The 144179-nt window shown below is 37.8% G+C and overlaps 6 protein-coding genes and 1 pseudogene across 6 annotated transcripts; 3 read left to right on the top strand and 4 right to left on the bottom strand.

Annotated features, from left to right (window-relative positions):
- The first annotated feature begins 8560 nt into the window (after positions 1-8560).
- On the top strand, positions 8561-16542 carry LOC139965456 (uncharacterized). Its single transcript, XM_071967799.1, has 6 exons — positions 8561-8980; positions 13896-14038; positions 14246-14392; positions 14807-14952; positions 15447-15540; positions 16507-16542. Exons 1-6 carry the CDS (start codon positions 8911-8913, stop codon positions 16540-16542), a joined length of 636 nt encoding a protein of 211 aa, XP_071823900.1. The 5' UTR covers positions 8561-8910.
- A 102-nt stretch (positions 16543-16644) lies between these two features.
- LOC139958452 (uncharacterized) lies at positions 16645-26050 on the top strand. Its single transcript, XM_071955540.1, has 5 exons — positions 16645-16685; positions 17500-17661; positions 22395-22545; positions 22945-23066; positions 23586-26050. The coding sequence occupies exons 1-5, from the start codon at positions 16677-16679 to the stop codon at positions 23907-23909; spliced, it is 768 nt and encodes a 255-aa protein (XP_071811641.1). The 5' UTR covers positions 16645-16676; the 3' UTR covers positions 23910-26050.
- An 8298-nt stretch (positions 26051-34348) lies between these two features.
- On the top strand, positions 34349-51639 carry LOC139963802 (uncharacterized). The gene is made up of 14 exons (XM_071964979.1): positions 34349-34630; positions 37450-37685; positions 38048-38226; positions 39152-39243; positions 40291-40565; positions 40906-41067; positions 42840-42880; positions 43474-43565; positions 44440-44704; positions 45137-45411; positions 46050-46438; positions 46622-46736; positions 47611-47785; positions 48135-51639. The coding sequence occupies exons 1-14, from the start codon at positions 34490-34492 to the stop codon at positions 48320-48322; spliced, it is 2625 nt and encodes an 874-aa protein (XP_071821080.1). The 5' UTR covers positions 34349-34489; the 3' UTR covers positions 48323-51639.
- Positions 51640-52407: 768 nt separating this feature from the next.
- LOC139965455 (NFX1-type zinc finger-containing protein 1-like) lies at positions 52408-72432 on the bottom strand (annotated as a pseudogene).
- A 136-nt stretch (positions 72433-72568) lies between these two features.
- LOC139963798 (NFX1-type zinc finger-containing protein 1-like) lies at positions 72569-90518 on the bottom strand. The gene is made up of 5 exons (XM_071964963.1): positions 90174-90518; positions 81541-81798; positions 75830-81007; positions 75249-75345; positions 72569-75026 (listed from the first exon to the last, which is right to left on the bottom strand). Exons 2-5 carry the CDS (start codon positions 81774-81776, stop codon positions 74046-74048), a joined length of 6492 nt encoding a protein of 2163 aa, XP_071821064.1. The 5' UTR covers positions 81777-81798; positions 90174-90518; the 3' UTR covers positions 72569-74045.
- A 16237-nt stretch (positions 90519-106755) lies between these two features.
- On the bottom strand, positions 106756-122058 carry LOC139963793 (NFX1-type zinc finger-containing protein 1-like). The gene is made up of 5 exons (XM_071964950.1): positions 121799-122058; positions 116903-117311; positions 111193-116370; positions 110610-110706; positions 106756-110382 (listed from the first exon to the last, which is right to left on the bottom strand). Exons 2-5 carry the CDS (start codon positions 117280-117282, stop codon positions 109399-109401), a joined length of 6639 nt encoding a protein of 2212 aa, XP_071821051.1. The 5' UTR covers positions 117283-117311; positions 121799-122058; the 3' UTR covers positions 106756-109398.
- A 10100-nt stretch (positions 122059-132158) lies between these two features.
- Positions 132159-137392, bottom strand: LOC139963792 (lectin 1-like). The gene is made up of 3 exons (XM_071964934.1): positions 137198-137392; positions 134263-134431; positions 132159-132501 (listed from the first exon to the last, which is right to left on the bottom strand). Exons 1-3 carry the CDS (start codon positions 137305-137307, stop codon positions 132244-132246), a joined length of 537 nt encoding a protein of 178 aa, XP_071821035.1. The 5' UTR covers positions 137308-137392; the 3' UTR covers positions 132159-132243.
- Between the last annotated feature and the right edge of the window lie 6787 nt (positions 137393-144179).

Here is a 144179-nt window from a genome sequence, read left to right as displayed (position 1 = left end):
GTCAGGCATCCGCGAAATCACTTCTTCTATCGTGCGCATTGGGAAGTGTTCCCTTTTGATGGCTTTGTTCAAATCCCGCGGATCTATACAAATCCTAATTTTATTAGGCTTGATTACGGTGACCATACTGTTCACCCATGCAGTAGGCTCGCGAACGCGTGAAATAACATTCATACGTTCCATCCGATTTAGTTCTTTGCGTATCCTCTCCCGGAGGGCTACTGGGACCTTACGCGGTGGATGTACGACCGGGGCAATGGTGGGGTCGACGGTTATATGGTGTGTTACATCTGTAACTGATCCCAGTCCAGTAAATACATCTTTGTATTTCTCAAGCAGATCTAGCTCTGCTGTTGATTCTTCACTGTCTAACTCCTGAGTCTTAAATACTCTCTTGATCAATGACAGCTGCTCACGGTAGTCCTAATAGACAAGGAACTACTCCATCTACGACCTGAAAATTTATCACATTAAACCGGTCTTTATATTCACAGGCTATGTCAACACAGCCAATCTTTTTTAGCTTTTGTCCTCCGTACGCAACTAGTTTAGCTTTTGATTTCTTCGGTGGTTCATTCGTTCTCTGCTCGTAGATACTTTTACTAATCACATTACACTCTGCGCCCGTGTCAATTGTGAAGTTGACTAAACATTCATTTAGAGACAGCTGAACCTCCCAGTTTTTGTCTGTTTTCGGGCCTTTTGCTTTTTCCACTTTTGTCATACCGATAAAAAAATCAGTTTCACTGTCAGTGTCCGATCCAGTCGCTTGGTTTATCACTCGAATGTCTTTTTGACTTTGAGATCTCTGCTTGTTGCTGTTGCTTTGCGTGTACACCAATTTTTGATTGTTTCGGCATACCACGGCAAAGTGATTTAGTTTCCCACACGAATTGCATTTGGCACCTATCGCCGGACAGTCATGTTCCCTATCCCAAGATCGGCCACATTTGTAACAGTTTCTATTGCCACTACTGGTTTGCGATTTTTGTGACTTTCCTCGTGTGTTAGAGTTATACGATCTTACCTGGTGTATTGGTAAGTTTGTCTCCCATGCCAATGATTTCATTTGCGCCGAAGTCGCTTCACTGGCGCGGCAAATGTCGATCGCTTTGCCAAGTCAGTGAGTTCCCCGAATTCGCATCCTTTAGATTTGTTTCTCGAATCCGTAACGTATTGGTCGATAGGCTCACTCGACTTTTGGTTGCGTGTATTAAAAATATGACGTTCCCATGTAATGTTTTTTCTTGGCTTACAAAATGCCTCAAACTGATCCATAACTTTGTTAAGTTTCCAGCAATCTCCTTCCTCCTCCCATTTGAAGGAGTTATAGATTTCTACAGCGTCCTCCCCAGCAATGTGAAGTAGTGCTGAAGTTTTTACTTTATCTGTTTTAGCGCTTAGTCCACTAGCTTCCAGATATAGGAGCAACATCTGTCTCCATTTTCTCCAGTTTTCAGCCAGATTTCCTTGCAGACTTAATGAACTTGGTTGCTTTAACTGATCCATTTTGAAATGTCCACAATGGTGTTTACTTCTGACACCATGTAAACTTGTTACTCTTAAATCCATATATTGGCATAGATAGGCTAGGATGGGGGCTGGGGTCAGGGTAAGTATGTAACCTCCAGGTATGACTGGCAGTGGTTGGTCTAAACTGCAGGTTGCAGTACAATATGTTACAGTATCCCCCTCCCCTTTTGAAAAATTTTCAAATCCTGATGGTGCCTACATGCAAAATGGTGGCATTTAGAAAGGGTTTTGATCCTAAAAACTCTCCTGAGATACCTTTGTTTTTTCATGTGGATCACTGAATTTTCCTGGGATCTTTGAATTTTCCTGGGATCTTTTTTGGTATTTTTTGTATGTAGAGCCCCTCATCACTCACCACAGGGTTAATGTTCCATATGCACATTGTTCTCATTTAGTATGCATAACCATTAAATCCCCCAAAAAAGGAATTCGCATTTTACCTGTACGCGGGAAATCATTGGTACAGCAGGCTGTCGTCTGATGATTTGCATGCTATAGTACTGTACAACATTCTTACAATGTGCGTGAAACACTTGTTCTTAGTTAAACTTGGCAAATCGCCAAGAAACGATTGGCAGTCGAACGTCTTTATATAGCTAAACAGCGAACAGTATCCAATGTACCGAGTCTTGTCTCGACATATTTTTCGAACAGTACTCAGTGCAACGTTTCCTAGCCTAATGTGCCTAAAGTCCACACAAAACGCGAGGCCTAATGTTACTACTAAAAATGATATGTTACCCCGAAAGGATAAGGCACGAAGTTTCCTTCTTGCTTTTTATTACTTCAGTTCTGGTAACCAGAACATATCGGGGAATAAAATAAACATGTATAAAAAGGTTTTGCCCATCAACACGAAACTATTCTCGTTTAAAACTTTCTTTCAGTCAAAGTTCGTAAACTTCGTACTCGTAGGCCTACTCTGGATGTTTACTATAAACAATTGTAATGCATATAACGTGTGTTGGTTACAAGCGATCGGTTTACGCTACCACCACGCTATGAATATCGTTGTATTGATCGGTTCACTCCCCCTGTGTCGGTGGTGAATAGCGAGCGAGGGGAATTTGCGTTCCTTTATTTGGAGCGGGGTTAATTACAGTTAAGCTGCGTTTTGCACTGAATCGCGCTAATCTTTATCAAGTTACTTATTGGCGGTACTGTAGGCTGATTTGTGCCGGGCGGTAAGGCTGAAATTGACCTTGAGTACCGGGCGGAAATTTTGAGAGCTGGGTAGCACCGCCCGGCGCCGCCCGGCGTGGTGACAACCCTGGTTGTGATATAAAAAAAAATTAAGAATTTTGACCAAAGGTGACCATATTTGAATATCTAGCATATTTGGGGCCAATACAGCAACCTTTAAGTTTGAGTTGGATTCACACTGAAACAGGTGTGGAAATGACTTATTTTTTCGGAGAATATTTAAGAATTAATTCTTAAGCTATATTTGATAGCGCAGCAGTGTAAGCGAAATACATTTGCTAATTGTGTAAATCGTCTTAGGGTATGAGGCAGGTCGGTAATTATACTGCTCCGGCCGTAGGTATGGTGCTTTTCTGTTGGCTAGGATCCCGTGCCATGTCTCCGTCGATGTCGCAAAGGAACCCGGGAAGATGCGAGGAGGGTCGGTCGGAGGTCGACCAGACGGTGACGTGCGTGAATCCTAACCAAAGTTTGCGTCCGGCATATGTGAATAAGTGTCTAGTTGGGGCGCTATTCTCCTCAAACTGTGTCTAAGGAAGCCTATATACAAAGGCTTTCACAAAACTTCTTTGACTGTTTATATAGCGAATTAAAATAGCGCCACCCCTTTTCGATGATTTCAAAATGAGCCATATGTATATACGTAGACAGAGAGCATGGCCAAGTAGAGCCAACCATACAATAACTTCATAATTACGTCACCTTTAGGTACCGTAGTATGAAGTTGAAATAGGTTTAATTGATCTTAGCATTTGAATAAAATTTCGAGCAATCAATCAATAACAATTTTTTTTTAAGGAATAGTCGAACCTGCCAGTGGGCACGAAACCAAACTACCAAACGACTGATCCGCTCACAGCCCCAGTCCCTTTGCATCGGAAGCAATAAAATGACGAAGCTTTTAATGATATCAAGTAGTTTCCCCCTGAAAAATTCAAAGTATTGAATAAAATAGATCTAGAAGTATCTCAAGAAGGTGCATTTTCCAACGGCTTTGTCTACTGGACACCCATATGTGTTTTAAAATATGTTTTAGTGGCCTTGTTTGCATTACTGAATCACTATCAGAGAACACTGCATACATGAAAACGTCACAGGAGAACGAAACGTTGCAGGAACGCTTCGGTCTAACCCCCCACCCCCCTCATCCCCCCGCCACCATCCATGCATGGGGCGATTATATGTGGCTCTGAAATGTAATTCTTGGTTTTAAGGGAAGATTCATTCCTCTTTCAGACGTTTTCAGTGATTTTAGTTTTTTTTCAAACTTGGCAGCAAAGAACAAACGGTATACTAACTAAAATGCGGTAGCTTCCAAAGTTTTGACAAATAAAAAACAACTTCCCTATGGGAAGTCCCCCGGGGGACACGTGGTTGTGGTGCACTGTGGTGCCTCAGGAGAGATTGATTGAATTGTGCACACTTTGGTGTGTGGGTGTGACAAGTTACCAATGACCAGGGGTTAAGTTGTAAAGTCATGTGAGGAGGCATTAGCCTCATACAAGACTGTAAACCTTCGACTTTAACTGGAAAACTATGTGGATAGTGACATATTTAGTGTTTGCGTGTGTGTTTGTGTGATAAACAGTGTGAAAGAGAGAGAGAGATTGGGGGGGGGGGCTTAGTGACACATTTATTGTGTGGGTTTGTGTGTGTGTGTGTCAACGAGAGAGAGATGCGGAGGTGGAGAGAAGCGGAGAGAGGCGGAGAGAGCGGCACTTACAAAACAGATACCAAACATTCAAATATCGCATTTCAGGTACACTCAAAAAAATGAAGTGTTAAATTTGAATCGTAAAGTGTTGAATTTAACACCCCACCCTGTTTGGATTAGGGACAACACCCACCGGGTTAAATTAACACTTCAGAAGTGTAACATAATATAACACTTTGCGAGTGTTGCCTTAACAACACCCATACAAGTGTCAAAATAACACTTCCTGGTGTTGAAGGTACACTACAGAGAGTAAAATTAACACAATAAAGTGTTCATTTGTTAAAACTTCTGGGTGTCAACATGACACTTCAGGAAGTAAAATTAACACCATAAAGTGTTCATTTGTTAGCACTTCTGGGTGTCAAAATTGCACTTCAGGGAGTATAATTAACACTCTAGTGCACATTTTTGGGCCTTCTGGGTGTCAAAGTTCTGCTTCAATGAGTAGAATTACCACCATATAGTGTTTATTTGTCATCTGTGTCAAGATGATACTTAATGGACTCTCAACACACAATAGTGCTCTCTCGTTTATACTTCTGGATGTATATTTAACTGCTGGTTTGTAAAGTTTTACATGTTTATTATGTAAGGCAAATACAATACTGTTATGTAAAATTTTGCCAGAAAAGTTTACATCGCACCCGTTTAGTAAATATTTTATACAGGTTTTAGGTTAATTATTACCTAGTAATTAGGTAAACAATATGGATGCATGTTTGAATCGCTCACAGCAGAAAGTTACATTTAAGAGAGAGCAAAAAGCAATGACAACACAAACAATTCAGAATGTGGGATTTTCTACTCTACTACCTTCCTATTCCAGAGGTCCATTTATTATATCCCATTAAATGTAAAACGAACAATTTAGGCTATAAAAGTATTGTCTTGTGGAATTAAGTCAACTTAAAAGTGCCAACATTTTCAAATGCTACAGTGCAGTTACTTGGTCTTTATTTTTTTGCACATGCCTTTTGTTTCTAGATTAAAGACAAAGAAACAACTCTTCCCAAAGTCAATTTCAAATAAGCAACAACTTTAGAAAAATTCTGATCCATGGGATGAGAAAACATGGAGTGCTGTGTATGATGACTGCTACACTACAGTGACTATGTCTTTGTTGTTGGCAAATGCCTTTTAGTATTCCAGATTAAACGCAAGAAACAACTCTTCCCAAAGTCAATTTCAAATAAGCAACAACTTTAGATATATGCTGATCCGTGGGATGAGAAAACGTGGAGTACTGTCTATGATGACTGCTACACTGCAGGTACTTTGTCTTTGTTGTTGGCTCGTGCCTTTGGTATTCCAAATTAAACACAAAGAAAAAACTCTTCCCAAAGAAAATTCCAAATAAGCAACAACTTTACATACATTCTGATCCGTAAGATGAGGAAACATGGAGTTCTGTCTATGACAACTGCTAAACTGCAGTAACTTTGTCTTTTTTGTCGGCACGGTGAGCATAAAAATCTCGAATCTGGTTGCGTTTCACACCACCAGGCAACTTGTAGACAACTTTTTGGAAAAATTCCCAGGCACCGAGACTTGCAATTTGGTATAATTCAGATTTAACAGGTAGAATAATTTGAAGCAAACATCAGCGGCTTCATAAATGTCCTCTGGGGTAGGGCATGTCTCTGGATGATCACAAATGACTGCTTGGGGTGTATTTTGCTTCCTCCAAGAAGTTACACATATTGCTGAGGTCTTTCTGAAATCTTTTGCAAATAGAATTCCAAGTTGATGCTTCCTAAGTAACAACAAAGAAAAGAAAAGAAAATTCCCATCATAATGAAGTTGTGTTAAAACCTTCTTGGAGCATAAGCAGTTTTTTACATGTACCCCTCACAAAACATGAACATTCCTAAAAAAAATGCCCACAATTTAATCAGTTGTGATTCTAACTTCTTCAAGTACGTTTGAATCTAGAAAGCCAGATGGCCTATAGTGATTACTTGTCAAAACAGGAACTTGCATTAAACTTTCATCAGACAAGGAAGGCAACTTTCATAACCAATGCATCATGTTAACAATGCTTAAAGCAATGCTCACTCCCACTGCAATTGTGTAGATTGATATGAATTATAACAGCTGGATCACTTCCATAAGATAGCTAAATTATAGTTGGGCCTAGGTCTAAAAGTATCACCAATCCACATCAGCTTCGGCCTACTTGCTACAACTTACAAGCTAAAATGGCAATTAGTGGTAATTATATATTGCATTACATGCATATATGTTTATCCCTTATTGAACATAGTACCAGCGTGTTATATAGGCCCATGCCCGATGCTATTTAAAATGCATTGTCTTGAAATAGCCTAAGTATACCCTACTACTACTAGTACTAGGCCTAGTAGAACTACTTAAAAAAGTGACTCGCAGGGTATACGAAGTTACGGTTAACGCACAAAAAGGAATAGAATGCACTATATTACAATAAAGGCCTAGACCAAAGTCCTCCGTCCGTCCGAAGGCAATTCCGTTTAATGTTTACTTGTATGTAGGCTACACTGATTCGTTGACAATTATGAGTTGACTATGACAAACAGCAGCTAGCCTATTATATTAACTTATAGTATGACTTTAACGTTAGGTCTACGTAACGCAAGCGATTCAAATGCATTCGTCTACCCAGCTTAGTCGTGGGTCTCTAAGCATATCTCGTTCTTGTCACGAACACTTACATAATATCAAAACATACCTTCGAATTTTTCAATCAATTCTTCCAGGCCCCAGTCTCCTATAACGTCATTTTCATGCCATTGTAGCTCGTTATCGCACACTGAGTACGTAACGTTTTGTGGCTTGAACGTATATATGGCTGTGGTTACTATAGTACATTTAGTAACGATAAATGTCGACAAACTGGTACAAGTATTGCTAGGTACGGTAAATTGGTGTTCACGGTACGGTGGTACTTACACTAAGAATCCAGCTGACGGGAGGTTTGACCAATCAGAATACTCGAACTGAAAGTACACTTCTGCAGGTGTTAAAAACTTCACGCTACATAAATTATGTAACCCTACTCAGGGTCAGAGTAACCCTTCAGGTGTAGGGTGAACGGCTACACCTGGAAAGTGTTAAAATTCAACACTCCATTTTTTTGCGTGTATGCATATAATACAAAGGTACGCAGAAAGATAGTTTGCAAAGGTTGCAAAATCTGTAAACATCACCAAAGCACGCTTCAAAAGGCGACACCAACGGAGCCAAACAGATTACATTTAAACTTCACGGAAGCATACAATTAAAACAACAAAAATACATTTATGATATCACTTACTTTAATTCTTAGTATTCTGATAAACTTTTCACATATTTATTCAGGCCAATTTACTTTGACACATTCTCTTACACACTGGCTCTTTGGTGGATTAGCAGTTTGCTAACAGTTTTGTTTAATCTATAATGTTAACATGTTAATGTAACATTTTGCGGTGGATAATTCATGTAACGTTTATCGATCTTCCATACATATAAAATTGTTCAAGGTTTCTCTATTTTAATCATTACCAGCTTGAAAGATTCGGGTAATGGGAAGGGGAATTGCTGTCTCCGTATTGATATTGTTATTCTATGAAATAATATCGCTCAACCCTAAATGACACGTAATAAAGAATAAAGCTTAATAAATGAAACAGAACGATTCAATTCAAAGAAACCATACAGCAAGAATAATAGCTATGGACTAGCTTGAAGCGTTGTATCTGCATGAGATATGTACTACACAAATTCAGTAAAATAAACATATTCCCGCCAATGACACCCCCCCAACAAAAAAAAAGTTATAAAGAATTAAATTATGATATATATAAATTATAATAATAATATGATACAGCTGCATATACACAGAGGCATATATTATGTATGCCGATGCATATATACCGATGATGTTATACTGTCTACTCTATATGGTATATGGTAAATGGTATATATATATATATATATATATATATATATATATAGGAATAACGGAAAAACTGTTAAACAACTATGCTGCTATATATATATATATATATATATATATATATATATATATATATATATATATATATATATATTAAAAAATTTGAAAACACCACAGACTTAACTTATACTCTCTTAAATTCTTAGACTGAAATTTCAGTCTAAGGTTTGACTGAAATTTATTTCAGTCCATAAGACCGATTTCCAGACGTTAAGACTGGAATTGGTTCCGAACGAAATTCAGCCTGCAATAGACTGAATGCAATACCCAATAACATCATTGTATTTTGTCACGTGCTCAATTTTATTTCAGTCCATGCAAAGACTGAACGGTTTAACCAATCCGGTCTGTCCAAATCAATGACGTGTTCCTAATCTACATTTGCCCGCGTACGTTGAATCGAAAGTCCATCTTAGACGAACAACCGAGAGAATATACGCTTCTTAAAAACTAGCCGCTTTTAAGTTTCCACGAGAATATAATGGCAGAAACATTGAGAACGTGTTTGGCAAGTAAAGGATTTGCGGAAGAAGTTATATCATTGCTCGAAGGTAATATTAAAAAGCAGTTTTTAATCGATTCATACTCATAGTTATACTCAGTCATAGAGAGAGTGTATATTAACAAATATTATACTAGGCTATGCCTAGTACAGTTGTAGTACAGTAGGCTATAGCCTAGTATAGAAATACTATGGCCCAGTTTGGGGCCTAGGCTACACTACTGTCAGACTGTCGTACATGTATAGTCAGTATTGCCAAGTTCGGACACCCTAAGAAATACACGATTTCACCATGAAATCCTACAGGAAGAGCCAAATTTCACCAAACACTATAAAGCTACAGTTATTTTCTCTCCAAAATGACCCGTGTGCAAGAAAGTACTTACATATTTGTCAATAAAATGACGGAGATCTATGAAGTCTGTTATAATTACTGAAAGAGCAACTGCGCCACCAATTTTATCACCAGCGCAACACTGTAGGTTGGGTGTCCGAACTTCACAATACTCTAGCAAAGAAATACCAGTTCCACAATAACGAAGAATCTTCTTGGAATACAAAGTAAAAACAGTTTGCAGGAAAGAAAGTTAGGCCGTGTATCTTATTATAACATATTTCTCCCACCATGTCCAGTATATTTTCATGTGATTTATACGAGAAGATTTAGTTTTGGGGTGTTTCAAGGCTTAGGTGTCCGAACTTCGAAGTGACCATACTTCGTCTATTGTGGCACTGGTTACGAGTAGTGTAGGCCTAGTAAAATTTTACTAAATTTTACTAAGTTAGGCTAGCCTAGTCAGAGAGAGCCAACTTTAGGTTAAACAAAATATTTTTTTTTAAATTAATGGGTGCTGGTTAAAACGAAAATAGGCTTAGCCTAATATTAGGCCCCTAACGTTAAGCCTAAATAAATGATTTTTTTTAAAGAAAATTTATTCCTACCCTGCAGGCTGCATACAAGTTTACTTAGCCTAAGTGAAAAGGTAGTGGCTATTTACCAGGCCGTTAGGCACTGGTGCTATAGGGCTCAGTACGGTTTCTACTTGGTCACTTGGTTAGGTCACTTAACATAAGAGTTAAAGGAGAAATACTAGATTTTTCACTTCTTTTATTGTGATTTAAAAGAAAAGTACTGGAAAAAACTTTTTCTTTGAATATGTTTCAAATAAATGCCTAACACATCAAATTAGTAGCAAACAAAAATAATAACACATTTCCATACCCATCTTAAATAGATGTATATTTTATGAACTAACAGTAAGAAAGTAATAGAATTTCAACTACCAAAGTACGCTATCTCTAGGTGCATACATATTATAATTCTACAGTATTGTACTGTAAATTTTTATGTTCCTGTTTTTCTCTTTGATATACTGTACATGTGCGTACAAAATTTCAAAACATAGTCTAGTCAACATTGAAGTTGGCACATACTCTTTGCTAGATGGTACTGTGCAGTGCATACAGTAATGTTATATTCATATTTATCCAGTTCTGTACTTGCAGAAATTTAATGTACAGTAATCAAGACTTTATTATAGGTGATTATCACACTAGCAATGCTAACAATACAGATTGCTAAACAAAATGCAAGAATATGAGAATTCTTTTATTTATGTTACACTCTCTTTTCAGAACACACCATGCCATCACAATTCTAAGGAATGCACAACACAGCAAATAACATTCAAGTACAGAAAATACATGAATTCTTCGGATTTTAATAGCAAATACTTCAGTATCTTTCAGCGTAGTGTTTAGTGACTATTAACACTTAACTAAATTACTGTAAAAGAAGTTCACTGCAACTGCGAGAATGGGATATACTTGTGTTTTATGCCAAGAACATATTTTGGGGGGTACTAGAGAGCTGGCATATCATTTGCATGCATTGCATCCAGTTGGAGGCTCTGGGCAAATCCTTATATGTGGCCAAGATGGCTGTTTGAAGACATTTACCTTAATGAATTCTTTTTTGCGACACATTAGAATGACACATGCACCTCATGCTGAAGATCATGAACAACACGTTTTGAATGATGAGCTTCTTGTAGATCAAAATGATATGCAGTATGAAGAGGGTCAAGAAAATTATGATATGGATGTTGATATACTGGAACCAGATGTTGCTGAACAAGAACCTGTATATGATCCCAATTCACTGAAACAACTTGCTGTTTCTATGATCATCAAATTGAGAGCTTCAACCTCCTTGCCATATACATCAATACAAAATGTAATAAGTGGAACCAATGATATGTTTCAATATGCAATTTCGTCCTTGAAACGTGATGTGTGTAAGGTTATGGAAAACCATGGAATTGATACCAATGCTGCTGATGTGGTTGATCTTTTCACCAAATTCACCTCATGTCAAAATCCATTCACTGAGATAGAAACAATTAAGCAACAATCAAATTATATGATTGAACATTTAATGTTGGTGGAGCCAGCTCAATACGCATTGGGAACACGTTTTGATCAAGTTATCGATCGAAAAACTGGTGATGTAAGGCAGCAAATAGTAACAGATACTTTCCAGTACATACCTGTCACTGAAGTTCTAAAGTTAATTCTCAAAAGACCAGTAATGAATCTCATTGAAAATGAAGAGCGCTCTATCAATGGTTTATTGAGGGGCTATCAAGATGGCTCACAATATAAACAGCATGGATTATTTAGAGATTACCCGAATGCTCTTCGCTTCCAAATATTCTATGATGACGTAGAAGTGACCAATCCAATAGGTAGTAAAGCTGGTGTCCATAAACTTGGAATGTTCTATTATTCAATTCAAAATTTACCAAAACGTATGAATTGCACAATGAACAGTATTTATTTACTTGCAGCAGCTTATAGCACAGACGTTAAACGATATGGTTTTGAACCAATCTTGAGGCCATTTGTTAAGGAAATGAATTCTTTTGAAAGTGATGATGGTGTTCAGCTTTTAATCGGTGATAGGATGCGTACTATTCATGGCAGTTTAGTTTCTCTATGTGCAGACACACTGGCAGCACATGATATTCTTGGGTTTTTGTCTCCTTCTGCAAATAAACTGTGTAGGTTGTGCTATGCAACTCGTGAAGGTATTCAACATCATTTTAATGAAGATGATTTTCAGCAAAGAACAATGGATTCCCATGATAGTGATGTAGAAATAGCATCTCAAACAAGAAATGGTGATAACACAACTGGTGTCAAACGAGCTTGCCCATTAGATTCTTTGCGTAATTTTCATAGTTCCACTAACTTTAACTTTGACATAATGCACGACATGTTAGAAGGTGTTTGCCCGTATGAAGTCAAGTTATTGCTTCGACAGTTCATTTGCATCAACAGATTTTTAACTGTTCACGAGTTCAATCAGCGGTTAAGTTCCTTTCATTATTCATTTAACGACCGGAAAAATAAACCATCCATAGTTTTGCCTGAGCGACTGAGAAATCTCTCTGACCATAAATTAGGTCAAAAAGCTGTTCAGATGTGGTGCTTCACAAGGATGCTACCTCTTCTAATTGGTGATAAAATTCCACATGACAACGAACATTATGAGCTTCTTTTGTTATTGCTACGGTGTATGGATGTCATTTTTGCTCCGTCAGTGTATAATGAGCAGACTGTTTACTTAAAGCACCTTATTCACGATCATCACTGTCAGTTCAAGCTCAAATTTCCTGATCAAAATATGATCAATAAGCACCATCATATGGTCCATTATCCAACATGTATTAGAGTTTCTGGGCCTTTGACATCGCTACAGTGTCTCAAATACGAAATGAAACATGCTTTTAGCAAAAAAGTAGCCTCAATCAACTGCAATTTTAAAAATATATGCAAATCGATTGCATATAAACATCAAATTATGCAGTGTGCAGCATGGTCGGGAAATGGCCTCAGACATGACTTTGAATGTTTGGGTGGAAATATGACTCCCATAGGATTATTAAACGGCAGTGGTGTAATTGCAGAAACCTTGCAACTGGCTGAAGATGAAGAGATTTTTGTTGCAAGCCAAGTGACACTGTACGGAACCCAGTACAAACCAAACTTGTTTCTAGCAACAGGACTGATACAAGAAATCCCACAATTCAGTTGCATTAGCCATATCTTGGTGCAGGAGCCTACCCACAATTCAGTATTCTTTGTTGTTGCTAAGTGCTGTACACATGGTTTTTCCTCACACTTTCATGCATATGAAATTAAAACACTTGATCCAGAATATTCTGTTGTGACGTTGAAGAACCTTGTAGACTTTCATCCTTAACGAAGTTGACTTCATATGAAGACACTTCGCCATCATATTTGTGTCCCAGATACACCTTCAATCATTGTAGGTAAGGTAATGCCCACAGTACTGTATAATAGAGCTGTGAGTACAGTAAATTCACTAAACGTGTACACACTTCAAGTAAAATAAAAGTAATAATTTTTCGCGGAACTGGATATTGTCCGCTAACAACAGTACCTGAACTATCATTTTCTAACTTGTTCAACAAACTTAAAACTTAAAAGCATTAATAATGTCTATTTGTATATTCATTTATAACAAAATGTTGGGAATCAAGGTTTAATAGTTCTGAAAAATGGGAAACAATGTAATTGATATTTGGCCAGGTAGAGGATTTGATTCTGTAATATCTTTTGCAGCTTTTATTCCATGTACACAGTTTAGTAAATGTTTAATAGTGTCAGAGCGTGTAAGGTGTACTTCTTGGTACCCTCATATGTGTGCATGTACAGTAGCTCCATGTTGTCGGTCAATTATTTCCTTATCTGTCCTCTTTATGCAGACTACAGAGAATGCTTTACATTTTCGTGATTCTATAAATAACCTCTTCTCAGGAAATTTCCCTCTCCCCATATTATGCATTCTTTTTAATTGTGGTCTTGAAAATCTAATTTAAGCTCTTCCTTTTATCCTCTCTTTACCTTATTTCAGTATTTTTTTCTTACTTTATTAGATAATGATGTTGACATAGAAGTGTTGAAGACCATGGTCGAAGCAGACCTACGTGAAGTGGGAGTAACTTCCTTTGGGGTGCGAAGAAAGCTGCACATTCTCATCAGGCAACTATGTATTGATGATAACACTGAATCGTCTTTGGTAAGTTCATTTGTGTATGTTCAAGACTAAAACTGTAATGTACTTAAAACAAATGTTGTTTAGAAAATGCATAATTCACAATTCTCATCATTCTGTTTGATCACCTCTATTTAGTTGTATAGTTCTGCATTGTGGCATACATGTATTTTAATTTATATTATTTTGTTTTTAAATTATATTTACCAAACATTGCAATTTTGTTAACAGAGTTCCTCTACTGCATCAGACAGTGACACACTTGTGACCCCAGAAGACTTTTCTCCAAATTCATCATCAACCCCATGTAAGCAGAGAAGTGATATGTCAAAAGGGTGTTCAAAGTTTAATGCCAGTTACAGCTCTGCTACTATAACAGTAAGTACTGCTAGATATGTATTATTTTATTAGCAGGTAACTGCAGCAACTTTTGCCAGAAAAATAGCCTAATTCTCAGCTCTACAGTAGTTGAGTCACTTTACCCTGCACCCCTCTTCTATATACTTATGCAATTACCCATCTAGAAAACATTTTGGTCCTGTAGTCGCACCGGTCGCGTGGCACGTGATCAGATTACGTGTATTGAGCTCTTAAATTTGTACTTAACTGGTTTACTTTCTATTCTTCATTTTTTCCTTCTTATTCTGAAGCGATTATTTGTTTGCTTGACAAAGTTCATTGCGCCACTTTGGGATCCTCAATGTGCCACAAGTGGTGCATGTGCCGCAAGTGGAGAAACACTGAGTAGTGTATGATCCAGTAGTTTCTAATTGTTTACCATAATTTTTTCAGAACTTTGGTTTCAAAGAGACCATCACCAAGCATTCTGAGGGCAAAGAGGTAGCACAGGTTTTGGAAACTAACAAGGTTCTTTCCACCCGTCAACGACGCATTCTTGTGCGCATAGCAGTGGGTTGTCTAGTCGAGAAATGTGGTTTGTACGTATTTTGTTGTAGTCCATTGCTTTATGTTGATCTCATTTGTGTATATTAAATGTTTAGTTTTTTGGTTCAGATGCTATCACCATCAGAAACCTATCCCTCATGTGTAAGTATGTTATGCCTAGCTTGTAAACACGATATCTCTAGATCTGGTTCATGTGTTGTTATACAGAGAGAGGCCATTTGAAAATGTGCCCTATTGTTTTTTGGTAATGATGTCATGCATATTAATGAAGGGGCGGGGTTTAACATAACTGGTCATGATGTCATGCATATTAATGAAGGGACGGGGTTTAACATAACTGGTTTAACATAACCAATCTGATTGAAATATGGTGTAAAAATGTTGAATCTCATTCAAATGCATAGTGGGCGGGCTTAACGTGATTTTGGCTATAGAGCTTGTAAACACGAAATCTGAACTACCTTTGTCTATTTGTTTTCCCATCACTAAATGTTTAATACAACAATAATATATTTCACATTTAAAGGTATCCAACAACTAACCAAAAAACCACTCTTGCCATGGAGATTGTGACGGTATTCCCCACCCTGCAAGACACAACACCAGGAATGAAAGGGCATGTAAGTACTATAAACATTTTATTTGACCGTAATCCAGTTTGTTCTAACCCCATAGTAGGAAATTCTTAATTCTAGTTATGCATATTTATAAACAGCCTTTCAATATTAAAGTTTATATACTTTCTGTGTGTGTTCATTTTACTGCAATTACAAAAATGCATCGTAGCATATTTTTGTAAAGCCATGGTTATGTACTGTTTTGGCTGATAAATCTTTTACCAAAGTTACTAGTGTAAATACCCTGCATGAATTTGTCAGTGTGCCGAAAGGTGCTTATCAAGCTTCTTAAAATTAGGATGCAGTAGAACTCGCCATTTTTTAAATTTCTGGCTCTGGCTGGAATTTTTTGTGGTTCTGGCCGGAACCACCAAAACCAAGAAAGTAATAAATAGGTTAAAAATAGCAATATTTCAGTTAACTAATGTGAATATTATGTAACATTATTCTCTTTTAAGACGACGTCATTCCTCTTAAAACGTCCCCACTCATCGACAATATTAAATGAAAGGGTAGGCCTTAGCAACATCATCGGTATAAATAATAACAAGCTGCTTGTTTATTTATTTTTTAGCATATTTGCTAACCCAAGGTTAAAGTCAAGGTTAACCTTTTGTTGACGCCTACGACAACGGCCGCAGAGTGATGTATGATTTGTTCCTTCTTTGCAGTCGAGACAAACTTGCTGTCAATAGTGAAAGTGTCTAATCAAGTGTACTGTATGCACTAACTTAAGGATAATTATATTGAAAAATGGTTTGAAAATCATGTTTCAATGCACATAGTGACATGACTGATATTGTTTTAGACATGTTTCTCAATATTTTACAGTTAAATCAGTCATACATATTTCACTCTAACTAACAAATGTAAAAAGTTCCAGTTCCGCTAGTTCTGGTTCCGACCGGAACTTAAAAATCTGGTTCTGGTGCATCCCTAATATTAGAATATAAATATATTTTGTTACAGGAGCATTATTACAGCAATGGGCAGGGATTCCCATAGACTCAAAGTATAGACTCAAAAATATCCGCTCAACTAAACCGCAAGCTGACCATATGCGGCAACGAAAAGGTCTTGTATCTGCATCTAATCCAGATAGGCCTGGTCATTCTCTTGCTGAAGAGACGGATGAAATCATGGATAAGGTAGATATTTTATCAAATTGTTTATCATGTAAAGAATTTTTGATGTTTTAGGTTTATCAGTATTAAAAAAATTGGTATGAATAAAGTTACTGGTATATCTATTGGTTTGGCAGCACTTAACATTAAGGCAGAAACAAAGAAAAATTCGAGGCATTACTGAGACAAATTTCAAATTCCTTTAAATTATGTTTGTTTGTTCGGAGTTTAACGGCAGAGTTTAACGGCACCATGATAGTCCGAATGGAAAGGTGCCAATAGGTAAGTTTAGGAAATTAGGAAAATTGGAGTAAATTAGAGAAAAGTAAATTATAAGCACCAAAGAATGCCAATATTTATGGACAAAATGAAAAATTATAATTATAAATTTTTCTTACTCCGAAAAACACAGTGAGACACTTTGTGGGTAGAAAAATGAAGGGAGGCCATTAGGGCCAGTGAGGGTGTACAGTGTTAAAAGATTACCAGGGCATTCTAGACACGGTAGAATGCGGTGCATAGGTTGTGGGGAGACAGGTAAGTGGGGAACGAAGTAAATTTATAAATTTTTCATGATAATGCAGGTTCTGAGTTTATATTAAAGCCCCCTTGTTAAATGTTTTCCATGAGACCAACTGTGCTTGATGGAGCAGTAAGACCAAGTCTGATTGATGGAGCAGTGAGAGCAATTCTTATTGATCCGTTGATGAGGCAGTGGTACTATTGACTCTTCATAATTGATGTAGTAGTGAAGCCCAACTGTGATTGATGTTGCAGTAGGGCAACCACTGGTGTAACAAATTGTAACCTGATTTTATAATTATATTTGATTGTTTAGGTTAATTGGATGAAATACTCAGTTCCTAGTGAGAATCCATCTAAGCATCTCAACTTCTTTAAGGACACTCACCACTACAGAAGGCAGTGGATGGAATCAGGCAGTAAGACAATTACGGAAATTTTACAGAAGTTTCCCAGATTTCAGGATATGCCTAATTTGGTAAGTTTCAGTTTTTAGATGTCTTGTCAAAAATGCCAGCCCTACGAACCATTGTCCATTTTTCACAATTGACAGGAAAAGCAAGTGTTACATGACATGATGTACCTCGCTGCCTGCATGGGAGTCACCCATGTCTGGTTCTCTGAACACTGAAAACTTAAATTGGTTCACCGACTAACATAACGTTAGTCCATCTGGTGCCTCTCCCGACTAACATAGCCTTGGTCAGTTGCTATACCGACTAATTTATTCCTTAGTCAGTTGGATTTCTTAGTCGGTCATCTTAGTCCGTCAGCTTAGTCGATCAACAATTTCTTAGTCGGTAAATGTATATTAGTCAGTTACATTAGTTGGTGACATTAGTCGGTCTTTACCGACTAATTTATATGAGCCACCGACTAGTTTATAGCAGGTTTTACATTAGTCAGGATGGTGCCTCTCCCGACTAACCTTTCTTAGTCCGTATCGACTGACTAGTTGCACCGACTAGATTCACTGAAAGAATTAAACCCGACTAGTTTCACTGACTAGCATCACTGAAAGAAAAGAGAGAAGAAGAAACACAAATAATGTGTACGTTGGCAGTATTTATTTCTGATAAAACTTCTGATGTCTACAAAAGGCTGACTTTCGACAGATAGAGAAGAAATCACTGTAAATAAAATCTGAAAATCTGAGTTTTTTTCCAACAAAGTTAAGACAAGTTAATGGATCAAACATGAATCGCAAAAGTATAGCACTGCACAATAATGCAAAGTTGGATCTTGGGCAAGGGTTCCTCATGACTTTCCTTTTAAAGTGGTACCCCAAATCGACACCAGTTAAGTCTTCACGAACAAAGAGTGTTTCTCTTAACTACAAATGGCCTCCCACTTGTCTTCAGGAAGCCAAAATCTGCACCATTATTGACCTGTGAACAGAAAATATGATATACGTGTAAGCACAGATACAGATATAGCACATGATAACTCACATTATCATAACATACATTTACATTAAAATTTTATAACATATTGGGAGGTATACATTTAAATCTAGGTCCCTCAAATTATAAGCCAGGAATAGCAGCTTTACCAAATTATTATTAGCTTTGCACAGCATAACACCAAGTTATTTCTCAAAACTTAATAATTATGTTAATCATGATAATAATGATCCCAATAGACCGGGATCCCAGAGGGTTTGGTTAGCTGGGAAGGTAACCAATTGCCTTGTACATCACAATGTTCACAGTGCATTCCTGTATATGAAACCAGACGACTGGCAAACCGACTGTGGTGGGTGTGGCTGGGAGAGCAATTTTAAAGTCACCTGATAGCTAACCTAGATCAGTTGTCATGGTAACACATCAAAGTAAGTACAATATGTCAGGTATGGCCCCAAGAGCAACAAATGGCCATTGCCAGTAATTATTGGTGGTGGGGTACCCCTGCCAGTGATCTATATTTGACCCCTCAAGGCTGACCTAGGTCAGCTCATGAGGTAACCACTTGAAACCTACTGGAAAATGTTGGTTAGGGCTTCAGATACAACTGATGGGCATAATTATCTAAGAATCTAAGAAATCTAAGAATCGATGCATATACATACACATAAACAGAATAATTTGAATTCGCGCAAGTGAACCCTGCACTACATTGGACAGTAAAAAAACGTGCAATTAGACCAAACTAAACATACTAAATTTTCCGTTACTTCTACATAAAATATCATTCATAAATGCCTAAACCAACTTTCTGTATACTGGACCAGTCTCGAATGCGATTCGAGACTGGTCGAGTGTATAGAGAGGAGAATTGCTTCAGGATCGAAATGTTAGACAAACACTGGTTTGTTGCCGTGGCAATCATGAAGTCATAATTAAAAGAAATGAAGACATGCCATGAGTATATGCAAATATGTTTATGGGCAAAGAAATTTCCCAAATTGCAAAGAACACTGTACAGTATATATAGCCTACTTTCAATCAGTTACAGCAGTAGTACTGTATATGTTTTCACACACACAGAGTCTCAATACACACTGTACGTACTTCTTAAATCATCCAGCTTAATACTTCGAGTAACATGAATGACTTAGGGATTACTTTTGAGCTTAATTTTGGGCTAGAGTCAATGTCAGCACCCTTATCGAGGTGCTTCAACGAAGAACCGAAGCGTAAAGCGTCCAATGTTGACACTAGTAACAGTAGAAACCTTGTTGCTAAGCCTAACAATAACGTTAGCACTACTTCTACTACTAGCAGTAACGACATGACTGACCAGGGACTAGGCCTAGCGATCTTTCAGACTCGCAATAACACTGCGGTTACTACAAGAACACCTGTCGAACAATGGAGCTCGGAACCTCTTCAAAAACTGCTCATTCTCAGGCCCAGTAAACGTTTATTTGAACGGTTCATCTACCGACCAGGGATAGACGAGTTCTACTCAAAAGAATGTTAGCAACAAGCAACGTTGCTATCCTAACTGTGTTGTAGCGTTTACGGACTTTCCAGAACACACACAACTCAGCATCTGTTTATTGCGCAATTTGACCTGGTAGGTCAAAAAAACGTTTTAAAATGCTATCTTTAGAAATTTGTTCATCTGTACTTATTTAATTTGCATTTGCCTCCATTTTTTAGTGTTTGAATTGATTAATATACAAAAATTTAAGACCAAACGACACTGCTTCATCTGTATTTTTTCACTCTTAATGTTCGTCGGAAGAAAATGCTGTTTTACAATGAGGTTACTATTACGTCATTCTGGAAAAAGATCAAGGGAGGCATTAGGAGAATTAAATACAGATCAGCAAAAATTAGCGAAAAAATGCCGTTTTCTAACATTTGTGAGGGTCATTTATGAATGGGGATAAAAACGAGGGTACCCGGTCTTAAATTTGATTTGAGACCTCTGATGACGTCATCGAGAAGGGCAGCGGACCTCGGCTATCGCCTCGGTCCGCTCAGCCTCCTCGATGACGTCATCATCGGTCTCAAATCAAATTTAAGACCGGTTCCCCTCGTATTTATCCCCTAAATACAAATACAGCAACTTACTCTTTTGGCAGTATACTAAAAGCACATGTTATAATAACTTCAGACTATCAAGCTTTCCTGAGAAAAAAAACGGTTAATACTTCTTACAGTAAGCAAGTCGACCGTGAAGGAATGTCGCAACATGTGTTCAGCCGACTGTGACTGTACGTTTGAAGGTCTAGCCTTGCTTATTCAATATCACAAAGCCTACCCATTTAGATTCACATGGGAAATTACAGGAAATCTTTACCAAATGAGTGTAGACTTCAAATAAACTATTGAGCCTTATAGTTCCAGCATTTGTTTGGGAATAAATTAGAAGATTATGTGCCACTGTTCAATCTAGCCCAATACACACATAACACATTGTTAATTGGTGTTTAGAATGCACACTTTAGTGTTGAGAATGCACTGTAGTACCCAGTAGAAGCCTATAGGCTACTCACTGTCATTGCACTTGTGTATTGCGAAACGCCAACGTGACAACGGTAGCGTTACACTAACCATAATACAGTACTAGTGCCAGTGGCCTAACAATTAACTTTAATTTTACCTTCTAGTTAAAGGAATAACAGGTAGGCCGATGATGCAGTTAATACCTCCATTCTTCTAAAGACCTTCTTGGGTGATTTACGGTTGAAAGTTGCTTAGAGTGATCGTATGAAACTATGCCAAGCCCAGCAAGCTGCCGTTGCCTCTCGGTTTCCAAATTGAAGTGAATCGAATTGGGTTAAAATACATTAGTCTGTCGACACCGACTAAGCTACGATTATGGCGTAAATCGGGTGTCCGTATCGTTCTTAGTCCATGGGTTAAAATACCTTAGTCCGTCGCCACCGACTAAGCTGCGATTATATTTTCCTTAGTCAGTGTAAACTAACTAAGAAGCAGCGATGAAACGAAGATTTTTGCTAGTCCTGGTGCATTGACTAACGTTAAAGACTAATTTAACGTTAGTCCGTGGCAATATTGACTAGTTTATTTTTTCAGTGAACACTATTCGCGAAGAGAAGTGTGAAAAGGCAGTTTTCATTCATTTCCCCATCTTTCTCGTCCGTCCCCTGGTTAAGGTTGTTGTTGTGCGCCCCCAGGTTCCTGACTGTATCGCCTGACTATACTGGTATTAAATTTTAATTGTAAAGCTCATTGAGACCGGTTTTGGTATATTGCGCTATATCAAGCATTTCTAATAATTATAATCTTCTATACAATCAATCAAGGGCGTAGGAACCGGGGGGCTGGGGGGCGCCAGCCCCCCCAGTGAAAAATATGGGGGGGCGGAAGTATCATTCCGCCCCCCCCCCCCGCTTCGCAAGTCAGAATACCCCTTTTTCATTTCCAAATGAGAAAAAAAATCTCATTTGGAGCACCAAATTGCATCTAAGGCCAGGTGAAAATGCAAAATTTTTGTAAAAATGGAGTGGGTGTTGAAGTGTGCTATATTGCACCAAATTGCATCTGAGGCCACCTGGAAATGCTAAAAAAATCCAAAGGGGAGGGGGAACCCCCTCCCCTTAGACCCCTCCCCCAGGTCGGCCATCAGTCTTCAGCCCCCCCCCCCCACTCAAAAGTACCTTCCTACGCCACTGCAATCAATAGATAACTGGAGAAGCAATATTCAGATTTGATGTGGTAAGTTTCATAATTGTGATACTAGAAAAATCTCCTAGCATTCTGATTTGCAGTAATTAAATATTTACATTTCTTCCAGATTAACGAGGAGTTTCGATTAATGTTTGCGGAATCCAGCGATAACTTCATTACAAAGTGGGCTGGATACAGAGACCGCGTCATAGAAGTAGGAAAGAAAACCTCACCAGCTATTGCGAATATGATTGATGCTTTTGAGGAAACTGATAGTAGTAAGTTAAATTAGTATAGCTATCGTATTTCAAAGTTTTCTTTGTATGCCTTTTTCTAGCTAACCAATCAAATAGTGATCACATATAAAGTGTTTTGGGCATTTCCCCTTGGTAAGAGGCTGTAAAGTTCTCAATTTTATTCTTATTCTCAATTTGGGCAAATTATGCAATGAACCATAACTTTAAAAAATCAATATATCAATTACTTTGTAGTTTGTGTAATACAGAATTTTATATTTATTTGGATGTATAACTTATCAGGATTTTATTTAAAAGGGTTATTTATGGAATTGTGCCATTTGTTCAAATTAACTTGTACTATGATTTATTGCATTTAATTAACCACAGACTATGCCTTCGAGGTTATGTTTAAAACTTCAAACTCAATTTTCTTTTCAGAGGATATGTGTGCTTTATATACATTGATATATATACTGCACAGGTCAGTGACAATGTTAAAACAGAAGCAGCAGTCCACTAGCAGAGCAGGGGCACTGTTGTACTTCCTTCAGAACAAACCTGTGAGTATTTTATGACAATATACTGCATATTCCCTTATAAATGCTCAAAGCCATATAAATACCCCTGCATTTAATGGAAAAGTTATGGTTTTACAAAATTTACTGGGCTAAACAAGATGGAAAAAGTTTGTCTGGTGTAAATGGCTTTAAATGTAAAGCCAACCAATATTATTTATGCCATTATTAGTAAGGAATAACAAAGATAGAGATGGAAAACGGTTGACTTATGAACCCTTCAGGTGTTTGAGATATACAGTTATTGATACTGAAGGTAGACTCTGTCAGTCTGTCTAGGGCTGTTATAACCAATTTTGTAAAGTTGTCTGTCCAGGGTTTGTGAATTTTTAGTGACATTCTAGGGAGATCATGTAAGACGTTTAGTATGTGTGAAATTTTCTTCTAGTATGAATAAACTGGAAGTGTCATGGAAAAATCTGATTGGCAGTTTGCTTAATGTTCAGATGTGAATTTAATAGTATGGAGTGAAATATACATATTTTTTTTGTCATTTCTTCCTAGCTTGGCACGAGTATTGATGCTACTACTGCCGGAAAAGATGAAAAGTATGTAAAACCGTACATACTTTCACTCGGTCCTGCCCTAAATCCGTCGCAGTTCTTCATTGTGGTGGATAGAATTCCAATTCCTGCAGGAACCAATCTCATACAGGCTGTGGATAGGTTATTTAAAGCACATTATGCTTTTAATGTGCATTATGCTTTGGCACTTCTTCAATTTTGGGAATTTTTAGCTGCCTTTTTATATGGAGTGATTCCTGCTACATCAGTAAAGGCACCATTGCGTAGCTTGGCATCTAACATTAAACTAATTTCTCCTAAGTAGCTTTTTAGAGTGGTGTTGCAAGTGTTTATTTGTATGCTGTATTTTATTTTGATTTTGGGTCATGTAAACAATTATTTTGTTTATGTAAGCACCAGTACTATCAGTATTATAACTTAGTTTAGTACAATTCTGAATTGTAATCCAGTCGGACAGTTTCCAAAAATGGTTCAATTACGAGAAATGGGTGTCAGAATGGTGTGGGTTGGGAAGAGATGGGGTTGGGAATAAGCAGCAGAAATGAAAACCCTGAAGGGTAGGTGGAAAGGTTGGGAGTTTAAAAAATGTGGGGGTTGGCAAGAGGTTGGAGTTTGGAAGAAGGGTGGTGTGGAAAGGACCAACATTAAGCTTCAACGTCTTTCCAACTCTTACCTTCTTGCGATGCATGCATTTACCTTATAACAGGGTTGTCCAACCTACGGCCCGCGGGCCACAGTCGGGCCCGCCGCAGGGTTGCGTCCGGCCCGTCAGAGATGCTCTACGATGCGAAATTTTAGTGAGCAAATTTATTGATAACAATTTGAAGCTATTTAATCAGTCATTCGAACCTTCTGGGTCCAAAAAACTGCATACATGTCAGTTTGTGTGACACTCTCTCAACGGAGGGGGGGGGGGGGGCTGGACTTTATTCATCTGTTTTATCAGGAAGGAAAATAAATCAGTGCGATCCGCGCGCAGTGCTCACAGTTTGCTGCCTTGGGCTTCGGGCAAAATATCGAGCGTAGGGTTTGTGCGGCCCCCTCCTTCTTCATAATCATTCCATGTGGCCCTCCTCTGCAAAAGGTTGGACAACCCTGCCTTACAGTATAACATGTATGAGAAATATTTCAGTTGTTTTTATACTTAACTTTTTATTTCGAAAATTGCATTCTCTGTACGTAAGTTGGTTGTAATATGTAAGCTGTCAATTGTAATCCATTCATTGTCAGTCACTTTGCCAAATGGCCTTTTCCAGTATTTGTCCATTGCCAGTCACTTTCCAAGTGGCGTTTGCCAGTATTCATCTATTGCCGGTCACTTTCCAAGTGGCCTATGCCAGCATCCGTTCATTGTTGGTCACTTTCCAAGTGGCCTTTGCCATAATTTGTTCTTTAAGTACAATTAGGGTTTTATATTTTAAATTTCGTTGTACCAATATCTGTATAATTGGGGAACTTGCCCTGTCATAATTGGTTCGGGTTGTTATTATATTTGCAACAACTGCTACATATTGGTTTCACTTAAAAGAATGAATCTAAATTAAAACATAACAATGAATGTTTCAAGCCTTAGATTTTTAGGACACTAAATAAAAAAGTTATGGTCAAATTATACATTTCTGGTAAACTTGACCACATTTAAAGAGTTTGCGTGTCAAATGGTCGGCACCGGAATTGCAACTTTAATGTTTGGACTTAAAATTTGAATAACCCTTATTAGTAACCTAATTATTAATAACCTAAGATATCATAAATAAAACCCAAGCAAACAAACTTACCTTTTGCACTTTTTTTTTATTTGTTTATAAATTTTCTTAAATGTATCCAAGAAAATAAATAAAGTTGTAATACAGTTTTTAAACTTTTAACAGGTGTTTTGTTTTCTTATTTTCATAGTTAAAGCAAAATATAAGTTAAAAATATGTAACTATTGAACCAAAAGAGGTATCACCCTGCCTTTTTAACCAGTTTGTGTCTAAAATTATACTCCATATATGAATATTTACAATTCTACAGGAATATTCCTTTAATCTGCCTGGAGAGCGGAGTCTAAGATGATGAACTGAAATCGTCCCAATTTAGTGTTTTTGGGTAGTCTTTTGACTTGCCTATTGGATTATTAATCCCTGAATTAAAAGTATAAAATGACGATATTCAGTCTAGCCACTTTTCTTTAAAGTCTAATTGAATAAAATTATTCAAACCTTATAGGCTGGATTCTAATCTAATTTGGCTTAATTTCAGTGTAAGAAAGAGTAACTTTCAGTCCTGTTACACTGAAATTATTCAGTCTAGCTGGACTAAAAATCAGTCGTTTTACAGACTGAAAATTTTCAGTCCTTCCTTAGACTGAATTTCAGTCTGAAGGAACTGGTCCCTCAGTTCGTCCGCTCTTAGACTGAAATTTCAGTCTATTAGACTGAAATTTCAGTCTAAGAATTTAAGAGAGTACATCTATTTACCAAAATTAATACAAAAAGAACGACATGTTTCGAAAGTAGCGACTTTCATCACAGGTTACAGACGCAAAATGAACAAGAAATAGCAAACAAATGTAAACTAGCAATAACACACAAGGACAAGTAGATTAACTCAACAAAGATAACACTGGACAGTCAAGCTGTTTGTTGAGATTAGGTTTATCCAAATTGATATGTAGGCTTTCTTTGATCCAAAGCTGGAGTTTAGTGGGAGCTGAGTCGATAATTTTGAATGAGTTGTTGTCACATAGCCGCTTACAGTTGGGAAATTTATCTAAGTGTTTGTAAATATGTGAATTCTTATCGGTTTTTAGATGCTCAGAAAACCGTGTAGAAAGGTGCCTATGGGTTTCCCCTATATAACAAGCATTACAGCTTGTGCAGATGAATTTATAGACCACACGAGATTTAAGGTATGATGGAATCATGTCTTTTACTACACACATATTGCGAACTTTAAATGAGATCAACACTAATTTAACATCAATGTCTGTACAATGCGATTTGATCAACTGTCTAACTTTGTTCTGAGCATGACCAGAGAAATTACCAATGTACGGGAGCTTGTAAAATCTAGTATTGCCTAAAATTCACAAATGTACTAATAACAATTCATTTCCTACTTTTCGTCCTATTGTTTCAAGTATTGGTACTTATAATTATAATTTGGCAAAGTTTTTGAGTGATCTTATATCACCCAACATTTGTCTCGATTATTGCACTCAGAACCATGAAGAGATATGCCAACACCGGTGCTAATGGTGAACCCATTGCCACACCGTCCACTTGATCATAGTAATTACCATTGAATAAAAATGCGTTTGTGAGGTAGCAAACATGAATAGTTTCTGGAGATCCCGTCTTTCAATACCAATGCCTGGATTGTTATGCATTATGGCAACGATTGCAATATCAACAGTTTCAGAAAGTGGGATGTTAGTAAATAAACTATAACTACATCGTATGATACCATGTAATGATCAGATATGTCCATAGATGTAATTTCCTGGACAAAAGAGAAAGAATCCTGAGTATATATATATATTTATATATATATATATATATATATATATATATATATATATATATATATATATATATATATATATATATGATGTAGTCTGTTTCTTATATCGTTTTATGTATTATCTTTGGCATGAGTTAATCTTCTTGTTGACGTGTTATATGACTCCTCTTTATAAATTTTATATTTTATAAGAAGTCCCCACACCTCGCCAAAATACATAACATAAGTTTACAGAAACTCTTTTATATACCGCTCTGCTTTATACATTCCATCCGAGCATGCATTTAGAATGTTTGTTGTAGTTTGTTTGTTATATCGTTTTATGTATTATCTTTTGTATGTGTAGATGTATTTTATATGATATCCTACCATCTTAACATTTTGTCCCCTTTTTATATCAGTTTATCTTCTTGTTGAAGTGTCATATGACTCCTCTTTATAAATTTTATATTTTATAAGAAATCCCCACATCTCGCCAAAATACATAACATAAGTTTACAGAAACTCTTTTATATACCGCTCTGCTTTATACATTCCATCCGAGCATGCACTTAGAATGTTTGTTGTAGTTTGTTTGTTATATCGTTTTATGTATTATCTTTTGTATGTGTAGATGTATTTTATATGATATCCTACCATCTTAACAGTTTGTCCCCTTTTTATATCAGTTAATCTTCTTGTTGAAGTGTTATATGACTCCTCTTTATCAATTTATATGAATACTGGAAGGAATAAATAATATTATAAATAAGTTAATAAAAAATACATAAAAAGATGGAACCAAATCATAAAGTATAACTTGGAAACACTTGAACAATGGTACAGTACATGTTTTCTAGTTTAAATTTGAGGATTCACACGAGGTTGGGTTGGGTATTTTTGAATGTACCTGACCGTGTGAGCGTAAGAACAATTTTACATTCCGTTTAGGGGGATAGTATAGTACAAAGATTCCAAAACGTTTGAAGGATACATATAAAGTGTTGTCAGAGCCTTTTCACGTAATACACTAACTTGAAAATGAAGAATTGCACACCATTTTCCGAAACCTGTGTGGTTCATAAGAGTTCCGTTGTAATACATTATGCCACTGGAACTTTTTTTTGGCAAGTGCATGTGTTCACATTTTCATGAAAACGGAACAAAAAATTATGCTCTTACTTAAATCTAAGCAATGATATTGTTTATGATTTATCACGGAAATTAATTTTACAGTACTATAACTAAGATAATTGTTAATTAAAACTCGAATTTGCAAATGACAGTATGCAATTCGATTGATGTGCAAATGGAAGGTTTATATTCACGTTTGACAATTTGAAAACTGAATCATGTGTTTTCGCATTCGTACCGTATAGGAATTGATGGATATACTACAAACTTCGTCATTATTGATGTTAATGTATTTTCAAATCGCTCAATGTGTGTCGTGTAATATCAAGGCAATACTAGTTGTATGCTTTAAAGAGTAAGTTTGATAAATTCATTTATTAATGTCTTTAAATATGATCGGAAAGACAAGATGTCTCGATTTCCCATGCGATAGTGAAAATTCACGGTGAATCCCATGGCTACCGTACTACACACAAAAGTGACGAATATTAGTCTGTGACAGAAAGAAACTTCACAATTTAGTTCTAGCAAAGTAACGATTGTGTGACGTATGTCTAAGATTAACTGAAAATGACATGAAATAACGACGAATAAGTAATAGAATAAAGTTCTATTTGTTATATTTAACATATTGACAACTTTCGGTAGAATGATCCTTTTTTTTAATTAAGATATACTAAAGTCAGATTGTGAAAATCTTTAGAGTGCGTTTTCTCAAAACGCACTTTTTGCACATTCGTTACTACGCCAGAACGGGGACGATGTGTTCGATTGTTACAATGAATGCAAGACAAGATCAATGATACGTATGAGAAAAGTTTCATATATTTAAGTTGAATGCTGCTATATTAGGAACGGGAATCGGCGGGATCATATATTGTTGGTAATACGTTTGACTTACTTAGATTAAAGAAAGATTAACGATCAACATTCACCATGCCGTTTGAAGGCCCAGACATGATTACCTCTGCATTACCTATTGATAAGTTCTACTAGACTGGAATTTTCCCATCTAAGTTTACACATGACCGCGAGTCCAATCTAAAAAGGTACAAATAAAGTTCAAGGAGAAATAAAGCCAACAATCATATATTAAAGGACAGAGAAACTTCTCGAACAACAACAACGGAGGCTGTCATTTTGTAAATCTGTGACGTCACAGTGCCACTAGGATCTTAAACCTGTTATACTTTATCTTTCTTTGTCTTTTGGAATTTCCAAAGTCAATTGGTAACAGTATTGACTCTGTAACCTTGCACACATTAGGTTATGTTAAGAACATTCTAATAAAAAAGAAAAACATAAGAAAACATGAAGCAAATGTAGCTCGATGATGTCACATTTAGACTTGATCAAGTCTCTTGTCTTGCGAGTGAAGGAAGGAGCACAAAAATCTATGATATTTTCAAAGCGAATGAAAATTTTCTTATCTGTTTTGTCGAATTGTTACTGACATTTTGCTCTATCATATACGCCGATGATGATGATGGCAGTATTTGTGTCTTCTTTAAGGTTAACAATATAAGTATTTCAGCAATTCATATAACGGTTCTGAACGTCAGAGCTCTCCATCCATCCTGACATATCATTGGAACTCTTTAAGATTCCTAAAGTTGAGGCATCGAGTTTTCAGTCGACCCTGCCCGTTCTATTTCAGACCTAATATAGAGACATTAAATTCAGGGTAAATATTTGTTCTGCTTTGTTTATATACGAAGTAAAAACATACAAACAATCCACAACCCTTTCCCCACCGACCTTCTACACTATATGTTTCCCTACGAGTGCAAAGTGCCAAGTATGACTGTTTGGTGAACTCAAAAATCTACATCAGACCTTTGTCGTCACCGCCCTTCCAAAACAGCTCAAAGGTTGATGGTCTGTTTACTTTCTTTTCAGATTCAGATTCAAATTTAACTTCACCTGTCAATGAACCGCAAGAAGAACAATTTGATATAGTGAAGTTGAGTACATATGACATTAACTCGTCCTGTATAGTTGTTTCACTTACGAACTAGACAGGACTGTTATTTTGTGGTCAAAAAAAAAAAACACGGGTTAAGTTCTGTACTTATATATTTTCTGTCTCAAGCCGGTACCCGTTGGATAGACTATAGTAATAAGAGATCATAATCAAAAACATTCCCTTGGTCTTAAGATTACTGAATCGCTGTGGTTTTACACATTCTATTTCAAGGCAGCCTGTTTCGTTTGTATGCAATATTAATGATGTAATTTACATAATATTTGTACCGTGTTACTCACAGAGCTCACCGTATACGTTTAGTGTTAATGTAAGTTTACTCCAAGCCTGAAATCGTGATCTTGTTATAATCTCGGCGTATCGGGTAAGATCATGCGCAAGACAGAAGACACAGTAGAACGCACACTAAAGTTGAACCAAAATCATGTAACCTGAATATATATATATATATATATATATATATATATATATATATATATATATATATATATATATATATATATATATATATATATATATATATATATATATATGATCACATGGTTACAGTCTCCATGTACGAGGACTGGGGTTGCTAGTGGGTCAAGTTGATTGTTTTTTTGAACGTGTCCATATAGGCTCTATCTTTCATGACTCTTCCACATCATGACTTAGAGTGGTATCACGATTATGTTGAAATTAATCTTTACCCATAATTGGAAGGAAAGTATTTATATAATATGAATCTTAAAAGGGGAAAAGACATACAAAAGGTGTCCTGTATCCTATTGTGTGTGTATTCTAACTGACTCTTGACGACATCTATACCTGCACAGCAAACGGCACGTTCTAATATTGGTACAAGATATGGCCTATTGTGACAAATTTTCATTCATCAAAGCCTTTATTTTCTTGAATAAGAGCTTATCTGTTTACTTAATATGTAAAAACAAAATAACAAAGGACTCACGATTAGTTAGTCAATTAAAGGTGTTAAAGTTTAAAGTTTAACACAGACCGACACTAAAGATAGGTTAATCACTGATATATTGTCTTATACTGTTGAGTTCTGTGATGAAAGAGAAGGGAAAAACAAACACCATCTTCCTGTTATTAGGGATTAAAATGCATTTTGCATTAGAATGACATGTACAATATATAATCTACGGTATCCTTTCAAAGAAACCGCGATACCGCACTAGTTATAACATGGTCATAATATTAGTCACAATGGTCTGGGCTGGGGCTGGCGCTGGCGCTGAGCTGGGGCTGGGTATGAGAGTGTGTCATAACAGTGGACTTCGTCATGACTCTATCGAATTTTGCTATTGGAAGCAGTACTAATCACGTGCTTACAGTCACCATGTACGGGCGCTGCATGGGGTTGAGGATTTATCAGTTCTGTTAACTATTTTGTCCCCTCCTTTTTATTCGTGAGACATTCCTCGAAAAGTCAGTATACTTACCAGTCCCTGAGTGGAATAAAATTGAATTTGGAAACGGAATTCTGGGATTGTATTGGAAAACACACCAATGTTTGCATTCTGTCCGCGAGAATCCAGACCATAGAATGTCACTCAGCTGCATGCTTAGTAAGACAAGAAGCCAAATCGACTCCATTCTCAGTCACATGACCAGGTACATGTTGATCATTCAACGCTAAATCATGTTCGTCATTTCTGTAACGTTTTCTTTTTGTTGCAGCCAGGTTATTACCTCATAGAACAAACATCCCATCCACCTCTTTTAACCCCCGCCAGAGCCATGACAGAAAGGATCTCCCATATGCCGCAAAAATAACTGACTACTACAGATAGTAAAATTAACCAATGGCTGAGGCGTGTCTGTTAGCGAGGTTAACTTCAACCATACAGTGTGTCAGCTTTGTTGAATGATACTATACTTCAAATGATTGTCAAAGTCTACTCGAAATTGTATGGTTGTCGATCCATTGTTCACGGAATCATGAATATTAAAGAATAAATTGTCTCTGAGGGCAAATGTTATATACATGTAAAAAACAAAAAAGGCTAAATAAATGCATTTAAGTTAATATATGTAACCCAGTGGTTGAGATTATTTTCGTGCGAGGTTTATTTACTACCGTTGTTTGTTCCTTGTTACAATATTACTAATTATATTTGTCAACGTCAGACTAAAAAAGTCGGTAAAACCAGAATCACGAAGAAGAACAAACTAAAAAAAGGAGGAGGGACCCACATCAAACTGTCTTTACTTTGAAACTACAATTTCGGTTTATCTTGAAGATAAACAAGGATGCGGATCTGAGTTCAGACTTTGATTGACTTCGTGTGAACACTGGAACAGTTGGAAGGTAAATGTTCACTACTCAATGACAGGGGTACATCACATTCATTACTTGACATAACAATGAAACCAGTCACTGACACAAAAAGTTGCGTTATATAGTATTAATGTTGTCTTAAAATAACAAGACAGTAAACAACTTAACAGTAAAAAGTCTTCACCTTTCCATTTAAACACAGTTTGTTTTAACAAATCTTATTCTTTGAATGTAATCTTCGTTGTTATTTTCTAAAATAGATATACACTGTTATTAAACCATCCATTTTTTGTGAGATATTTATGCTGTGTTGATCTAGATGTTAATGTTACGATTAATGTGTTGGATTGGTTCTATTTAGATTCGGCATAATTTTAATTTTCATAAAATGAATTTGTTTTAATTGTTTTTTTGTTGTTGACAATCTCTATATATTACATGGCTTCGTAACCATCTTCACCAATGCCTTTGAAGTGTGTATCTTATATCTGAATCTACGTTGACGTCATAAACATCATCTATATTGCTCAGAAGTTATAGTTACCACAAGAGAGCTGTGTATACCGCATGAAAACTTAACAAGTGTGTTACAAATTAGTCGTAAATAGACCTACTGAAGTGACTTGTTTGGTATGTTGTTAGTCACATTAATTCTTTGTTAGGATTGGATGTTGAAAATAATGAGATATACTAGAAATCAGGAGGATTTAATTTGGGCGTCTAAAAATGTATTGGTGTAACAAAAAATTGGTTGGGGACAGTGCCGGCACCAGAAATGAAAAAGTGTGTGTAAAGGTGTAATGTTATGTTCACGATATTCCATGTTTCCACAGGCATCCCTTTTCCCGAAGTTTTGGCGGGCCGAAAAAACTAGTTTGGTGACCCTTAAAAAGTTTCGTGATATGCGCATTTATCTGTCTGTTATGTTGATATATCCTACAAAAAGTAGTTCCAACAAGCCTATATGCAAATCATAAGTAGGTATATTTCATGTTTATTCTTGCTATAAGGTTCTGCGCACCGCAGTGATACGGTCTTGAATAACTCTCGCGGGCTCTCTTTCACTTCTTCCTGTCGTGCCTATCTGTGTCGTAGATTGGACAAGGGGGGGGTGGGTGGGGACGGCTGTCTTGTCTTGGCAATCTTCCATCTGACCATCTTCCATGGCCCTGATGTATTTGTTTGGGCCAAGAGGACAACGAGTTTCTTCAAATATCATGTATAGAGAGGGAATCTAGAACTCTAGATCGAATATATAGAACTATTTGTTTCTTTTACTTAAGACAGTCATGATATTTCATGTTCAGATCTAAGACAAATTACGGTCGTATACGATCAACCCTTGAGCTCTTATCCTCCCCGACATGGAATTGATTTTGGTAACATTAAGGGGTATCGACCGTCTGCCTAAACACAATATATAAACCACAAAAAAAAAGAACACGTCGATGACTAAACACTAATAAACTAATAATAAACTATGAATGGGATCCTATAGCAGATCCCAATCAAATGATTGCAAAATGGGAGCAAAGTTCATGAAGTATGCCGAATGCGGAGGGTGGAAATACCCAAATTTTATTGACCTAAAAGCCTATAATTACATTTGATAACCTGGGATATTTACCTCGAAAAAAAAGAGCCTCCAGCTTGAAGTGGCGTCTGATAAAAAAAGATATGAAACATCGTCAAGGTTTGACGAGGTCCGGGATTGTTAGAATACTGGAAAGAGCAAACGCTCTTATCATTTCTGTGAAGTTAAAAAGTAAACGATATAATAGATTTAAAAAATCCTTGAGCAATGCAGCCATCTGTTTGTGTAAATAAAGCAGAGACGCCATCAGTTAGCCCTTAATCCTTAGGTGGGTAGTTTTACTATAAATATGAGGAAAGCTTCCGATTAATCTTCAAACTTCACCTCGATGTTCATATCATCAACGTCAAATTATTTTCATCGTTCTAAGAAAGGGGCCAAAATTAACGACAGAGAAACAAGATGTCTGCTCCTTGGGTCATCCTGTTACTTGCGCTTTCAGTTTCGATCGGTGAGACAGAGGCATCTCATTTCAGAGGAGGTCTCATTACCTGGCGACCTGTCGACCCTATACCTAGTAGTAATCAAAGCAACATTCCACAGGTACATGAATTTGTTGATTTATTTTAATTACGTCGTCTTCTCTCTATGTTTTTCAGTTTTTCTTCTATACGTTATGTTGTAAGCGTTATTATTTGCTGGTTGGATAAATACCTAACCATCGTTTTGTTTTAAATATTTCTACGACTTTTCTTTGCACGGGCCCACTAGAATCAGTGTATTCATGGTGGTAGTAGGTATAGAAGTGACGGAGGGATTCGCTTGGGGTAGTAGAGAGAGAAAGGGGAGAGGGGTAATGTTCCAGTAAATGTTTATACTTTTCTAGTGCATAGAGATAAATAGTTGGCATGCGCCCGTTCTTTCGATTAGAACTAACAGCGGAAACGACTGACTTAAAATGAGCAAAGTGATTCGATTACCATTATTTTTTGCTTCAGTGTAAATAAGTATTGTAAGCAAGTTAGAAAGTAATGAAGTCTAAGTTATGTTTTTCAAAGCAGAATGTTTATGCTCGGTCAATACCTGTTGTGATATACCGTATGGACGGCAACATGCTTACTTAGTCCAGTGGCGGCAAAAAAAGGGGGAATAGTGGTCGCCCCTACCAACATAATGCTTGTCCCCCCCCCGGGTTTTTTGTATTTGAGTATCTATATTATGCTTGTCAGTTAGCCTCTGAAAGAAGATCCTGCTAGGATCGAAACGTCAGACCAACTTACTTTTACATTATTCTCTTACACAGGCTCTATAGTGGATAAACAGTTTGATAACAGTTTTGTTTCATTTTAATATTTTATGCTAACAAAATGCTAAAACGTCGGGAGGCTTTTCCCCCTAATCCCGCACAGGGGCTTTGAAAAACATTCCAATGAAATTGAATTCTACATTGCTACAAAATAACCGTCTGCACTGCGCCGGGTTTGGACTACCTTCCAAATAGCTAATTAAATTCATCTTTCTGACATGTGCTTTTGCGCTTTAAAGTTGCTGCGAGAAAACAAACAAAAAACCGCAAAACACAATCAATTCCATAGATATTGAATTATATCTCTCTCGCACATTATACTTGTTACGAGAGAACAAAGAAGATCTAAACACACTTGAGCTCCCGGGGGCCTCGCCTTCTGTACCCTCACTAGCCTCATTCCAGAGAACTGTAGGTGTAATTCATCTTTCTGAAATGTTCTGTTGCGCTCAAAAATCGCGGCAAAACGAACAAGAGTTGTGTGCAGTGCTGCAGCTTCTGACTGGGCTCTCATTCAATAACTGTGTACAGATGCTATTATAAGCAAGTTGCTGCTGTAGGTTGATTTACTTTTAGAAACCATTGTTCAGCTTGTCACTACAGTCGGTCGCAAAAAGGGGAGTCGGTCTTGAATTCGATTAACATCCCTGTCGACAAATGGTGAATGTACGGAACCTGGTAATATGACAAATTAGAATTATTGTATACATGAAACTTTCATAAAATAAAATTTGACTAACCGATGATACTTGGGTTGGGGATAGAACGTGTTCCCCATCCGACTTACCTCCTCGTGATGTGCACTTTATACAGGTGCGTTTTTACACTACCACCCCCCCCCCCCCCAACTGTCGAAAAGGTTCTCATACTGTTGATTGCATTATAGGTATTGTTCATTTCATAATTTTGTTTTATATAGATTTTTATATAGATAAAAGTGCATTTCATAAATTAAATATGAACGTAGAAATGACCCAGAACTTTTACAATTTCCAATATTATTTTAAAATTCCAACGCGGATCCATGAGGATGGGGTGGTAGAGTTATTATAGACCTAATTTATGCACCATTGAACGTCTATATTTGCTTGGTCTGGTAGAGGGGACCTTCATACATTCGAGACGGCTTCAACCGCCCCAGGGACACTCCTCTTATACTTGTAAAAGTATTCTTCCCGCCATTGAAAGTGATATGAAATATAAAATGAAAGTTCAATTTTCTGCAATGGAATAAACTAAGGGGATACTATCTTTAACAAATTGAAAACAAATTTCCAAAGAAACGTCTTAGTTATATTATTTGTCTATATTTACCTTGATTTCCTCAATTTGAACAATATAACAAATTGACGCATACATGGCAAAAAGGGCTAACAGTCTTTGTATTCATAATATGTGCAACAAAATAATGCTTTGATTTGAAATTCATTATGTGGGAAATATTATCCAACTCAACGTAGGTTAATTTACTAATGCTTGACAAAGCAGTGACGTGCGCAAAGTGGCCGGGTTTATATTTGGCTTTGAGACTATGGCTCCGTCAACGTTAGACCACTATCGTGATAATGATCGTGATAATCCCGGTCTCGGGATCTGATTGTTTTGTCGTGTAAACGTGGATCAGGCCCCAAGATTGTAACCCCGCGATAGGCTACTTCGAGGAAGAATCAATGTAAACGTGGATCAGGCCCCAAGATTGTAACCCCGCGATAGGCTAGGATCGAGGAAGAATCAAAACCCGCCCTCGATGTTAAATTTGCTATCTAGACGCAGCGGGGTTGACCCGAGATCACTGGTGACTTTTAACTTCCGTTGATGTTTTTTATGCGCGTTATTTGATACAATATACAGTACATGCACGTGACACGGCTTACAGTTTTGCGCCTTTCTTTCTATAAAGCAACGCTCAATTTCCAGTTCGGTGATCACAAGCGAAGGGTCAGATACCAAGCACGTGATCCAATGTAAACGCGTTGAAAAGGTTCAACATCTATATATCTATTAATGCTGAACACCGAGCGGGGGGGGGGGGGGGTCCGTAATGTACACGCGGAAACAGGGACCTTTCAAACATGCCTTAAAACATTCCTTTGTGCATTATTCAATTTCCCAATAGATTGAAATATCCTACCGAATGTCATGGCGACGGAGTGCAGGAAGTCATCATTATTGTACGGATGAACACATTGCTGGAGGCAATCTGCTTGATGGAGAAGGATACTTGGATTGCAATTGCTATGGACTGAATCAACAGCTCTCCTATGTTTGCACGGATTTTAGTGAGTCGGAAGACTGGACCAGTGGGGTTAGCTCTGGCTTTTATCAACCAAATATTCCCTATTTCCAAGTTTGGTAAGTTCTCCGCCATCTTGTTCTCTCTCACCAACTCAAGGTGAATATCATGAATAAAATGAATTTACTCTGTCACTGCTGTATCGAGAGTATAATGTCTACAAACTGTAGCAGAGGTGGTGAGATAAAATGAGGTGAGACGGAATTTAAGTTAGTCTCGAGGATGTAAACTGAAGCCAATCCACCTTCACCCTCATCCCTCACAACCTCGCATCCATTCCCCGACTCAAGCTCACCACCATTTCACACAAAAAAGTAGAGTGCTTCCGTCTCAAAGACCATCATTATAACACTGATACATACAACACACAACAAAAACATCCGTCAAAGCATCTGCGTCGTCTTATCTTGTTCTTTCTCAGGTTTTCTGGTTGCTGTTGGATAAGTTTAAGGAACGACGCAGGTGGGGATTGGTTTTTAATGGCGGCGATTGACTTGAGTGTTCGTAATGACACCGGTCGTATTAACTCATCACCGACAACTACAACACTGCCTATTCTACGGTATCACCAAGAATGTCACAACACCATTACTATACCTGGTAAGACCTTAAAGGACTCGTCTCTCTCTCATATTTTCAACAATAATCAATGAATATTCATGAGATGTGATACTGACAAGGAAAACAAAAGTTTCCCACGTTGCTATTTGGCAACCTTATTTTAATGAATAACTTGAATAACTCTCGGCACTAGATGTTCTGTTTGTAAAGATGTTTCTCTCTTTTTCTCCCTATCATTTTATGTCATTATGAAACATGTTCTTCAAAATCTTCCCTTTCTATTATTATCTACAATTGGAATGTTCTCATAGCTGTCAATGTACCAACAATTTACTTTAACAAAGTGCACAGGTTGGTACACATCAATCTATTAGCTTACAACCGCAGCTTTACATATCACAAACTTTTTCTATAGGATATAGACACTAGACGTATCTTACATTGGTTTTACGATTTAAAAGCCACAAATATTCCCGCCGACATATAATGTGACCCATGATTACTATTCTACACTATTAGTTGAAATCCCATCTTAATATAGTGTTCCTATATCTCAGCTCCATAGAATGTGGTTAGTTAAATGTAATCAACTCATACCAGATGAACCCATAATGAAGCAAGTGGAACATCTTAGGTGACTGTAATGTCATCATTGCAGATGTTCTTTGATTTGCTTTTATAACGTTTTACAACAATTTCGTTAATATTATTCTTGAAATGTGATACATTTTTTGGGGGGGTGGGGAGGGGAGACTTTTGCACACAATTCCAGGCAATCTTTTCAAATGATTAACATGCTGTTACTGGTGAATTCCTTTTAATGATTATTTCGTGCCGTAAGTGTTTTTATACGAGCTCACACTTACATCATGACTGTAAAAGCAACCTATGAAAAGCTGGCGAATTAGCAACGTTACAGTAGGAACGATTCCAATTCTAATCTTTTTCTTTCTACTTTTGCCAGTGGCTGATCCGGATGGTGACGACGTCAGGTGTTTCTGGGCAACTAATTGTGGTAGTGGTTGCTTTAACCTACCTGGAGCTGTGCTTGATAATGTAAGGCCTTATTCAAAGAGTATAGAAATATGTATATGTTATGAAGCGCCAAAACAAGCCCAAATGATATTAATAAATATCAAAGATCACTATGTTAAAATGTATGTCTGCGTATGGGTGTTTGCATGGGTGGGTGTGTTATGTTTGGGTGGGCGTATGTGTGTGTATGTTTTTTATACATTTGAAATTGTAATGAGTTGGAAAATCCAGAACAGCGCAAGGACCTCCAGCCTCCACAGGGAGTCGAACCCGGGCTTCCCGCATGTGGACACCCTAATCAACTAGGCTATGGACGCTGATATACGTACATATATACATATACAATAATATGTTATTATTATTATCTTTATTTTTATATTTATATTAATTGAAACGTATCAAATATATGAAATATCAAACATTGCAGTCATCGGAAAAGTTACAAACCAACATTAAGTATACTTGTAGTGTGGTTGCTTGCAATTGTTGTTAATGTTATTACTAAATACCGTTACTATGTTAGATAAACTGAAACATTGTGTTGTACAAGTTATTGGAAAATTTCATCCAAGCATAGTTTAATCTTGGTGGTCTGTTAAATTTAAGGGTCAGATCGACCATAGTCTTTCAAAACCTTTTAACATATTTGTATAATGTTCATTATGTTTAGAACCATTTTTGGCATGTCTTTATTTCAAGTGTAAAGGAAACCATCCTAATCAGAATCAAAGTAGTATGACCAGAAATTCTACAAATCTTGTTTATCAATGGACAAGCTGCATCAACAGAGATGGAAGTCTTTCACTCTATTGTACTATTCTTTAAATTCTTCAAGATTCTGTTAACTCATCACGCATTATCTGTTATATACTTCTGGTCGTCTTGAAAGCTCTTAATGATTTACATAATAAGCATACTTATGATGTAAGTCGGATACTGACCGAAGTCCTAAGGTACGGTTCCTCGTGTAGTGCTTTGATCGGGAAAAGAACTGCTTTTGGTTGTGGACGCAAGCCCTGTAGAATGTTTTGGAAACTCATTTTCTTTCCTGTAACTTTCGTTCAATAGGGAACATGTGTTATCACATGGGATACGACTGGGCTTTCAGTTGGGCTTTACGGTGTTTCTATAGAAATAATGGATTTTGCGACACCAACTTCAACACAACCTCTCAGTTACATACCTCTGCAATTCCTTGTGGATGTGTTCAGCAGTTCAGTCTCTTGCTTAGATCAACCTGTCTTTATTCCTCCAACACGGGTCCCGGATTCCTGTGTAGGTATTCCAGAGAACGGCACCTACCATGAACCGATCATCGCTAGGACCAGTTCCGTGAATGTCACGTATCTTCTGTCGGTCACTGTTTCTGGAATTGTCATAAAAGTCCTTATATATTAGTATAATATATAACGCATACACACATTAATATGGTATAACATATGCTAAAAGTTTATACCAACATAATGGTAATGCAAAGACATGTCTATAATGTTGCTGATTTTTTGGCGAGTGGAGGGGGTGTTCTTGTTTTGTATTTGAATTTATCCTCGTTCCAACCCACTTTCCACGCCGTTTATGTTCACTTTCATCAGTAAAACTCATGGAGAGAACATTATTTGGCAAGTACTTGTAGTGTTGATTTCATGTGTCCCTAATGTACTTATCTTCCTACTTTTTAATCAGCATTACTGAAATAACAACAATATCACCGTCTGGAATGGTCAAATCTGAACTCTTACCTTACCCTGACGGCCTGCCTACGGATTACTATATAAATACTACTTGGAACCCAATCACAGTTGGAGAAGAAGAAATCATGTGCTTTAATGCGGAGACAAATCTTGGGTGGGTATATAACTTAAATGTTATCAATTGAAAACAAATTCTTAGATTTTATTTTAGCTCACCAAAATTTCTCTCGGTAGACAAATATGTTCAGGAAGAATCCCCGAACAATTCTGGCTTATATACTTTAAACGAATTGTCTGGTAGGCCTTAGACGTAACCTTCAAAAACGAAAAATAATTTTCCAAACATGTTTTCAAAATTTGAGAAACGCTAATGTTGATTTTGACAGAAAAACGATTTTTTAGTCGTTTAGGATGGATATTTCAAATATACTTTGAACAGTAACGAATCTTTGCAAATGTAGATTGCGACATAATCCACTTTACATAAAGTTCCTACAGTATCCACAACAAGCACCGCGTTTGAATACAGATTAATTTCTTTCTTAATTTTCGGTGAAATTTTTTTAAATTATATTAATTATATCGTTAAGCCGTCATATACACAGAGCAACGATAATTTCATGATTTTGTGTAAGAGAAGATAACTTTGAGAAGCAGACTCTTCGTTGTTTATACATTGCGCTGTCCTTTTCCTATGGGAATAATGTTGACATGTAGGCTACTCTAACGTTTACAATCGGCCAGTTCTGCGAAGCCTAAGCGTCTCGGTGCTAAATTCTACTCTGACATCGATTCCGCAAAGTTTCATCTTTCGATGTTTCAAATACTTTACAAGTTTCCTTTTACTGTCAAGTTGATCCGTGAATTTTATGACAGCGATTTCAAAGAACGGTTTAAGAACTGTGGTTTGAGTGTGAGAGTGTATAATGTGCAACGCTATGTACGTACCAAGTGGGCATGGTATGCTGTATGCGTACGTTCGCAATGTGTACGTAATATATAGCAGGCAATCACCTTTGCATGCGAGAGAATATGTGCTACGGAAACGGGAGTGCTCACTTCAAGTCGCTCGTTTTGCCTATTTGCCTGCACCACGTCATTCACTAAATTGATGCGTTCGAACAACGGTGCTGTTGGTGAATTTGAAATACAGATTTCTACAAGAAGTAAATGTTACATGGGGACAATTTTCACATAGTTAGAAAGAGAATAATTAGAGCTTTGAGGACGATGTATCCAAATCTTCCACCAGACAATTCCTTTAATTAGTAACAAATAACAAAAACTTTTGAAATGGTCACGTATGATGTAGGTAAATGTAATGTAAGTTTTCATTAATTCGGTACAAACATAAGTTATATTGACAGTTAGCAGTGCATATATTGCCTACACTTTGATTTTCCATCTACAATATAGAAAATGTTGATCTGAGTTGTTGGGTAATTTAAACGATAATCCAGCAATCTGACTTTTCTGTCTACCAGCTGGAGTTATATTAAATTAATAAACACAAAACAACACAGTCGTAATTGCAAAAACAGCGGTCTTAATGTTATTTCTTGTTAAAGCCATATACATTGGATAATATCCTTTTAGAATACGTTAAACAACATTAATCATGTAAAGCATTCATCATGTAAAGCACTTTAGTCTGAACCAACAAGAGGTCGTATTAAATTTTCTTATAAATCACTCAGTAGGCTTCTTTTCTGTATGGTTAAGAAAATCTTTTCAATGATAGTTGTTTGGATGGACGTAGTTTAATTTCATGTGCGGGTTTAGGAAAAGATTTTTTCATCGTTGGAAATGCTTGGTGAGATAAAGTATCTTCAAATCTCTCAAGTTATATCTTATATCTGATTTGATCTTGCTGCTGTATACCAGAATGGGTTTTCACGTCTTTATTTTACGCATTTTTGCTCCCAGATCCGTCGGTGCACAGACATGTATAACCCTCATTACTGGAAGTAAGTATCTCAAAATGTTTATGTAATTAAAACCTTAATGGTACCCATAAGTCTTTTAAGCTTTACATGACCATTTTGTTTTATTTTCGTATTTTTAGTATTCTTAGTTTTTAAGTTTCGTATTTTTAACATGTTTTTACCCCCTAATTATGCTTGTGTTCGAAAAGTTGATAATAGGTTGTAAGTGTCGGTACAAATATGCTATCGTGGAAATGACTGCAGAGTTGTATGGATCTCAGTGGCGTAGTTACGGTTTCAAGGGTCCCGGGTCACGACCGAATTTATTTTGAACCACCTTTGGCCTTGCCTTGTGGACATTGGTGACCCGTGTAGACCAATGGACCACTACGCCTCTGGGGAAGCATATTTTTCTTTCTGTGATCGCAAAAAAAGGGTTTGAGGTAATTGATAGTTAACGTGAGATCATAATTTGGATGTGCGTTTGTTTTGAGCAAGGACAGGGAATCCTACTCACTGTACGGTAAGTAGAGGGCGTGATTGCAAGCAGGTTGAAGGATAAGTGAAAGCATACGGCATATCCCGAATTTCTGAAGTTTTACTATGTTTCTGTTTGCTTTCTCCATTCCCTGCAGACCCCCCTCCAGAGATAATTACTATTCGACCAGGCAAAGGGGAGCATACGCCACTAGAAGACTTACAAGTACTCGTACGCTATGACCAGGCGGTAAGATGTCATGTATTTTTTAGATCCTCCTGCAAGCAGGAACTCGCGAAGAAGCCTCATTGGCTTATCAAAGCCGCAAGCTGACCGAAGTCAGTCCCTTAGATTCATATTTAACGTCCATGATTATGAATTGTCAATTGTCAACAACTCTGTAACTAGACGACAAACATTCATCTTGGAGTGACTCGAACTGGGGACCTTTTGATTTGAAGGCACCGGCGTTAACCACTGAGCTAACACTCCTTAAACGTCGTCATGGAACGACGTCATTAAACGACGTCGTCATGGAATTCCTATAATCCTTGTTTTTCTCATTCAGAAAATTAGGAAGATGGGAACAAGGACGTTCCCACACTTCCTCCACGTTTTCACACACAAATAGCAATGCTATATGGCCTTGCTATATGGCATGCTATATGGACTGCTATATGGCCTTGCCGGTCGTGTGGATCAGTAACAAACAATTCCAAACAGTGAAATGATCAATTTTCACTTTTAGATACCTACCTCATAATCCTAAAGAGATTTACAACGCCTATAATGACTGGAACATATACGGCACGAAATAACCTGCAAACAGTAGCCTACAAAGTGTTTACTAAATTCCCTACTTTAATTGCCTATTAGATACATCGATAACGTACAAACCTTTATCTCAGAACATCTAGATAATGAATATGATATGATATATATAAACAAGGAATAACGTTAGTCTGTGTTAGTTTGAGTCGGAATGTCCCATAATTTACATCGTGACCATTTACTGAATATTAAACCATTGACTGAGTGATATTTAATATATTCATAGTAACATAATTATTAAAATACATGTAAAATATGATTAACTTTCCCCCTCTATTTCTTTCAACATCAGGTTGCCCGACCATCCAGATCTACTATGATATCTCTTCACACCCAAACAGGAAGTAACGTCTATCAGGTTGATTCTCAAAATTATCAACAAGTCTCTTTTCCTGGTGACAATACCCTTCAGTTTGTCGTTCCTGCTCAGTATCTGAGTGAGATGACGTCATACTACATTTTAATGGAGTCGGGAGCTGCCAGAACCACGACCTACTGTGGAATAGAGTCTGCTGCCATCGTTGACCCAAATCAATTGACGTTTTTCGTCACTCAGGGTAATTTAAAACTTTTCTCTGTTTTTTATACTATTGAGCAAATGGTAAATACCTCAATACTATAAATTCTTCAGACGTCAACCAAAAGAGAGTTTGTCATTATTATGTAAAGCTACTTTCATATCGATCTTAATGGCAAACACAGAGGAGCGGTGTGATGATACAAAATGGCTACTTGATATAAGCAAGCAGAGTGATTGTAAAAATATCAAAATTTACACAAAATAACGTACGCGTAGTGTTATCTGTTCTTCATGGACACATGAATTATACAAAACTATAGTTTTCCCTTAGATGCATTCAGCGCATTGAGAACCCGCATATTGGCAAAATTAATTTTCCATGATCAATACAAACAGATTTAAGATGTCGGATATCAATCGTGATCGGATATTTATTCAATACCGTGCTCTATCTTATGTCATTTTGCAGTTCCAACTACAACTGCCAGTCCAAACGTCACTAATAAAACTGCTACCGTGACACCTACGCCGAATGATGATGATGATTTTGGTGACGAAATTGTCCTCCGCTGTGGCCCAACATCTTTCCAGATTGACATCCCACGAAAGCTGGTTGAGGATTCGTTTGAGACTACCGGGCTTTATCTCCTGGGAGGTGATGGCAATCCAGGCTGCATGAGCTTTGACAATCATCAGTACATCAGTCTAAACAGCTCACTAACTGGCTGTGGTAACCAATACACGGTATGGAATAATATCTATCTTTTAGAATATTGTCGATTGAGTTGTCTCATGTATTCCTGCATATTTGCATTAAAAAGTACCGGTACGGATAAAAAAAAGTAATTATCAACGCAAACATTGCCAGTTATCTCCGGTACACTAAATATGTCAATCACTATCACCCCCTCTATACCCCCTCCCCCCCCCCCTCCCACCCTTACACAAGACACACTCCCTTCAATTCACGCGAGCATACATAGGCAACACACATTCTAACGTTTACGGTACAGGCAATGCATAGTAAGTTACACACGTCAAGGTGGAATTAATAAATACAGTTCAAATTTTGCGTAACTTGTGTTTTACCTGTCTGCCTGATTTGCATATACTTTACTGCTCATCTCATTTTCCAAGAATAAATGAATTAAAATAAGAAACGACGACAAACAGACGAGATAATATCATAATGTAGAGAACGTTTGAGAAGATACACATGACTTGTACTCATGTTGTCTTTATAATATCACGTTTTATTACTTAACAACAACATCGGCACTGACGTGAATAGCATTTTCCAAAATCAAATGTCATGCTTTCTTTTCTTTCTCTTCTCTTCTTCTTTCTTTTAACTTTTCTTTTTCGTTTCTTTCGCTTCAAAGGACAACTCAACACACAGTTTTTACTCTAACACTGTCGTAAATCATGACAACAATACCAACATGATCGTGGAATACCTAAGCTTGCAGATTCCGTTTACCTGTGAGTACGACCGATCCAAGAAACTCCTTTCACACTTTGTGACTATCAGCGAGTACATCATGAAACGTGAGAAAGGAAGCTTTGTCTACGACTTCGCTATGTATACGGATATCTCGTACACGGTTAGATACAACACGTATCCCGTAGAGGCACATCTTGGTACAAACTTATTCTTTCGATCGGAGCTACTTCGAGCCGCTGATAATTTAGAAATCCACCTGCGTAGCTGTCGTGCGACACCCTCTCCTAACTACGAAGATGATCTCGTTTACGAATTTATTACAGACGGGTAAGTAAGCTCATAATTAGTCATATCAGGAGCTACACTTGATACTGAGGAATCAAAATTTTTGTAAATAGCAATAAGACAGATGAAAGCTGAACAAGTAGAAAATACTAATTTATCATGAAAGTTATCGTTTAGTTGCCAAAGCGAACAGTCAATAAGTTGATTTTAATTCTCTTTTCACAGATGCGGTGCTAATAACGCCGCGGTGAGAGTGCTAACACCACAAACTCCAAAACAGGCGGATTTTGAAATCTCAAGCTTTAGGTTTAGACGAGACATTGGAAATGAATATTCACAGGTAAGATTTGTTGTTCAAAGTAAACAAGAACTTATACGAAAACGTTATCGCAACGGTCGCCTCGTCGGGATTGGCATGCTTACCATGAGAAACTAGCCTGAAAAGGCATTAAAACTAGAATATTGTCTTGTGTTGATATTTTTGGCATTGTTTAATTTCGGTAGTATAACATGCAGCATGAGCTTAAGTTGTGCATGCATCCTACCTTTGTTTTTTTTTCAAAATTTTCATTGTGCCAATAACCATTGTTACGTCACTGGATTTTAGTATCAGCTTTGGTAAGAATCTGTTGACTTATCAACGACTTAGCAACACTAAATTCTATCCCAGAAGCTAATCAAATAAATAACTGACAGGAATACTGAAACTTGGTCAGTAGTGGCCATATGTCTTATTTTGGATAAAGGGTAATATGAGAATTCAGATATGTTTAAAAAAAATCGAAAGAAATTCGTACAAACAAGTAGAGCACATTAAGCACTTCGTTTTACTTTACTCTATCACATAAACTTATGTCTCCTTTACTTTCTTGTTTCACTTTCATACGTACTACTTTATAGTAACTATAGTTGAAAGGCCTTTACATTCAGGTCAACTGAATAGGTTTTAAACTAAAGCGAGCTTCATGACAAGTCTCTCTTGCGGTAGAAAATTAGTTGATGGAAATATCACATCGTCATACAATCATTTTGCTGATATATTGATCACTCCTTGTACATTACACATACAACTGTAATGACGTTTTAGACGGAGAGTATGGCGTTGGGGGAGAGAAGTCGTGGTTTATTATTATTAGGAAAATACTACTTTCCATCAAACACTATATATTGCTTGTGTAATTGTACTTTGGAAAAAAAAATTGTTTTGTCATAAGGTTTGGGTTCACTGCGAGGTCATTGTCTGTGACGTAAATGATACAAATTCAGAGTGCCGTCGAGGCTGCGAAGAGAGCCGTTATCGTCGATCCATTCGTCAATATGATCAGAAAGTTGAACGACTTGTAAGAGGGCCGATTTTACTCGAAGGAATTGACGACAGATCCGAGACTCGTAAGTTATTATCAAATTTAAGTACGCTAATTGAGCAATGTGAACGTAAATAAGAAATCAATGTGTAGCAATGTGTACGACTTGGCTTGCCTATAAAAAGTGGTAATTCTGTGTAAAATGTCAGATTCATAAGCACCAGGGGTGTACTCTGCACAATCATAACACTTTGGTAATACGCCCTTATTGACAGTTATAAAAAAAAAGCCAGATTAAACGCATTCACACACCAGAAGAATCACTGTTTTTTAGACCGCTCTAGTTGCTTGCATATACACATAATGAACTTTTCCGATTTTGCTTAATGATGCATTTCAGATTCAAGAGGGTTTTTTACATTTCTGTATTACAGTGAAGGCAAGCGGAGCTGATGGAACACCTCACAATTTTTCAGCGGTTTTCACTACTTCCCTCTCCATCGTGGTCGTTGCAATGGTTATCAGTTTGATGATGATTAGCGTGGCATACTATCGTGTCATGCGCAGATTAACTCATCATAGCTACGAGGCGCTGCCAAACAATGCAGGCTTAAACCAGTGATGAAGAGAAGAACGGCTCGGTAGTTTAGTATACGTAAAGCTTTCACAAACGTGTGAAGAACTCAGTTATACAATATGCTGTCAACGATGCTGTCAACAATGCTGTCAACAATGCTGTAATTTGACAACAATGCTTGCAAATGCTGTCAACAATGTCAAAACATTTGAACTTCTGGCTGTGTGGGTGTACACAGAGATGTCATCGCCTTACATTTCCAAGACACATTTTCGTCTCTGGAATTAGTGGAACCAGCATAATAGCGCATTCTTACACAACGGCTGCAGTAGTTTATTTTAGTTTTACCTTGGTCTGTAACGTCGGCATCTTGCTGTATTAGTATCATGTTTGTTCACTGACAGGAAATATTTCCAGTCCAATTTTTAAGTGACATAAAGTAAGAAACAAATGAAGCATACTCTCCAGGCTTAATTAAATATCTATATCCTCTTCCGTCAAAGTATCCATATTGTGTTTAGTTTATTTTAGTTTAGGTTTGGTCTGTAACACAAAAACCGTCGACATCATGCTGTATTTGTATCTTGTTTGTAAACTGACAGAAGATACTTTCAGACTCATTGTATGTGTATATAAAGCAAGAAACGTATGAAATATGAACTCTTCATAAGGTAATTGTCTATACGCTTTGCCCTCAAACTATCCATATTGAACAATTTTGATAGGGCAATAAACACCTATAAATCTTAAAGCAGAGGCCTTTTGAATATAACAACAGACTTTTGTTCTTTCTATGCCCCCTCTTCAAATCGCTTATTTACTTTACGTATTTTACATCATGTGGAATTTATCAATATTGTTCCCCTTTCCCAACCCTCTTCCATATGTAAGAAAATATAGCCCCATTGCAACATTTAAAGCGTGTTAAGCTTTATAGTATTCAGATAATAGAACAGACATTTGAGAACTGACCTATTGAAAGGTTACTTGCAATTATTTTTAAATTTGATTAAAAGAAAAAATCTAGCTGGTCCTTCATCTCTCGGCCCATTCACGTGGCTTCTTTGTTGTGAAATAATGGTGGACACTTCGACGGATTACTAGATTCCCACCCTTCCTTCAATTCCTCCCTATCCCCACCCCCCCCCCCCTCCTTGTGTTCTTCCCGCTCTATTACCAATAGCAGTTGGTACATTGCAAAGTCCAACAACCAGTGCACACTGGCAGGAATTCAAAAATGTTGGGGTGTGAATGCAAGCGTTAGAGGCGAATAAAGGTGAATAATTACAAATGGTGCATTCTGAGGCATATCGTCAATTACTTGACATTTGACTTGAAATAAGATATATAATTAGCTCTGAACGCAAGATTGTACTAATAAATACTCGTAGATATTTGTGTGTGTGTGAGGCAGAAAAGATGGTGTACACCCGTAGCAGTAATCTAATTCATTCCCGAATGAACCATTTCCCCGACTGATGATGGAATGTATGGACCATGCCAACCTCTCCCACCCCCCCCCCGTCCTCCTCACGTCTTTGTGAACCCTACTGAATCAAACTGTTTACCTTTTTATATCAAGTTCATCTCGTGAGTAGTACTCAATAATGGTAGAAGGAATACCTTAAATAAGGGATATTCCAATGACAAGAGTTGCCAAAGCTTTTACGTAGAAGGTGGTAATTGTTTTATACATCTGGCTATAGCCGAGTTAGTTATATCATAATGGCAGTGTAACCGAAAATGTCTTTGTTTTCCTTCATATCGTATCTCAAATAATACGTCCGCTGAGTAAAATAATGTTCTTGTATGTTAAAATATTGATGAAACTCTAATTTCATGCAACTTTTTACAACTAAACAAACAGTCCACAGGAATAACATTTCAAGGATAAATCAGCAGCAATATTATAATTCAGCGGCGTAGAAAGCTATCCATAAGTAGGCGGGAGAAGTGATCAGTGTGTTTCACAGGAAAAGAGCTCAACATTTCATCTCAAAATGTCGACTGCTTGAATCTCAAAAGTTAAATTTTTCTTAAAATGTTCCACTAAATTGAACCATTTACTGGAAAGTGGAACATAGCTCCAGGAAATTTTTGACAATGTTGAATTTTGTTTTATCCAAATGCTCAAACTGTTAGCATCAAATAGTCAAAATTGCGATATTTGAGGTCAAAATTTTTACTATTTACATCTGAAAATTTCGACTATTTTCTTTCGAAACGTCGACGTTTATGTCACAATTTCGACTAGTTTATCTGAAAACTATGTTTTATTGTTTTATCTCAAAATGGTTGCTTTACTAGTCAAATTTCTCAAAATTACGGAAAGTAGACATGGCGAAGAGAATCATCAACATCCATTCCCTCCAATATTAGTCCAATTTATTATGGGAAGTTTCAAGATCACGTCTCTGCTCCGATACAAGCTGATGGGATTAGTTAGATCACCAACTCGTTTCACTTATTCTTAAAGCATTGCTGCCGAGTGGATAAAGGCGGTGGCATTTGAAGCAATGAGGCTTAGCAATCGGGAGGTTCGGGGTTCGATTCCCGGCCGGGTCATAGTAAGGTGGGTTTTTCATCCAAGAGCAATCTACGGTTTTCCCATCTGAAATGACTTTCTAAATTGAAAAGATTCCAAATTTGAGTTAAAATGTTGAATTGGAAGCCACCCGACGTGTAAGTTGTAATCCATAAGCCCTTGCGGGTTTCTCCCACATTTGTGGTCGCTTAAGCGTCGTAAAAATAACTGCTGATTATTATTATATTATTATTATTATTGCAACATCAGAAAAAAGGGGGCTCCTTGACATTTAAGTCATTATCATCAGTGAGTACCGATTTAAAAATTGTCAGAGACCTGTCAGTTTTTTTTTTCCTTATTCATTAATCAATGCAACACGCAACGAATGCAATACCACCATCATCGCTAAAGTTTTGTCAGGAATTTGCAAGCCAAAAATATCTTGATGATCATTTCAACTTGTCTAAAGTTGTGAGAAGAAATCGTATGTTAATCAGCTAGAATATCAGAAGAAGAAAAACAGATTGCAGATTTAATGTTACATGTATATTTCCATCATGTTTAAGCATAGTTTGTAAGAAATCCATAGTTTGTAAGTTTCTACACTAGTGTCTTATAGTTGTTGGGTAACGATAGGCATATTTTACCATGATTCATCTTACTTTACAATTGTTTACAAACTTTAGGTGACCGTACAGCTGGAAGAATTAGAATAGACCTGTGAAAAACCGATCGAAGAAATCATTTTTTACCCATCTTATTATCATCTCGATAATGTTCTGTAATATTTCGAAATTGTGTTATTTTATGCAGTGGCAGAACACAAATACATATATACACAAATTTAATTTGTATTGCCCGTATTAGGGCCTACCTTAAACTTGCCGTTCCCCCTTCTCTTTAGCAGTTTGTATGATTGACTTGAACAAACAGATCAAATGATATGGTAGACTAACACGTACAAAAAGAAGTAAGTTTAAGTTACCTTAACAAGAAGATGAGTTTCCTTCTATAATATAGGAAATTCTGAAAATTATAAAATCTGGAAATGTACATTCTTCAAATATATCCAAATTGTCATATTCATTTCATACGCTTCGCATTAAAACTATCAATCATTCCTTTTAACCTTTTTCCCATCAATCATGTAATGATAGCCTTGAAATTTTAACTGTGAACAGTGAATATTTGAAGCCAAGTACCCCTTATTCCCAACACTTCGCCAGAAAACCAAGGGCGTAGGAACCGGGGGGCTGGGGGGCGCCAGCCCCCCAGTGAAAAATGTGGAGGGGCGGAAGTATCATTCCGCCCCCCCGGTTCGCAGGTCAGAAAACCCCTTTTTCATTTCCAAATGAGAAAAAATCTCATTTGGAGCACCAAATTGCATCTAAGGCCAGTTGAAAATACAAAATTAAGTTTACAAAATGGAGTGGGTGTTGAAGTGTGCTATATTGCACCAAATTGCATCTGAGACCACCTGGAAATGCAAAAACTTCCAAAGGGGAGGGGGACACCCCCTCCCCTTAGACCCCTCCCCCAGACCGGCCATCAGTCTTCAGCCCCCCCCCCCACTCAAAAGTACCTTCCTACGCCACTGCAGAAAACAATAACCACAAACAATGGAAACACAAAAAGAGATGTGACATACTGTGACAGCCTAGATTACGAAATTGACAGAGCATTCATTAACGGAATAGAAAGCAAAAACTATAAACAAAAGGAAAATAATACGGAGGAAATATACAGGAGGGGATTAAGGGAGTGGGGTGTACACGTACCCTCCCCTTTTAGCCTAACACACCAACGAAATCAGTGGTAGCAAAACTGTTGGTTACGGACTTGTTAACTTGATATCATTACTATTCATACTTTTTGTGTATAGTTTTTCAAACATGATAATTAAATTAACAGGCTAAGCTAGAAACCAAAATGAGCTCTCACTGCCAAAGTAAAGGGAGGAAATCGGTAAAATGAACGCTTCATTTGTATTTTAGATCTCACACTGTGCGATAAAGCATAAATATATATATTTGAGAGAGAATTTCAAATTATCTGGAAAGTTTTTCACCAAGGCACTAAGTGAGGTCCTGGCAGCAAAGATTGAGAATTTGAGGATTTTTGTTTTCTCTGCAGCGATATTAACGAACAAAACAAATGTCAGAAAAAGGTATTACTATTCTTTGGGTGTGTTTAAAGCACTGAAATACATTTCTGGGAGGTAAAGCTGGGCTTCACCTCTGGATGCTATAGCAATTTGTTCGCCTACCATCATTTGAATCTGGGAAAAGTAAACCTAACATAGCAACAGAGAGAAAGTTTCTTCCTTGATTATGTTTTTATAATTCTTACGTTCATGGGTGTATGACCAGGATTATTCCGCTCCTAATTTGCGACCGACAGTAGAATTTCCCCTTTAACCAGTCCCCCACCCTTCCTTCTCCCGTTTGTACGCTCCCGATTCTCAATATTTGGTATGTATGTGCTGTATAAGCAAAGTGCATTAGCTCTGGAAATTGATTCTTCACGACCTTTTGATTATCGTCGGAGAAACGAAATCCACTGAACAATATCAAATGGATTTTCTTGAGAATGTCACTTACTTGTGGTGCTTGAGTTACTGAAACACGAAGTCGATCTTCCATTAGCTTGATGCAATAGAATATACGCTTTGATTCTCTATCCCAGTCTTCCGCATTCTGATTACTAATGTACGACAACTGATCAAGCCACTTTAGAATGTCATGAAATATTCTCTCTAGTGCTTGTTTCATTTCCAGAATTTCCTTTCGCTCTTCAGTTCGTTCGATCTTCCTTTTCTGTTCGCAAAGTTTCTTAAACATGTCCAGTTTATAACCTAAGGAAATCATTTGAGTCTCAGTACAACAGCTGCTTAGTTGCGATCGAAATCTTTTTACAAAATCTCTCGAAACAGCACACGTAAAAGCACACTTTGACACATGCTGGAGATTACTTAGAACTAATTCTCTGAAGAGATTACGATTAGTCATCACTGTTTTATCCTCCACCAGAGACAGATCTTGAATTAGTTCTTCTCTTTTCTCCCTGATGTGAACAGGATCTCCAAGAATTTGTTTCTTTATTTCTTCCACATCGGCACGTACTTGCTTAATGACATTGCCGTAACGCAAGTTCGTCCTGATTGGTGTTTGCATTTTAGACAAACACGAAGCTAATAATAAAGTGAAGAAAACATATGTAGATATTCATTGCTTAAATTGATGGGATTGAGCTATGACATTTAGTTGTTACATGTGTTTGGTGTTTTAAGCAGGCATGATTATTCAAGTTGGATAAATGTGTTGTCAATAATTATGAAAGTAAAGTACTTGCTGCTTGGCGTGAGCAAAAATATTCAAAACGTCCACTCCCACTAATTATATAGTCCTTTTTTTGTCGACATGAAGAAAAAACCAAGTTAGACAGAACTCACTTGTACATTTATGTTTAGTTTGTCACCGGTAGTTTTTTTTCATCCACGTGTCTAAAGCACCCACTTCCATGATATGACCACAATCTTCCAATAGTACAAATCTGCAACAGAGAAATGAGTGACACTGGGCATGTTGTAAGCGAATAACCACCATCATGTCAGTACTGATTACGACAATACGAATTTTCGTTTTAAGTTTGACCTTACTGCAAGTTTTATTTATGAATATTGTTTATAAAGAGGCCAATTATATGTAATTACTATACAATGAATCAAGAACGGTGGACCGCAGATTCAGGGAGGATGATTAAATGCTGGAAACTGTTGTTTTGCAAAACAAAAAGAAGAAAATGTGTTACTACTACTCTTCAAACTGAACATAAGAGAACTTCCGCAGTACACATGCACCAATGAAAAGGAACGTACCCTCTGTATGCAGGGAGGAAGACAAAAAATAGTAGCCAACTCTGGAAGAATTGTAAACCAAACAAAGCAAACTTACCTGGCATCGTCCTTGTCTTCATTCCCGGAAGCCCTTCCGTCACCTCATCTTTATTACATATCCTACATAACTTCGGACAAGTCTCTCCGCATACTTCGATACATTCATGTTTACAAGGTAATATCTTTCTACATGGTTCATCACAGGGAAGTCGTATGCAGGGTTCTCCACATGGTTTGCGACATTCACTATGTGCGCAGCTCCATTCGCATACCTCTTGACAGGGCTTACATGATTGGCCGCATTTTCGGACGCACTTACTATGCTTACACCTATTTTCGCATTGCTTCACACAAGGAGGGCAATACTCGGTACAAGTTGATTTGCATTCATGCCCGCAAACGAGTGTCCTTCCGCAAGGTTGAACACACGAAACATGCAGTCTTCCCTGTTTACACTTGCCACATGTGCCTTCACACATATGTCCACACTGCAGGATTGTATTACAACGTTGTGAGCAATTTTCTGTACTTCCAAATTCTAACATACTTTCTGTGAAGCTTCTATTATAGCAATAGGTCGGCCTCCTGTGTCCACATTTAAGTGTTTCATTTATCATTTTCTCACACACTTCGTCACATGGTTCGCAGCAAAGTTTGTGCGACTATGATTCAGATCGCAAATGGTTTTCATGCACTTCTTTTCACACGTAATGTTTAAGTGTTCCGAATCATAAGAATGGCACAAATACGGGCATACATGTCCGCAACTAAGAGTTTTATCACATGGCTTCTGACACCCTCCGGTGCGGTCTTAAAATCTTAAGCCAATTGAATTGTTGTAGTGATTGTGGGATGATTTTTACATCGTAACATCAGTTCCTTCCCAAGCTGTCCTTTCACGTAAAGATAATCGGTAATTTTCCTCCAAACTTGGTTTTGTCCTGAGAGTAAGGAAAAATTCCTCACGCAGAATAATCCGATCTTTGCTCTGGACAAAGCTACACACACCCGGTTAGCTATCTTTAAAAATCCGATGCTACCTTTGACATTACTGCGAACGAGGGAAAGAAGAATAATGTCAATTTCTTCACCTTGGTAGCTATCAACTGGATAAACTGTAACACCACGGTAAACTGATTTTGGCATTAAATTCTTAAAAATTCAGAGCTCCCCTGTATATGCGGTCAGAATAGTTATTTGTTCCGGCTTATACTCTTGCTGCAATAGGTAACCACACAGTCCAGTCAGAAATTCTGCCTCAAATTAGTTGGAACGACTACGATCATCTTGCTCGGCTTTTTTGCAAAGTTGTGGTTCAAGAAAAACACATCTTTTTCGACTCCTCTGACATGATCGTAAGCTTTTACAGAGTCGTGGTCTTGTAAGTCTGGGTAAAACTCTTCATGAATCTTTAATAAGTGAGATATTTCAGGTCTCATTCGATGTTGCAGATTTAATGATGTTTAGGAAAGTTATTTTTTATTAATCTTTCGAACAAAGAAATGTCCAAGTGATAGCGCTTTGCAAGTTCGTACACAGTCAGATTTGGACAAAGTTGCTGGTGATCTCCTATTAATATGAGGGTGCTCACAATTTTCAGTCAGGGCGGTCACAATGTGGGCCTCCAATACCTCAGCTGCCTCCTCTACAACGACTATTCTAGGTTGTGCCCGTTGAAGCAGATGATGATATTTAGATGCACCAGTTGTTGTTAGGGCAAGAATGGAAAAACTCTGAATGATCTCTACATCTTCTTCGACTCTCGCCTCATGCAACAGCTGTGCTTGTTTCTCATATTCTTCTAGCAGGGGAAGCAATGCAGTCTGCATTCTTTCCTTGTGAACATTAAGCCAGTGTTTATGCAGATTCCATCTTTGTTTCATGGGGAGATCCCATACGTTTCTTACAAGAGCTGCTCTTTCCGATGACATGCAGTCAACGTTTCCCAAGTTTTTCTTAATGTAGAATTTTAATCCTACAACTTGGCAATTGTCATTCTGTCCAGTATTAGTTTTGGAATTAGTATTATCCGCATCACGATTGTTTTTGCCATATCGAGACAAATTGTCTAATTCATGAATCATTTCGTCATCATTTGAGTCCTCCAGATATCTTTCTTCATTCGTCTGGTCCGCTTCACCGAAAACATCTATCTCGCCATCATCTTGAGGTAATTTGGACATTTGGACAACCACAACAGGATTAACTGACCATCACCTATATGGAAAATATTCTCGTTTTGACTTTCATCGCGCAGACTTGTAAACTGAGCCGTTGTCATTGCAAGAATGACATTTTCTTCCCTTAAAAATTCCAATTCTTGAGATGTCCAAGCGTTCCTTCAATTGTCTACAATAGAGGGAGACCCAGTATTTTTACAATTGCCATCGTTCTAAAACAGAAAGTTCTTCAACGTTTGTGATACGCTCTGCCTTAGTTTTCTTCATGGGGACAATTTCAGACATACACTTAGCAACGTATAACATCACATACCGTGGGAGAGCCATTCTACGAACACTGTCATCGTTTTGCATGTACTCGGTCATTACCTGAATAACAGCACTTTCATCTTGATTTATATTTAAATTAGTAAAACCAGCCCTTTGATACAGTTCATCTAGATCTGTTTGGTCTCCTTGAGCACCTAAGAATGAAACTAGAAGTTGATCGTTTTGAATACCGTGACGACGCCCGAGCTTATCCAAACTATCTCGCTGTTCTTTAGTCATGAATTGTTGAATTACTTCTTCTTTTAAGATAACGCTGTGCGCGATATCTCGTGATCTCTGCAAATTTTGTTGATATTTCAGGAGCCAGCAATTGTACAAACGCCAACGATCTACAAGCGCAAGTTTCCAAACTTCATTTACTTCCGTGTACCCTGGTTCTTCCATTGCGTATGATTCTTGTAAATTTCTTGCAATATAGTCCTGCAAAGCTTTAAAACTGTGTACCTCTTGCCTTTGCCTTAATTGGGTATGATTTATCTCTAATGGTGGAGCTAAATCACAATGAATCTTTAAGTAATCCGCATTTTCGTCATCGTTAAGCTGATGTGTTGTATTATTTCCACCTACGATGACGCCTAACCAATATGCAATGTAATTTCCAGTTGTTCCTTCATGTACCTCATCTTTTGGAAATTCAGTCGAGAGGCTCACGTACTGCTTTTGTGGTATTACTTTATTCAGTGTTTCGTCTTTTAAAATTGATCTATTAGCCATTCTGATATACTTCTGCGTCATTTGAATCTTCTTAGCAAGACATACCATTTCATTTCGAATGTTTTTCTCTTGCAAATATCGGTGCTTTGGTCGTAGCCGCTCTTTGGATCTACGTCTACGATGCTCTGTCAAGCTAACACTTTTTATCTTTTCACTGGAGCTTCGGCCACCTATTCGCACGATTCCTTTAGTGTGGAAACCCATAATACCCTCCAAAAACTGATCGAGTGCATAGTTGGTGTAACAGATGACCATTATTGGTGATTTTCTAAGGCTACTAGACCAAGCAGCGCTGTTACATAAAAGAGTTTCGACAATTTTTAGACCAATAAAGGTTTTTCCTGTACCTGGAGGACCTTGAATGATACAAATCTCCTCTGTCAGAGCTGCCTTGAAAGCTTCAAATTGTGATGAGTCATGATCAAATTTTTCTTTTGTGGTGGCCAGGCCTGGTGTTTTGAAATTACAGATTTGAGGGATTGACCTTCCAGAGCAACTGGTGTTAGGTCGTTTGTGACTCTTGTGTTTTTCCTGAGATATGACGGGAGCCCAATATCTGGATCTACTCGTACAATATATTTCTCCAATGGGAATGAGTCCTCTCTCACTTTTTGAATGCGCTTCAAAACATGACGATAGGCCTCAAAATATGCTGAAGACTCAACCATTGTAAATTGCGTACTGACGAGAGTTGTTAATGTCTTGCTATTAACTTGAAACTTTAAAGCCACTGAACCTTCTTTAAGACCCTCGGTATTCCTGTTGGCAACTTCTGCGAAGTGAACTGTTTCGAATTCATCAGATGATAAACAAACTAAAGATCCACAAAGTAACCGTCGAGTTCTCTCCCAGTTTACTCGCGATAAATATTCAGTACTAAACCGGGTTGCATAGGCAATACCGTCTTGCAAAGGGACTACCTCAAGAATGCGGACTTTATCATAGACGTACATATCGTGATATTGTATTTGTTGTTGACTTCTTTTTTCTGAAAATAATGACGGTAATCCAAAATGCCATTCCTCAATGGTGCAACAAAATCTTCCCGCAATAGACGAAATTGAATGTCTAGGTAATGACCGACATCATCATAACCTCTATTCACAACATTCTTACGGAGAAATGAAATGTAATCTTCTTTCAATTCTTCTGATAATGGAAAGATGGAAAGGTCATGAAAATCATCTTCAGGCGCGACCTCTTTTGGAGCTTCAAAGCTCTTTCTGGCATACTCATGTTGTCGTTTACATTCTTGACGCTCAACAGCACTCTGATAGACCTGAAACTCATCAAGATTCACCATATGTTCCTCTGAAAACAAAACATTCAGCTTAGTGCACTTTTCAATAGATTCTTTCAAGAACAGAAGAACAACACCAACTTCGTTGAACAAAGATGGTAGCTTGGTAAGCATTGACGTCAATATCACAATTACAGTGTCAAGTAAGTTAGGCATCATTAGTTTATACGTATCTTTCAAGCTTACCCTATGTGGCCATTCACGTAGGTATTTTGTCAAGTGTGTCATTAAAAAGTTTTCTGATTGAAGAGTTAACACTACTTCGAGAACCGTGGTTTCCGATGTCTTACAACTACATGCGTTTGCTAAAACTTTAGTCAGTTAAACCATTAAGTCAAATCGAATCTCATTTTCTTTCAACAAAGCTGCAAACCCATTTTTGTAAGCAGCGAGCCGGTGCAACGTCTCATGGGGTTCAACAGCTGTGAGAGCTTCCAGGTGCTTGTAACCGATGGGTGATATTTTGCTTTCATGAAAATTTTGGCTGTTCTGCAAGTCTTTGCTCACCTCGAAGCTATCAGAATAAAAAAAGGTATTGGAAATGATGCACAGTTTTTTTAACATCTACACAGCTTTAGCTAGCAAATGAGAACTGTGGTCTGGATTAGCGTTACAGCCATGTTTCGGAATAAAAGAGTACATGAGCCAAATACAAAATACGAGATAAGAACTGCCGTATAATATAAACTACCACGGACTGTATGCTATATTGGAAATGATGCACAGTTTTTAACATCTACACAGCTTTAGCCAGCAAATGAAAACTGTGGTCTGGATTAGCGTTACAGCCATGTTTCGGAATAAAAGAGTACATGAGCCAAATACAAAATACGAGATAAAAACTGCCGTATAATATAAACTACCAAGGACTATTATTATACATATGCAAGTCCGTGACTATTTCATTTGCTTTGGTTATTTGTCCAGCAATTGTCTCTTTCATTGTTTTTAAGTTGAATTCATCCCTAAGCATATGGAAATGTCAGAATTGTATATGCAACGTGAAATCAAACTTAATGACACGCTTCATATGCACATTACCTTTTGTTTTCATGGTCTGCCATATTATCTGTATAGTTTCCTCTCGGTAATCCGCCGTAATAGTTCACTCTCCCTGAAGCCTCAATTGCTGCTACACTTTTATCTCTTTCTCCGTCTTATATTCTAGTCCACTTCTACCTTCACCTCTAGCCCCACCTACAATCCCACTTTTCGCCATACCTATAACCTTTCCTTTCAAAATAACTCTTTCGTTACATCTGCCTCCACCAACAGCCCCTCCTATAGCCCTACCTCTAGGTCCAACTCTCGTTCCACCTCTAGCGCCGGTACGAACTTCAACTTTGCCTCCACCTCTAGCCCCACTACTAGCCCCACGTCTGCCCCCATCTCTCGATCCAACTTGTTCACCACTTCTACCTCTCATACCACCTCTAGGTCTACTTCTCCCTTCACCTCTAGCGCCGCTACCAGCTTCAAATCTGCCTCCACCTCTAGCTCCACTACTAGCCCCACGTCTACCCCCATCTCTCTCCAACTTGTTCACCACCTCCACCTCTCATACAACCTCTAGGTCTACTTCTCCCTCCACCTCTAGCGCCGCTACCAGCTTCAACTTTGCCTCCACCTCTAGCCCCACTACTAGCCCCACGTCTATCTTCATTTCTTGATCCAACTTTTACTCCAACTCTACCTCGAACACCACCTCTAGCTCTAGAACTCGTTGCAGATCTTTCGCTTCTTCTAGGTATATATTGATATCTAATTGTTGATCCACAACTTCCTTGAGTGTATATTTCGTCGTCAAAATCCATCTGCGATTTAAAGTAAAAATAAACAATGTCAGATTAAGCTCCACGAGTCACAGAAGAACAAAATTCGTAAAACTTTACTTTCTTTGTTTCTTGACTTTAATTTTTGAATGGAGAAGACAGGGCAAACTGGTATTCACTTGTGTTTACACTCACTTGTTCTCAAACAAAGTATTACCAAATTATGAATTTCAATTGTTTCCAGGTTAGTGGCAATCGACGATCAACCTGGACGTTTCTTTTTTCATGGATATGTTGGTGGCCTGATGTGAGGTCTTGCCACATATTAAGTTTAAAATAATAGATACTGTTTCACGCAAACATTATAATTTTGGGGCTTCTGAAATAAAGAATTCTAAACCTTGTAAACCTTGGCAAAGTTGTATACTTGTGGTAGGCATGTCCATTTATTAACTGAGTAAAGGTTGTTTATATTTTGCAGATCTTATTGATTCATACCACGTGGTTTCGTTAATCATTTAGTCCCGAAATACAACTTGAAGCAAAGAATTAAAAACATGTAACACATTGCTTATGAAACAGAACACACCACAGCGTTATGTCATCCGTGATTTATAAAACAAAGTCATTACTTCACTGTAATACATATACAACAGCAAAAATAAATTTTGTTTTTCTTTAATATATGAATCGCCAATATAACCTTGTGTGACGAGATGCTTTTTTATTTTGGTTAATTAAGTGAAATAAAAGTGACTTCATCACAATAAAACAATGATTTTCAGTTACGGAGGGGTCCAAAATATATTTCGAAAATAGAGTGGTCACCTTTATTTCATGCATCTGTTTACCAGAGTATATTTAGACCATAAGTCAAGCGTAATATTTTGACGAAATATAACTACGCTGAGTGTGTGTGGTTCTTAGTTACAGTTAGCATAGCGTGTGCAAAACACAGTATCTTGAATCATTACACGCTATGCTTACGGCTTTTGCCAGTGGTTTGATTAAACATCATCTTTATAGTCAAATGAATTGCTATTACATGACATAAATGGTTGAGTGATAATAACATTACTGCATGGTTTATTATGGGGATTTTCTTGCGATTTTCTTTAAAAGTTATCCTAAGTCAACATGAGAGGTAACGAATGGACTGTTAAGTGCTTAAAGAGTTTGTGGAAAGGATGATTAGTGGGATTTGCTAAGTTTGCGTGTTATATTTTATTAGTCAATTGTTATACAGAATGAAGTAAATATTACATAACTGGATAATATGTCCTTCAATGGAACGGTCTATCATACAGAACTTTGTAAATAGGCCTATTTATAATTTATTCACCATCGTCACTTCACTGCTGATTTCGTGTCGACATCTAGGCAACCACGATGTCATATACATGAGTGTTGCAGTCAAGTGCAGCACCTTCCACTCCTATTATTTGTCTAAGTCTGAGTTACAAGACTGCTTAAACGTTATATCACCTGTTGGGGCACCCATAATTCTAGGAAGCCCACCTTCCTTTCCCACTTGCGGCTTCTTACGCCAACAAATCGGAAACAACCCTATTGGTCAATACGTGTAAACATAAGTACGGTAAACAATTTCATTAAATCAGCAACCTAATTAAACTCCTAAGAAATTCAACAGAACTGTCATAACAAGAAGTGCACATCTAATGCCTAAATCCATGTGCTCCTATTAGTGAAGCATAGGATGAAGCAGAGATTACAGGACCACGTCTGATATATTAAGGTGTCACTTCTGGGTTTATTAAAGCGGTACCAATCACTTCTCTGTGAAATGTAGCATGTTATTATAAAAACCAAAGTTATGCCCCCATAGCTCCCCGATGAACTTCGCCTTGCCCCCCCCCCAACCCCCTCCAACAACAAATACTTAGATAGGCGACAGGAGATATTCAAATATTTCTACTGATTATAATTTTCTTATATCTTCACCGTATTTTCACCGTCCAAAATTGTGGTGATCTGAAGTTGATATAAGTTAAAAACTTGACCACTAGGGGCCATACTTGTGGAGAAGCTACACACTCTTCAGAGTTTGTTAGTATGTTATTCCATTCCATTAATTGATTCAGTTGATTTATGGTCCGAGAATAACATTTCTCCTATGATATAATATTCTACGAGCGTAATAGATTTTTTGGAAAACCATTTAGTCTTATTTCGTCTACAGTCAAATGTAACATTTTGAGGCCAAAATCTAAGATACTTATTTCCGTGATTTTCATATGAAAACGGAAATCATCAGTGTACAGTGTTTATGTATTGTATTTAATTTAGGGGAAGTCAACGAAACACCGGATACAGGTCTTAAACTTCTATATACTATTCTATCCTTTAGGACATGTAATTGTGTCACATGTCAAATTCTTTCCACAAACACTGAAAACTTAAATTGGTTCACCGACTAACATAACGTTAGTCCATCTGGTGCCTCTCCCGACTAACATAGCCTTAGTCAGTTGCTATACCGACTAATTTATTCCTTAGTCAGTTGGATTTCTTAGTGGGTCATCTTAGTCCGTCAACTTAGTCGATCAACAATTTCTTAGTCGGTAAATGTATATTAGTCAGTTACATTAGTTGGTGACATTAGTCGGTCTTTACCGACTAATTTATATGAGCCACCGACTAGTTTATAGCAGGTTTTACATTAGTCAGGATGGTGCCTCTCCCGACTAACCTTTCTTAGTCGGTATCGACTGACTAGTTGCACTGACTAGAATCACTGAAAGAATTAAACCCGACTAGTTTCACTGACTAGCATCACTGAAAGAAAAGAGAGCAGAAGAAACACAAATAATGTGTACGTTGGCAGTATTTATTTCTGATAAAACTTCTGTCTACAAAGGCTGAATTTCGACAGATAGGGAAGAAATCACTGTAAACAAAAATCTGAAAATATGATTTTATTCCAACAAAGTTAAGACAAGTTAATGGATCAAACATGAATCGCAAAAGTATAGCACTGCACAATAATGCAAAGTTGAATCTTGGGCAAGGGTTCCTCATGACTTTCGTTTTAAAGTGGTACCCCAAATCGACACCAGTTAAGTCTTCACGAACAAAGAGTGTTTCTCCTAACTACAAATGGCCTCCCACTTGTCTTCAGGAAGCCAAAATCTGCACCATAATTGACCTGTGAACAGAAAATATGATATACGTGTAAGCACAGATACAGATATAGCACATGATAACTCCCATTATCATAAACATACATTTACATTAAAATTTTATAACATATTGAGAAGTATACATTTAAATCTAGGTCCCTCAAATTATAAGCCAGGAATAGCAGCTTTACCAAATAATTATTAGCTTTGCACAGCATAACACCAAGTTATTTTTCAAAGCTTAATAATTATGTTAATCATGTTAATAATGATCCCAATGGACCGGGAGCCCAGAGGGTTTGGTTAGCTGGGAAGGTAACCAATTGCCTTGTACATCACAATGTTCACAGTGCATCCCTGTATATGAAACCAGACGACTGGCAAACCGACTGTGGTGGGCGTGGCTGGGAGAGCAATTTTAAAGTCACCTGATAGCTAACCTAGATCAGTTTTCATGGTAACACATCAAAGTAAGTACAATGTGTCAGGTATGGCCCCAAGAGCAACAAATGGCCATTGCCAGTAATTATTGGTGGTGGGGTACCCCTGCCAGTGATCTATAATTGACCCCTCAAGGCTGACCTAGGTCAGCTCATGAGGAAACCACTTGAAACCTACTGGAAAATGTTGGTTAGGACTTCAGATACAACTGATGGGCATTGCCAGTAATTTTTATTGGTGGGGTACCCCTGCCAGTAGACCCCCAAAATGCCCATCCCCCATTGACCTAGATGAGCTCTTGATGTAACCAGTTGAAAACTACTGGAAAATGGTATCACTTCATATGTAAGGGATGGGCATTTCCAGTATTTTATGTTAGTGGGGTACCCCTGCCAGTAGACCCCCAAAATGCCCCCCCCCCCTCATTGATCTAGGTCAGCTCATGATTTAACCAGTTGAAAACTACTGGAAAATGATTGACAGGATTCTATATGTAAGGGATGGGCGGACTCTGGCAGTGGTGGCCCACCAATATAAAATACTGGAAATGCCCATCCTTACATATTAAGTGATACCTATCATTTTCCTGTAGGTTTCAACTGGTCAAATCATGAGCTCACCTAGGTCAATGAGGGGATGGGCATATTGGGGGTCTACTGGCAGGGGTACCCCACCAATAAAAATTACTGGCAATGCCCATCCCTTGTATCTGAAGTCCTAACCAACATTTTCCAGTAGGTTTCAAGTGGTTACCTCATGAGCTGACCTAGGTCAGCCGTGAGGGGTCAATTGTTGATCACTGGCAGGGGTACCCCACCACCAATAATTACTGACGATGGCCATTTGTTGCTCTTGGGGCCATACCTGACACATTGTTCTTACTTTGATGTGGTTACCATGAAAACTGATCTAGGTTAGCTGTTAGGTGACTTTAAAATTGCTCTCCCAGCCACATCCACCACAGTCGGTTTGCCAGTCGTCAGGTTTCATATACAGGAATGCATTGTGAACATTGTGATGTACCAGGCAATTGGTTACCTACCCAGCTAACCAAACCCTCTGGACTCCTGCTCTACAGATCAGTGAAAATTTGACCAAACTTATGAAGCTTGCACGTAAATGATATACTAGACTTTTTTTTTTTAAAACAGGTTATGAAAAGTATCTTTAATATCATTAAACAGTTGGGTACAATAGTTAAACTCACTCTTCCATCTTTTTTCTCTATGGTACTTGTTCCTTTGCTTTTTGGACTCTTGGATAAACTCTTTTGTTCTGCGAAGGGTACCAATATATCATCTTAAAACGTGTCTTTAAGCCATATATAACAGTTCTCCTCTTCTGTTGTTGCCTCCACACTGGTGTCGTACATCACAGGAAACCTCACCCTTGACTTAGATATTTGGCTTTTCAATTCCTGCTGGAAAAAAGAAACAGCAAAGTACTCATCATTTGAAAAAATAAAAAAATAAAGTTGTCACCACAAAGTGATGTGAGATTTGCTTCCACTATAGTCTCAAAAAACAATCCCAAAGTTTGAAGCAGACTGTATAAAGCTGAAAATTTGAACGAGAGTGTCATCACCATTGCAACCAGAATCAAATGCCCAGAATACAGAGATAATAAAACATGGGCTAAATCTTTGTTTGTTTTTATGATCTTTAAAAATATAAAATTTTAGAAACAGAAATGCACTGAGCCAACTTATTTATAGGCCTAATCGTTTTTAGTTGTTATTTTGCTTGCTCACATAACAAGCCTGTTTAGACCTAGGCTAGAGGAGAATCAATACTTTGTTACACTAAGTTTGTCTTTCGGTCGTTTTGATTTAGTCTTACTAGTAGTACTAAAGTATATAATGGACCGGCGAAGACTAGAGAATACCCAGTTTTAGCAACTGCGTTAAACTGTATCATCTGATCTATTATTTACGTCAATGAGTTTCATTCAATCTAGGATCAAAAAGAGAAAACTAATTAATCTTAACCTTTAAACTTTGCTACTAAACAGATATGCTTGAATTACAAATAAATGTCAAAAAACATCATAATCTACGAATCGATGCATATACATATACATAAACAGAATAATTTGAATTCGCGCAAGTGAACCCTGCACTACATTGGACAGAAAAAAAACGTGCAATTATAGACCAAACTAAACATACTAAATTTTCCGTTACTTCTACATAAAATATCAATACAAATACAACAACTTACTCTTTTGGCAGTATACTAAAAGCACATGTTATAATAACTTCAGACTATCAAGCTTTCCTGAGAAAAAACGGTTAATACTTCTTACAGTAAACAAGTCGACCGTGAAGGAATGTCGCAATTGTTTCCTGTGCGTGACCGGAAATTAAATACTAAAAAATGATAAATGAAAAGGTTAAATAGAACTGAAGCGTGCATCCTGACTGCTCGCAACATATAATACCGTTGACTAGCCAACATAATTTGTTCAGCCTACTGTGACTGTACGTTTGAAGGTCTAGCCTTGCTTATTCAATATCACAAAGCCTACCCATTTAGATTCACATGGGATATTACAGGAAATCTTTACCAAATGAGTGTAGACTTGACTTCAAATAAACTATTGAGACTTATAGTTCCAACATTTGTTTGGGAATAAATTAGAAGATTATGTGCCACTGTTCAGTCTAGCCCAATACACACATAACACATTTTTAATTGGTGTTTAGAATGCACACTTTAGTGTTGAGAATGCACTACAGTACCCAGTAGAAGCCTATAGGCTACTCACTGTCATTGCACTTGTGTATTGCGAAACGCCAGCGTGACAACGGTAGCGTTACACTAACCATAGTACATGAGTACTAGTGCCAGTGGCCTAACAATTAACTTTAATTTTACCTTCAAGTTAAAGGAATAACAGGTAGGCCGATGATGGCAGTTAATACCTCCATTCTTCTAAAGACCTTCTTGGGCGATTTACGGTTGAAAGTTGCTTAGAGTGATCGTATGAAACTATGCCAAGTCCAGCAAGCTGCCGTTGCCTCTCGGTTTCCAAATTGAAGTGAATCGAATTGGGTTAAAATACATTAGTCCGTCGACACCGACTAAGCTACGATTATGGCGTAAATCGGGTGTCCGTATCGTTCTTAGTCCATGGGTTAAAATACCTTAGTCCGTCGCCACCGACTAAGCTGCGATTATATTTTCCTTAGTCAGTGTAAACTGACTAAGAAGCAGCGATGAAACGAAGATTTTGCTAGTTCGTGTGCATTGACTAACGTTACAAACTAATTTAACGTTAGTCCGTGGCAATATTGACTAGTTTATTTTTTCAGTGAACGATTGGTTACGGTTACTTTGCCTATTGCATTAAATGTTAAAAAATAAGCAAATTTACACTAAACTGCACAGACTAAAACCAATTAAAGACACTGCCTGTGGTGTTCATTAGCGATTGAATATATTGTTATAAACAATGCCCTTCATCAATCTCATATTCTGTACATGTTCCTTACCTAAAGGGAGGGGCTGGATCCATCTACGAACCTACAATTCACACACCATAAAAATACAAACTCTTGCTTAATTACAGCCAGTGGCGTACACAAAGGGGAGTGGGGTGGGGTAGGGCCTCCCCTTCTCTATCACCGATCCTCGGTCGGGGATTGGTTCAAAGTGTGCAAATTGTGGATGTTTGCATTCAGCCGAAGAAGAATTGGACCCCTACTTCCCTTTTCAACCTCACACAAGTTATCCATTTCGCAAAACCTTGTCTAAATATGCATCAGAATGCACCATTTTGACGTTTACATTTTAAACAATTTCTTGGGGAGGACCTCCAACCCTCCTAGATAAGAGACGGCATCAATAATCCCATGGCAGCCCTCCCCCCACCCCATTCATACTAGTAATTATAAGCATTAATAATACAGTAAATTAGTTAATTTCTTTTATCAGTGAAATAGTCACAAATAAATTATTGTACTTACTCTTACCGCCGCGACGTAAACACCATACAGAAATGCCTACAATTATAAATGCAACCTACGTATATAGGGGTGCTTAAAGTGATGTCGGAATTCCCGTGATCTATATAAGGAATTAATTACGTATATTCGTCACAGAGCTGAAGCGAGCAATACGTGACTATCAGAGCTGTATCAAATGGGATAGTCCAAAGGCAGGATATATTTTATAAATAATAGAAAGAATAATATCATCGTATCCATATGAAGCTGGAAATAACCTGCTGATACAAATTGTGTACGTACAAAGAACCCATTTGCTGAGAAACATTCAAAGGTCGGGATTTTTTTTACCAAATGCACACATGATCCACTATATCGTATACCGTATCTCTGTTGTTTGCCCACTCATATCATGTCACATGTCACATTTCACATGCCACATGTCACACTGCCCCTCGAAGTGTATGCCTTCAGTCTGGACTGTGCATCTACCCCCACCCCTGTTGAACTCTGACAACAAAAGCCTTTTACTTATTCGTTATTTTATTGTCTTGATCTTGGGTCGATATGGATCCAATGGTAATGAACTAATCATTGTTTTGATTCAATATCATCATGCAACCAACTTTGTCATGTGATATCCTATGTAAAATGAAGGAGAACAAAAGTCGGTTGTTGTTAGTGCGCACATTTCACATCGCACTTGTTTGCTTCAAATGTACTCTTGGTACAAAACACGAACGTCAAGAAATGTGTTTATCTTTAGTTAACTCTGTTCTTAACAAACTAATAAATCATCTAGTATAATATATTTAGATTTAATTATTGATGATCGTATATCTGGCAGCATCAAGGGAATGACCTTTGTAACTTTTGGTTAGATACACTGGTATTTGATTTATCGCATTAAGGATACCCTTCAAATAAAAACATTATTCAAGTTAACTATTCTTTCATAACCTTGTAACATCTGATATGCTTTTGAAGTCTTTAGTACAGCTAAAGCTAGTACAATGAAGCCGCTTCAAATTATGCAGCATAGATTAATTAAACTTCGTTCTTGCAACCACAGGCGCTTTTCCACTAATTGAATTAACAGGAAATATAATTCGTTACGTACTTTGTTTGTGGTAAAATATACAAGTATTGTAATGGTATGCTTCCGACTGTTATATCCAATTGTTTTAGAGTGTGTAAAAATAGAAATTATGATATAGTTATAAGTTATTTTAATTTATTTTAGATGACCTGACATGACACCCAACATGGAAAAGTACTTCTAAATTTGACAAGACATCCCCAATTATAATTAAATCATGTAAAAGTATCCGTTTTTTCAACCAAACTTAATCGACACTTAATTAAAAATTAAACTAAAACAAAAACTGTTAGCAAACTGCATATCCACTAAAGAGCCTGTGTAAGAGAATGTGTCAAAATAAGTGGGCCTGACGTTCCGATCATAACCTTCTTCTGCCCCCCTTCATCTCCCCTTGTTCCCCCTCTGTCATCCCTCTATTCCTAGCTCTCTTGCACCTCATTTTTTTCACACATTCCTGTCTTTGTCCTTCAGCAGTTTATTCCCTACCCTCTTCCCTAATTTTCATTTTTTCACTTTTCAGTTTATTTACTACCTCTTCTTTCTTCTCTCCACCCTTGGTCAAGTACTCCTCTTACATATATCTCTTTTGTTTTCACCCTGCTCATTAACCTATCTGTATTTGGTGCTTGTACTTTGTCCCTTGTATTTTCTGTTACTTGTCATTCAGCCTCCAAAGAAGATCCTGCTAGGATCAAAACATTAGGCCCACTAACTTTAACACATTAATGAAAAAGTATTAGACCTACCCGTAATATTTTCTAGCGTGGTTTCCCTTTCTGCGACTTCCATATATTTCTCCTTGTTGCGGTTGTAAATTTATTTGTTTTCTATTTTTGTTTTGGTTAAGTCTTCTCTCTTTCTATTGGTCACTAGTTTTGATAAACATTCTTGTTTTTTCTAATGCCCATCATATACGTAACTTTACCAGTTTCTTACAACATTGTCATGTATTACTTTAAAATATATGTAACAAAACCATTGAACTGAATTGAGTTGAATTGAAGCTTAACCAAATGCTAAAATTTGCCCAAATGTTCTCAGGAAAAGTCATAATGCCGTCCCTTAAATGTGATAACAAACAAGCTATTGGAAATGTCGAGGTAGTCAAAGACCATATTACGACTTTGGAGAGCAATGTAGGAAAATGATGGATGATATTTCTGATTCATCAACCAAAACATTGGGCTTTACCAGCTGACACATAGTCAGAGTAGTCGTATAACAGAAATGAAGGTGTCTTGGACGGAGGTGACTCTAGAGACCACACTTGATTGAGAATGTAAATCAATAAGCATAAGCTGTATGGGGCATGCCTCCTTACACGAGAGAAATTAAGGGAAACAATGAAACATAAACATATCCGGGTACACACAGCCAAACTTATTCAGCTAGAAATGGCAACATTGTTTCACTGCACTGAGCGGGATTGGAAAAACTTGAAAATGAAATGAACTTGGAAATACTTGCCATAGGTAAAACTACCTTCCCGCATGTACATTCTATTCGAATTCCAAACCTACATATGATCATTCTCTATCTGCGGTATTAAAGGTGTTGAGTGGTAACAGCTTACACTCAGGTATGTGTCAAGAAGTTAAAAATTATCAACACACCGGAAAAATTCTACATCCTGACCAGTCTCGTCCTTTTGAAATTTGTCTGGTGTGTTGATCTTTATTTATTGACTGTAACTGTCATACCACTTGCTACCACTACCACACATATATACATATACTTTCACCGAAGATGATAAGCCAAGTTGTTAAAGAAAGAACAGGACGGCTGCTGTACTACTATATAAAACATCGATTTCGAGGAAAACACAAACCAAATATAATTTGGATCGTACATCGTCGGAGTAACAAGAAACCTAAGAAAAGTCATCACTGAAAACATTTTCTCCATGGGAAATATGAAGCCAATGACGTACACGAATTCAAGATGTGGTGGGGGGATAGGGGACGTCAAATATCACCCAACTGATTTAACTAGAGGCATGAACCTGTATGGACGTGCCAGAGGCGTATGAAGAATTTTATAAGGGAATTTACCTGGGCCCAACTGAGTCATGTCTCCCGACTGAAGATACGAAATAGGGACCCATAAGCTCATTAATCAAATAATTGTAAGGATTTAGAATGAGAATTAACAAGTGATCAGCCACATTTATTGTAGTACAAACTATTTAATGTAGATATTTGGGGCATCATCTCCGACTATGTGTACTCGTTTAACCTTTATCAAAAAGGCAAAGAGGTTATTCTTAAAGAGATTTTCAGGTAACCACCCCTCCCCTTCACAAAAAAACACAGTAGAATGTTTTAATTAAGTAATTACATTGCTCCGACGACGCTTAATCAATCTTTTATCGTGTAGTGTAATATGTTAATCAACGGAGAACGAAATTGTGGCAACAGAAGTGCTCTCTAATAATGCTTTCATTTCCCTCTACAGACACTATGTCTCAATATAAGACAGAACTCTATCAGTTCGTATTAACTATCTTTCTTACAATCGCACGCATGAGAGGAAAAAACACAATTTAAGATTGATTATTTTCTTGAATATTGAAAACTTTTGATACCACTGGGTTGGAAAAGCTATACGTTTTATCACGGTAGTGTGTTTTTTTTATTGTCAATAGGCTTAATACCCGTGAAAGCTTATAACCTGATACAAACCTATGGTATCGCGCTCGAATATTATTAATATGGCTAAAGTACATATTGTAAAATATCACTCCAGCCTATAATAGCACTACCAATGATCAGCACAAACAGATTAAAATGGCACCGACACATCCATACTTGCTACCTTTGAGATATTACTGTTTCCACAGGTTAATGTCAGAGATAGACAATGACGTTTTCGAGGTCTGATGGGCATCAAAGGCAATTAAGCTACCAAATTACTTAACGTATAATGAAAATTATAAGTAACTCTAGACACTAAAATGAACCTCTTTATCTATTAAAAGGAAAAGAAAAGAAAGTTAATACAAGGTATAGAGAGTACATGTGTGTAATGAATTTTCAATCATTCTTTTAACGGTTTCAATGAATGTTTACAACTAGAATGAAGTATGGATAGCACTATTGGGCTAATATAATAGCGAATCCCATTAGTTATACACACCGTTGTATGTTGCTATTTTCGAACTACCAAATGAGGTTGAAAGATACTTCAATTCTGTTATGCTTCATCATAAGGTGTTAAACTTATCATCGATTTCCAATTTATCCAACTGGTGGCACTAAGGAATACTGACTGCTTAATGATATTGAATGTGTTTTGAATTCTTTTTTGTTTTGTTTTGCTGGTTTGTTTTTCTTGGGTTTTTTGGTCTTTTCTTTTAAGAAAACAAGTTGAAATAATGGAAAGAGATTATCATCGGTAACTAGCTACGTTTTGCCCTACACAAATTCAGTAACGTAACATATATTAATTCAGTTGGCATATTTACACCCAAAATATCCTTGTCTGCCATTACTTACTGGCTTATTGTCATTCGCTTCATCTACATTATAATTCCAAAAATATCAGATAATCAGAAATTATGAAGAAAGAAAGAAAGATCGTCGATAAGTGGAACTGAATAGCTACCCTTACTGTTCCAAACATTAAGCGTAACAGTACCCTCCACAACACAGATATAACAACAAACAGAAGAAACAAGCATAAGCAACAATGCTAATGTAGATGTGAATATCAGTTACATGCAGCGGGCGTTTTATCCCAGCAGAGACATAAATCACTGCAATGCTTAACAATGTTGTGCATAGCATAAAAGTAATCCCAAAACGCCTATCCACACACCCCCCCCCCTTCACCTCCACCCTAGACGTTAACTCGTCTTCATGATCCTATTCCTACTCAGTTTCGCACATGAGCGTGGATATATCGTTCAATGGTTTTGAAATATATACTTTACATTCAAGGAAAAAATAGAGTGAAGGGAAACACTGCCTGATGGTATCAAAGTTTCAGTGACGATTCCCTCTGTGACACATTTTACGTCACCGTGTTAACTTATGACCAAATTGTTATTAAAATGAATGTAATACCATTCAAATTGACATTCTATAACTGCCAAAACTCCTAATGTTTTGAAACCTTCTGACCAACTTTAGAAACCCCTTCAATACCAATGGAATAGATTGGAACATTTAAGGGTAAATCCAACTTTCACAACATCAGAAATATATACAAGTTACATAAGGAGAAGCATAAGCGAAAGAAGCATTTTAATTAACGAGAAATTGACGCTATCAGACTCATTCTCATTATCTCTCACTACAAAAAGCGTATTAATCAGCAATTTTAGTAATATCATTCATTTTTAAGGTAGATGTTACAGTACCGACTTAAAATTTCATGACAAAAATTTATGGTTACGTTGCTATTAAAGTCGTAGAAATAATTCAATCAAACTCTCGAGGATCGAAATTTTCCATGTTTGCTCCCGCAGACCAAGCAGCATGTCGTGAACCGTCCATCTCAGGAGCATGCCTATTCGAGGAATGGAGTGTATGGTTGCGTCCACCGATTTCTTCCTGGCATTCAGGGCATTTGCCCGTTTCCATTGCTCCTCCACATTCTCCGATGGCGTAGAAATGGCCATTGCGACACTTATACCAATGTCCCGCTGAGAGACCGACGGCTTTAACTATTGTTTTCTTTTCTTCTTCAGAAACTCCAAGACTTGTTCCGTACTTTCGCATCGCTTGAAATTGATTCTTGACGAACTTTTGATAATCATCGGAGAAACGAGATCCATTGGTCAAGATCAAATGGATTTTCTTGAGAATGTCACTAACTTGTGGTGTTCGAGTTACTGAAACACGAAGTCGATCTTCCATTAGCTTGATGCAATACGATATACGCTTTGATTCTCTATCCCAGTCTTCCGCATTCTGCTCACTAATGTACGACAACTTATCAAGCCACTTAAGAATGTCTTGAAATATTCGGTCTAGTGTTTGCTTCCTTTCCAGATTGCCCTTTCGGTCATTTATTCGTGTGGTCTTCCTTTTCTGTTCGCAAAGTTTCTTAAACATGTCCATTTTATAACCTAAGGAAGTCATTTGCGTCTCAGTCCAACAATTTTTAATTTGCAATTGAAAATTATCCACAAACGTCTTCGAAACAGAGCAAGTAAAAGCACAGCTTGACACACGCTGCTCTTGAAAAAGCGTTGCTGCAATACGGCGAATTTCGCTCACTGTTCCATCCCCCTCCAGAGACAGATCTTGAATTAGTTCTTCTCTTTTCTCCCTGATGTCAACAGGATCTCCAAGAATTTGTTTCTTTATTTCTTCCACATCGGCACGTACTTGCTTAATGACATTGCCATAACGCAAGTTCCTCCTGATTGGTGTTTTGCATTTTGGACAAACACGAAGCTAATAACAAATGGGAAATAATATATGAATATTCATTGTGCTAATTTATGAACTCTATCAGTTTTCATGTTGGATTTTGTATGCATATGTAGAATGCAAGATTGTTGTTATTGCCTTACTGTGTTGCCAGTAATAACATAATCAGGAGAACGCCTACTCTGTGACTAATTTCTTCTCCTCTTACGTCGACATGAAACAAACACCAAGTAAGATAGAACTAACCTGCACTGTTTTGTCTTCGTCAACGGTAGTTTGTTTCATCCACGTGTCTAAAGCTACCACCTCTATGATATGACTACAATCTTCCAAGAGTACAAACCTGAAAATAAATAAATACGTTACGCACTGAGCATGTATAAGCCATACATGTGTTCGACTTGGGTGGTTAGGTTAGTATCGCATTGTATGACTACGGTCATATCAAAGGACAGATTTAGTTCTTCGTAGGGAGCCCTTTTTAATATTAACCAACCATTGATAGGGAATTCGACAGTTTTCGACTACACCCCGTATTTAAGAAACGAAACGAATGACAACATTATCCTATCTTTGACATGCATGCTCTGTAGGATACAGGAAACTCAGCTGATTATGAACGTGTGATTGGTTTACAGTTGCAAAATGTTGCTTACATATTATGTTTACTTACAGACACAAGCTATTGTGCCTAGTCATTAGCACTTTTATACATTTCTTTTTTAAAAAAAGGACAAAAAAGGCGAGACATTAACGGCAGTAACAATACAGGTAGCCGTTCCTGCATTCTTACGGAAATGAAGCAAAACAGAAAAAAATAAACGTACCTGGCATCGTCCTCGTCTTCATCTCCGAAAAGCACTTCCGTCACCTCATCTTTGTCACATATCCTACATAACTTCGGACAAGTCTCTCCGCATACTCCGATACATTCATGTTCACAGGGTAATAGTTTTCTACATGGTTCATCACAGGGAAGTCGTATGCAAGGTTCTCCACAAAGTCTGTGACATTTACTATGTGCGCAGCTCCATTCGCATACCTCTTTACAGGGCGTACATGATTTACCGCATGTTCGGACGCACTTACTATGCTTACACCTATTTTCGCATTGCTTCACACAAGGAGGGCAATACTCGGTACAAGTTGATTTACATTCATGCCCGCAAACGAGTGTCCTTCCGCAAGGTTTAACACAAGAAACATGTAGTCTTCCATTTTTACACTTGCCACATGTGCCTTCACATTTATGACCACACTGCAATGTCTTACCACACGGCTCGGGGCAATTGTCGTCCTTATTACCACATTCAGCTGTTCCTTTGTGTCCACACTTAAATCGTTTTACAATCTTCTCCTTACAAACATCAGTACACTCTTCACTGCATTTTGCCCTGCATTGATGTCCGCAACTGAGAAACTCTCGACATTTCTCTAAACACTGTATGTTATGAGAGCTTCCTTCATGGCAATGGATTTCTTTTGTGTGGTCACAATCTAACAACTTGTTGATTTTGTAGTTGCATTTTTTGTCACAAGGTTGGTAGCAAAGCCTACTGCATTTATGATTCAAGTCGCAAATGATTTTCGTGCACTGTTTTTTGCACTTAATATTAACGTGTTCCGAATCACGAGGATGACATACCATTGGGCAAACATGTCCACAGTCAAGCCTTGTCTCGCACGGCTTCTTACACCCACCCTCTGGTACGGCCTTAAAATCCTTTGCAGCTTGAACTTCTGTAGTTTCCGTTGGATGATTTGCACATCGTAACATCATTTTGACCCCAAGGAAACTTTTCATCGATAGATAGTCGGTAATCTTTTGCCACACATCGTTTTGTTCTGAAAGTAAGGTAAAGTTCCCCACGCAGTATAATCCGATCTTTGCTCTGGACAACGCTACGCACACTCGGTTAGCTATCTTCAAAAAACCAATGTTACCTTTTTCATTGCTGCGAACGAGGGAAAGAAGAATTATATCATTCTCTTCACCTTGATATCTATCAACCGGACAAACCTTTACACTGCCGAACACAGACTTTGGCATTAAGTTCCTAAAACTCCATAGTTGCCCTGTATATGCAGTGAGTATTGTTATCTGGTCCGGACGATATTCCTGCTGTAGAAGGTAACGACACAGTCCGGTCAGAAATTCTGCTTCAAATTTGTTGGACCGACTACGATCATCTTGCTCCGCTGTTTCGGCAAAGTTGTGATTCAAGAAAAACACATCTTTTTCGACTCCTCTGACATGTTTGTAAGTTTTTACAGAGTCATGGTCTTGTAAGTCTGGGTAAAACTCTTCATGAATCTTTAACAAATGAGATATCTCAGGTCGCATGCGATGTTGCAGATTTAATCGATGTTTAGGGAAGGTATTTTTAATTAATCTTTCGAATAAAGAAATGTCCAAGTGATAGCGTTCAGCAAGTTCGTACACAGTCGGATTTGGACGAAGTTGTTGGTGGTCTCCTATTAAAATAAGATGCTGGCAATTTTCAGTCAGTGAGGTCACGATGTGGGCCTCCAATACCTCAGCTGCCTCTTCTACAACAACTATTCTTGGTTGAGCCCGTTGAAGCAGATGATGATATTTAGATGCACCAGTTGTTGTTAGGGCAATAATAGAAGCATCTTTGATGATCTCAACATCTTCTTCGACTCTCGCCTCATGCAGCAGTTTTGCTTGTTTTTCATATTCCTCTTGCAATGGAAAAATTTTTGCTTGCATGCTTTCTTTGTGCAAGTGTACCCAGTGTCTATAAAGGTTCCATCTTTGTTTCATAGGGAGGTTCCAAACGTTTCCGACACGAGCTGCCCGTTCGAATGGCATACGGTCAACCCTCCGCAGGTTTTTGGCTACATATCTTTTTAATTTTCTTTTATTCATACCAGCCACCGCCCAACCTTCATTGTCGTTTGTATTGCGTCTGTAAGTAATATCGACTCCATCATTTTCATATTCATCGTAGTCAACAACATTCTCCAATTCCAGGTTCATTTCCTCATCATTTTCATCCTCCAAATATCGTTCTTCATTCGCAATATCAGCCTCTCCAAAGATACCTATTTCGTCATCACCTTCAGGTAAATTGTCTATAACGATCTGCACAAGTGCAATAGGAACTCCACTGTAGGCTCCCAACCAGAGCAGGATTAACTGTCCACCATCCAAGTTTTGGATATTCTCATTGCGACTTTCATCTTGTAAACTTGCAACTTGAGCAGCTGTCATCAGAGGCATAATTTTTTCTTCTCGTAAAATCCCGGTTCTTGAGACTTCCAAGCACTCGTGCAATTGTGCACAGTAAAGGGAGACCCAGTATTTATACAGACGCCACCTTTCTGGAACAGGGAGTTGTCCAACTATTCTGACATTCTGTGCTTCATATTTGCTCATTGGACCAATTTGAACCATACCTTTAGCAACATATATCATGATTTCCCTGGCGACGTTCATTCTACAAACACTGTCGTCGTTTCTCATGTAATCTGTCATCATTTGAATCAAAGCACCTTCGTTTTGAATTTCGTCAAAATTGAGAAAGCCAGCCGCTCGTGTCAATTCATTCGCAGTCCACTGTCCTCCAAGTGCACATAAGAACAAAGCCATATCCTGTCCATGTTGAATATTGCGGTTACGCCTCAAAATATCCAAACTGTCTCGTTGTTCTTCAGTCATGAATGGTCGTAGCACCTCTTCCTTCAATATAACTCTATGTGCGGCTTCAAGTGATCTTTGCAAATTTTGCTGATGTTTCAGAAGGCAGCACCTATACAAACGCCAACGATCCAAGAGTGTAAGATTCCAAACATCGTTTGCTTCAGCATACTCTCGTTCTTCCATCTCGTCCATTGATCGTAAGTTCCTTGAAATGTATTCCTGTAACTGTTGACCCTCGAGTATCTCCTGCCTACGTCGTCGTCTTCGATGTACGCCAGTTCTGGTATTGGGATTTATCGTAAGTGGCGGGGCCAAATCCGGATGAATATTCAAATTTCTTTCATCTTCATCTTCACTAAAGGCATTTTCCGTATCGTGTTCACCTACAATGGCGCCTAGCCAATATGCAATGTATTCTCCAGTTTTCAGATTAGGTGCTTCATCTGGAAGAAATCCAGTCAAGAGGCTCCGAAACTGTTCGTGTGGTATGATATCTCTTAACTTATGTTCTTTAAGGATCATTGAACTGGTCGTTCGCACGGATTTCTGAGCCACTTGCATCTCCTTAGCAAGTCTTAACATTTCACCCCGAATATTTTTCACCTGCAAGTATTGATGCTTCGGACGTTGCTTCTGCTGCGATCTTGTTCGCCGAAGCTCCTTCAAATTTAGTGCTTTTATCTTTTCACTTGAACTCCGCCCACCTATTCGCACGACACCTTCAGGAAGAAATTCCAATATACCCTCAAGGAACTGATCCAGTGCATGATTGGTATAGCATATAAGCAATATTGGGGCTAAGTCACCAATAGGGGACCAAACCTCCCTATTTCTTAAGAGTGTTTCAACAATTTTCAGGCCAATGAAGGTTTTTCCCGTACCCGGGGGACCTTGAATGATGCAAAGTTCTTCTGTAAGAGCTGCTTTAAAAGCTTCAAATTGTGATGAGTCGAGGTCAAAGTCTTTTTCGGGGGGCCATGACCTTGCGCGAGAGATCAAAGACTTGATCACTTTACCCTTCTGAGCGACTGGTTTCAGATCATATATAGCATAAGGGTTCCGCCTTAGATAAGATGGAAGCTCAAGATTCGGATCTACACGCACGATGTATTTCTCCAAAGGAAAGGAATCCTCTCTGATTTCTTGAATGCGTTTCAAGACATGGCGGTATGCCTCGAAATATGCTGAGGACTCTGCCATCGTAAATGTTTCAGAAAATAGGGTTGGAAGTGTCTCAATAGCTCCATGGAACTTTAAATCTATTAAGCCTCCTTGCAGACCCTCAGTTTTCCTATTGGCAACAATTGCGAAGTGAACTGTTTCAAAGTTATCGGATGACAAACATACTAACGATCCGAAAAGTAAACGTCGAGATCTCTCCCAGTTAATCCTTGTTAAATGTTCAGTGCTGAAACGTGCCATATAGACGATACCTTCGTCAAAAGGCTTAGCTTCTAGCACCTGAACTTTGTGATAAACATACACGTCTTGAAGTCTTATGTGTTTCTGGTCTTCTTTTTTCTGTAAATACCGACGGTATTCTGAAATACCTTTCCTAAGAGGTGCAACAAAGTCTTCCTTCAGAAGACGAAACTGAATGTCTAAGTAATGGTTGACGTCATCATATCCCTTGTTTACAATATTTTTGCGTAGAAAGGGACGGTGGCCTTCTTTTAACTCCTCTGCTAAGGGAAAGATAGGGAGGTCATGAAAATCATCTTCCGGTGAGGCATCTTGTTCATCTTTAACGAGATTTCTTCCTCTCTCATGGTCTCGCTTGTACTCTTCATTTTCCACAGCAGCTTGATAATCTTTAAATCGATCAAGCTTGATTGAAATTTCATCTGGAAAGACAACATTCATCTTCTCACACCTCTCAATAGCTTGCTCTAAGCAAAGAATAATTACACCAACGTCGTGAAACAAAGACGGCATTGTTGATAGCATTGATGACAGTATAACCAGAACGATGCTGAGCAAATTTGGGATGATTTCTTGATAAGCTTCTTTCATTGCAATCATGTGATGCCATTCGAGAATGTATTTAGTTAAGTGTGTTGTTAAAAAGTTTTCACATTGAAGAGTTAAAACAATATCCTGAAGTGTTGCCTGTGCTGTCTTACAAATACATGCATTTGCTAATGCTGAGGTCAGTTGAATCATCAAGTCAAAACGAATTTCGCTTTCTTTCAGCAGGGCCTCCAACCCCATTTTATAAGCAGCAAGACGATGTAAGGTTTCATGGGGTTCCAGCGTCGTAAGCTCTTCCAACCGTTTGTAGCCTATCGGGTGTATTCTACGCTCGGCGTTTTGCACGTGCTGCTGGCCGTTATAGTCTCTGAAATACACAAACAAGGAAGATCAATTGTTACGTTATATTCGACATCCATCCAACTGTAACAAAAATCTGAGCATAAACTGTGCCAAACACAACTCTTATTCAATTCAGTGAGTGAAGAAAACAATTAAATGAACGTTTAAGTAATGCAAGGTTGCCAGGAAACATAGGTGATTTTACTATGAAGTTACAATATCATTAAATTTGTTTCCCGGTCTTGTCAGTTTGTGTGTTGTGTTTACAAAATCGCTATTTAAAATACTCAGGCGGAAAAAAGAATGTTGAATTTGTGTTGTATCTTAGTGTCCTTTGGTGCAATTTTTTGTTCTAGTGCCATAGAAGCATGTAAACTCTAATACAATTCCTGATATGCCACCTTAACATATATGTATTAAATATTAAACTTATGTACTAAAGTCGGTAAACACATTGGAATGATGGGTACACAATTATATATTTAGCCATTCCACTAAACAATATGTCAAAGTGACACATAAAATATTGTTATACGTATTTATGTGATTACTTCTTACCGTTCTCTCCTTCGATCCCCTCGGCCACGATTATTTCGAATGTTGCGAATCTGCTGGTCTTCTCTTCCATTCCCTTCCGGGAGTCTGCCACCATTTCCTCTTTGATTCTGCCATCCCCTAGCTCCTCCCCTTGCTCCTCCCCGGGCTTCTCCACGTGCTCCTCCCCGTGTTCCTCCCCTTCCTTGTCCGCCTCTACCTCCACCTCTTCCTCTGCGTGGTTCACGATTCATACTCATTTGTGTATTGACAATACTCCAGCTGGAAATCCAGAACCAAAGAAAGAGTAATCTATTTAAATGATTAAAACAATCGCAAAACTACTTGAGAGACTTTCGCTACGTTGAAAATGATATATATCATTTGTCCATGTCCAGTTTGAGGCATTTGATGATTTTTGGGGGTTATCTATTTAACAAGTTCATGAACTGTAGAGTGATATTTTGTACTGGATACGCTGCCTTTACAGCTCTCAAATATACTACACAGAAGTTACAAAGAAAGAAGATGTAACAAGGAATTCCAATGTTATATTTGGTGTTTGTAGACCATGTATTTTAAGTTCATTTTACCTTACTAGTAATATAAATGCATACGGTTAAAATAAGAATCGATCTTCAAATATTAAACTTTAATTTGACAACGAGAACACGAAAACAAACGATATCCGAACGATTGAGATTCGAATTTAGAATTCCTTTAGCCATAACGGATAACTGACTTAATCTAAAACAAAATATAAAGATAAAGTAACATGTGGAATATATTAGTCTGATCGTTTTATTCCATTTGCAACTGACCAAAGAATAGAAGGAACACGTGACTGTGATCTAAATTTTGCAATTTCTTATTGCTTTCAAGTGCAAGATAATTAAGTTTTACAAATACTTAATTTGGTCTGCCTTTGATTGTCGGTGCACTAGGAATACTAAAGAATAAGATAATTTTTTTTCGATAATTCTTCATCAACAATTTATACAAAATTAGTCTGACCGTTTTATTCCATTTGCAACTGACCAAAGAACAGAAGAAACTCGTGACTGTGACCTAAATTTGCAATTTCTTATAGCTTTCAAGTGCTAGATAATTAATTTTTAACAAATACTTAATTTGGCCTGCCTTTGATTGTCGGTGCACTAGGAATTCTGAAGAAAAAGAGGCCCATCTTTTTTCGATAATTTTTTATCGACAATTTATACAAAGTAACTGTTAGCAAACTGCTTATCCACTTAAGGGCCTCCGTAAGACAATGTGTAAAAGTAAGTGGGCCCACTTACTTTTACACCAAATTTATGTACAGAATGTGTACATTTCAAATCCAGTTCAAATAGTTTCTAACCAACACACTTTCGCCGAAATGTTCTAGCTTAGATTCCATAAAATTAAGGCGAGATATATAGCTTGAACTGCAATTTCTCATAGGTGGCGGCCAGGGTTGTTTTTTTTAGAACTAGATGGCTCGATTTAACATTGTAAAGCTAACTTTTAAGCTAGCTACTTTTGAAGTCTTAATTATTGGTTAGAGCTTTTAGGTACTGTGATGAGAATGTTTAACAATTGAAGGCATGTCCTGTGAGTCCCTCTTAAACTAAAACATGGATTTTGTTATGCATGATGCTGATAAGGAATGTAGACTATAACGTATGCGCCATGTGATCCCATTTAAACACGGTTGGGTCAACGACTGGGCTTGATATGGTGGGCCCGGGCATGGATTTTCCGATGCAGTTGGACCCCAACATTAGAAAAGAGGGGAGGGATCGTGGCCAATGGAGGTAAATCCTTGCACAGGTAAAATTCAATACTAGAGACTATGTTTATATTGCCTTTTCGTATTACTTTTCCCGATTTCGTGGTAAAAGAAATTATGTATCAATCAAAATTTAAGAATGTTCATATTGTACCATACTCGGTGTTCATTTAACTTACACACATTATAAACTGTGCATCTGAATGAAAATATGAACATTGAACGTTTGCCCAGGTTGACTGACCAGTAATTGGGACCAATACACTGTTCAAAATAAAACTTTAACTTAAAGGTTAAATTTAGACGTAATGTTACTGGGGCACGCCGTTTGTACAATATAACAGTGTTTTATGACTAAACTATCAGGGAAACGTGATATGCAACGTTACATTTACGTTTACTGTCCGTTCTGTAAAATAACAGGGCATCATGGCAAAGTAACATTTTACCGGGAATTAACATTCACAATGGGTTGTAGATTAACAGTTAAATGCACTTTCAGCGTTTATTAATAAGTGTGTGTTACACAATGAACAGTTGCAGCAGCTAGTTGCATTAATACAAAATGGTTTGCCAAGTTATGAATCAAATTGCATTTATAGTATAACATTAGAAATAAAAGTAGGAAACGTATATAGGAGAGGTGCTATTTAACGGAATTCTAACGATGAGTATTCACGTTTGAATGTACCCAGTAAATGACGACGCACAATTTTTCGCTACATGATCTTATATCAGTATGAGTTTCAATATCACAAATAAAGCATAGCATACTGTGTCATTAGTTCATATCACGATATGACACACTGTGTTCTAGTTTGACGACAAAACGGGGTAAATTGTTGTGTTCCAAAAGCACGATGCAATACGGATCACATAAACAACACAATTCTTCACACAAGGAAAATGGATGATTTAGGGAAGTGTTAAGAAACAAATTCATGGGATACATTTGTTTAAATTGCAAAGCGTACATAAAGCGGTTTACCTCGACTATAGCAATTGCAAATGTATTAACAATGTAGGTTAATATATAAAGCATTTGGCTGTTATGAGCGAGGTTTACCCGTCTATACGATTAAAGGGTATTTCTGTTTTATAAAGTCACAGTTAACCTTGTTTACTGCATCTTTAGTGGTTTAGAAGTGCATTTACCTCATTATCTCGAAATTCTATCGCCCAAAAAACAAATGTAATAATTACTTCATGTCGAATGCATTTGCCCATTGAATGCAAAGTTTAAAGTCATGTTTGCACTGATGAGGTATCTGAATCTTTGTCAATATTCATCAGGGCATGGTGGCAGTTCATAAACATGCCAAGTGTTAAATTTATTAATTATTGACTTGTTACTGGCATGGAAGTATTGGAAAGTTCCAATACCGGTCCAGCAACTTTACTTAATCTGATACTGTATAACGGTACAACGAAAACATAATTACGCAGAATTAGTACCTACACAAAAATGATTGCTGAAACTCGAATTCCATCGTAAGCCTCACCATAGTTTACTGTAGTGTAATAACGATATTTGTATGTTTATATTTTCAATTTCTTACTATTACTGTATATTGATATCACTAAGGGAAGAGTGTAGGGAATAACTAGAGAAGGACAAAGACAGAAAGTTGTAGAGAAAACAAGTGAACGAGAGCTACGAGAAGAAGGGTGACAAAGTGGGAAACAAGGAGAGATGGGGGGGGGGGGAGCAGAAAAGGTTAGTCATGTCCTTCCTGAATGTTGAGCCAAATGAGGTTGAATTGTGAGAAGGCGTTGCATCCACAGTCTCTCCTTGATGAGGTCAGATATATGACATTAGAGGTCGTGCGAGTGATGTGACCCTTAGTATTGTGTGTGAGTTGGGTGCTGTGGCTGGTGATGGAATTGGATTCAACAATGTGCTGGCTGCATACGAAGCATATCGAAGAACGATCACATTTGAAAGTACCATGCAAGATGAAAGTACCATACATATATCTTTTTAGTGTTCACCCTGCTAATTAACCTGTCTGTATTCTGTGCGTGTTTTTTCCCTTTCTGTTACTTGTCATTCAGCCTCTGAATAAAGATCCTGCTAGGATCGAAACGTCAGGCCCACTTACTTTTACAAATTCTGCTACACAGGCTCTTTAGTGGATAAGCAGTTTGCTAACAGTTTTGTTTTATTTGATATCATGTTAGGATGTATTGTCTCATTTCAGTAAAGCCTAACATTTATTGGACATTTTTGTGAAATAAGTGAAATTGATTTTATTTAGCTGCTTGTTTAAAAATAAAGTCGCATTTATTTACCTGCGAAATGTGGTGCTTGCTCTATTGAATGCTTTCCCGCTGGCTCCCGCCTTTTCTTGGTCAACCCCCATTACAGTACTACAATACACACAATAGTAATCAATAGCAATTGCATAATCTATGTTAAAAAAAAAACTTAAAGAGGGTGTAAAATGGAAAAGTTATATGAATCATCCTTTTTCATACACTCGTAGCTTTCCAATGATACCCAATTTGTGTCAAACAAAGCTTGCATCCTCGAGGATACGATCAAAAATTCGAGGGTAATAAAAACTTTCTAAAAATTGTCGTATATACGGTAATGCGGCGTGACGTCAGCCGAGGAACTCAGCTCACATCCGGGACGCTATGTTTACATTCTTAAACGTCTGAGAGCACACAACATTACACTGTTGCAGTGCTATGTAGTAATTGAGATTTGGTGTTTGGAGTTTTTACGTGTACATTTATCTCGTAACTGTTAAATATGCCGAGCCGATATGTGGTTGCAGGTTGCTCCACCACTAGTAAAGACGGATTTCACCTGCACGCTTTTCCAAAAGATGACAGAAATCGAAGAATTTGGACACGGCTTGTTCAAAACACTACATATTCATTCACAAGTTCCGAGTGCCTGCAGGCCTATTCTATTGCCAAATTACTTGTTATGACCATATCCTAGGCCTCCTTGATGCAGCAAATGACGATTGTTTTTATTGGTTACCTAATATTTTGCAAACAACTTAAAGCCAGTTGGTTTTAGAACAATCAATACTAGATCTGTCATTTTTGTTTTTGGTAAAACTGGCGTTGTGTTATGATTTTACGTAAGAGTTGGATGATACACTTACACGGGCTAGTCTGTTATACAACGTAGTTAGGTCTAGACCCCATGTTACCATTACTAATACTATAGGGTTTCACTTGAACTGTACAGAATGTCACATTTTCCTTGCACTGTAAGTAAGAAAATTCTAGAAGCTTCGATATGAAGTAGAAGGATCATCGACATTCGAGATAATTTAAATCAAATGATGGTCTTAATAACGGTGGCTTTGTTTATGCTCAACCGACCACTTCTGGATCAGGGTAGTCCAACCGTTCTTCTCGGGGACTTCGATCGGCAGAAACCGCGTCTCGGCCACATGGGCGGCGATCCGTACTTCCGAGTGGGGGGGATATGACCTTGTTGACTATCTAAGCGTAGCGCCACCATGAGTTGGCGCGAAGCGTACAAGAAAATTTTGGGATTTACAAACCCCCTAGATGGTCGGAAACGGCACTTCCCGACGTTTCCAAGCGGCATATAACCCAACATTAAAATAGGGATATCATGTCCGAAATATCTCATAATCAGGATCCAAAATACTTTTTTTTTAAATTTCGGGTGTTATTTTGGGAAAATTGCCCCTGTCAATCTTGTTTCAGGCGCTACGTTAGAATGTTCGAGAGCTCTTTTATATTATTCGATGAAGAAAATGGCCTCATGCAGGCTATTATAGGCCTATACACATGCAATACACAATTACATATAGTTACATTCCTAGGTACCGATTGCTAGGGCATCCAGGTGAAACGTGTACTAAGCATTACCCTGGTAACATGAGATTCTCAGCGGTTCGAGGGAACATGTAGGCCTAAGTGTGTAGGCCTACTATAGGGCCTATATGAATACTATGAGGGTGCATATATGTACTATATCAATACCGTGGGCGCAATAATACATTTTGCTGTTATAGGGCCAGTGAAGCCTACAGTCAACTATTCTTGCTTTATAAAGACGGTTTATTTGAAAAGATCGCACTGCGTTTATGGTAGGCGAGAAATGAAGCTAAAAAATAGCCGTACATTCACGATGTTGCATATAAAGGCATGAAAATATTCTTATCCCTGGCATTTGGTGGGGGGGATATGGTGTATTACATCCCCTCCACCCATTTTCATGGGGGGGATATATCCCCCCCTTCCCCCCCAGGATCGCCGCCCATGCTCGGCCATCGGGATCGTTTTACAATTCTTCTGCAAGGGGCTCAATTAATAGAGTAAAACACCGATACCTTCATCACCCTCGAAAACTATTTCCTCCTCTTCTTCAAGAAAATACTTTTCGTCAAAGCTTACGAATGTCCTGAGAGGTGAAGTCCCATTTCCTCGGAATCCAAAATTCGGGGAGAAGACATTTTCAATTGATGAGAAGAGTGTTGTGGTTACGAGAAGTTATTAAACTGTATGACGCCGCATCTGTAAAGCGGGGAGTCGGCTTTGACTGAAATGGTTCCTTTGATGACGTCAGATGAACTGCGGTGGGCAGCTTTTTATAAGTGGCAGCTCGAGAGATCTCTAGGGAATATTTTGACAGCGAATTTCTGGCGCTTGGAGCCGCATTTACGGGAATTTTGTGCATGGATGGTGTTGTAGTAATGTAGATAAACCATTCCAAGACATGAAAACCCACCACTTTATAACCTCTTTAACATACTGGATTGCTGGAAGAAAGGTCCTTATGTTTCTTTAACTTTGATCATCTCCATTACTCGTACAACTCGTCAGGTGAAACATTGACATTACACATTGAATTTAACATTTCTAAACTTGCGGAATAATTTTCCAACAAATCGGGAGCTGAAGTTGATTGTGGTCTCTCTGAGACACTCTAGAGTTGATAACAATATTGCTGTCTGAATCACAATTATAGTCTGTGCAAATCGGCGTATAACTCTATTCATCTGTTGATAATCTTTTACACAAACACAGCTTCGTCTTGTTCGTCGTTTGAATAGTTCTCTCTCCAGCTGCCATATATATTGTATAACACAGTTTAAGTTGAAGATATATTGACAATGGGGCTGTTAAATGGGAATTAACACATACATGTAATATTTAAGGACCTATATAAGATGATTTTTAATAAGACTAAACGATCCATGGACCTTTAGCAATTTATTCCTACAATCTTATTTTATGACAGAATTAAATGATCTATGTAAAATATCTTTTACATATGATATTCGTGCCAAGATGTTAAATCATCCATCAAATGCTCTTCATTTTCGATACTATAATGCCAATGAACTTAAATTAATTTTGACAGGACATGTAAACATAAGAAGCATTGGAGAAAAATTCGATTCTTTACTTCATTTGTTGGAAACTTGGCAGTATAATTTTTCGGTCATTGCATTGACAGAAACCTGGATAACTGATAATGCCTTGGCAGTTTTGTATGACATCCTAGGCTATACTTTTAGTCGTAAGGATAGAAAATATGGTACTGCAGGAGGTGGAGTGGCTCTTTACATTTTCTCAAAATAATCAAATCGTCGAACATATTTCTCATACAGAATATTAGTTTGTTGAACATTTGTGTATCTCCGCAAAATTTTGTTAAAGTTGGGGTTATAAATCGGCCACCAAATAATGTTCATACTTTTAATGATGAGTTCACAATACTCATTTCTACGCACAATGCTTAATGGTTACGAGGTGTCGACTCCATAAACCTTCTAGAATTTGAAACAGAAAGATTTTCAGAAGACCTTTAGAATACTTTAAATTCTTGCGCTCTTATTCCAAGCATGGCAAAACCAACAAGAGCCACTCAGACCTCCGCCACTCTCATATATAACATTTTATATGATGACCTGAAACATAATTTTTCTTCTGGTATTATATGTGACGACATTAGTGATCATCTGCCCGATTTGTTTTTATTAACTGATATTACAGAAAGTATTCATACCAATTGGATACATAATACTTCTCCCCAAATTTTGGAAAATTTCGAAATTGTTTATCAAACTATGATTGGAGCACTATTGAAAACAATGATGTAAATGAGACATATAACTGTTTTCTTACTGTTTATCAAAATTTGTTTGCTTTCAACTGCCCATACAAAAAGGTGAAATTCAAAGGGAAACATCTTACACCATGGATGACAAATGTCATCCTCAAGTCAATCCATAAGAAAAATTCTTTATACCGGCAGTATATCCGCGTCAATAAACGGTCATGCTAAAATTTCTTATGTAAATTACAAAAGGCTTACTAATGTTATTCGTGAGGCAAAATATTTTATTTTGATGAAAATTTTGTAAGCAATAAAGGAAACATGCATAATATTTGGAGAATAATAAATCAAGTCACTAATAATAATAATATCCTAAATTGACTTGTAAAGTCCACCAAAACAAGGAGGACATTATGCTCATTATAAGCATGTCATAGGCAAGTAATGGTATTAGCCAATATTCCACTTGTATTACTGTGTTTACAAAGTAGCTGATGACCTCAAGTGGCATTTAGCCTCCACCCAAAAAGATGTCGCACGTCGCAAGACAGATATAAGATCATATTTTGACCGTTGACTCCCACCAAACTCAAAGGAAAGGACACTAGCCACCTTTGACGCGACTTTTGTGAATATTCATATTCTTGTGATACACTGTTAACTGCATATAGTGTTCAAATTTCAAGTATTACTAGCTCGAAACAACAGATACGTCAAATCTTGCGAATGGTAATAGCTCTATTAAGGGCATCAATCTCCCATATAATTTAACTCTAATTATTCACATTGTGTCTTCTCTCAAAAAATAAAACGTAAAATACATACCTTTCTCAAAAGAACTGGTAACTTTTGACAGTCAATCTCTGCATACCTTCCGGGACTAACTGGACGCAAATGAAGCAGCAAATATAGACATGAATTCTGCGTACTCTAAATTGATGTCTCTCAGATGTCTCTAAGCGCAACCTTATAATGGTAATGAAGTGCAGTGTATGAAGTACCAATATATAACATGAATTAAACAATACACGGACTTCCCGAGCGCTATTAATAGGATGAACTATCACATACGTGTTTATCAGGTACAGCAGCCGAAACAGACCATTTACTCCATCGGGGAGTACAGTTATCCCATCTTTCCACTTTGCTTTCACAGTTTAATCGTCATTGTACACAGAAACAGGTATATCCTTGTAGCGAATAAATGGTCGCAATATTTATGAAAAGCAACTCGCTTCTTCAATTTGGTCACGTTGATGTAGTCACTGTGATGTAATTTCCATTAGCAGTGCATTTCCGTGATAGCTCAATTGATTTCGTGTTTGTGTATCTGAAATACGTATGGCTAGCCATTTGGTTTTCTCTTCTTTTTTTTTCCTGAATTCAGCATATATTGAAATGTTCAAGAAATTATTGAACCAATTAACGATAACGTTAATCTAATATAAGATAATAATACCATATCAGATTGTTGTTGATTTATACGTGAATGCTATTACATTCGGATTGTTTGTCAGCAGTCAAAATTGAAGTTAGCAAATTGACATTATTCACTTTATTGTTGCCAGATGCAATCGCACGATATCACCAAATTAAGAAAAAAAATCGCCATACAAACTGTGGTTTTGACCTAAGGAAGTACCCGGAATATACCTTTAATGGTATCTCAAGGTGTCTCCAGTTGTCTCTTGTTCAATACAATGATTTTCCATAGGGTCACTGGAAGAAGAAAGTGTCTGCTCAATGAACTGTATCGTTCTGCTTAGCTAACTGCCTTTCACTATACGAAAAAAGAGTCGTATTAAAATCAGACAATAACGGTGAACACTTGTCCATTGGGACGTGGTTAGTTCGTAAACATGTTATTTCACATAAAGTTATACCTGTCAGTGATTGTCCAGGTTATGGAAGTTACACAAACCGTATTTGGCATCGGGCCGACGCAGGAAAAATGAACCAATGTGTATTATTTTCTAAAACCAGTTATATCCAAGCGTCAAGGTTGCACATTAAAGTTTTTAATGACAAAATGGGGATCATTTCCCATACATATTCTGTACAAATAGAATGTGTCACAAATACCAGAAACTTGATCAGAGGGAGAATTTGCATTCGTGTTGAGGTTCCGCCAACTATTTTGCAACATATTTACAATTTAAAAAATATTGAATCTTCCCAAGGTCATAAAGAACGAAAAAACTGATAAGAGGGCGCTGTCCATTACAGTAGATCGGAGCCTAGCATACCGTTATGCGAACAACTATATTGAAAATACTTCGCGATGCTTTTCTTTGAAATTACATGGAAATTATGTTATAACTTCTGGTAATTTGCCAAACATCATTCTCTCCAACCTCATCCAATAAACTGTGCAATTTACATACATGTTTGGCAACTGGACATGGATATATTAAATGGTCTTTAAAGTCCTGCCCCTCTCCAAAAAATACCCCCCCCCCCTTAATTTGAGACAATATTAATCGTAACTATTGAGGCAAATTTTAAAGATTGGGAAGGTGTGGGGAAGGGTGGGGTTGTGTAAGGAGGGGAACTTATACGTAGAAATATAGTTTATGAATTAGGAAAGTATAAATGTAAACCATAAAGTATTATGTAACAAAGGAGAGAATTGTGTGTTAGTTTCATTTTATTATTGCAAAAGACTTTGTTTCTCAAATGTTTTTGATGAATTTGTTTGTAGAGTTACTTTAAAAAGAACCATTACCTTATGAAATAGAGCAGTGTAACCAAATAAAAGCATTCAGGATATTTCATAAATGGCACATATGAGCACTGACAGTAGTCTATTCATTGTTACACTACTTGAGCAAGACATTCAACATGTACGGGTTGAGGACATTTTGAGGTGCAACGAGTATGAATTTGATAATAAAACAAATCAGAGTGTCAAATGACTTAGAGAGTCCTTGGAAAACAACATTTTTAAAACTAACACCACTTTTGACCAAACAAATAAGTAATTAGTGTGCCTAAATGTAGGTTTGGAACAACTTTTACAACTTTGGGGTAGGTCCTTGACCCATTGATTCTGTTAACAGAGCAGACTTGCTTACTTCACCTGAGGTACTTTAGGGTTGCTCTGATTACTTTAATGTTGCATAGATGATAGTTTAAAATAAGATATGCAACGTTATAACAATTTTTCATATGAAAAAAAACAGAGCCTGATATTGCTACGATAAAATATGCTACCTTATGCTGCAAGCCATTAGTATTTTTTTGGTGCGTGATAAAACAATTTTTATCAATTTTCACAAAAGATTATCCGCATGAATTTACTTTTAAAGAAACATGTCCCTAAAGTATCTTTAAACCATTTGAACCTAGAATGAAGATAATGTAACTTTTGATTATGACTTACTCCAAGATATGTATCTAAGAGACAGATTGTAACTGTTCAATTGGTTTAACATGAACACATGAACAACTTGCATTAGTTCCAAAAGAATATATACAAGGTATCTTCAACAAGAAAGACCATACCAAGCAATAAAGGATGAAGTCATTGTAAAGTTTTACAAGCACTCACATCAACTGCAATTCATAGAACTGTACTTTTAGCTTTCTTCAGAAAGTTTAAATCACACATAGCCTAGGATTGAATAAACCCATAACTTGATGGATGAATACCTTTAGAAGATTCATGATTCTAGTACAAGTAACTTTGTTATTGTTGTTAAGAGCAGCAGCTCTAATCTGTATTACTTTATGCAATCTTGTCATGTAAGATTCAATTTGATGGAGAATAGGTGATGCTAGTTTTCTCCGAGGCTGTCTTTGAAACATGGATAACACATTTTATTTTAGTTTTCTATTTCGGGGGCCGTCCTATCACTTGTTGAAGCCATATTCAGATGTTGCCAGAAGTTAAATAGTATTGCGAAAACCTGTATACGCGATTGTGATGGTTACTCGTTACGTCATAAGCTGTTTTTTCGCCTTATCAACTCCATCAAGTTTGATTAAAATGGGAACGGTTCTTAACTACAACTGAAGGCGACAATATATAAATTAATTTCGTAATCTGATGTAGTCTTGCATCGAACGAATAAATGGATCATTTCCATTTCAAAAGCTATGTCGGTTACTTACCCATACACTGAAAAAATAAACTAGTCAATATTGCCACGGACTAACGTTAAATTAGTCTGTAACGTTAGTCAATGCACACGGACTTGCAAAAATCTTCGTTTCATCGCTGCTTCTTTGTCAGTTTACACTGACTAAGGAAAATATAATCGCAGCTTAGTCGGTGGCGACGGACTAAGGTATTTTAACCCATGGACTAAGAACGATACGGACACCCGATTTACGCCATAATCGTAGCTTAGTCGGTGTCGACGGACTAATGTATTTTAACCCACTTCGATTCACTTCAATTTGGAAACCGAGAGGCAACGGCAGCTTGCTGGACTTGGCATAGTTTCATACGATCACTCTAAGCAACTTTCAACCGTAAATCACCCAAGAAGGTCTTTAGAAGAATGGAGGTATTAACTGCCATCATCGGCCTACCTGTTATTCCTTTAACTTGAAGGTAAAATTAAAGTTAATTGTTAGGCCACTGGCACTAGTACTGTATTATGGTTAGTGTAACGCTACCGTTGTCACGCTGGCGTTTCGCAATACACAAGTGCAATGACAGTGAGTAGCCTATAGGCTTCTACTGGGTACTGCAGTGCATTCTCGATCAACACTAAAGTGTGCATTCTAAACACCAATTAACAATGTGTTATGTGTGTATTGGGCTAGATTGAACCATGGCACATAATCTTCTAATCTATTCCCAAACAAATGCTGGAACTATAAGTCTCAATAGTTTATTTGAAGTCTACACTCATTTGGTAAAGATTTCCTGTAATTTCCAATGTGAATCTAAATGGGTAGGCTTTGTGATATTGAATAAGCAAGGCTAGACCGTCAAACGTACAGTCACAGTAGGCTGAACAAATTATGTTGGCTAGTCAACGGTATTATATGTTGCGAGCAGTCAGGATGCACGCTTCAGTTCTATTTAACCTTTTCATTTATCATTTTTTAGTATTTAATTTCCGGTCACGCACAGGAAACAATTGCGACATTCCTTCACGGTCGACTTGTTTACTGTAAGAAGTATTAACAGTTTTTTCTCAGGAAAGCTTGATAGTCTGAAGTTATTATAACATGTGCTTTTAGTATACTGCCAAAAGAGTAAGTTGTTGTATTTGTATTGATATTTTATGTAGAAGTAACGGAAAATTTAGTATGTTTAGTTTGGTCTAATTGCACGTTTTTTTTTCTGTCCAATGTAGTGCAGGGTTCACTTGCGCGAATTCAAATTATTCTGTTTATGTATATGTATATGCATCCATTCGTAGATTATGATGTTTTTTGACATTTATTTGTAATTCAAGCATATCTGTTTAGTAGCAAAGTTTAAAGGTTAAGATTAATTAGTTTTCTCTTTTTGATCCTAGATTGAATGAAACTTGACGTAAATAATAGATCAGATGATACAGTTTAACGCAGTTGCTAAAACTCTGGGTATTCTCTAGTCTTCGCCGGTCCATTATGTACTTTAGTACTACTAGTAAGACTAAATTAAAACGACCGAAAGACAAACTTAGTGTAACAAAGTACTGATTCTCCTCTAGCCTAGGTTTAAACAGGCTTGTTATGTGAGCAAGCAAAATAACAACTAAAAACGATTAGGCCTATATAGTTGGCTCAGTGCATTTCTGTTTCTAAAATTTTATATTTTTAAAGATCATAAAAACAAACAAAGATTTAGCCCATGTTTTATTATCTCTGTATTCTGGGCATTTGATTCTGGTTGCAATGGTGATGACACTCTCGTTCAAATTTTCAGCTTTATACAGTCTGCTTCAAACTTTGGGATTGTTTTTTGAGACTATAGTGGAAGCAAATCTCACATAACTTTGTGGTGACAACTTTATTTAATTTTTTTTTTCAAATGATGAATACTTTGCTGTATCTTTTTTTCCAGCAGGAATTGAAAAGCCAAATATCTAAGTCAAGGGTGATGTTTCCTGTGATGTACGACACCAGTGTGGAGGCAACAACAGAAGAGGAGAACTGTGTTATATATGGCTTAAAGACATGTTTTAAGATGATATATTGGTACCCTTCGCAGAACAAAAGAGTTTATCCAAGAGTCCAAAAAGCAAAGGAAAAGTACCATAGAGAAAAAAGATGGAAGAGTGAGTTTAACTATTGTACCCAACTGTTTAATGATATTAAAGATACTTTTCATAACCTGTTTAAAAAAAAAACAGTCTAGTATATCATTTACGTGCAAGCTTCATAAGTTTGGTCAAATTTTCACTGATCTGTAGAGCAGGAGTCCAGAGGGTTTGGTTAGCTGGGAAGGTAACCTATTGCCTGGTACATCACAATGTTCACAATGCATTCCTGTATATGAAACCTGACGACTGGCAAACCGACTGTGGTGGATGTGGCTGGGAGAGCAATTTTAAAGTCACCTAATAGCTAACCTAGATCAGCTTTCATGGTAACCACATCAAAGTAAGAACAATGTGTCAGGTATGGCCCCAAGAGCAACAAATGGCCATCGCCAGTAATTATTGGTGGTGGGGTACCCCTGCCAGTGATCAACAATTGACCCCTCACAGCTGACCTAGGTCAGCTCATGAGGTAACCACTTGAAACCTACTGGAAAATGTTGGTTAGGACTTCAGATACAAGGGATGGGCATTGCCAGTAATTTTTATTGGTGGGGTACCCCTGCCAGTAGACCCCCAAGATGCCCACCCCCTCATTGACCTAGGTGAGCTCATGATTTGACCAGTTGAAAGCTACAGGAAAATGATAGGTATCACTTCATACAGTATGTAAGGGATGGGCATTTCCAGTAATTTTATATTGGTGGGCCACCACTGCCAGAGTCCGCCCATCCCTTACATATAGAATCCTGTCAATCATTTTCCAGTAGTTTTCAACTGGTTAAATCATGAGCTGACCTAGTTCAATGAGGGGGGGGGCATTTTGGGGGTCTACTGGCAGGGGTACCCCAGTAATATAAATTACTGGAAACGCCCATCCCTTACATATAGAGTCCTGCCAATCATTTTACAGTAGTTTTCAACTGGTTACCTCATGAGCTAATCTAGGTCAATGGGGGATGGGCATTTTGGGGGTCTACTGGCAGGGGTACCCCAGTAATATAAATTACTGGAAATGCCCATCCCTTACATATAGAGTCCTGCCAATCATTTTACAGTAGTTTTCAACTGGTTACCTCATGAGCTAATCTAGGTCAATGGGGGATAGGCATTTTGGGGGTCTACTGGCAGGGTTACCCCACCAATGTAAATGACTGGAAATGCCCATCCCTTACATATGAAGTGATACCTATCATTTTCCAGTAATTTTTCAACTGGTTATCTCATGAGCTGACCTAGGTCAATGAGGGAATGGGCATTTTGGGGGTCTACTGGCAGGGGTACCCCCCCCCATATAAATTACTGGAAATGCCCATCCCTTACATATGAAGTGATACCATTTTCCAGTAGTTTTCAACTGGTTACATCATGAGCTCATCTAGGTCAATGGGGGATGGGCATTTTGGGGGTCTACTGGCAGGGGTACCCCACCAATAACAATTACTGGCAATGCCCATCAGTTGTATCTGAAGTCCTAACCAACATTTTCCAGTAGGTTTCAAGTGGTTACCTCATGAGCTGACCTAGGTCAGCCTTGAGGGGTCAATTATAGATCACTGGCAGGGGTACCCCACCACCAATAATTACTGGCAATGTTGCTCTTGGGGCCATACCTGACACATTGTACTTACTTTGATGTGTTACCATGAAAACTGATCTAGGTTAGCTATCAGGTGACTTTAAAATTGCTCTCCCAGCCACACCCACCACAGTCGGTTTGCCAGTCGTCTGGTTTCATATACAGGAATGCACTGTGAACATTGTGATGTACAAGGCAATTGGTTACCTTCCCAGCTAACCAAACCCTCTGGGCTCCCGGTCTATTGGGATCATTATTAACATGATTAACATAATTATTAAGCTTTGAAAAAAAACTTGGTGTAATGCTGTGCAAAGCTAATAATAATTTGGTCAAGCTGCTATTCCTGGCTTATAATTTTAGGGACCTAGATTTAAATGTATACCTCCCAATATGTTATAAAATTTTAATGTAAATGTATGTTTATGATAATGTGAGTTATCATGTGCTATATCTGTATCTGTGCTTACACGTATATCATATTTTCTGTTCACAGGTCAATAATGGTGCAGATTTTGGCTTCCTGAAGACAAGTGGGAGGCCATTTGTAGTTAAGAGAAACACTCTTTGTTCGTGAAGACTTAACTGGTGTCGATTTGGGGTACCACTTTAAAACGAAAGTCATGAGGAACCCTTGCCCAAGATTCAACTTTGCATTATTGTGCAGTGCTATACTTTTGCGATTCATGTTTGATCCATTAACTTGTCTTAACTTTGTTGGAATAAAATCATATTTTCAGATTTTTGTTTACAGTGATTTCTTCTCTATCTGTCGAAAGTCAGCCTTTGTAGACATCAGAAGGTTTATCAGAAATAAATACTGCCAACGTACACATTATTTGTGTTTCTTCTGCTCTCTTTTCTTTCAGTGATGCTAGTCAGTGAAACTAGTCGGGTTTAATTCTTTCAGTGATTCTAGTCAGTGCAACTAGTCAGTCGATACCGACTAAGAACGGTTAGTCGGGAGAGGCACCATCCTGACTAATATAAAACCTGCTATAAACTAGTCGGTGGCTCATATAAATTAGTCGGTAAAGACCAATTAATGTCACCAACTAATGTAACTGACTAATATACATTTACCGACTAAGAAATTGTTGATCGACTAAGCTGACGGACTAAGCTGACGGACTAAGAATTCCAACTGACTAAGGAATAAATTAGTCGGTATAGCAACTGACTAAGGCTATGTTAGTTGGGAGAGGCACCAGATGGACTAACGTTATGTTAGTCGGTGAACCAATTTAAGTTTTCAGTGTATCGTAGTCAATCATCATACCCATACCTGACTAAATGGGGGTGCAAGGGGGGGGGGGTAGGTAAAGACAGCTCTGAGTAAAAATAAAATATTCCCAATTTTCACTATATACTTTAAGATAAAGAGAGGGTCTGGTGACTATGGCGGTCAAATCGTGGGGAATCGACATATACCGCATTAAATCGACAAATACCAATTTCCTTCGACTTATACCAGTGTCTAGCAGCCTAAATTGAATTCTAACAATTTACACTGACATATCATCGAATTTCATGGTAGACGTCGATTTAAATTGACGTAAACCAGTTTAATTCGACATATAATCGATTTAAATCGACATATACCAATTCAAATCGATGATATGTAAAACCGATTTAAATCGACATATCATCGATTTAGCTCATTAACATATTCCAAATCCCAAGTTCGATGATGATTGACATGTGACAATGTATCACGTGAAGGGTACTTGGTATATATCGATTTAAATCGATGATATTTCGGTCCGTAGGATTCTTGGGTATAGGAAATGGAGGAAAGGATGCATTTCACCTTTTTTTTTTTCTTTTACTAAAGAACCTGTGACTTGAGGGTCTATTTAGTGTGCTCTCTAACGAAAACCGCTAATCTTCATGGCTACCTATAGCTTCCGTACACACACACGTCAGGGAATTTCCAGAGTAACCAAATCTTGCAGGGCGAAGTGTAATAAATAAGCTGTCTGGAGATCGAAGGTCGGGCGTAACATTGTTTGAATTGCATATGCTCGAGTGAACCGGCGATCAGGAAAACACGTTTGACGGTAGGTGTTATACATGACTTTATAGAAACATCGTCAAGTGACCTATATCAAACCATGCATAGACATAGGGGTCTAACTTGATGGGGGCGGAGGGGGGTCTGTAAAGATTTGCTCGAAAATTGTGACTTATATGCAAGGGCTTACTGGTGAGACTCAACTCATTTTTTGAAATTCGAATTCGTTATAACGTCAACACTGATACATATAAAATCGTCTTGGACAGAGAAGGAAAGCATGGAGTGCGAACTGTGTCAAAAGATAACAATATTAATGTCAGATTAGTAACTTAGGCAAACTTAGAGGGCTGCAGCCCCCTACCCTTCGCCTCAGCCTCCTAGGGCTGCAGCCCCCCTACCACCCGCATCGCCTCAGCCTCCTACGCCTATATGGATAGCACACAAGATCGATGTACCACTTATATTAATCAGACAGTAAAACTGCAGTGTGGGTTCAATGATGCAACATGATAATCTTATATGAATGGGACACACTAGGCTTTAGTGTATAGCCAGGGTGTACAACATACATTAAGGAGGCGCCGGGCGAATTTACCTCCTAGTCCCCAAGAGTTTGCGTCTGATTTGTCTCTAAAACATCTAACTAGGTTAATTTTCTTAAACGGCGCCTGGTCGTTTTCCCAACGTTACTACATCCAAACCTGAAGTTTGTATTCGGCACTGAATCTACGACGGAAAACTTCAACAACGGGAAGCAACGATATTACACCGACTATTCACAATGATATTTTCCATTTTAACACATTAATCATGTACAAACAGCACAACGTTTTATTGAACACCTTTGTGCAACCCCACGCACGCATACACACAGATACCCGCCTGAATGACTACAAAGGTTACGATCATCATCAGGTGTTCGAAACCAAAACGTATACGCTTAGTCACAAGTTTAACTTTGGTGTACTGCAGGCCGTTAAAAACAAAGCACTGCTATCAGTCCAGGCTGTGTTCCGTATAACACTTGAAAAATGAACCTTGTAACAGCTGATATTTGATTTGTTAAAGTGATAGGAATCTAAGGACAACTAAGTCAGTTACTCAGATGAGACACAAAACTCGATGGCAAAATCGTAAGAGATGTATTGCTTCAAATGACGTCTTTACAATGCATTTCAAATTTGTCAACGGTTAATTGTGATAAATTCCATCGAAGGTTCCTCTGTTGATCATATGATTTACGTTAAAAGAAACCTTTTTCCTGTGAGTAATAGGCATTCATAAAGAAATAAACAAGGGATCAATAACATTTACATGTCATCCTACACTGAGGAGTCGACGCCATCATCATCTTAAATGAGCGTTGCAGAGATGTTTCATATTTTAAAGGTGACTATCTAAACTGAAAAAGCTATAGAAACTTTAAAGGCACTAAAATCTTTCTTTTTTCATCAAGTTTAAAACTCTGTTTTAGCAAATCTTTAAATATATACGGAGATGCGTGTAGAAAGACTTACCAATGATATCCAATGCTCGCAGAGTTCATCCACACAGTTTGATATACTCCTGGTAACTAAAACCAGTCTTATTTATTCTAAAAAAATAAAGGTTTTTACTACTCTCCACTGCTTAAATTGCATGTGCTTTCGTTGAATTGTTTTTTCATAGAGAATAGAGGGCGATCCTGAAACCTGATAAGCAGCGATTAATAGGCATTTAATAATATCAACTGTTTTATTTTTCATTCAAAATGCAATCAAGCATTAGATTATGTTTAGTTTCTCCACTCTGTGATTATTCGCGTATCTAAACTGGAAAAGCTATAGAAACTTTAAAGGCACTTAAATCTTTCTTTTTTCATCAAGTTTAAAACTCTGTTTTAGCTAATCTTTAAATATACACGGAGATGCGTATAGAAAGACTTACCAATGATATCCAATGCTCGAAGAATTCATCCACACAGTTTAATATACTCCTGGTAACTAAAACCAGTCTTATTTCTTCTAAGAAAAATAAAGGGGTATTTACTACTCTCCACTGCTTAAATTGCATGTGCTTTCGTTGAATTGTTCTTTCATAGAGAATAGAGGGCGATCCTGAAACCTGATAAACAGCGATTGAAGGCATTTAATAATATCAACGGTTTTATTTTTCATTCAAAATGCAATCAAGCATGAGATTATGTTTAGTTTCTCCACTCTGTGATTATTCATATCAAGGAACCTTTATAGGCGTAAGAAGAGAAGAACCTCACTTCTCCCTTTACATCCTCCTTACCCTACACTTTCGAAGGTTGTAGTACACGAAAATATAGTCCCCAACGTATTTTACATGCACCTAACCATGCACTCCACGGCGGATTAACCATTCAATTGTAGCAACAGGTTTTGATTAAAATTAATCTTAGTTTTAACGGAATGTCGAGATAGGAAGTCAAACGCTTAACACAACAGTATTTGAAACTAAGTGCCACAGCCCCAGAGTCAAAATGTTGACCACAAGTTGAAATTTGAGATGAAAGATAAAAGTGTCATTTAATTTTATTTCACATCTATTTTTCCACATGAAGATATACATATATACATGCTTGATTAAATAAAAATAATACAATGTTTGTGTTCCAAGAGGCCTAGAGGTGAAAAGTAAGAAAGTGCCATTCACACGACATCACGAAGTACGATACATTTACCTATCAGTTTACCGTACTGTCATAACATTGCGCACTTCGACTTCATCATCATCGTTATCATATTTGGTGAGCCTTTCGTTGTGCCATAGTTTTCGGTATTGAAAACAACATTTGTCTTTTCATCCCTTCAGTTTTTACCTCAATGCATTATGATAATTGTGAAGTTTACACGAAAATCCAAAATTTATTGTCCTTGCTGTCATAGCAAAATGGTTTTCTAGCTTCATTCGACCTTGCTTTCTGAAAGTACAAATCTCTATCGCCCGATACCTGGCTTCCAAATATGACTACCAAATGACTAAGACAGAATGGTTTCAAGCACTTCAGTGTTTCTCTTTTGGATTTATAGCAAACAACTCACATATTGCTTGGGGCAACAACATTTCGAGGTTAGACCCGTGATATTTCATCTTAGAATGATAAATATAACTTCTTCTTTTTTCAAATTATAATTTCAACATTCTTTCGTTGCATAAATTATAAAGGAACATAACATGAAAATAATTTATACGATTGATGAAGTCTTTTCGAAAATAAGAGATTGCATTTCTTAAATGCATTATGTAAAGTATTATAGGAAATGGGCGCATGAAATTTAGACGTTTGTAAATATTCTTCTACTTGAAGCATAAATTTAAATCGAAATAAAAATTCGTTTAAATTAGGGAGTTCTTCAACTTTCTTCTTGAAAATATAATATTTTAGGTGGAAAATCAAAAACTTGTAGGGGTGCTTTAGGCACAATTTGTACCCGAAATAAATGTCCTGCTTTGAAAAAATAAATTGTTGGCCAAGCACAGATTGTTCAACATCTAAGATACTTGCTCATATTACAATCCCAAAATAATAGTCAATAGTTTCTTCATTCTCCTCACAAAAGGTGCACATTGAATTATTTTTAATATTCAATTGATGAAGCGAACGATTTGTCCCCAGAATCCTATGAATAAAACGATACTGAAAAATTTAATCTTACTGTCTCTTAATGACTGAAAAGGGCTTAAAAGACCATTCTCCATTGATCCTCATTAAACTGAAAAGAGGTAAATATAACTTTATATTAATTGGTACACCCAAGTCAATTCAATGCTTTCCCTTGGAGTTATAGCAACAACTCCTCATTTGTTCATTTGACCTCACACATTTGACCTTTCATTCTGAATGTCTGGAAGACACACGTTTCATCGGCACCTGCCTAGCAAGGTTTAGGATATCTGCCCAGCCATTTAGGAGGCTTCTCTGTCACAATTGAGAAGTCGTGACGTAACCGACACAAATATAAACCCTCGCACAGTCTTTCGCTTCACATCATTCGCCCTAACATGGGTACCCTTCCCCAAGACTCGACATTCAGAGACATTAATTTGTACCATCGCAAACGATGGTATGACATCTGTGATAATGGCTGGAATGTCCAACCGATTACAATATGTCATCAGCTTTCTAAAGTATCGATGAGATAAAGAGAAATTTGACAAACTAGTTGTCTGAATATATATATTAACGATTTGTATCAAATTATTTTGGGATAAAATAAATTAAAAAGGTCAATGCAAATACAACTACATTGTGATAAATTGAATAATATATCATGTGGCTACATTTATTCATAGAAGAGAAGTTCAGTTTTCAATAAAACAATATTAGCATGTTTATTGGTTTTTTGTGTAAAATACATCAACGCTTGTTTTAAGAAACAAAGAAACTTCGTAGCTACTAAGTTTTTGATCATTTTCATGTCCACGTATATTTCGGTAAGCTTAGTATTGATATCACGCATTATTAAATTTTATATAAAGTGTTGCCATGGGTTTAGGGGAGAGGTGTTATACACACATAGATCTAACATCTGTTCAAACCTCCTCTATAACGCGATGGTTTTACTATCATCTTAACAAAACTTGTAGCCAGTTTTTTAAACATCTTTGACTTTATCAACATTTAACAAAGACAGCAAGCTAAAATGAGAATTTCAGTTAGAGTCGTTACATGTAGTGCAATTTGACAAGATAGAAGTTTTACATCAAGTAGGAAGAAACAGTCGTTGTTAGAAACATCATCATCATCATCATCATCATCATCATCATCATCATCATCATCATCATCATCATCATCAACATCTTCATCATCATCATTATCATCATCATCATCATCATCATCATCATCATCATCATCTTCATCATCATCATCATCATCATCATCATCATCATCATCATCATCATCATCATCATCATCATCATCATCATCATCATCATCATCATCATCATCATTATCTTAAGAGACAAAAATATGGTATATCTCCAACACCAATGCCCACTGCATTGACATGAATAGCAACCATTGCATCACCTTCATTCGCAATGTTAAATGCAGCATTACCTTTGGAACCCACAAGTCCGTCGTCGTCGATATCGCCGTCTATGATGTCACAATATTCCCCCATCTGGTAATTTGGGCTTTAATTATGTAGCAACTTAATCTTGATCGGCTTCATTGTTAACTAAAAAGAATTCCTTTGTACCACGACTGAAGGTAGTTTGATTGTTACCATTATCACACATATTTACGATGGAATAAACCCGTTTGAATTGCTATCGTCATAGCTATCAAATTGAAAACTAGACATAACTCTATTCACACCGTATGGCCAAGCCAGCATCAACGCATTCGCTAATCTATAGTCCCTAGCATTCTTGAAGGTCTTCCATAAATCCTTCTTTACGCTTGGTGTAATGACTGTTAATAAAATTTAGAGCTCTCTTTTGCTGAAGAATCCAAGACTATGTGATAAACATGATTCTACGAAATGAAGTTGGTCTCCTTTTGAACTCCGGAAACTATAAGTTCATGGTAGATGAAGGTTTGCTCCTTTCTGGAAAAACTGATTGTTCAGGTCACTGAGCTTATTGTAAATATACTGCAAGTCCTCCAGAAACATGTACCCAGCGCGTGTTTTCGAAATCCAGCTACTCCTACGTCGATAATTCTATTCAAATATCCGGCAAATCTTGTCTTGAACAGATGTTTGACCAATCGCCAGTTCCGGTAGTGCGAGAATGTCGCAGTTTCGCTAACTCTTTGCACTAGATGTATCGGTAATATCACCAGAACCAAAGTTACCATTAAAGTAATTAAAATCCACTGTCGTGTATGGACTGTAGGATAGTTTGTACCACTTTGATATGGAGTACCAGTTGCTGATGGTCCCTCTATTAGAGAGCAGTTTCAAGTGTATGTAAATTTTTGCGACAAGATAAGCTATACACGCGTGTGGAATGTTTACTTTGTCAAAATACTATAAAATGCCATTAAGTAACATCATGAAATTTGTCGGAGAGTCCTGTCTTGTAACATAGGTCACGTAACATTGTACGAGCTTGCGGAACAATAAAAGCCCTACCACCAGATCGACATCATTAATAAATTTTAATGCAAATAACTGCTTATGCACTACAACGCTCCCTGTTCTATTGAAGTTAATGCAATACAACGCAAGTTTAAGTTACCAAACATGTTATGTCAATAAGTAATCACGAATCAGACACATTGTCTACCTATGACCATGGGACATTGTAAGACTAGGTCCGTGGTCCGTGTTTTCTTATTTGAATGTGACGAACTGTGTTGGGATACCGTAAATTCATCTGTCGTGACGGTGACGAAAACACGCATTGAATGTCGTAGAATGTCGTAGAATCTGCATTCCAGATGAAGCTTTAATGTTGATAGCAATGAAATAGGGGGAAGGGACACTTTCAACATACGTTATACCCAAGTAAGCCATCTTGCATGGACAGCAACGCTACCTACCAAAGTATGCCATGTGATTGAATACTGCGTCAGCGTAAAGTCGTATATTCGCCTTATTCCAACGATATACCCTGTTCCTGAATCGGTCAGCGTCACCACTGCGGCTCATAAGGTCAATCCAACCAACTGGGAACGCTCCCACCATGGTGCAGGATTATGCAAGAGGGTATGGTCATTAGTCGGTGTTATTTGTACTCCAACGTATCCATTCGCTCCTAAGAACCTTAACAAATAAATAAGATAACGAAGGTGGCTGAAAATGACAACATCGGAAATTCCCCAGTGTATGAAACAGATAAGTGTTTGCAAATCCCATTTAAATCTACCTTATCTTGCACGACAAATTAATTACGTTGCCACCATGTGCTTACTTTAATCACGTCAATGGTTTTATATACAAAGGCACAGTAGTGTAGTTACAGTGAAGAGCTGTATTGTGGTTATATATGTGTGCTCTAAAGTGAGAAATGAAAAAAAACGACTCTATGATCTGTATGAGAGCTTTTCTTTACTTACAGCATCTGAACGTTGTTACTTAATGTTGATAATCCTCCATTTCATAATTAAAGGAGAAATCATTGGATCGAACTAAAGGTTACACGATATTAAGAGAGTACATAAAATAAAATAAACTATTCTGAGCATATCACGTGGTCGTGTAATGACGTGAGTCACTATCTAGAATTTGCTAATATGTGGATTTCATATAGTTACACAACTATTTGCCTTCTCAGTTGAAGTTAATTTATAACAGTGTATCATATAATCAAGGTGGTAGTTTGGTCTCATATCCATACATGACCGTACAGAGATCTTTTACCTTTTATAACTTCAGAAACTTTGCAATTGCAACATTGAATTCCATTTTAAAAGAGCTACCTCTCATAATCTGAATGACAGCTTTCTGCTTGCAGTAAGTTAGAACTGTGCAATTACAATTCTTCCATCTTAAAGCATTATAGTTGTGACTCACCTCTCACATTCCTAGGGGCCATTTCCAACTAAACAGATGAACGATCGTCTGTCGGTTTTCCTTAGTGTTGGTTACAAATTGGATGTTCGTGAAACCCAACGACATACATAAGAGGAAAACGATGATTTCTATGATATATTATTTGAATATTATGATATTATTCCTCTTTTATTATAATTTTTTTCCAGCCTAGATTACAAAATTGACAGAGCACTAACTAACGGAATATAAAGCAAGCAATATAACAAATGAAAAATAATACAAAGGAAATAGACAGGAGCGGATTAAGCAAGTAGGGTGTACACGTACCTTCCCCCTTTTCAACCTAACACACTTAAAATCAAATATTTCCCAACTGATTTAACTAGAGGCCAGAGGATTTTATAAGGGAATTTACCTCGGCTCAACTGAGTCATGTCTCCCGACTGAAGATACGTGGTGGGGACCAATAAGCTCATTAATCAGATAATTGTAAGGATTTAGAATGAGCATTATAAAGGTCATTATCATTATCAATATCATTATCTCCGACTATGTGTACTCGTCTTAGCTTCCATCAAACAGGCAAAGAGGTCATTCTGAAAGAGATTTTCAGGTAACCACCCTCCCCCCAACATAAAAAAGACACAGTTGAATGTGTTTAATTAAGTAATTATATTGCTCCAACGATGCTTAATCAACCTTTTATCGTGCAATGTCATATATTAATCAACGGAGAACGAAATTGTGGCAACAGGAGTGCTGTCTAATAATGTTTTCATTTTCCTCTATAGACACTATGTCTCAAGCGAATTACAAACACGAGTCGATATACTAATATCTTAGGTGAAAATATTAGACAGAACCCCATCAGTTCCTATTAAATTTCTTTCTTACAATCGCACACATGAGAGGGAGAAACACAATTTAAGAGCGATTATGTTCTCGAATATTGAAAACTTTGATACCACTGGGTTGGAAGAGCTATACATTTTATCCTAGTAGTGCAGTTAATTATTGTCAATAGGCTTAATACCCGTGAAAGCTTACAACATGATACACACCTATGGTATCTCGCTCGAATGTTATTAATATGGCTAAAGTACATATTGTGAAATATCACTCTAGCTTATAATAGCACCACCAATTAATGATCAGCACCGACACATTCATACGTGCTACCTTTGGGGTTTCACTGTTTTCACAAGTTAATGCCAGAGACAATGACGTTCTCGAGGTCTGATGGGCATCAAAGTAAATTAAGCTACTAAATTACTTAACGTTTCATGAAAATTATAAAGTAATTCTAAACACCAAAATGAAGCTGTTTATCTATTAAAAGGAAAAGAAAAGAAGGTATAGAGAGTAAATGTGTGTAATGAATTTTCAATCATTCTTTTAACGGTTGTCTATGAATATTTACAACTAGAACGAAATATGGATTGCACCATAGTGCTAATATAATTTCGAATCCCATTAGTTATACACACCGTTGTATCTTGATTTTTTTCGAACTACCAAATGAGGTTGAAAGATACTTTAATCCTGTTATGCTTCAACATAAGGTGTTAAACTTAAAATCGGTTTGCAATTTATCAAACTGGTGGCACTTAGGAATACTGATTGCTTAATGATATTGAATGTTTTTTTTTTTTTTTGCTGATTTGTTTTTCTTGTTTTTTGTCTCATCTTTTCCGATCTTAATAAACAGGTAAGAAAACAAGATGGAATAATGAGAAGTGATTATCATCGGTAACTAGCTAAGTTTTGCCCTACAAAGATTGAGTAACTTAACATACATTAATTCAGTTGACATATTTACACCAAAAATATCCTTGTCTGCCATTACTCATTGGCTTATTGTCATTCGCTTTATCTACATCATAATTACAAGAATGTAAGATAATTAGAAATAATGAAGAAAGAAACAATCATCGAGTAGTGAATTATTGAACTAAATATCTACCATCACTGTTCTAAACATTTAGCGTAACAGTACCCTCCACAACACAGATATAACAACAAACAGAAGAAACAAGAATAAGCAACAATACTATTGTAGATGTGACTATTAGATACATGCAGCGGGGCTCTTTTCCTAGCAGAGACATGAATAATAAATCGCTGCGATGCTTAACGATGTTGTGCATTGCACAAAGGTAATCTCAAAGCGCCCATTTACTCCAGCCCCCCTCCCCCCTCCTCCCACCTCCACCGAGACGTTATCTCGTCTTCATCTTCCTCTTCCTACTCACATTTGCACATGAAAGTGGATACATCATTCAATGGGAAAATAGAGTGAAGAGAAACATTGCTTGATGGTACCATAGTTCCAGTGACGATTCCCTTGGTGACACATTTTACGTCACCGTGTTAACTAATGACCAACTTTTTATTAAAATGAATATAATTATCATTCAAATTTACATTCTATAACTGCCAAAAGATGGTTCATAGTTTTAAAAGTTGGAACCTTCTGACCAATTCTGCCAAATTTAGAAAAAACAGCTTTTATCCACTTCGTTACCAGTGGAATAGTTTGGAACATTAAGGGTAAATCCAACATTCATAACATCAGAAATATGTACAAGTTACGTAAGGAGAAGCATAAATGAAAGAAACATTTTAACTAACGAGAAATTGACGCTAACAGACTCACTATCTCTCACTACAAAAGGCATATTTATCAAAGCAAATGGTAGTAATATCATTCATTTTTAAGGTAGATTTTACAGTACCGATTTAAAATTTCGTTACAAAAAATGTATGGTAACGTTGCTACTAAAGTCATAGAAATAATTCATTCAAACTCTCGAGGATCAAAATTTGCCATGTTTGCTGCTGCAGACCAAGCAGCATGCCGTGAACCGTCCATCTCAGGAGCATGCCTATTCGAAGCATGGAGTGCATGGTTGCGTCCACCGATTTCTTCCTGGCATTCAGGGCATTTACCTGTTTCCATTGCTCCTCCACATTCTCCGATGGCGTAGAAATGGCCATTGCGACACTTATACCAATGTCCCGCTGAGAGACCCACGGCTTTAACTATCGTTTTCTTTTCTTCTTCAGAAACTCCAAGACCTGTTCCGTACTTTCGCATCTCTTGAAATTGATTCTTGACGAACTTTTGATAATCATCGGAGAAACGAAATCCATTGGTCAAGATCAAATGGATTTTCTTGAGAATGTCACTAACTTGTGGTGTTCGAGTTACTGAAACACGAAGTCGATGTTCCATTAGCTTGATGCAATACGATATACGCTTTGATTCTCTATCCCAGTCTTCCGCATTCTGCTCACTAATGTACGACAACTTATCAAGCCACTTAAGAATGTCTTGAAATATTCGGTCTAGTGTTTGCTTCCTTTCCAGATTTCCCTTTCGGTCTTCAATTCGTGTGGTCTTCCTTTTCTGTTCACAAAGTTTCTTAAACATGTCCATTTTATAACCTAAGGAAGTCATTTGCGTCTCAGTCCAACAATTTTTTATTTGCGATTGAAAATTATCCACAAACGCCCTCGAAACAGAGCAGGTAAAAGCACAGCTTGACACACGCTGCTCTTGAAAAGAAAGAGCCAATGGAACACGGCGAATTTCGCTCACTGTTCCATCCCGCTCCAGAGACAGATCTTGAATTAGTTCTTCTCTTTTCTCCCTGATGTTTACAGGATCTCCAAGGATTTGTTTCTTTATTTCTTCCACATCGGCACGTACTTGCTTAATGACATTGCCGTAGCGCAAGTTCCTCCTGATTGGTGTTTTGCATTTTGGACAAACACGAAGCTAATAATAAATGGAAAAAAATGTATTAATATTCATTGTGCTAATTTATGAACTCTATCAGTTTTCTTGTTGGATTTTGTATGCATATACAAAATGCAAGAATATTGTAATTGCATTACTGTATTGCCAGTAATAACGTAATCAAGAGACCGCCACTTTCCTGTGTCTAATTTCTCCTCCTCTTTCATCGACATGAAACAAACACCAAGTAAGATTATAGAACTCACCTGCACTGTTGTGTCTTCGTCAACGGTAGTTTGTTTCATCCATGTGTCTAAAGCTACCACTTCTATGATATGATCACAATCTTCCAAGAGAACAAACCTGCAAATGAATAAATACGTTACACACTGAGCATGTATAGGCCATACATGTGTTCGACTTGGGTGGTTAGGTTAGTGTCACATTTTATGACTACGGTTATATCAAAGAGACAGATTTAGTTCTTCGTATTGAGCGCTTTTAAATCTAAACCAACCATTGATAGGAAATTCGACAGTTTTCGACAACACCCGTAATAATGATACGAAACGAAAGATCAACATTCTCCTATCTTTGACACTTGCATGCGTCTGTAGGATACAGGAAACTCAACCGATTATGAACGTGTGATTAGTTACAGTTGCAAAATGTTGCTTACATATTATGATTACATACAAACAGAAGCTATTGTGCCTAGTCATTAGCATTATTCCACATCATATTAAAAAACAAGGCAAAAAAGGTGTGACATAAACGGCAGTAATAATACAGTGAGCCGTTCCTGGATTCTTACAAAAATAAAGCAAAAACAGAACGAATTAAACGTACCTGGCATCGTCCTCGTCTTCATGTCCGAAAAGCACTTCCGTCACCTCATCTTTATTACATATCCTACATAACTTCGGACAAGTCTCTCCGCATAGTCCGATACATTCATGTTTACAAGGTAATATCTTTCTACATGGTTCATCACAGGGAAGTCGTTTGCAAGGTTTTCCACATGGTCTGTGACATTTACTATGCGCGCATCTCCATTCGCATACCTCTTGACAGGGCGTACATAATTGACCGCATCTTCGAACACACGTACTATGCTTACATCTATTTTCGCAATGCTTCACACAAGGAGGGCAAAACTCGGTACAAGTTGATTTGCATTCATGCCCGCAAACGAGTGTCCTTCCGCAAGGTTGAACACAAGAAACATGTAGTCTTCCACGTTTACACTTGCCACATGTGCCTCCACACTTATGACCACACTGCAATGTCTTATCACAAGGCTCGGGGCAATTGTCGTCGTTATTACCACATTCAGCTTTTCCTTTGTGTCCACACTTAAATCGTTTTACCACCTTCTCCTTACAAACATCAGTACACTCTTCACTGCATTTTGTTTTGCATTTATGCCCGCATCTGAGTAACTTTCGACATTTCTCTAAACACTGTATGTTATGAGAGCTTTCTTCATGGCAATGGATTTCTTTTGTGTGGCCACAATCTAACAACTTGTTGATTTTGTAGTTGCATTCTTTGTCACAAGGTTGGTAGCAAAGCCTACTGCATTTATGATATAAGTCGCAAATTATTTTCGTGCACTGTTTTTTGCACTTAACATTAATGTGTTCCAAATCACGAGGATGACATACCATTGGGCAAACATGTCCACAGTCAAGCCTTGTCTCGCACGGCTTCTTACACCCACCCTCTGGTACGGCCTTAAAATCCTTTGCAGCTTGAACTTCTGTAGTTGCTGTTGGATGATTTGCACATCGCAACATCATTTTGACCCCAAGGAAACTTTTCATCGATAGATAGTCGGTAATCTTTTTCCACACATCGTTTTGTTCCGAGAGTAAGGTGAGGTTCCCGACGCAGTATAATCCGATCTTTGCTCTGGACAAAGCTACGCACACTCGGTTAGCTATCTTCAAAAATCCAATGTTACCTTTGTCATTGCTACGAACGAGGGAAAGAAGAATTATATCATTCTCTTCACCTTGATATCTATCAACTGGACAAACCTTTACACTGCCGAACACAGACTTTGGCATTAAGTTTTTAAAACACCAGAGTTGCCCTGTATATGCGGTGAGTATTGTTATCTGGTCCGGACGATATTCCTGCTGTAAAAGGTAACGACACAGTCCAGTCAGAAATTCTGCCTCAAATTTGTTGGAACGACTACGATCATCTTGCTCGGCATTTTCGGCAAAGTTGTGATTCAAGAAAAACACATCTTTTTCGACTCCTCTGACATGATCATAAGCTTTCACAGAGTCGTGGTCTTTTAAGTCTGGGTAAAACTCTTCATGAATCTTTAACAAATGAGATATCTCAGGTCGCATGCGATGTTGCAGATTTAATCGATGTTTAGGGAAGTTATTTTTTATTAATCTTTCAAACAAAGAAATGTCCAAGTGATAGCGTTTAGCAAGTTCGTATACAGTCGGATTTGGACGGAGTTGTTGGTGGTCTCCTATTAAAACAAGATGCTGACAATTTTCAGTCAGGGAGGTCACAATATGGGCCTCCAATACCTCAGCTGCCTCTTCTACAACAACTATTCTTGGTTGTGTCCGTTGAAGCAGATGGTGATATTTAGATGCACCAGTTGTTGTTAGGGCAATAATAGAAGCATCTTTGATGATCTCAACATCTTCTTCGACTCTCGCCTCACGCAGCAGTTTTGCTTGATTTTCATATTTCTCTTGCAATGGAAATATTTTTTCTTGCATGTTTTCTTTGTGCAAGTGTACCCAGTGTCTATAAAGGTTCCATCTTTGTTTCATAGGGAGGTTCCAAACGTTTCCGACACGACCTGCCCGTTCGAATGGCATACGGTCAACCCTCCGCAGGTTTTTGGCTACATATCTTTTTAATTTTCTTTTATTCATACCAGCCACCGCCCAACCTTCATTGTCGTTTGTATTGCTTCTGCGAGTAATATCGACTCCATCATTTTCATATTCATCGTAGTCAACAACGTTCTGCAGTTCCAGGTTCATTTCCTCATCATTTTCATCCTCCAAATATCTTTCTTCATTCGCAATATCAGCCTCTCCAAAGATATCTATTTCGTCATCACCTTCAGGTAAATTGTCTATAACGATCTGCACATCTGCAATTGGAACTCCACTGTAGGCTCCCAACCAGAGCAGGATTAACTGTCCACCATCCAAGTTTTGGATATTCTCATTTCTTCTTTCATCTTGTAAGCTTGCAACTTGAGCAGCTGTCATCAGAGGCATAATTTTTTCTTCTCGTAAAATCCCGGTTCTTGAGACTTCCAAGCACTCGTGCAATTGTGCACAGTAAAGGGAGACCCAGTATTTATACAGCCGCCACCTTTCTGGAACAGTGAGTTGTCCAACTATTCTGACATTCTGTGCTTCATATTTGCTCATTGGACCAATTTGAACCATACCTTTAGCAACATATATCATAATGTCCCTGGCGACATTCATTCTACAAACACTGTCGTCGTTTCTCATGTAGTCTCTCATCATTTGAATCAAAGCACCTTCGTTTTGAATTTCGTCAAAATTGAGAAATCCAGCGGCTCGTGTCAGTTCATTCGCAGTCCAATGTCCTCCAAGTGCACATAAGAACAAAGCCATATCCTGTCCATGTTGAATATTGCGGTTACGCCTCAAAATATTCAAACTGTCTCGTTGATCTTGAGTCATGAATGGTCGAAGCACCTCTTCCTTTAATATTACTCTATGTGCGATTTCCAGTGATTTTTGCAAATTTTGCTGATGTTTCAGAAGGCAGCACCTATACAAACGCCAACGATCCAAGAGTGTTAGATTCCAAACATCGTTTGCTTCAGCATACTCTCGTTCTTCCATCTCGTCCATTGCTCGTAAGTTCCTTGAAATATATTCCTGTAACTGTTGACCCTCGAGTATCTCCTGCCTTCGTCGTCGCCTTCGATGTACGCCAGTTCTGGTATTGGGATTTATCGTAAGTGGAGGGGCTAAATCACGGTGAATATTCAAATTGCTTTCATCTTCATCTTCACTAAAGGCATTTTCCGTATCTTGTCCACCTACAATGGCGCCTAGCCAATATGCAATGTATTCTCCAGTTTTCAGATTAGGTGCTTCATCTGTAAGAAATCCAGTCAAGAGGCTCCGATACTGTTCATGTGGTATCACATCTCTTAACTTATTTTCTTTCAGGATCATTAAACTGGTCATTTTCACGGATTTCTGAGCCACTTCCATCTCCTTAGCAAGTCTTAACATTTCACCCCGAATATTTTTCACCTGCAAGTATTGATGCTTCGGACGTTGCTTCTGCTGCGATCTTGTTCGTCGAAGCTCCTTCAGATTTAGTGCTTTTATCTTTTCACTTGAACTCCGCCCACCTATTCGCACGACACCTTCAGGAAGAAATTCCAATATACCCTCAAGGAACTGATCCAGTGCATGATTGGTATAGCATATAAGCAATATTGGGGATAAGTCACCATTAGGGGACCAGACCTCCCTATTTCTTAAAAGTGTCTCGACAATTTTCAGGCCAATGAAGGTTTTTCCCGTACCCGGGGGACCTTGAATGATGCAAAGTTCCTCTGTAAGAGCTGCTTTAAAAGCTTCAAATTGTGATGAGTCGAGGTCAAAGTCTTTTTCCGGTGGCCATGATCTTGCGCGAGAGATCAGAGACTTGATCACTTTACCCTTCTGAGCGACTGGTTTCAGATCATATATAGCATAAGGGTTCCGCCTTAGATAAGATGGAAGCTCAAGATGCGGATCTACACGCACGATGTATTTCTCCAAAGGAAATGAATCCTCTCTGATTTCTTGAATGCGTTTCAAGACATGGCGGTATGCCTCGAAATATGCTGAGGACTCTGCCATCGTAAATGTTTTAGAAAATAGGGTTGGAAGTGTCTCAATAGCTCCGTGGAACTTTAAATCTATCAAGCCTTCTTTCAGACCCTCAGTTTTCCTATTGGCGACAATTGCGAAGTGAACTGTTTCAAAGTTATCGGATGACAAACATACTAACGATCCGAAAAGTAAACGTCGAGATCTCTCCCAGTTAATCCTTGATAAATGTTCAGTGCTAAAGCGTACAACATAGACAATACCGTCGTCAAATGGCCTAGCTTCTAGCACTTGAACTTTGTGATAAACATACACGTCTTGAAGTCTTATGTGTTTCTGGTCTTCTTTTTTCTGTAAATACCGACGGTATTCTGAAATACCGTTCCTAAGAGGTGCAACAAAGTCTTCCTTCAGAAGACGAAACTGAATGTCTAAGTAATGGTTGACGTCATCATATCCCTTGTTTACAATATTTCGGCGAAGAAAGGGATGGTAGCCTTCTTTTAACTCCTCTGCTAAGGGAAAGATAGGGAGGTCATGAAAATCATCTTCCGGTGAGGCATCTTGTTCATCTTCAACGAGATTTCTTCCTCTCTCATGGTCTCGCTTGTACTCTTCATTTTCCACAGCAGATTGATATTCTTTAAATTGATCAAGTTTGCTTGAAATTTCATCTGGAAAGACAACATTCATCTTCTTACACCTCTCAATAGCTTGCTCTAAGCAAAGAATAATTACACCAACGTCGTGAAACAGAGACGGCATTGTTGATAGCATTGATGACAGGATAGCCAGAACGATGCTGAGCAAATTTGGGATGATTTCTTTATAAGCTTCTTTCAATGATATCATGTGATGCCATTCGAGAATGTATTTAGTTAAGTGAGTTGTTAAAAAGTTTTCACATTGAAGAGTAAACACAATATCCTGAAGTGTTGCCTGTGCTGTCTTACAACTACATGCATTTGCTAACGCTGAGGTCAGTTGAATCATTAAGTCAAAACGAATTTCGCTTTCTTTCAGCAGAGCCTCAAGCCCCATTTTATAAGCAGCAAGACGATGTAAGGTTTCATGAGGTTCCAGCGTCGTAAGCTCTTCCAACCGTTTGTAGCCTATCGGGTGTATTCTACGCTCGGCGTTTCGCCTGTGCTGCTGGCCGTTATAGTCTCTGGAATACACAAACAAGGAAGATCAAATGTTACGTTATATTCGTTATCCATCCAACTGTAACAAAAAAATTATTAAAACTGTACCTAACACAAATCTTATTCAATTCAGTGAGTGCAGAAACCAATTGAATGAACATTAGAGTACTGAAAGGTTGCTGGTAAACATAAGAGGTGATGTAACTATGAAGTCTTAATATCATAATTTGTTTCACTGTCTTGTCAGTTTGTATGTTGTGTTTACAAAATCGCTATTTAAAATATTCAGGGGGGAAAGAATGTTGATTTTGTGTTGTCTCTAAGTCTCTTCTAGTGCAATTTTTGTTTTGGTGCCATAGAAGCATGTAAAATCTAATAAAATTACTGATATGCCACAGTTAAAGATATGTACTAAATATTATACGTATGTACTAAAGTCGATAAACACATTGGAATGATGGGTACACAATTAGCTTGCATAAGCCATTCCACTTAACAATATGTCAAAGTGAAACATAAAATATTGTTATACGTATTTAAGTGAAAACTTCTTACCGTTCTCTACTTCGATCCCCTCGGCCACGATTATTGCGTATCTGCTGGTCTTCTCTTTCATTCCCTTCCGGGAGCCTGCCGCTATTTCCTCTTTGATTTTGACATCCCCTAGCTCCTCCTCGTGCTCCTCCCCGGGCTTCTCCACGTGCTCCTCCTCGTGCTCCTCCCCGTGCTCCTCCCCGGGCTTCTCCACGTGCTCCTCCCCGGGCTTCTCCACGTGCTCCTCCTCGTGCTCCTCCCCGTGCTCCTCCCCGGGCTTCTCCATGTGCTCCTCCTCGTGCTCCTCCCCTACCTCGTCCACCCCTACCTCTAAATCCACCCCTACCTCTAATTCCACCCCTGTCTCGTTCACCCCTTCCTCTTGGTGGTTCACGATTCATGTTCTGTTTTGTATCTGTCAATACTCCAGCTGGCAAAATTAGAACGAACAAAGAAAGAGTAAAATATTAAACTTTAACTTGACAACGAGAAGACGAAAACATCTGATATCCGAACGTCTGGCATTCGAAATTAGAATTCCTGTATAGTCATAACGGATAACTGATTTAAAACATAACGAAGATGAACAGTTACCTGTGAAATATCTATTAGTCTGATCGTTTGATTCCGTTTGCAATTTACAAAGGACTGTGAACTAAATTTGGCAATTTTTTATTGCTTTCAAGTGCCAGATAATTAAGTTTTACAAGACTTATTTTAGTCTGCCTTTGCTAGGGATTCCAAATAATGAAATTCCGAAAAAATATTGACATATCTTATGGAAAATTTTTATACAAATCCAATTCAATTGGTCTCTTACCAACACACTTTGGCCGAAATGTTTTAAGCTTAGATCCCATAAGTGTAAGGCGAGATATGTAGCTAAACTGCAATTTGTGATGGGTAGCGGTTAGGGTTGTTATTGTAGAACTAGATGGCTCGATTTAACTTTGTAAAGCTAACTTTAATGCAAGCTACTTTTAAAGTCTTGATTATTGGTTACAACAGTTAGGTCCAATCTTGAGACTGTTAAACAATTGAAGGCTTGTCTTTAGAGTGCCTCTTAAACTAATCGAGGGAATATGGTATGCATGATATGCATGATGCAGATAAGGGTTGTTATTTTAACGGTATTTTAACAATGAGAATTCACGGTTTGAATGTACCCGTTTGATACCGACGCACAGTTGACATAGCTCGTAGGCAAGTATTACTATGAAACGCCTATAAGTAGGTGTTACACGTTGAACAATTGCACCCAATAGTTGCATTAATACGAAAAAGGTTGCCATGTTATGAACCAAAATGCATTTATTATATAACATTAGACAAAAAGTAGGAAACGTTTATGGGAGAGTTGTTATTTTAGCGGTATTCTAACGATGAGAATTCACGGTTGAATGTATCCAGTAAATAACGACGCACAGTTTTTCACAGTGCATTCTACCGTTAATAATACAACCTTTCTTTTTTAGTGTAGTGTCTTACCCAGGGTCCAAAACAAAGCTACATCTTATAACAGGATTGTTTTGATATTACAATTAAAACACAGCAAACGACATGTGTTACCAATCCATATCACAATCTAACATACTATGTTCGATGACAACGACTATGCAATACGGATTTCATAAACAAAGCATTTCATCAGACAAGGAAAATGGATTATTGGGGGAAGTGTTAAGTGACATGTGAATATGGCAAGAATTTGTTTGGAAATAGCAATGCGTACATATATCGGTGTACCTCGACTATAGCAATTGCAAATGTATTATCAATGCAGGTTGATACATATCATTATTATAAGCAAGTGTAACACCATATGTTCCTATAATGAACTCAAGTTGCTACAATCATTTGACTGCTATGAGCGAGGTTTACCCGGCCGTCTACTCCATTAATGGGTATTTATGTTTTATAAAGTCAAGGGTAATCTTGTTTACTGCATATTTAGTGATTTAGAAGTGTATTTACCTCATTATCTCGACAATCTATCGCCCAAAAAAAAAATTATTAATCACTTCGAATGCATTTGCCCATTGAATGCAAAGATTGAAGTCATGTTTGTATTAGTGAGTTTCTGAAACGCTGTCAATATTCATCAGGACTTGGTGACAGTTCATAAACATGCCGTTTGTTGACTCTATAAATTATTGACCTGTTACTGGCAAGACAGTATTGGAAAGTTCTAATACCGGTCTACCAACTTGATCTTACACTGATATTGTATAACGGTACACCAAAAACATAATTTGGCAGAATTAGTACCTACACAAGAAATATTGCTGAAACTTGAATTCCATCATAAGCCTCACCATACTTCATGGTGCTGTAACAAAGATATTTGTATGTTAATATATAATATTTCTTTCTAAAACTATCTTTTTGATATCATCTTAGCTTACATCATTGGGCATTTACGTGTAATAGACGAAATTGGTGTTATTTAGCTGCCTTGTTTAAATATAAAGGCCCATTTGTTTTCTAATACAAATCTAAAAGACGAAATCCACATATTGAAATTAATCCGTCGCTATGCATCTTTCAACTAACTTGACCTTGAAATTATTGTTCTATAAATGAGGAAGATCCATGGCGACGTTGTTAAATTGTGGTCATAATTTCTCTGCAATGGCTTTCATCAACTCGAACAAAGAACGAGATTGCAATGGTTTACTTTGTACTGCATAGACCTTTTTGATCTGAGGCTTTTGGGTTATTACCAAAGCTAAATTGTTCTTAATAGCGATTGTTCTGATAGTATGATACGAGGGACTTTCCCAGTAGTTTACACGTTCATTATTTAAGTTTGTTTTCAAAAACTAGCCTCCGTCGATGTTCGTTCGTTGTGTTGTACAACTTTTATACAATCACACACGCTTCATGTACCTGCGAAAATGGTATTTTCTCTATTGAATGGTTTTCCGTTAACTCACGCCTTTTTTTGGTCAATCCCCATTGCAGTACAACAATAATACCAAAAACAAAGTAACCTATAGCAAACGCATAAACTATGTTAACATACTGGAATGCTGGAATAAAAGGTGCTAATATCTCCCGTCAATCTGTTAGCACGCGGTAAAATGAAACTAGCTCGGGGACGAAACCATTAACAAGAGTTGTATGCATCAGAGAATTTACAATATTTTCGCACACTGGAAAACATCCTATCTATTGTACAACTTGGTACGAGTTCGTCTACGCTATATTTGCATAGCAAAGGCGAGCAAATTCCGACTACACTCCCGTGTTCAATGGAGTGTGTCAGTGTCTTAAAGGGCAGTGAGGTTTTGAACAGGACGTGACGAATTGTCGAGCACATATGTTTCACAACTTCTGAATTATTACACTGTGTGTCAAGACACTCAATTCCTATTACAAATATTCTAGTGCATCAATTCTCATGATTTTGGGTACATGAAAACACGAAAATGTTTGTGGTATCTTTCCTTTACACAAAGTGGCTATTCTAACGCCTACATGTATGTACAACAAAAGCCTAACCTCTTCTGAAAAATTATTGTTTGTAAACATTGTTACCCAACTACACCCTACCCGTTTTGAATGGAATAATATCAAAAAATCTTTCATAATTCTGCCAATGCTACCTTTTTAGGCATTGGTTGAGTTAAATATTCTACAAATTCGAGAACTAACCAGAGCATGTTCTCATTATGAGCAATTGTTTGCCAATATTCCTCCTCTTGACATAGTACAATGTTTTCAGGACTTGACTATAGCTGTTGACTTCAACTGACATTTTGCCTCCACCAATATTATATATCCCTCTCCCACCACCCCAGCCCCTCCCCGACCTTTCATTTAAGAAGCCTATGAAGCAAATAGAATTTTGCACGTTTAAAGAACCTTGAGTTCAATTTTGAAATGACCTTTGACTTCATCGAAACAAAGAAACATTGTACTTAATATATAAAAGACATAACTAAGGTTTGACCATGAAATTTGACCTCTTTTGACATTTAACCTTCACCAATAACCGTAGGCACCTTTCAAGAATATAGGTCTTTGGTACATTACGACGGTAAAACCTTCAGTTTTGTAACTTTCTTCCTCGAAATCATCGAATTTAAACTGTCCTGGAAGAGACACTTCACAGTACGCAAACGTACCAACCATGGAAGGTCATGAGCCGTGCTCCCAAGTGCTACTTACATATTATTTAACCCATTGTCAGTTCGAGGAGATAAGCGTTCCGTATACACAGAACGTCACTTTAACGGGCATTTAGGAAATAATTGAGAATAATTACATAGACTTGGATGATAACGTTATGGGAGATTTACTTTGAAAACTGCGGTTAACATGGGACAAATATGCTAGATTACACTGTTCCAGTAACTTCTCAAGGCCTGTGTCACCTATGAAGTAATGACAGTAGATTTATAGAATATACATTCGAGGGGATTACTATCAGAGTTGGGTGCTACAAGGGAGCACTTCACATGACCCTACATGTTTTTTTTTGGGGGGGGCGTGTCTCGGCAATATTCCACTTGTGATACTGTGTTTACCATGTTTCCAGGTTTGACCTCTAGCTGATGACCTCAAATGGCATTTTGCCCCCCCCCCCCCCAAAAAAAAATAGATGTCGCACGTCGCAATACCAATATAAGATCACAATTTTTACCGTTGACTCCCACCAAACTCAAAAGGGAAGAGCACTAGCCACGTATGACGCGCTTTTATGAATATTCATATTCTTGTGATACTGTGTTTTCCTGCTTTACTTAACTGCATATAGTGTTTAAATTTCAAGTATTACTGGCTCGAAACAACATAAGCGTAGAATTTCGCGAACGGAAATAACTCCATTACAGGCATCAATCTCCAATATAAGTTAACTCTAATACTTCACTTTGTGTCTTCTCTCAATGAATCAAACGCAAAAATACATACCTTTTTTATTAGAACTGGTACCCTTTGACAGTCAATCTCTGCATACCTTCCACAAACGGAATCTTCGGGATAAAATACAGGTAAAACAGATTTTTTTTTATCATTTAACACCGGAGATATCTGGACACAAAATGAAACAGTAAATAATGACATGAATTCTGCCTACTCTAAATTGAAAACATCCTTAACATTGTCGACTAGTCCTTTTGACAGATGTCTCTCAACGCAGCCTAATCATGGTAGTAAAGTGCAGTGACTAAAGTACCAATATATAATAATAATTTAGCAATAAACGGACTTCCCGAGCGCTAATAATAGAATCAACTAACAGATACGCGTTTGTCATGTACAGAAGCCGAAACAGACCATATACTTCACCGGGGTGTAGAGTTATCCAATCTTTCACACTTTTCTTTCACAGTTGAATCATCATCGTACACAAATACAGGTATATCATTGTAGCGAATAAATGATCGAAATTTTGATGGAACCATTACTTCGCTTCTTCAATTTGGTCACGTTATGTAGTCACTGTGATGTAATGTCCATTTGCAGTGCATTTCCGTAGTATGTCAATTGATATCGTGTTTGTATATATGTTATACGTATGGCAAGCCATTTATTTTTGTTCCCTGAATTTAGCATATATTGAAATATTCAAGAAATTTTTAAACCAATTAACGGTAACTTTTAATCTAATATTAGATAATATGAGATTGTTGTTGATTTATCCGTGAAAGCTAATACATTCGGAATGTTGGTCAGCTGTCAAAATTGAAGTGAGCAAAATTTCATGGAGAAAAAACAAACATATTTTCAGCTGAATTGCCATGATGACATCATTCACTTTATTATTGCCAGATGCAATCACACAATATCACCAAATTAAGAAAGAAATCTTCGCCATACAAAGTGTGGTTTCCACCTAACAAATTAGCTGGAATATACATTAAAGGTTTAGTCCATAGGTGTCTCCAGTCGACTCTTGTTCAAGACAATGATCTTCCATTGGGTCACTGGAAGAAGAAAGTGTATTTGCCCGATGAACTGTATCGTTATGCTTAGCTAACTGCCTTTCACTATACAAAATAGAGTCGTATTAAAATTAAGACAATATCGGTGAACACTTGTCCATGGGGACTTGGTTAGTTCGTCAACATGTTATTTCACATAAAGGTTTACCTGTAAGAGATTGTCTATGGTATGGGGGTTACACAAACCATCATAAATAGGTTGGATTTGTAGAAGCATGAAAACTTTCTGGTCCTGCGACAGCCACACACAGTAGACATAAATAGTGTTAGCCATTCATTATTCTCAATTGGACAATATCAGTTCAGATTATGTAAATAAACTGTAAAAATCGCACGACATATCTTTCGACATTTGAAGTTAACGCAATCACCATCCATTTGCGGAAGGCATCAGTATATTAATTAATTTCGTAATCTGATGTAGCCTTCCCCTCAAAATTATCTCAAATTTGTCAGCTCCCTGGCTAGTTCCCAAATGGCATACACTTACGTTTATGTGTAACTGAGCTTCTAACTTTAACACCAACTACCATGTGCACTCTTACCAAATTGATAGAAGACGCTTATCCAGGCTGAGAGGTTTTACCCCCTCCCCAACCCCAACCTACATTGCGTATAGACCGAATTATAGGCCCCCCCCCCCGACCCCATAACACGGGTCGCACACCCACTCGACCCCACCCAATCCCACTCGATCCCCCTCGACCCCACTCTGGTGTGCGGCTGGTCAAGACTTGACCGTTCCACTGCTCGATTCATCCGATCCAGTGTTCATATTGTTGCTTAGTATACTGTAGTTGATATCACGTTTTTCTTACCAGTATAGGTAAATTCCTGTCTACCATCCAGTAGGTTACAAAACACAAAGTGATCCTCTCCACCGATTAATACTGAGCATCATTAAATGTCACATTGGAAGAACAATACAAATTGGACGATCTCGATAAGTTATCGGCGATGCGAGTGATGTGTTGTATATATTTATATAGAAATTAGTTAAATCATCTACAAAAGCTTTCAAGCTTTCATAAATAGAGAAATGACATTACACTATAGATCATTAAGACACTCTGCAAAATTCATAACTGGCAATGCATGGTTGGCCGAAGGATTCTTGGGTGTAGAAAATGGATACTAAAGAAAAGGATGCATTTCACTCTTCTTCTTTTTAGTACAGCAAGTGTTACTTGAGATTTCATTTAGTGTGCTCTTTAAAGCACAATGAAAACCGCTATCTTTATGGCTACCTATAGCTTCCGTACACACACACGTCAGGGAATTTCCAGAGTAACCAAATCGAGCAGGGCAAAGTGTAATAAATAAGCTGTCTGGAAGGTAGGGCGTAACACTGTTTGCATTGCATATGCTGCAGTATGCTGCAGCAACAAAACACGTTTGACAGTAGGTGTTGTACTAAACTATATAGGAACATCGTAGCGACCTATCTAAAATGTTGCATGCATTGACATTGGAAACCAATTTGATTGGGGCGGACGCGGGCTGTAACAATTTGACCGAAAAATGTAACTAATATGGAGGGCGTACTGGTGACATCCCCTCACCTATGAAATTCAAATTCGTTACAAGGAATGCCAGTGATACATATCATAACTTCGCCTTGGCTTAGAACTTAGAAGGCTGCAGCAACCCCCACCCTTCCCCCCTCCCCTCGCCTCCAACGCATATGCGGATAGTACACGAGATCAATGTACAAATTATATCATCGAAGGTTACTCTGATGGTTATATGAGGTTAAAAGAAACCTTTTCCTGTGAGTAATTAGGAATTATAAAAAGAAAAAACAATGGAACAATAACATTCGCCTGCACTGAGGAGTCGACGTCATCATCGTCTTAAAGGAGCGTTCCAGCGATTTTTTTTATTTTATTTTAAGGTTTAAACAGGAATAGCTATAGACAGCTTTAAAAGCACTCAAAAAGCTTTCTTTATCATCAAGTTTAAAATTCTGTTTTAGCTCATCTTTAAATATGCATGGATATGCGTGAAGAGAGACTTACCAATTGTATCGTTGACTTACGTTGACTTGTTCTTTCATAGAGAATAGAGGGAGACAAAATGAAACCTGACAAACAGCGATAAAAGGCGTTTAATAATCCAAACTTTTGTAATTTTTCATTCAAAATTCAATCAAGCAGTAGAATATGTATAATTTCCCCACTCTGTGATTTTCTATATCAAAGAATCTTTACAGGCGTAAGAAGAGAGGAACAGGTCCTTATGTAGCGTATCTCCTTACCAAGCAAATTAAAGAATATCGGGGGGAAATATTTTGGCACAAAATTGCAATAAACTTATATTTTGAGGTTGAACCCCGTGATATATCATCTTAGATAGAATGGTACACGTAACTTGATATTAACTGGTACACCTATGAAACCTGTAAAGTTACAATTTAATCCAATGCTTCCACCTGGAGTTATAGCAACAACTCCTAATTTGCTTCATTTTACCTCAGACATTTGACATTTCATTACCGAACGTCTGGAAGACACAAGTTCCCATCATCAGCACCTCCCAAGCAAGGTTTAGGAAAAATTGCCCAGCCATTTAGGAGACAAATTGAGAAATTGTGACGTAACCAACACAGATATAAACCTAGGAAAATACTTTCGCTTCACCCCCCCCCCCCCCCCACATTCGTCCTAACATGGGTACCCTTCCCCGAGACTCGACATTCAGAGACATTAATTATTACCATCGTAAATGTCGCTATGGCATCTTAGATAATGGCTTGAATGTCCAACTGATTACAATATGTCATCGACTTTCTAAAGGATCGATGAGATAAAAAATGAGATAAAAAGCTCAAGTGTGAGAGATTTGACAAAAGTTATTTTCTGACTAAATTAACGATTTGTATCAATATATTTTTGGGATAAAATAATATATAATACAAATTTCAATGGAAATCCAACTATATTCTGTTAAATTCAAAGAATATATAATGTGGTTACCATAGTGCATAGTGCGGCTATTCAGTTTTCGCTTAAGAATATTCGCATGTTGATAGGTACTTTTTGTTGTAAAATACAACATGTTTTGGGAAACAAAAAACCTTCGCAGATACTGTTTTGATCATTTTCATGTCCATGTATATTCCGGTAAGCAGTGTATTTATATCACGCATTATTGATGTTATATGAAGTGTTGCTATGGGATTATGGGAGAGGCATTTTTCCACACATAGATCGAACATCTGTTCAGACCTCCCCTGTAATGTGTTGGTTTGACTAACACCTGAATAAAACTTGTGACAAGTTTTCGAAGCATGTCTAGCTTTATCAACATTTAACAAGACACCAAGCTAAAATGAGTTTTTCAGTAGTGCAATTTGACAACATGGACGTTCGTTGAAAACTTTACACCATGTAGGAAGAAACAGTCGTTGTTAGAAACATCATTATCATCATCATCATCATCATCATAAGAGACAAACATCGTATATCTCCATCCCCAATGGCCATTGCATTGATATGAATAACAACAATTGCATCACCTCCATTTGCAATGTTAAATGCAGGATTACCTATATAATCCACAAGTGTGATAGGTCCACTGCACTGTCCGTCGTCGTCGTCGATATCGCCGTGTATGATGTTACAATTTGCCCGCTCTGGTAAGTTGGTCTGTAAGGTAGCAACTAAATCATGATCGGCTGCATTGTTAACCACAAAGAATCCTTTTGGACCCGCTTGAAGACAATTTGATTATTACCATTATCCCATCTAACTAAGATGGATGTTCCAATGACGATGTTCTTAAAGCCGACCATATTCCTTATCACTGACCATTGATGTTTGCATTTGCAGTCGTTGGTACACTGGCCGTTACTACCGATTTGAGTGGAAAGAATAAACCCGTTTGAACTGCTTGGAGGACTATCGTCAAAGCTATCAAATTGAAAACTAGACATAACTCTATTCACACCGTATGGCCATCAAGGCATTCGCTAATCTATAGTCCCTAGCATTCTGAAAGGTTATAGCGTCTTCCATAAATCCTTCCTTTCGCTGGGTGTAATGACTGTTAATAAAATTTAGAGCTCGATTGCTGGCCTGAAAATACCAGACTATTTGCATTAGATTTATCGATAATATCACCAGAATCACAGTTATCATAATAGTCATTCAAATCCACTGTCATTTATGGGACCGTACCAGTTGCTGATTGTCCCTCTGTAAGAGACGCAGTTCCAAGTGTATATAAAGGTTTGCGACAAAATAAGTTATGCAGGCCTGTGAAATGTTTACTGTGTCATCATACTATAAATGCCATTATGTAACATCATGAAATTTGTCGGAGAGTCATGTCCTGTAACATAGGTCACGTAACATAGTACGAGCTTGCGGAACAATAAATGCCCTACCACCAGATCGAAATTATTAATATCTTTTGGTGCAAATAACTGCTTATGCACTACAACGCTCCCTGTTCTAATCGATTGAATGCAACGCAACTTAATTTAAGATCAAAATATAAGATACCAATAAGTTATCACGAACCAGACACATCGTCTATGACCATGGGACATTGTAGGACTAGTTCCTTGTTTACGTTTTCTTATTGAAAGGGACGAATGGTGTTGGGGTACCGAAAATTCCTCTGTCGTGACAGTCACCTGACACGCACTTTATTTGCGTGATGGAAAAGATTACGTTACAAACCTAACTGGCCGCTGTTTGAAAGTAGAATGTCGTAGCATCTGCAATCCGGATGAGGCTTCGGTGTTGCTAACAATGCAATTGAGGGAAGGGACACATTCAACATACTATTTGTCCAAGTACGTCACCTTTGCATGGACAGCAACGCTACTTACCAAAGTATGCCATGTGGTTGAATGCTGCGTCAGCGTAAAGTGGTACATTCGCCTTATTGCAACGATCTACCCTGTTCTTGAATTGAACAGCGTCACCACTGCGACTCATAAGGTCAATCCAACCACCTGATAACACTCCCACCATGGTGCAGGATTAGGCATGAGGGTATGGTCATTAGTCGGTGATATTTGTACTCCAACGTATCCACTCGGTCCTAAGCAACTTTACAAATAAATAGGATAACAAAGATGGCTTAAAATGACAACATCGGAATTTCCCCAATGTATGAAACAGATAAGTGTTTGCAAATCCCCTTTTCTACTACCTTATCTTGCAGGACAAATTAATTAAACTGACCGTGGTTGTCACCCTATGTTTACTTTAAACACTTCGATGGTGTTGTAAACAGAGGCAGAACAGTATTGTAGTTACCGTGAAGAGCTACATTGTGGTTATATGTGTGTGCTCTAAAGTGAAACATGAAAAACGACGCTTTGATTTGTATGGAAGCTTTTCTTTACTTACATCATCTGAACCTTGTTACTTAATATAAGTAATTCTCCATTTCATAATTAAAGGAGGAATCACTGGATCGACATAAAGGCTACACGATATTATAATAGAACATAAAACATATAAACTATTCTAAGCATTTCACATGGCCATATAAATTGATCGAGGTTGTCACCATGTGTTTACTCTAATCACTTCGATGGTGTTATAAACAGAGGTACAGTAGTGTAGTTATAGTTAAGAGCTTTATTAAGGTTATATATTGGTACTCTAATGTGAAACATTTGAAAGATAAAAAATAAAAACTCTATGATCTGTATGGAAGCTTTCCTTTATACTTGAGACATCTCAACGAAGCTACATTATGTTCCTAATCCCACATCTCAAAATTGAAGGAGTAATCGTTGGATCAACATAAAGGTTTCACGATATTATGATAGAACATAAAAAATATAAACTTTTCTGAGCATTCCACGTGGTCATGCAATCATGTAAGTCACTATCACGGATTTGCTAAGAATATATTTGGATTTCATATAATTACCCAACTATGTGTCTTCCCAATTGAAGTTCATATCTACCATTGTATCAGATAATCAAGATGGCGGTTTGGTCTTGAATCCACACGTGACCGTACAGAGACATACCTATTACCTGTTATAACGTCACAGACTTTGTATATGCAACATTGAATTCCATCTTAAAGGGATACCTCTTATAATCTGAATGACAGCTTTCTGCTTGCAGTAAGCTGGAACTGTGCAAGTGTAATTCTTCCAACTTAAAGCGATTTAGTTGTGACGTCTACCCATTTCCAAATAAAGAGATGAACGATCTTCTGTCGGTTTTCAACAGTGTTGGAAACCCAACGACATACAGAAGAGGAGAACGATGATATTCATGTTGAATATTATTTAGCTCTTCGAGAACGATATACCTCCTTTTAGATTAAATAAATACTAACCGAAATACAAACCAAAATCATATTGAACTTTGGAATCATAAATAAGATCAAATCATATGGACAAGTTGTCAGATACAAACTGAATTAAGCAACCTTTTGTCGTTGCAATGTCAATAACGATTTTTTTCGTGTTATTTTTATTTGATGTTTGTTTCATGTGATTAAAACTAATCTAGCAAAATCTTCCGGACCAAATGTTCGTCACATGATCCGATAGGAGTCGTGAATATCTTGTTAGTTATTAGTTATTGCTGTTTATCCATTGAAAAACACTGCTTTGATAATCGAATCACAAACACTTCAAAGTAAGTCAATAAGCATAGTCGGTTATTTATTATCATTTATTGGCCATAGATTAAGTTTCTTCACCTGTGAAACGAACAATCTCTTCCTATTTAGGCTTGACACTGGCATTGGGCGATTACATAGTAAATACTTAGTTCATGCATAACACCTTTAATATCTTCATAGTGTACTGCAACAAACTGTTCATTTCGACATTTACACTTTGTTTCTTAAGTTTTGTGAAGTTAGAAGCCATTAGACTAGTTTAAATACCTTTCCACGGGTAAGGTACTTCCAGGATGTCCACCCGAGCGAGGGGTACATTTTGTTTACCTCTAAAAACAGAATAGTTTCACATGAGGCAAATTCCGGGTGGCACACGGTTAAAAATATTGGTAGTAGAGAGGTGCCCTTTATCATGGAGCGTGTGACTGCTATGCCATAAATGATAGGCCTATGATATTTTCGGAGAAGAGAATATAAGAGGGTTACGTTGCCATGGAAAGGAAGACTTTCTTCTAAAGTTGATTCAAAATCACCTTATTTTCTCAACAAGTTGGTTTGCATGTCTGTGTCTTTCTTTTACGGATTGGCTTACATGCGACTTTTCCTCGAGTCGAGAGAAACACATAACTCGTCAGAAATGTGGTAAGGGGATAACGAGCTGGGCCGATAGAGCACAATATTTAAGAGATGATGAGTAAGAGCTATGTATTAAGATACTAGGTTGCAGTGTTGAGATAATTCGATATACAGATGACTGCAGCCTTCATAATACCACCCTCGCCCCCCCCCCCACACCCCCATTTATACCCATCCGCGCTTGTAAATATCCAAAAGAAAATGTCATTTTTTGTGAAAGACCTATTTGCGACTTGTCTATGCGTTACCTTGACATTTATGACAAAGTGTGATGACGGGGTCACACTGTAACAGCTGGGTTTGCATCAGTGTACTAGAATGCCCAGGGGCTTTTAGCCCAGGAGCCCAGAAGGTTTATTCAGCTGAAGAGGTACAAAAGGTTTGGTGGCCTGATTGTGTTGGTAGGTGACCAAGCTTCAATAAAATGTGTTGCTGCCGGGGCACACCTTGCATGGTAGGTGAGGGGGTCACAAAATAGGGGGCAAAATATGCTTTTATATAGCTGAAGAGGTACAAGCACACAAGTTTCTGGGTTTTATACCCAGGTGGGTACCTTGCATCATGGTGGCAATGACAGCAATATCTGACTGCATGGGGCCGGACCAACTAGCTGTTGGCTAATTTATCTAGCTGAAAAGGTACATAAACAAAACTTGTTGGATTCTGCTCCCAGTAAAACTAATTACATTGCTGTAGCAACAACAGCAATATCTGACTGCGTGGGGCCCCAGACAGTAGCCCAAAAGGGCCCGCCCATATGGTATTATTCAGCTGAAAAGGTACAAGGGTGAATTCTTTTGCATTTGAACTATTACACATTGGGGTATACTAAAACACTAATGACAGTAACTTTGTCCTGCATAGGGGCCCAAACAGTAGCCCTAAGAATGGGCCATGTGGACCAACTAGCTGTTGGCTAATTTATCTAGCTGAAAAGGTACATAAACAAAACTTGTTGGATACTGCTCCCAGCAAGACTAATTACAATGCTGTAGCAATAACAGCAATATCTGCCTGCATGGGGCCCCAGACAGTGGCCCAAAAGGTCCCCGCCCACATGGTATTATTCAGCTGAAACGACACAAGGGTAGATCCCTTTGCATTTGAACTAATACACATTGGGGTATACAAAAACTGACTCAAATTAAGTAGATCTTCCAATGTAATAACATTCTTGCAAGGTTGAAGAATGATGGTATCTAAACCGCTAAACAGTGCAATGCCTCTCTTTGGATGCCGTCTTCTCGGTTTGGTTAGTGGCTGTGACTTATTGACCTATAGGATGGGGTGTGGGGGGGGGCGGTTGTCAAAGCTGGGAAGTCTCTCGTCGATAATTGCTCACCCTTAGGTGACGAAACGATCCCTCCCTTGACAGTCATTTAAAACCATCTAACTCTTCAGTGTTTTTTTTTTTTTTACTTAGGTGAAGATTTATATCATAGAGATTGAAAGCAAGACAATATTTTCTCATCAACATTCGATTTTAATGTTAACTAGGTTCGAATATGTGAACACTGAATGGAGATGGAATGGTCTTTTTTATTCTATTTTTAAATAAGTAGCAAGCCCAGATGGTATCGTAATCTATAAGATGTGATAGGAATGTTTATGACGACCATCCCCACCCCCCCCCCCCACCCAACACTCACACAACTCGCCTAGGCCCTTTCCCATTCTTCAAACATCTCAGATATGTCTTTTCGACTTGTAAGGTTGTAATGTTACCGTACTTTATATGCAGATTCAAGATTTGTCTAAAATAGCTTTATTGCACCCATTTGTGTGTGTGTGTATGTGTGCATGGTTTGGGGAGATACTAGTGACGTTACACTTGTGTTGCTCACGGTACCCGCATTGTTAACTTTCACCATGACAACGGACGTGAACAGAATAATGATGGGACAAGTAACCGTTTTAACCTCCATGTGGAAATTTGACATCACACACACTGAAATGTTTTTTTTTAATACTTGACTTCTTGTTATGAACTCAGGAACAAACGTTTATATTTTTCTTATCGTTTCATTGTACGGATTTTTCACAAAACGCTTCATGGCAAAAAAACAAAGGGCAAATGGAGATGGTTATATTCTTTCCTTCTGTCATTTATTTTGTCTCACATCTGCAGTTTAGGATACTAAGACACTGCTCTCTCCAGTATCGTTGATTCTACTCCAAATGATACTCGATACAGGGAAGCATACACAAATACTTCAAACTAGAGCTGTCAAAAACATCAGCCCAGTTACCCTGCGAATGACTTCCAGCGGCAATAGCTGCACGACTATCAGGTCCATTGTTGGGTTCACCAGAAAACCAAGCAGTATAGTCCACATCAGAACCATCCGTCCAAGTTAGATCCGAGTTCGTGGTCCCCACCTTTAAGCCTAGCAGGACTTGAGGATCCCAGTAAGAAGGACTGTCAATCTGCAAAAAAAAAAACATATATAGTCGAAGCTGAATATATGTTGTTTCTGGTGAATGAAGCTGATAGCTTCGAAAAAAATTTGCAAGAAATGTTCAATGTCTTGAGGTCAAAACCACAACCCTCATAGCATTTTGATCACAAAAATTGCTTTGTTTTTACACTTTGTGATATTTTGTTAATCCATCTGGTAACAGCAGGATGGATGTTGTTCTCATAGCAGACCATCTGAAATGTCTTGCTTTCCAATACTTCAATCATTTATCAACAGAGGGAAATACAATTTTGTACAAAGCAGCTTGCATTTTGATGACATTTTTCTAAACACAGAGAACATAGACAGCTAAACAAACATTCAGAAAGGATACATCAACAAGAAGATTAAAATAGCCTATATAAACCGATTAAAGAACCTTTTGATGTGATGAGATCACAGTCCACGTACTTTGTTTGATCTATTAACTGGATATACGGACATTTTAGCCAGTCAATATAGGTTACATGTCAGCAAATATATCTCCAGTTAGGAACATGATATTGAGATGGGGTTCAAGAAGATAGTGAGGAACATTCTTCTCTTCAATATAAGTCTTACATTGTGAGCCGACGGATTATCCCTTTAACATTACATTGTTTCGAAATAAGTCTAAGTGGGAAATGTTTCATGCCCCTCCCCCTCACCCTCCCCCTCCATACTGAAAGGACAACTTTAGTGAGGGGGACCTTGTTCGTGATATGATAATGATGATGATGATGATGATGATGATGATGATGATGATGATGATGATGATGATGATGATGATGATGATGATGATGATGATGATGATGATGATGATGATGATGATGATGATGATGATGATGATGATGATGATGATGATGATGATGATGACGACGACGACGACGACGACGACGACGACGACGACGACTACGACTACGACGACGACGACGACGACGACGACGACGTTGACGTTGACGACGTTGACGATGATGATGATAAGCAGTTATTTTTTCGACGCTTAAAGCGACCACAAATGTGAAAGAAACCCGCAAGGGCTCATGGATTACAACTAAAACGTCGGATGGCTTCCAATTCAATATTTTAACTCGAAGTTGGAATCTTTTCAAATTAGAAAGTCATTTCAGATTGGAAAACCGTAGAAAAAAAACACCTTACGATACCCGGCAGGGTATCGAACCCGGAAACTCCCGGTTGCTAAGTCGCATTGCTTCAAATGCCACCACCTTTATCCACTCGATAGCGACGTGATGATGACAAATGATAGAAACAGTGACAGGACAGTGACAAATGACATCAACAGTTACAGTGACACCGGTAATGACAATGATAATGACAGTGCCAATGCAGTGACAATGACAAATTACAGTCACAGTCACAGTCACAGTGAATACTGTCATTTACCATGACGTTGACAGTGACAGTGATAGTGACAAAGTCAATACGAATTACAATGATAAATGACGAGTCACAGTGTGGTCTATCTACTTATCTATCTATCTACCTATGTATCTATCAATATATCTATATATCAATATATCTATATATCTATATATATATATATATATATATATATATATATATTTGTATGTGTGTTTGTGTGTAGCAGCAGGGCCTTAGTCTATATGGGGCGCGTTTACATTTGAAATGTATATAATACTGGGATATGCCCTGGTGTATCCCCATCTATTTAAAAATGTTTCATATTGCGAAACGTCCTCATCACACGAAATGAGAAGACACTTACCAGTGATGGCAATGACTGTTGCACAAGCTTTATCACAAATTGTTGCTCTTCAGAACTGTGTATGGAAGCCAAGTGTCCGGTAGCTAAGTCGTTTCCATTACAGCTGCGCAATTTAAATGCTCGACAAGCGTGTTCAGCCTCTGTGAACGTCAGATGATCATGGAACAACCTGTTAGACGTCGAAACGAAACCACATGCATATGAGGAGGTACTCTACCCATTTAAAAACTTATTGATTGCACACAACATAACTGTCAGAATAATTTGAAAATATTTGTTGTCATTTCGAAGACTGTCCGCAGTGTTGGCAAACAAATATATTGAGAGTGAACACTCTATTGTGGAGTACTGTACCCCAGCTACTGTCTACTTGTAACAAGAAACATCATATAACTATGGAATATTAATCCCCACCCCACCCACCCACCCACCCACCCAGTGGCGTAGTCAGAGGGCGCAGGCGGACAGAGTGCCACATAAATTTTCAGGTTCAAAACGGGGACAAGCAAAACATTATCGCACGCATGCAAAGCCGTATACAGTGGCAAGTTTTAAGTTTGTACTACAGAAACGAAGGATATGATAGCAGGATATGATAACTCCTTTAACAAAACAAACATTTATCAGACCCTCCCTAGAACGGTTATAAGCCAATATTTACCCCCCCCCCCCCAAACGGAGTCCTTGTCGAGACACAGGTTATAGCAAGGGCGCAGTCACGTATACTTCTAAAGACTTTAATCCCATTATAAAATAGGTCGGGGAACTTATCCACCCCCCCCCCACCCCACCACTTCCAGACAATATAACATAAAAATTCTTAAGTACAGAACATGCGTTTTTGCGGTACAACATATACGGTCGAAGATTCTTCAACATTGTTCAAATGTTGTCAAATATAGCACCATTTTTGCATCTATAAGCGCCCTTCAATTTAAAAAAAAAAATCTTAAAGGGGAGGAGAAACCATTCCCCTTACACCCTCCCCTGAACGACATAACATCTTTCCCCTCCCCCCCCCCTCCATTTTGTCCTTGGGGTATAGCCTATATCATGACGTGATGTTTAAACCTTAATTCTCAAACTCTTAAAATGGGAACAAACAAATTGCCCTGCCATGTTCTGGGCTTTCCACTTTGGATGATCATGTACAGTTTGGTGACTTCATAGGTTGGCAGTCTCCAAAGACTGAATGGAAAGCGTGAAACCATATAACACAGAAGGGATAACATTCGTGTATTCATCATGAGATGACAATGGTATGTAGTTCTGAACGGACATGATCAGTCCACGAGTGCATTCTGGGGGATCTGTTGTTGGGCAGATATTACAAACCATAGAAAACGGGATATCAAAGTAAATGGAAAGAGGTGTCTCGACGCTTGCTAACTTTCATAACTGATTTTCTCAAAAGCAGAATAGGAGAATGCTGTACTGTTCAGTAATTTACTAAAACTCGGGCAAAAGAAACGTCTAAATGCCGGTAATCTCACTTAGTTCCGAATGAGGTGTAACAGAAGTGTTAGACACCACCATCGATCCCAGAAAATACACACACAGCTTGCTACCGTCGGTAATTAGACACTGGTGTACAGTCAGTGCATACAACTGCGGTAAATACCGACAGCACAGTGTACAAACGATACAGCGATGGACATCTCAGGTCCAGCTAAAGATAACAAGGTATCACGTTTCATTACTGTCCGCGTTTTGTAGCGACAAGAAGAAATCTTCACTTGCAAGCAACGGAAAGTGAACCTTTTTTCAGGTCGCGGCACGCGGTTTGGGGCTAGTCTTCAATGCCTTTAAGTTTTATTAAACGCACCTATTTTTAACAATAGAAGTCTGTGCCTCCACCTTTAGTGTCTCCATTGTTTGTTTGGGGTTTTTTTTTGGGGGGGGGGGGGTTGGGGGGGGTTTGCAAATTTAAAGCTGGCTGAGAGTCTTGAAATAATTTGATTAGTCTAGGTCGTTCTTTAGGAATTAGTCCACGCAAAGTTAGGATGCATGCTTGTATGCTTCAGTCGATCAATATTGCTCGTTCCAGCTAATGTCCAGCGAGGTAACGCAAGGGATTGCGAGGGTGCCATGAGTTGCAGGCATATGTAATTACAAATTTAAAATGAGTTATTCATTCATAATATAAAATGAGTTTCTGAAAGAGCCATGTGTTTTACAAATGAAAAGTTATATTGAACCTCTGTCGAAGCGGTATAATATCTCAGGTTGACGCTAAAACTTACAAAAAGGTGTAGTGAAAAACGTGCACACTTTGTAGTAACTGCTTGAAAAATCTTTGCTGTTTAAACCTGACCATTTCAGCAATTCTAGCATATGTTACATTCCTTGTTTAATTTGGTCGCGAAGAGGTAAGTTGGCTGAATTCCAGGGACAACTTGGCTGCCAATGTGTTTTAAACCTAGTAACCCTGCTTTGAACTACAAACCATGCAGACATGATACTTACATATCATTATTTTTTCTGCAGCCTAGGCTTTGTAACCATCATACGATAAGCGGCATAAGGCCTAACAATAGTTTATTCTGTAGGATTACTTGCACGACGAGAATCGCTACGGAAAATATATAACAGAGTGCTTGAAAGCATATTTAAGCTAACTTTTCTGGCATCTCCTCTGGCGTTGTTTTGAAAATGCAATATGCTATAATAACCCTCTTACTGCCAATACCAATATTTGTTCAACATCTTACAACCTGTTGCGAAAGTAATTTAACAACATGTACAACACTTAAGAAATGGTGTGACGTTGTCTTACCTTATTAACCTAGTTTAGGTACTGAGCACACAGCATGAGTTAACAAACTATAAATCGTGCTTAGATGACTGAAATCTGGAAATGTATGATTTCTTGCTAACTCAACATACTTTACTTAAAATCTATTGAAGAAAAGGAATATCATGTTCGTTTATTTACCTATAACATTTTCCATCGAAACCGGTCCAAAACTCTGGACAAGCCGTCAGACAGCTCTGGGCAGGACCAAACAGACATACGCCAACCAGGAATAAAATTGTCTTGAACATGGTGGAAATTCTACGTAAGCCTCGTCTCTTTGGGTAGGCCTCTGCAAGCACCTGTTGATGCCTAACTGGTAAGAGTGAAAGCAAAATAATCAAAAGTGCGCTTTTATATCATTCTGGAGAAACGAACCCATAATTCAACTTGCCTCTCCATGGGTTGTCATGGGGTGACGATATAATGGCGACCCGAGTGCCAGTGTTGTATAAACATTTTAGAATTAAAGTAGTTGTATAGTTGCATCGAACTACTACTGTGCAAATAATGATTTGAAAATCAGCAAATGCTGCAACTAAAGGAGACCATTAAGTTTAAACACAATGCTATTATTAGATCTACAAGAACAATGCCTAAGTTGCATATTACATTAAAAACACCTTTCTTTTCTTTTCTTTTTTTTTTCTTTTTTTTTTTAACTTCCGTGTAACTGATAAAGTGGATTTCCTTCTCGTGGAACATTTTTACAAAGTTTACCTTTGTGTGACATATAGTATTTTGTGCAGAGAGTTTTCCAAGATGTATATACCAGGTATGCCTATGATGAAAGAGACAGGGCACGTAAACCAAACAACTTGATCCACCCTCCCCTACCCCCCCCCCCCCACCCCACATTCCCAGTCCCTGTCCCCTTACATCGAGACTGTGACCGTATGATCATAACGATGTTACGATGGTCAGGTGGGTGTGCGTCACGCGTCCAGGCTTGTACAGGGAATCGATACTATACGTGATGATAGGTTTATTATTGGTAAGCAGCAATCTACTTTGTACTGTTTACACGTAATTGATTACTTGCATGATCTTAGCCTAAAGGCAAGATCTAGGTTTGGTTTTGAAGAGAGCAATATAAAAACTATCAACGATTTAAACACCTCTGCCTTTAACAAGATCATGTGATTTATCTAATCCCTTCCTAGGGCCTCGTGATATTCACTTAACGTGACATCTCCATGATCATCGGGTAAATAATATAATAAATGATGACGTGTAACAGGTGCACGTAACCATGAGAGATATCACGCATCTTACATCTGTTCTTCTAAGCAACTGTTGTTCACAAGTTATATGCCGAAATAGTAATATATTATAGTCCTACTAAATAAAAGGAAAATAAACGATCTTTGTCATAACACGTGAGACTCCTTACATGATATTTGTTGTTTATTGTAAGAAACAAATGAAACCAGTATAGGTAACCGTTCATAGGTTTTTCAAAGTTGCGGTGGTGGTGGTGGCAATTCTAACATTCACACGACTGATTTAGGTAGGGACTGAACCTTATACACTTGCCAGAGGCGAATAAAGAATTGAATGAAGAAGTGGGTTTAACCCACGTATTCCCATGTGTTAGGTATCGGAATCATCGCCCAGAAAAATATCAAAATGTTGATGTCAACTGATGGATTCTAAAGCACATTTAGATTATAAACTATAGGTCTATGATAAGTTCTTAACGCAAGGTTTTGCTAATAAATAATCTCTGATATTTTTTGTGAAAATGTTATGAACACACCTATATATAGTAGTGGCATTATTCTTCGCCGACTGAATGTAAAAGATCCCCGGACTGCCGATGCCATCCCCCTGTTACCCCCCCCCCCCTACACTTCCTTGATCCCACCACTGCATCGAACAAGTGATAACTTGACTGTGTTCCTTTCTGAAATATTATTTTGCATTTTCAATAATGAGACTTCAACCACTACTTTAAGCTCACGTTGTGAAAACAAACGTAACTTCATATTTTAAAAGCGTGCCACTGAGACCTAATTTTGTGGACGATATCTTTCTTTTTGTAACTTGAGAAACATTTCTGGGTAACACCACAGGGACAAGTGAGGATGAAATTTGTTTGTTTCGTTAAATCTGTTGGGGTTCCGTGCAGCCTTATTATTATAATCTCAATTCAAAGTAAATTTATTCTGAGCAGGAGAAATGTAATTATGATGACGGAAGTGCAAGGGCACGAATACAACTTTCGACGTTTATCATCGATGTTTTGTTAGGAGAAAAGAAAAAACAACAGGGAAAATGCCATGATTTTGATTTCGAGGGTAATCACGTATACGTATATTCTGTTGAAGTAGAATAATTTTGTATATTTGCATCAATAATTACAATAAAAGATCATAAAACTAGAAAATTTGAGATCCAAAATATCTTACCTTTCAGTCAACATAAGCGTTGTAATACAAAATATGCCAAGCAATTCCACTACAGATATTGTAATACAAAAAAGCATTTTCTGCATATTGCAAGCTTTAAATGAGCCAGGATTAAGAAGGAATTTTATAAAGGTTTGTAATTATGACTCAAAACTGAATAAACACCAACCACTTGATGCAAAAACATTAAAGGATTAGTACAGGTGTCACACATGTTTATCTTATATGAAAGAAGAAAATAAAAGAAACACAGTGATGAAGAAACTGTTCAAATATCTTATTCCATTATGGAGATGTTCAAGATTAAAGTTCTATCTGATTATGTAGAAACTGCTGAAATCAGACTAGCTGTGATGTCACATCCTCACATTTCTGAAAAGTCTTTGTTATTTTATTAAAATGTTTTGTGAGATTTTATGACTTACAACTAAAAGATATGTCATGTGCATGTCATATTTGTCAAGGGAAGTATCAGAGATTTAACATCTGAAAAATTTTTGATTATACTTTTTTAGATTTGTGAAAAAATGTAATTAATTTTTATTGAAATATATTCACACATGTTAAGAAAGTGAGGATATGACATCACACCCTCACAGTTAGTCTTTCTACACCAGTCATTTTCAAAGAAATGTTTATATCTTCAAAGCGTGATATCTCCTAAACAGAGCATGCTATCATGGTAGTTTCTTCACTGTTCTGTTTGCCTTTTTGAGCTCTTTCATACAAGATAGACATGCCAGACACCTGGACCAATCCTTTAAGTTTCATGAATTCGTTCTAGATTTCAAACAGCCGTGTATCCAGCTAGGCGTTTTTGCCCGACATCCCATCATTGCATGGATATCCGTTGGCTACAGATAATGTAACAGTTAAAAGTTTATGGACAGGTAGCTACAACTTCAAGATAAAAATAAATAAAAAAAACCATTGCACACGTAACTCGAGACACCCTTTATTGAATGTAAACTAGCTATTTTGACTGGCAATGCCCTCCATTAGTGCAGGACATGAATTGGATCACAGTAGGTTGAAATATGATATCATCATAGCAGGGCGTTCTTCGAAAAACTTAAACTGTCCCTAATATATTCTTCTTGTAGACTAACTCATGATAAGGTACATTTGGAATGTTTGCTTATAGCTATCAATGTTCTCAGCATTTAGAATATTATTGGTATGGAAAATTTTGTCGTAGAAAATATTTTCTTCTTAAGGTAATTATTGAACTATTATAAAGGGAAAAAACCCAATATTTTTCAGCTCAATTACCATGGTGACGTTATTCAGAGCGAGTACACAACCATAAGTACGAGCAAAAATAGTACGAGTCCCTTCTAAAGGGTATATATGCCTACCATACACATGATTAGGTTTAGTTTGGTTAATAAAGATGAAAGACGCCTTTACAGGGGTTCTTTATTAACGAGACAAAATGGCCCAACCCACAGGACAAGATTCATGGTATTACAGCCCTCCATTGTTCGTAAAGAAAACTTTTTAAGGAAACTAACCCGAGAAAGAAAACCAAGCACCTTGATCTACTCTCAACCCAAGTGCCCTTACATCGAGATATAGTATTCTTTAAACAGCTTAAACATGTCTAATGATCACTGTCCATTTTTCATACTCTCACTAAACATCATGGAATTCCATTCATTGAATCATTTGGGCTTTTCAGTTGTTAATGTTATTCGTAAGCTTTGCTAAATTATAAAATAAATTATTTATTTATGTAAGTGAAAGTTCCATTTTATATATTACACATGCAGGTCGTTAAGGGTGGCTAGACCCTCTGGTCATGGGCACGGATTCACGAACACCACCTAGAACGCTTCCAGTCGAACTCTGACCTACCCTCCTGGCATCATCCAGGGTTCTTGTGCAACACCAAGGGTGACATGGCACGAGATCATCCAGGCCACAAGAAAACAACAAACCACAGCCGGAGCGTTATGAACACGTGACATGCCTCGAAACCTATCATGATATACACAATTAGCATTGCAAGGTCTTTCGCTTACACCGTCGCGCTAACCAACAACGTCAGTTAGAAAACTCCAGAAATATGGGAAGGTCAAAATATAGAATATAAAATAATAAGGTCATAATGCTCTAGATGTCCGCTTCGCAGTCCTCCGCTAAAACCACTGAGCTATCGGACTACACTTAGAAATCGAAAGCAATTTAAATTTAACGTTCGACGGATGACAGCAGAAAGCAATGCTCCTCTTTTCGTAATATATACTAAGCAGAGAAAGTGTGATTCTTGACAGATATCATAGACAAACGTTTTCGCTTGGCAGTTATTATTGATTCCTTCAATACATAAAGGAGTTAAGATTGAAAAGGAAAAAATCACTTTACTGGGAAGGAATAAATATCATGTGGAATTCGTTTGATCACAAAGTATAGTAATTGCTGTCTATGTTAAATGACTAATTAATTGAATACATTTTTTCAAGGCAACATCGCTGTTTTTGGCTATTCACAAAGTCCTTTTATTGAGAAATTAAGAAAGCTTTAGGCCTTATTAGAACGGACCTTTCTTGTTGCAAACATAACTAGAATAGTATCCTAACTAAAAAGTGTCGTTTTATTGCAACCATTCAAATACTGGAAATTGTGGTACATGATACACAGGGAATGGATTTTGTCGGTGCGTTTAAGGTGATTTTGTGGTTTCCACCTCAAATCAAAGTTCCGTTTACCACTACCATTCCCCCAGTGGCGTCGCCAAGGGGGGCCAGGGGGCACGTGCCCCCCCCCCTGGAAAACCTAGTGCCCCCCCGAGTGCCCCCCCCCCCCCCCATCTGAGATTTGGGTTGGTAAAAAAATATATATATATTTTGTTATATTCAACTCCCATCACTTGAGTTGGTTTTTCATAAGGACAAAGAAGCACAGTAATTCGTATTTTCTTCAAATGAGCTGCGAAAAAATGAAAAAGTTTATCCTTGACCGTCGGGTATCGAAGTCGTAACCCGCGCCATCACATCAGGTGTCGATATTTACATTGAATGTGTCAGTGCTCACGCCATACCAGCGGCTATACACGTCCGCTTCGCTTCGCCGCCATACTCGATGTGTGATCAAACTTTGGATTGCATGGTGAGATCCCTGGTAGGAGCCAATAACGATGCTGGAACCTGTTACATCTTAATAGATAATGGGAGAAAACGAGGACAAGAAAGGAGTAGGGGGTCATGCACACATTAATTCAACAAATGTAGGTTCTATTGATAGAGTTAGGCATAATATCGACAGCAGGTGGTTCATATCCTCTGCAAAATTCTGCGCGTTGTTAAAATCATTACCTAAAAATAGCAATTTCTGGAGATATCTTCAGATCGAAGTTAGCATCAAATGTGGCACCATTTTGCATCTAGCAGGCGCGTATCCAGGGGGAAGTTGGGGGCGCGCGCGCCCCCGGGTAAGAAAAAGAGGAGAGGAAAAAAAGAGAAGAAAAAAGAGGGGGAAAAAGAGGAGGGAGAGGAAGGAAGGGAAAAGAAAAAGAAGAAGGAGAGAGAGAAAGGGAAGAGAAAGAGGAACAGTGACATCATTACAGCGCTGATCCCTATATACACATGGCCGGGTAGCCAGTGACGGATCGAGGATTTCGGAAGGGGCTTGCGCCTCACCCTACCCCTTACACCGACAACTTCATTTTTGACGTTTCCATTTTTCTTCTCTCACTAATGTATCTATATATATATACTATGTTTGGTCTATCAAAACGCGTGTGTGTGTATGAACGCCTTAAACAATAAATTGTGCTATGAAACCACTAAATGTGGATGGTCTCGAACTCGACCGAGTCGTCGGGGAACATGACGCATTTCGGGAAGGGAGCGACAGCCCCCCCCCCCCCCGAGCATATTTTTTTTTTATGATATCGCTAGTAATTTCAAAATAGAAAATGCTTAGATGCAACTGGCAAGGCTTGGGATGTGTCATTTCCAGCGATCTGGGAGGCATTTTCGGCCAAAATTTTGTTGTACGCTTCGCGCCAACCCAAGGTGGCGCAATATGCTTAGATAGTTTGCCTACAGACTTCGCCCCTCCCTTGGCAAATTATTCGCTACGCGCCTGTTCGAGTTTGTAAAGCAAACAGCAGATGTCACATGATATCAGTGTAAATGGCGGTTCCAAGATGAACTGCCTCAAAACTGTCGATGTGTGTAGTCATAGGAACCCAATCATTGATTTGGGGGGCTGTAACGACTTGCCCGAAATATAAAACCTAAATTTTTCACGCGCTCCGCGCGCGTTCAACGTGTTGATGTCAATATCATATAAGCAAGCATCGGTTATTACATCGCATGCAAACGTGTACCGTACGGTCCGTGGAAATAACGCAATAAACCGCGGGATGCTGATGTAAACAACGAAATGTCTTATGTAGATTGAGATAAAGCATGGAGGTACAATTATGTCAAATTCTCTTTTACATTAGTAATGGCGAATGGCTTAGAACTTTATTTTAATTATTTGCCCCCCCCCCCTCCCCCCGCCTCCTACGCCTATGTGTGTAGTGTTCGGTTCCGAAAATATCTGTGTTTTTTTTTTCATTTCCTTAAACCAAGTTTATAATAGCCGTTACAAGAGGGATTAATATTGTACACCAATAAATTAACTGTGTCTGAATTTTCGAATATTCCCTGACCAACATTCTTCATCATACTTCCCTCTACTTGTGTAATTTTGACCGG

This window comes from Apostichopus japonicus, chromosome 3 (genome assembly GCF_037975245.1).
Source record: "Apostichopus japonicus isolate 1M-3 chromosome 3, ASM3797524v1, whole genome shotgun sequence".
In the NCBI taxonomy this organism is placed as follows: Eukaryota; Metazoa; Echinodermata; class Holothuroidea; order Aspidochirotida; family Stichopodidae; genus Apostichopus; species Apostichopus japonicus.
The sequence above is the reverse complement of the archived record's forward strand: the minus strand, read 5'-3'. Positions and strand labels throughout refer to the sequence as shown.

Bases quoted from the DNA above. Each gene is read 5' to 3' on its own strand.
- LOC139965456 (XM_071967799.1), top strand. From the start codon at position 8,911: ATGGCAGAAACATTGAGAACGTGTTTGGCAAGTAAAGGATTTGCGGAA. The intron at 14,039-14,245 runs GTAAGTTCATTT...TTTTGTTAACAG, and splicing joins ATAACACTGAATCGTCTTTG to AGTTCCTCTACTGCATCAGA. The intron at 14,393-14,806 runs GTAAGTACTGCT...TAATTTTTTCAG, and splicing joins ACAGCTCTGCTACTATAACA to AACTTTGGTTTCAAAGAGAC.
- LOC139958452 (XM_071955540.1), top strand. The intron at 17,662-22,394 runs GTAAGTTTCAGT...CATTTCTTCCAG, and splicing joins TTCAGGATATGCCTAATTTG to ATTAACGAGGAGTTTCGATT. The intron at 23,067-23,585 runs GTGAGTATTTTA...ATTTCTTCCTAG, and splicing joins ACTTCCTTCAGAACAAACCT to CTTGGCACGAGTATTGATGC.
- LOC139963802 (XM_071964979.1), top strand. From the start codon at position 34,490: ATGTCTGCTCCTTGGGTCATCCTGTTACTTGCGCTTTCAGTTTCGATC. The intron at 34,631-37,449 runs GTACATGAATTT...ATTTCCCAATAG, and splicing joins ATCAAAGCAACATTCCACAG to ATTGAAATATCCTACCGAAT. The intron at 39,244-40,290 runs GTAAGGCCTTAT...TTCGTTCAATAG, and splicing joins CTGGAGCTGTGCTTGATAAT to GGAACATGTGTTATCACATG.
- LOC139963798 (XM_071964963.1), bottom strand. From the start codon at position 81,776: ATGAGTATGAATCGTGAACCACGCAGAGGAAGAGGTGGAGGTAGAGGC. The intron at 81,008-81,540 runs GTAAGAAGTAAT...TGTGTATTTCAG, and splicing joins GGGGATCGAAGGAGAGAACG to AGACTATAACGGCCAGCAGC. The intron at 75,027-75,248 runs GTTAGTTCTATC...ATTTGTTATTAG, and splicing joins ACGAAGACAAAACAGTGCAG to CTTCGTGTTTGTCCAAAATG.
- LOC139963793 (XM_071964950.1), bottom strand. From the start codon at position 117,282: ATGAATCGTGAACCACCAAGAGGAAGGGGTGAACGAGACAGGGGTGGA. The intron at 116,371-116,902 runs GTAAGAAGTTTT...TGTGTATTCCAG, and splicing joins GGGGATCGAAGTAGAGAACG to AGACTATAACGGCCAGCAGC. The intron at 110,383-110,609 runs GTGAGTTCTATA...ATTTATTATTAG, and splicing joins ACGAAGACACAACAGTGCAG to CTTCGTGTTTGTCCAAAATG.
- LOC139963792 (XM_071964934.1), bottom strand. From the start codon at position 137,307: ATGTTCAAGACAATTTTATTCCTGGTTGGCGTATGTCTGTTTGGTCCT. The intron at 134,432-137,197 runs GTAAATAAACGA...GACGTCTAACAG, and splicing joins TTCGATGGAAAATGTTATAG to GTTGTTCCATGATCATCTGA. The intron at 132,502-134,262 runs GTAAGTGTCTTC...TTTTTTTTGCAG, and splicing joins AACAGTCATTGCCATCACTG to ATTGACAGTCCTTCTTACTG.